Raw genomic sequence first — 144,179 nt, forward strand, 5'->3', positions numbered from 1 at the left:
ATACATAATCGAGCAGATTTTATTTTTGGTTTTGTATAACTCATGAAATTAAGATACTAGGAAAAGTGTAGATCGAAATTGATAAAAGTGAAAGTGTGAACTTATCAAGTTTTAAATTGAATAGGGGAGTGTAGGGGACCTAAAATTGGTACCAGTTAGCGCCATCATGACTAGTGTCACAGCGATTGCAATATTCTAGCGTCTATAATTGCGGAACTAGGATCATGATTATAGTTGAATAAATTAAAAAAGACCCTGAGACTGGCTCTCCTCCCCGATGCCTTTTTTTTAAAATACCCTCAAACTTTGCTAAGGTTTAAGCATTTGTTGAGAGTCCTAGTGTGCATTTCATTCCATTTTCATCCAATAACTCGGTAAGTGATTTGAACTCCCTCACTTTGTTGTTGATTTGGGCTTGGAACTTACATTTAGAAATAGACATGAAATAGTATTGATAAATTTTAATTTCATGCATATTTATGACTATTGTTGTGGCTAGTAATTGTGGTTGGTGCACACAGCAATGAGGAAGTCTTAAGTACTTGAATTTAGGCCTAAATATGATTAGAATTCATGTATACACCATATTTTTGATTAAATGGACCAATGAGTTCCATGTTAGTTCATTTGAGTTTTGAGGGCATAATCTAGCATTCAGGGTTTAGGTTTCTTGAACATAATTATTTATTGGTAAATTGGAACTCACTTTGGGGTTAAAATTTGAAATTTTAGTGATTTGCAAAAAATGTTGAACATGGTATTATATACCGCGATCGTGATCCCATGATTGCGGTCAATGTTCCATGATCTTCAAATTGGGATCATGGTTAATGGTTCGCGATAGCCTTAACTTAGACTAGTTTTTAGTTGAGTCCAAAATTTTTGCATGTCCATCTCTCACCCCAACACCTATTATAACATTTCCACATGAGTTTAACTAACAAATCTATCATGGTTTTGGTGTGAAATTGTTGATGATGATCAAGATTATATTGCCTATAGGTACTCTACATGAGAGACTATGACCACGTCGATTTCATGGCTCCTGAATATCACATCCACTATTGCAATGACCTTCCAAGGATCAAGCTACTCCTAGAGAGAGGGATCTACATGGAAAAGGTGCCAGAAAAGTTCCCAAATTTCTTTGAAAGGATTGCTTCTACCAGTTGGATATGCTTTGCCCTGGACCCCAGTGAGACAAATGAGCACTAGGTGCGAGAGTTTTACTTAAATCTCAGGATAGTTTCACTGTTAAAACCTTTGATGATGATTAGGGGGATGGATGTGTGTGTTTGTGTAGAATAAGTAAATGGAGTATATGTGCTCCCAAATTAAGATATGGCCGACCTCCAGGCCAAGGGCTATGAATCGGGTACTTAGATGATTAGCATATCGTTCCCTAATAGAGAGGTTTTCTGGGCTTCGACCAAAAGATGGATCTCTATGAACGACTTCACAACAGAAGCCAAAATCTAGTTAAACATTATCTGCAATAGAGTTTTGATTTGTACACATATGACTTCTATCACAGATTTACAAAATCACATGGTATCCTATCTTATATCCATTTTTTACTTGAATATGGTCTAGATTGTGCTTTATGAATGAAGGCATTTCAAGATTCAGGTTTGTACACTTATCCCCATTCCTTTACATAGTATTGAGTTATGTATGAAGTCTCAGGTAAAAGAGTATCCCACATATACTTGGGTGAAACCCAACCCCCACATCACTCTACTAAAAATTATGAGAGAAGGCGCACCTATCCTAAGTAAGAAGAGAAAGGTCGACTTGGGGGAGTCGACAACTGAGGAGCCCAAATCTTGTAAATCATTATTGCTGGCCCCTGGAAGACATTAGTATTAATATTTGGGCAATCAAGGAGCTAGTATCAGGTTTGCCTCAGGGGCCTGGAGAATCATCCACCAGACATTATTTTTTTGTGTCCTGCTCGAACTATGAAAAATATATAGAGGAGCAGAAGAAGTAGAAAGGTACAATTTCTAGGTTTAAGAGGGCATATTCAGCACTAGCAGAGACTTAAATAGATCTTCAAATCTCCCATGAGAAAATTAGGAAATTGGAGAGAAAGAGAGACAAGTTCTTTAGAAAAATTTGTAAAGGGTTCAAGGGCCTGTGAATTGTCCTAAAACCTTATGACAAGCTACCTTCTCACAGAGTCGATAGTGATAACGAGGAATCTATTGAGTGGTTTGGTATTGATACTGAGTTCGCAAGATATAGCAGCACATGATGTAAAAATAAGGAGCACATTTCCCCCCTTTCTATTGATTACATGATTATGCAGTGAGGTTACAACAAGCTGTGAGTTGTGGTTTTTTTCCCCGTGTTTGCATTTTGTACTATTAGTTTTTAGACATTCTTTGATATTTTATTTGTGGATGATTTATGTTGACTTGGATGCTGTATTTGAATTTTTGAGCAATCTCATGGTGCCCATATTTCATGGATTAGGCATTTGGTCTTTGTTTTTAGAGTCTCCATTTTACTTTAGTTTATTTTGATTATGGTGATGCTTGATGAGATTTTCTATCTAATAGATTAAGTGATGACATTCTTAACTGCGAAGGATTGTTATTTGAGTTTTGAGACATAGATGCAGGGGAATTCTGAGTACCTATGGCATTAAGATAAGAAATGCAAGGAAAGTCAAAGTACCTGTGGCATTGTGAATTCAGGATTGCACACTTGCCATGGGCAAAGTCTGAGTAGCCATATAGTTGGTTTGCCCATAGTAAGCCAAAATGTGAAACTAAGGCTTCGGTTATTACCATAAGTTAGCAAATTGTGTGAGGTGCAAATGTAAAACAAAAAACCCTCCTCCGTCCAAAAATTTTTCAAACAAAAAAATCAAGGGCATGGACGTGAGCAATCCTGTAACAAAACTTTATCGCTTTTTGTGACACTTATATTTTTGTCTTGTACATATCGATAGATACTCCATTTTTTTCTGTAACGTGAGGAGCAATTAAGCCTCCTTGACGAATACATATGCCATGAGCGGTGAGTTTATTTGTCTAAATTCCATGTATACTTATGTCATCTAGAACTTGACCCATTAGTCTCTCAAGGCTAAATTTTTATAGTAGATTGGTTGGTGAGATGATCTTAGGCCATCATGGTCAGATTGGAAGCCTACTTAACCTAAAAAGCCTACCTAAGCATAGATGTTATCCCCGGCCACCCATTTTGAGCCTTGGGACCTTTCTTAGGCAAACACATTGCAAGACTTTAGCCTTTCAACTATTATTCCTACTTTTGAACTTTTCTTAGGCAAACACATTGCAAGCCTTTAGCCTTTCAATTATTATTCCTATTTTTGAACTGATGTGCTAGCTTTCTGTTAGCACATTTATGGCTTTTAACTTAGAATAATTTTAGTTTCTTAAGTAACTATTGTTGTTTTTATTTTTTTCTCTTTGATAATGCAGTAAAGTCAAGATTTAAGAAAACAAATGACAATGAAATCAATAGATATGAAATTGGAGCAAACAGACATCAAAGTATAGTAGACGACTTATCTGATAAGTCATTAGCTTTGTGGTAAGTCATCAAATTCATCATCAGACTTACGTAGTGTATGGGAGTCAAATTTTGAAAGTGACGACATCTAATGATAATCCATCAAATTTGTGATAAGTCATCAAGATTATCGTTAGCCTTAGGCATTGTTCAGAAGATGAGTTAAAGAAGTGATGACATTCGGTGATAAGTCATCATATTTTTGATAAGTCATTAGATGCATCGTCAGCTGAAGATAGCAACATATCAAAAACAGACAGGATTTGATGACATGTCTGATAGCTATCAAACCCCTGATAAGTCATCATATGTCGTCATCACCTGAGTGAGAAAAGGTTGTATGCTATGATTTTATTTCAAAATTAGGCTAAGTATTTAAGGCATAGTTGAAGGTTTTCTAGGGAATCTTGAACTTCATGACGTTAATCCATTTTCTCTCTAGTTATTGGGGCTTAACATCTTGAACTTATTCCAAAGACAACTTTACTTCTCTTTGGTCTCTAAACTCGGATTTCAATTTTCAATTCTTTCATTTAGTTGTGGGATATTCTTCTTGAATTAGGGAAGAAAATCAATTTCTGACTACATATTTTGTAAGATTAATAACTTTTTTTTTAGTTTCCCATCTGGTGTTCGATACCCGTATTAGAGTCCAACTAATCTGGATTCATATCGGGTAGGGCACCATTCGTGGGGTAGCGCTCCCAATAGATTTTTCTCTATGCTCAGGGTCAAACCTTCGATCTCTGGTTAAGGTTGGAGTAGCCCCATCCGCTGCACCACAACCCATGTTGGTGTAAGTTTAATCACTTTTAATTATGAATTTAGTTATTGTTATTACTTTCTCTTTCACGCAGAACTAAAACCCACCACTAGGGTAATGGGATCTATGATTACTCCTGTATTATCTTAATAGTTTGTTAGGGTTAGAGAGATTATGGGAATATCTTGATAATTCTTTTGTATTAATTATTTTTGTTGGTTGCAGACAGTAGATCTCTCTTTTTGTTGATTTGCTCAAACTGAGAAATAAACTAAAGGTACTGAATTATGAACGAGGATTTGGAAGGTTAAGTTCTCATCCAATGATTAATGTTGTAAGAAGATTAATTAGCTCGAAATAAAATCAGTATGAATAGAAGGTTCCTAAGTTTGAGAGAATTAGGGAACTCAATACCTAGGTGGGTTGAGAAACACTTAGATGAACTGTCGATACTGATAATTTGGTGTTTCCCACAAGTCAAGAGAATCCAATACTACAACTATTACTCAATGGAGGATTACAAATCATAGTAATCACAATTGTAGTTTCTCTATATCATTGAATTGAAATATTACTATTTAAGCTTTGAGTTCTAAGACTAATTAAAGTGTAAATAACTTTTGTTCAATCATTACAAGCCCCCATTTTATCTTTTTTATATCATTTGTTTGAATTCAACTTGTATCTATACTTTAAAATTAGTTTAATCTTCTCTCACATTGTTCCTCGTTGATTCGACCCCAACTCCAAAGTTTGGTAATTATATTAATGACAATTGCCTTATACTAAATTGACATGTAAGTTGAGCATTATCAAAAAATGGCTTCGTTGCCGGGGAACAATTTAGCATATTTAGTTGGTTTGGAATTTTATCGTACTTGTTTGAATTCTCACTTGTAAATATTTTCTTTTAGTTTTCTTTTATTTCTTGTGTTAGGTAGATTTTTATTTTAATTTACTTATTACTATGGCATCGTGGAATGAACATGAGCTTGGTGGATTGGAAATCTTATCTTGATGATCTATGTCCATATTGTGATGGACCTCACTTTTGGAAAGATTTTAGATATGCTCCCTGGAGATAGATATATGTAGCATCTCCATCCTACTGGGAGTATGATTGTTCTTTATGTTGTGGTCAAGATGAACATTGGAGTGATTTCCAAAATACCCCCTCCCCCATATTGCGCTGACCCAAATTGTAGTTCTTTTTATGAGTTTGATAGGTCTTATGGTCAAGAAAAGAAAGAACAAAGCATCGGAAAGAGTGGCATTAAAGCTATATTGCAACGAATGTTAGATATCCAGAAAGAAAGGTATGAGATCATATGTGATATACGTTAAGAAATAAAGCCAATCATTCATGAGGAGATGGATATAGAGGTTAACCATTCAAAGCATTCTTCTATATTATGTTGAGATGATATTTTGTCTGTGGAATGATTTAAAATAATTGAAGAATGTGAGGATGAGGAGCAAAAACCCTATATTGATATTGAGCTTGATGTTGATCAACCCTTAGTTATTTCCTAACCAACTGAACCAACCATGAGAGATGATGTCAATATTAAGGACATAGTTCTAGAGATAAAACAAGAAACCAAGAAAATCTCTAATGAATACTCTATCCCAATTCGATGTGAAGATGTCGAGAAGGTGAATAAAAGTATGTGTGTAGCAGATAGTGTAAATTTTGAAGTAGGATTGATTCGGCCTCATTCAAAGCACTTTTCTACATTATGTTTAGATGATATCTTATTTGTGGAATCATTTAAAATAGTAGAAGAGTGTTAATATGAGGAACAAGAACGATTTTATATTAGACAAGCAACATAAAAACATATCTCACTTTAAGGCCAAGTGGTTTACCATGCTCAATCCATTACTCGACTTCTTAATTTTTGTACCACCCCCTATGAGCGAGGCAAGAAAATAGATCCTAAGTTAGGGGTAAAATTCATATCCTTAAGTTGGAGGGAAAAGTTTAGTTGGATCATACCGTGACACTAAACTAGGCGCAACTTTGGAGGTAACCTAAAGCATTTTGTTTTTTTATTTATATTATGTGACTGACATCAGATCTGTGCACCTATGGTGCCACAGGTATGTTTCTAACTCTATTGTTTTAGTTTGATGCATTGGGGATAGTGGATGATTTTAAGTTGAGGGTAACATACTTGTGGGGGTTGATGTCCTCTTGGGGTTTTTGTTACCATGCCTTTTATCCCCGGAGTCTTACTCTTAGTAGAGCCATCATGTTTAGGTGTACTATGTTTTGTTTTGTTATGTGTTGTGGTTAACTGGGGGAAAAATAAGTATCTAGAACAGTTGACATAGTTTTGCTGATTTTTCTTGGACTGATATATACCTCTCCAATTTACTATTTGGTAACTGTGTGATGTGAATCTATATGTGACTACTGTGAAACTTTTTATGGCATTAGTACTGGTGACATAATAATCAATGCTAATAATTGCATGAACCGAATGGGTAGTAGCTTGTGTATAATTTTGTTCTATATGTGTGTGAGATACTACCTAGTTCCCGTTGTGTGTTTAATCAAAAAATTGCTCGGTTGGTCTTGCCTTGGTTGTAGGATAGCGGTTTGGAAAGGATCATAGGCCATTGTTGATATTAGTCCACTTTTAGCCTAAATGACATTCCATGTGTGAATAATATCCCTTGATCCTGATTTTGAGCCTGAATGCCTATTCTTTTTATTACACCTATCACCTTGCCATTTGTATCACAATGAAACTGTTTTGGCCCTGGTCCTCCTTGTACATTGTGCACTTTGATTAAAGAAATAGCCTAAGTTGAGGGTGGCTATCATAAGGGTACTTGATGTAAAGTGAGTACGAATAAGGGTAAAAAAAATATGCAAGGCTAGGTATGGTTGAAAAAGATGAGAAAAGAAATCTTGTGAAAAAAAAGAATGAATAAAAACTGCACCCAACTTTAATGTGCTTTAATCTAGAAAGGGAGAAATAATGTAAAGGTTGATAAGTGAGACCCCAAAAATAGTGTAGTCCCAAGGAGCCTTAGTTACTTTAAATATCCTTGTGTATCATACCAGCCCTAAGCCTACATTACAAGCTGAAGAAAAATCCTAGAGTGATCCTAACTTAACTGTCTGAAAGCTTCGATAATGAAAATAAGGGTAAGCTTATGGTATTTGGCATATATTGACTAGAACTTCTTTCTGAGAGTTAGTGTCTCTTGACTATCCCTGCATTGACATGCTACAGTTCACATATGAGTGAGGAGGGACTTTTTTATTATAAGGGCACATCGGTTGCATTGCTAGTTGCCTACTTGTTTGAACGTGTCATTTGTATATAGGCATGGTTACTATTGCTAATTTGATGCCATATATTGATTCCCTTATGTCACATTGTTGATCTTCATAAATATACACAATTGTGTTTAGAGTGATTGAACTTGGAGAGTGTAATGTGTTTGGAGCTAAAATTAATGATTAACTGTCATAGATATCTTATGTTTCTCTTGGTTAATCATCGTAGTATGGTGTCATATAGTTTCTTGAGGACAAGAAATTGATTTAAGTTTAGGGTGTTGATGTGCTAGCTTTCTATTAGCACATTTAAGGCTTTTAACTCAGAATAACTGTAGGTTCTTATGTAAATATTGTTGTTTTTGATTTTCTTCTCTTTGATATTGTAGTAATGTCAAGATGCAAGAAAACCAATAACAATGAAGTCAATAGAGATGAAAGTAGAGCAAACAGACATCAAAGTATAGTTGACGACTTATCTTATAAGTCATAAGCTCTATGATAAGTCATCATAGTCATCGTCGGCCTTAGGCAGTGTATGGGAGTGAAACTTTGAAAGTGACGATATTTGCTGATAAGTCGTCAGGATTACCGTTAGCCTTAGGCAGTGTTCAGAAGCTGAGTTGAAGAAGTGATATCATTCCTTGATAGGTCATCAGATATTTGATAAGTCGTCAAACTCGTCGTCGGCTAAAAATAACAACATATCAAATACAAAGAAGAGTTAGCGACATGTCTGATAACCCGTCAACCCCTTGATAAGTCATCACATGTTGTCGTCAACTATGCGAGAAAAAACGGTATGCTGTGATTTGCTTCAAAATTTAGGCAAAGTTGAAGGTTTTATAGGGCATCTTGAACTTCACGACATTAATCCATTTTCTGTCTAGTTTTTGAGGCTTAACATCTTGAACTTATTCCAAATAATACTTTAATTCTCTTTAGTCTCTAAACTTGGATTTCAATTTTCAATTCTTTGATTTAGTTATGGGATATTGTTCTTGAATTTTGGAAGAGAATCAATTTCTGACTACATCTTTTGTAAGTTAAATCATTTTGAATTATGAATTCAGTTATTTTTATCGCTTCTCTTTCATGTGAAACTAAGGGTTGTGGGATCTATGATTACTCTTGTATTGTATTAATAGTTGGTTAGGGTTCGAGTGACTATGGAAATATCTTGATAATTCTTTTATTTTAATTATTTTTTCTTGGTTGCAAACAATAGATCTCGCCTTATGTTGATTTACTTGAATTTAGAAATAAATTAAAAGTATTGAATTATCTACGAGGATTTGGGAAGGTTAAGTTCCCATCTAATGATTAATGCTGTAACAAGATTAATCAACTCAAAATAAAATCAGTTTGAATAGAAGGTTCCTAAGTTTGAGAGAATTAGGGAGCTCCACATCTAGGTAGGTTGAGAAACACTTATATGAACTGTCGATACTGATAATTTGGTGTTTCCCATAAGTCACGAGAATCCAATACTACAACTATTATTCAATGGAGGATTACTAATCTTAGTGATCACAACTCTAGTCTCTCTATATCATTGATTTGAAATATTGCTGATTACGCTTTGAGTTCTAAGTTGAATTGAAGTGTAAATAACTTTTTTTTAAAATTAAAAACCCTTATTTTATCTTTTCGTATCATTTGTTTGGAGTTAACTTGTAGCTATAGTTTCAAATTTGTTTAATCGCCACTCATATTGTTCCTCATAGATTTAACCCTGATTCCAAAGTTGGGTAATTATATTGACTACGATCTCCTTGCACTAAATTGACATGTAAGTTGAGCGTTATCATCAACCCGACCTTTCTTGAACTTCAAATGCAATTTAAGGCCAAAAGCCTAAGTTGGTGTGGTGAAGACTAAGGAAAACAACTTTGGGCCACTAAAGTAATTGTGAGTGCCAACATGCTTAAGCATTGAAATAAAAGAATATAAGGAGAAAGAACCCAACAAAGGAAAGAATTGCATGAAATTTGTGAGAAAAAGAAATGATAGAAACTTGGTGAAACAAGAAAGCAATAGTAGGAACTTACGTAATCAACGGAATGAAAACAAAGGGAAGAGGCCCATAGTCAAAGAATTGATTAAGTAGTATGATCTAGATGTTCAAGGAGGGTGTAACCATGTTGTTCCTAAATGATATCCTACCCAAACCCGAACCTATGTTAGAAGATCAAAAAGACCTTCGAGATCCCCAACTATTTGCTTTCATTGTAGTGTCTATTGAAAATAGGGGCAACCCTATGGTATGACACTTGTTACCATATATAGTTCTTGAGAGGGGGAGAGTTTTGCACTTAAACTTCCTTGATGCATTTTTGGTAGCTAGCTGTGTGAAATTTTTTTTCTTGTGAGGAGGCATATGAACAAGTTGAGGTGGCTGATTTTGTCACCATCCAAGAAATGAGGCAAAATAAGTGTAGCTTAGTGATGGCTGAAAATGAGTCATTTTTTGAGTTTTGGTTGTTGTTGAATTATTGCTTTTTGGAGTCTTTTGCATCTTTAGATATTTCTTGTTATGTTGAGGGGTGAAGTCAGAATAGCTTGACTAATGTGTAAAGAGTTACTTGTGGTGGTGACTAATATTAAAGTTAATGTGATCATTGGGCCGTCGACAGTAGGCATAAATGTTTATTGTCTCATTGTAAGAGGTAGCATTATTTGAGGAGAAGAGAAGCTTTAAGTTGTGGGTGCTGATGAGTGGTCAATCTACCACTCAATTGTACTCCATATTTGCGCACATTACCATGTTTTGAATGAATAAGTGAGACATAATTGTGATTAAATGCACTAATATTCATATTTTGCAGACACCAAAATGATAAGATGAAAAGACTTGGATTGGAGCTAAAAAGTAAGAAAGGGGAGCAAAGAAGTGCAGTTCAAGACCTGGAGCAAAAAATGGCCTTAATTATTGTGATTGTGGCCCTCAAACCGTGATCTAGTTTAGTCAAGATGGTCAAGTTACCTTGATTGCATGGTATTTCCCACAGGGGCGTAGGGACGATAGGCGTGATCAAGGCAAAGATGGTACGATCGTGACCTAGCAAAAAATCCAGCCCAAGGGCAGGAACATAAATGCATGCAGTTGATCCTAAATTTCCTCATATATACTCAAATCCTATCTCTTTGGGCATCATCTTTTCAGTTCTTAATTATTGAACATTGCTCTAGTTCTTAGCCTCCACACTTGAAGAAGAAAATATTATCTTAATTTTGGGTGAAAGATACATTGGAATAGCTTCCAAATGAAGGATTAGCTAATCCCCATTGAAGATTTATGGATGTTCAAAGTGTGAAGTAACATTCACTTAGCCTTTCATAAATCTAGTCAATGTAGGTCATTAGGTATATCTTGCTTACTATTTTATTTGTAGCTAGTTCATCCTCTTGGTATTATTGTAGATTAGGGTGTAATTATATGTATGGTGTGATTTACTTGTGCATTTACTAGTTTCTGATGTTAAGTTCTATTATTGCTTGGCTAGATTGGTTGGGATTTTTGGGTTAAGCCCTCAAATACCCAAATTGGGTTTGTGGGTTAAAATCTCAAGTTTTTGAAAGCTTAAACCATCCTTGAATAAGGGGTTTCAGTGAATTTTAGGAACCTATATCATCTATTGAAAGAGGGATGTGGGAACCAAGGAAATAATAGACAATCATGAGCATGGTTGGTTAATTTTCAATATCTTAGACATAAGGGTGATTGTGAAGTTGACTATACTTAAAGCCCCATCCTAGAAATAGGGGTTCCTAATTTAGATATTGGGTGTTGTTTATTGATGCACTCGTTGGGTACTCGAAAGGGTCAATGAGTAAGACCCTTCAGGTTTTGTTGATAAACTACCCTCAAGGACTTTCAACCGAGCCTACTTCATCACTAACATTAAGAATTTTTATCAAATCATCACACCCCCATTCATAAGTTTCCCTTACGAAAGCATATCCTAGGATTCGAATCTAATTTATTGTACTCTAATTATTTGTAATCCCAAATTAATACTTTAAAATCTTAAAAAGAAATACTAGTGGTGACATCATTCAAACCTTGCCATTTTTACATTCATGTACTCTAGGTTGAATTGGAACGAGGGTCCATTATTTCTAGCTGATTTGATCTCCATTCATATTGTTCCTCGTGGATTCGACCATGACTCTTTTGGGTAATTATGCTGATAACGACCTCCTTGCACTTAAATTGACGTGTAAGTTGAGCTTTATCAGATACAGTAAACTATGAAAATTATATGTAAATCTCATGTACGCCTGAACATGTTGTATAACTAAATTGAGGGTCACGTATAGATACTGAGCATGAAAACATAAACATGTAAAACTAAGAATACAATACCAAGCATAAACATGTTTCTGAGATAATATATAATCTGAAATACTGAAGGCTGTACAATTGAACAATTAAAAATCTCTATGCATGGTCAAGCAAACCTGAGCTAAGATACACTGAATACAAACTTAAACTGTGGGAGGTATCATGTAACTAACATGCCCCAATCTGAGATAATCTTGGTCAAACATGTAAATCTAATTGGAAGGGTGACAATATCATCCCCTGGTACCAATAACGGCTTTATGAATCCACTAAACTGCTATCCCAAAAAGACTGGAAAGTCACCCTCTACTGACAAGTTCCCCTAAAAGAGTGTTCGTCCTCTACTAGAAGGATGACCTCTTATGCCTATGCTGGCTACGTAGTTTTGGAACTCAGGAACTGCTATCATACCTTCTAGTGGCAGGTGATCCCCTATCCCTAGGTTTGCTTGGTCCTAAATCTTACTCCCAACTGAATTGCACTGGTATAATTATGGGTCTAATATAATGTGGTATTGTACCAATCAGTTCTGAACATAAACATAGTAGTCTGATTAATATAATAAAAACATGGTCTAACTGAGTTGTAACTTGAAAATGGAAATATGTAAAACCACAACGGTTTCGGTTGTTCATGACCCTTCAGTACTGAATAATTATTAAAATATGATAACAACACTTGGAACACTTGTAGAAGTAGTAATTCAAAAACCAAAAACACATTACATTTCAATATATAAATGAGACAGGTGAATTTGATCATGGGAATGAGATAAACATAAGAGGGTAACAATTTCAGATGAGTCAATTCAGTAATTGATGATTTAACATGAAATCGATCGTGTATAACTTGGAAAATTGAAATTCAAAGTAGGAAATAAGCTAAATTTTCATGGGATCATATGTGGACATGAATTAAGTTCAAATTACTAAGAAAAAGCATAAATTAAACTCATCCTTAACATAAGAAATCCATAGTAAGGCATACCCTATATTTTCATCAAAGGGAAGGTTTTGGGGCTCAATCGATGAAAGGGACCCATTGATGAATACCCCACATACGTTAATTGACTGAATTCTTGAGGAAATCTTGAAATTAAAGCTTGAATCATTTAATTCTTGGAGAAAAAACTTGGATTATTGTTCTTTGGAAAGGGAAGGATTTTTTCGTGAGTTCTTTTGAGGATGATAGGCAAATAATACCCTTTTTGGTGTTATAAATTGTCTTTTTGATGATTGGAGTTGAGGTGAAAGCACTAAATTACCCCTTGTCCCTTAGGAAGCTTAAATAGTGCAGGAATAACATCCACATATCATGCTTTATTCTATGGGATGGACCAATGCGCCATGCACCTTATTTTAGGGGAGAGACCAATGCACTGTGGGCCTATCGCGGAGGCTTACTGTTTCTCACAAAATGGTCATAACATTTTGCTCGGGTATGAAATTAAGGAAAAATTTATGGCGTTGGAAAGCTAACTAAATTATCTATCATTTTATGGGTCTTGAGCATAAAAATTCCACATATACAATAATATATACATGTTCAAAGATGACCCTTGGAGAATGGAATACAAAAATTTGGCCAAATAAAAGGCTGTTAGATCAACTTTACTATAGGTGATTTCCATACAAAAAATTTCACCTCATAAGAACTTCACACACTAGGATAAATACCATCACATATGTATTCAAACACAAATCATGTGATTGGAGTTTACACACGTAGGAACGATAGTTTAATGTCTAGCCAAAAAATATGAGATGTTACAACAACTCTAACTTCATAAGAAGAATTACCCGACTTATGATCTTTTGTAATAAAAATTATTTTTTACTTAAAAATTTGAAGGAAATATCTTTGTGGATTTTATGTGGATGCGCTCAACAATCATAAGAGCCTTCCGTATATGTTTTATTAGAAATACCTAAATATTTTTAAGAGGAGATGTTTAGAGTTAATTGAAAGGCTATGATATTAGTGTCTTGTACCATCCAAGTAAGGCATATATTATGGTTCATGCCCTTAGTAGACTCTCGATGGATAGTTTGGTTTATGTGAACTGTGGAAAGAAATAGTTAGTTTATAATATTCGTCGATTGGCTATATTGCAAGGTCTATTGGTTGATTCAACTATAGGTAATGTCATGGTTCAGAACAAATTCCAAATTTTCTTTAGTGGCATTGATAAAAGAAACGCAATATAGCAATCCCATTTTACTTAAAGTCAAATGATATAGTTCAAAATCATACATTTAGATATTTTCTATCAGGGAAGATGGCATCATGGCATCCTTAACTATTAGGGTTGATTATGTGCTGTAGATATAGATGACTTGAGATACAAGATATTGATAGAAGCTCAAAGTACTCGACTTTCTATTCCTTATGTTCCACCAACATCTACCATAACCTATCGGAATTCTATTAGTGGAATGGTATAAAGAAAGTTATTTCAAAATTTGAGTTTGTGTTCCCAATTTATCTGTAGGTTAAGTTTGAGCCCCAGAGACCTCGTAGTATGACTCAAATTATCAGTTTTCCTGGTTAGAAATCGGAAGAGATAAATATGAACTTCATGAAAGGGTTACCTTATACTCATTAACAACATGATTCTGTATATGTTATTATTGATTGAATGACTAATTCAAAATATATTTTATTAGTTAACACAATAGATTCAGCTGAGCATTATGTGAGACTCTACATTAGTGAGTCGGTCAAGTTTAATGAAGATCCATTCCTTATCATTTTGGATAGGTATACTCAATTTACTTCATAGTTTTAGAGATCTTCAAAAGGGTCTAGGTACCTAAGTTTATCTCAACATATTTTTTAAGAGGAATAGATAGTTAAGCAAAGCGAACCATTCAAAACTTTGAGTATTGTTAAGAGCTTGTGTGGTCCAATTTAATGGTTTGGGATGATCAGTCCCCCTTATTGAATTTGATTATAATAGTATTTATTATTCTAAGACTGAGATGGCTCCATTCATGGAATTTTATAGAAGGAGATATAGATTTATTGTTGGTTGATTTTAGGTTGGTAAAGCTACCTTGATAAGTCTTGAGTCTATTTATAAGGCAATGAATAAAGTTTGGTTGATGAAAGAAAGGATGAAAATAGTTTAGAGTCATAAAAAATGCTATGAAAATATGAGAAGAACTAAGCTTGAGTTTGTAGATGATGATTAGATTTTTCGTGAAAATTCCACCCATTAAAGGGGTGATGAAGTTTGGCAAGAAGAGGATGCTTTGTTCCCTATATATTTTTCCTTATAAGATTTTGATTAGCATTGGAAAGGTGGCCTATGAATATTATTTGGCTTGGATTTTCCTAAAGATTTAACATCGGTACATCTAATTTTTTCATGTGTCTCTGTTGAAGAAATCCATTCGTCATCCAACCATAGTTGTGCCATTTGAAAGTGTGGGTATGAAAGATAGTCTATCTTACAAAGAGGTCCAAGTAGAGATTCTTGGACTTTAGTTTCTTAGGATAAAGAACTATGAGGTCTCTTGAGTAAATATTCTTTGGATGAATCTACAAGTTGAGGGAGTTACTTATGAAGCAAAAGTAGATATGATGACAAAGTACCCTCGCCTTTTCCATTCTAATTTAGTTCTCGCTTAAGGTTAGATATTTTCTATATGTAGTTTTTATGATAAGTAGTTAACAGCAAGGGACTAAGTCCCTGGATATTTATGGTACAATACAGCTAGCACACGTGTCTGTACAATTTAGTCCGCTTGTGTAACAAACTTGCAGGTGTTGCTTGAACTAAATAGGACACCTGGTCTAATGAGATTTTAGGCCTAATCATCACCCAAATATAAAAGATAAATTAGTTTTATTTATCAAATAGTTTTTGTACAAATCTAAAGAGTGAATAGAGACAGCAAAAACTCTACTTCAGGATTGCTTAATCATTGCTCATGTTCTTATTTTAGTAGTATGCTTTATAAGTGAGTGAGTGTTCTTGAGGGATGATTTTTAATAGAATTACTCATGTTATAAGAGTAATGTCTTATTTTTTTTGTGCTCGAGAGTTCTTAGGCAGAGTTGCCTAAGTTTGCTATTGATTAGAGTTAATCAGTGAAGAGGGTCTTTGGCAGAGTTGAGAACATGAGCTTGTAGTAGAGTTATTACAATTGAAAGGAGTCTAAAGTTAGGATTAAATTGTGTTTGTAATAAAGAGGTTGATTATAGTTTATTTCGTTAGTTCTTGTGAGGACTAGACGTGATTTTTCCTTCCTTGAGTAAGAAGGTTTCCACATTAAATATTGTGTGTTGTTTCTTTCCTACACTATCTTTACCTTTATTTCACTCTATTTTTTGATTGACTGTGATTGACTTTGAGGGATCTGGTCCATCACTGTGTGGTGCAACTCCCAAGGGTTCAACAATTGGTATAAGATTGGATTCACTCTAAAAGATTCACACCTAGAGTTTCTTGGATATCATGGCTGATCTACCTAATCTAGAAAAATGGAAATCAACCACTAGACCACTTAGATTTAATGGACAGTAATATGGGTGTTGGAAAACAAGGATTTGTGACTTCATCATTGTTGAGGATAGTGAAATTATGGATATAATTACTGATGTTCCTCATGTACCTATAAAAGAAGTCAAAGAATGAGATGTTACAAGAATGGTTATCAAACGCAGGATGGAACTCAATGAAGAATACAGGAAAATAATTAAGAATAACTTAAAGGCAAAGAAACTAATTGTGTGTGGCATAGGACCATGTGAATACAATAAGATTTTAGCTTCTGAAATAGCTAAGGAAATCTGGGACTTCTTAAAGACAACACATGAAGGAACCGCTAATACGAAGGATTCAAAAGTTAATATGTTTAACACTCGGTATGAAGCCTTTATAATAAAAGAAGAAGAACTATTCAAGAGATGCATACATGATTTACTTCTATCAATAATGAGTTACACTACTTATTTGAAGTAATTCCCTTCTACAAATAAGTGAGAAAAATCCTAGGGGTTCTTCCTAAATCCTATGAAAGAAAAGTAGATGCTTTCACTGAGGCTAGGAAGTTGAGAACTCTCACCATGTTTGAACTTACTAGGAATCTAAAGACTCACCAACTTAAAAAGCAGCAAGGGCATGAGAAAATAGAGGAAGAAAGGGAAAAATCTCTAGCACTAAAATCATTTAAATCAAACTCTAATGAAGAAGACACTGATGTTGCCTATTTGGAAAAGTATATAGTTAGAGCTATGAGACAAAGTGTCCAGTTTCAAAGAAGTGGGAGTAGAAGCAAAAAGGGAGGCACTATAGAAATCTATCACAGATGTGGAAATCCTGAACATTTTATTAAGGATTTTCCAATGCATAAAATGGACTATCATGGTCATCACAACACTGGAAGTTACAAATGAAGAAATAGGAACCATGTCCCTATAAAATCAAGAACACAGTCTGCAGCTGATCCTGTAGTTAAATAATCCCTATCTTGTTGGGGCGACTCCTCCAATGAATGTGATAAATATGAGAAGTTTACAGATGTTTCCATGCTTTTAGTTGAAGATGAGAAACAGACTTTTGATTTCTTATTTTCCTTCATAGCAGACACCAAAAATAAAGATGAAAATAAGGTAACTATCTCTAACATTTATGAAGAGTCTTAAAATTTATTCTAATAGAAAGATAAATAACCTAGAAAATGTATTTATTGATATAGTGTTCAAACTAAATACTGAGAAAAATGGTCTAAAAGAAAAGATAGAGAATCAACTGCTTGAATTAATTGCCTTAACTCTCTAGATTTCTAAAATAGAAGAATAGAGTGTTATGTTAAAATTTAAAAATTTGAGTTTACTGAGCCAATTGAAGAAAGCATATTCTTCTGATTGTAAATGGAAAAAAGAATCCTCATAGCTTAAAACTGACCTTAGAGAGAAGCTGTAGAGTTATCAAAAGCATCTCATGACTGCACTCCAGAAGAAAGAGGAGTTAGAAAGGAACCTGGTCCGTATAATGGAAGAACTCAAAATATCCCTTTAGGGGAATTCATCCTAAAAAATACTTTCTAACCTAACTGGTCAAAGAGTCAATAATTGTAAGGACCTTGGGTATCATCACAAAACTCATTCATCTTGGTCAAAGGGCAAGGTTGATAAAACTTTAAAAACTAAAGCATATAAATCCTTATGCACTCACTGTGGAAGAGATGGATGCCTGAAAGAAAACTTTCAAAGCAAGCTTAGATAAATAAAAACAAATATTATACATGACAACTAGTGTAGCACCTATCTTAAACAACTAAGATTTGAACTATGAGAAAATCTCGTCATTTGAAGTCATTAGACTTGGTACGACATAGGGTACTGGTCGTACCATATGAATATGACTTGGTGAACCCCACTCGTACCCTAGGAAGTATGGTGAGGGTTACTCATTTTCCTAGGTATGAGTTATCTTCCACTCAGTCATACAATAGGGTACGAGTCTTGCCAAACCTAGTCATATAGAGTGTTGCATTGAACTTGCATAGGCTATTTTTGGAATGAGTTAGGGGTATGGTTAATAGACCAAGTCGTACCCTTTGGATACGATTCTAGGTAGTGTAGTCATACTCTAACTAATGTATGAGGCCTCGGTGAATCATAGGGTAGAGTTAGGGTACCACTCATACCCTAGGGTAGGATTGACTCAAGTGAGTCAGACCCACCTGGAAGGCCACTTTTTATTTTTAAGTCAAGGGCTCTATAGTCATTTCCCACCATAAAACCCTTAAGTTACCTTATTATATAATGTGTTGTGTCCTCCTAAACCCTTATTTACAAGATCAAAACATTCCAAAATCCACTCTCAAACACATCTTTGAAGAAAGAGTCAAGTTTATTACTGTGTCAACTTTTTTATGTCATGTAGCTCTATCAATTTCTAAATAACTCAAAACCATGTATTTTACACATGGATTAATAATTTTAAATCATAATTTTGAACTCAAATGATAAGGGTTTGGTTGTGTAATGATGAATGATATTTGCCATTTCTTAGACGTGTTTATAGATGTTATTAGTGATGATTTGAATATATGGGTACTTGTTGTATGTTATTTAACAAATGGGTTTTGCGTAACCCTAATAATAATGAACTCTTTCTTGAATTTGGCCTAGATAAAGTTATGCACCCAAGGTGTTTGTGAAAATGACTAAGTGAAATGTCTAGTCATATGTTGATAATGTTTTGAACTAGGGGACCAAAAAATGAGTAAGAATTGTTGTTAAGTGGTATTGTAATGATATTATTGTCTAGGTAATCTATTAGTTTATGATCTTGGTTGTTTGATGGCTTAAGAGGGGCTAAAGTCCATAACATGAAATCAAATTGCGTTGAACTAAAAGGTGGTATGAAGTTGCTAATAAGGAATGCATGGATTTTAACGGTTATGATGACCATAAATTGATTTGAAAGTTTAGTTGAATTAAGGCATTGGAATAATAAAATATTTGAATGACAAATGGTCATAAAAGTCACGTGAGGTGTTGAATCGGTTAAATGGGTTAGAGTCCCTAAGTATTGAAATAAATGAATATTTATATATGGGAAAAAGGTTAGAGTTCCAATGTCAACTAATGATAGTCATGATGGCTTGAGGTTAGAGTCCCTTACCTACTAATACGGATTGAGGTTAGAGTCTCTTTCCTAATGAAAACGCAAGAGGTTACAGTACCTTGCCTAGTGAAAATGCAAAAGCTTAAAGTCCCTTTCATGAATATGATAGGTTGGGGTTAGAGTCCCCTATCTAATATGGCTTGAGGTTACAGTCCCTTGCTAAACGAAATGGCTTGTTGTTAGAGTCCCTTGCCAAATGAGCATGTGTATGTGGTTAAAGTCCCTTGATTAATGAATATTTATGTATGGTTAAATTCCCTCGACTTATAAGAAACGCATGAATCTATAAGTGGGGAAAGATGAAGTCCTCCACCATATGACATATGAATGAGTAAATTGAGAATGTTTCAAAATTTTGTTTCATTCTGGCATATTATGAAAATGTTGTACATATATACACAAATGATTATGTATATAAATATGGTTCAACATGATAAAATGACTTTTCTTTAACTAATACTGTTAGTTTATCCTTATCCTTGAGTTCCATGCTAGTGTTCCAACCACTAACCATCTCCAAATGCTATGTCCCCACGTGACATAGGGGCTAAAGCATCTTCTTCTTTTCCTGTGGAGTGATAGGTGTTCGATCAGATTATGTGATTGACATTAAAGTAGTGAGCTTCAATACTTCGAGAATAACACATTTCACAATAATGATGTACAATTCCTAATATAAATCCTCAATTCAAAGCATAAATAGGTGGGATAAACATTTAATTAAGGCTTAAATAACTTATATCTTTATAAATTTAAAACAGGATTCTTTGGGTATAAACCCCAACTTGTAAATCAGGTAATCTTTAATCAAATTCAAGATTTTAGGCAAAAGAAGGAAATATTTTTCCTTGTCAAACCCCATATACCTTGGATGATGAAAACCTCGCTTTTGAGACTCTATTTGTTATCTTGAAGGATGGTTGTTGGAATTCTTGTGTTGTGAATCTTGAATCTTTAATTAATTTGGAAAAATGATGGTGGAATGTTTGGATTTGAGGTTGATTCTTGGAGTTTAGGGTTTTTTGTTCAGAGAAATCTTGAGAAATATAACATAAGTTGCTTGTAATAGCCCTAAATCTTGTGTTTAGATAGAACTGGGGGCTGGGAAAAAGTCCAAAATACCCTTTTTGACTTCTGGACAAAACTAAAAAAAATATAACTATGTCCAGATTCAATGGGCCACCGCGATATGCCACTATCACGGTGGCTTACTGGAAACTGGTGAATGGGAAATTAGGATCCTTTGAGACGTGGAACTATCATTTTGTCCCACTAGATTTTGAAAATTGGGACCTGGTACTTCAATGTGATGTGCCACCATTACAGGGACCTATAGAAATGCCATTTTGCCCTTTGGCGCGATGCGCCCCTATCACGTTGGGCCAATGGAATTCTACAATTAGGAAAATAGACCTCTTCGCAATGTGCCAATATCGTGGAGGTCCACTGGAAAAATGGCAAATCAGAATTTAGACCTCGCCGTGATATGTCAACATCATGGTGGTCAACTAGAAAGTGATAATTATGAAATTATTCTTCTTCGCGATATGGTGACTGCCCAGTTGGCATGCTGTTAACTTAAAAATACGCTAACTTCTTCACTGAGTGTCTGATTTGGGTGAATTTGGTATGGATGGAAATATTATTTAATTTTTCACCCTAAGAAAAACTAAGATCTAGAAAATTCTATGAAAAACAAATATTAATCATTTTGGAAGACATCTCTTAACACTATAGGAATGAATTTAAGCTAGAAAAAGTTTGGGCTATTACAGCGTTGCTCCGACTACCATTTGTTCAGATGCCACAAAACTTAGTCAATTCATGAGGTTGAACCCTTCTATGGTCAAGAGTACAAAGGTTGAGGTGGATACTCAAGTCTTCATTAATGAAATGAAGAATATTTTCCAAATTATGCATGGTTCAGAGATTGAGGTTGTTGAGTTTACTTCCTACCAATTAAGGGATTTAGCGTACTAATGTTATGAAGGGTGAGAGTTGTCATGAGGTGTAGATGCTAGTCCCACCATGTGAGATGATTTCTTTGAGGATTTCTTAGACCTCTTCTTGCCACAAGAGTTGAGGGAAGAAAAATATAACGCCCTAAATTTAGCACCCAGAATAGCCCATGGTGCTCATGACCCCGAAGGACCATAAGCTAACCCATGACTTATATATTTACCTGTACATTGCACAATATACTATATAAATGCAAAAATAAAGGCTGAAAGGCCATATGGTTCAAAAATCTAATAAACATAACATCTAAAAATATGGTATATCAATACCAAAACAACCGAAATAATTGCTTGAACATGCTAGTTCGAAAGCCTCTATACTCTCTGAATAAGGATTTGATGGGACTTGTTGCCAACTAACTCCAACTACTGAAATAAATTAATTAATGAGATAATAAAGTAATGGTCATGTCCTCGAAGGTTGAGGACTCACTGCTAACTTTGACTGCTAAGAGTTGAATGCTACTGATGCTCTAGAGCTCATGCTTCTAAACTTATGGTATAAAACACCATAGCGGAAATGCATCAGTATGTTTGAATGTACTGGTATGCATATGAGGTAGGCTGAATGCAAAGGAATGTACTGGTATGCATATGAGGTAGGCTAAATAAAAAGGGTTCACATGAATGAACTATACTAACTGACTAGATAACATGAACGTGAGAATACATGCTTGAATACATAGTAACTGTAACTAAGTTCGTGATAACATGATTACTGAGTTTGAGTACTGATAACATGAGATACTGATAGTTGTATAACTAAAATAACTAATACTGAACGACTATATCTGACAGTCTAGGTTCTGATAGAACTAGTTGAATTTCATACTATTCTGAGTTGACTGTATCTGACTGTCCTTAAATCTAATGAACAATATGAGTTCTTTTACTGAGATTGAATCACTATATCTGACAGTCCTGACCTGTAACTAAAACTGTGGGAAGTAGCGATCTAACCGACATGCCCCAAATAATGCAATATAGCTAATTTTGGGTATAATCTATTACCCCAATTGGAAAGGTGTCAATACCACACCACTGGTAAGGATAATTTGTGTGTAACCCTCATATAATAGGTAACTCTAGTAAGAACGGTGGGAACCCTCATATAATAGGTTAACCCACCTTATCTACCCTTATATAATAGGCTATGATGTCTTAACCTACGCTAGCTACGCAGTTATAAAATGCAAGGATTGCATCTAAGAATCACACCCTCATATAATAGGTGGGTTCCCATCCTTGGGTTCGCTCCGTGCTAATTTCTACTCCCATACGAATAGACACTGAACATGATTAACTGAATTGACTAAACTAAGTTAACTGAGTTCCCTTGACTGACAGAATAATACTGAGATTACTGAGTTTTCCTAAGTCATGAGACTGACTGAATTCTATGGATCATGTCTTGACTAAGAGTATCTTGAAAACATGACACTGAGTCTAGGAACACAACTATAATTAAGGTATAAGTACCCCCAGGACTCGATGGGAAGAAACTGACAAAGCATGACTTTCTTAAATACATGACCATATCAACAATCCATAATATAATAAGTTAGAGAATTTAGATGTACAAGTTCTAAAGCAGTACAATGGCCACACATATATCCATAATTCATTGACTAATACATTCCATCAAACACTTGACATAGATGAACTTGCATATGAGTGGGGATTTCATAATATTATACTAGTATGACACTTTTCCTTCACATAGGCATTTAATCGAACACATGGGGAGCATGCTTTGGTTATAAAATGATCAACACATCTAATATCATGGGTACATCAACCAACATGAAAATTTAAGTTTTTATCATGATTATTATGCAAATCATAGCATCTTAGGGTCAATCATTGGAATATGCAATTTTAAACAAGAATCAAAACTCAATAACATCATGAATACGAATTTTAATTCAATTTAAATCATGAAATTCACAAATACACAAATCATGGATTTTGAAAAGAGATTCTTGATCTTCATGGGTGATAGGGACCCACGAATCAACACGTGAAATACCTTGATTCTGAGTTTGTTGAAGTCCTTGGACTTGAAAAACTTGAATTTCTTAGTTTGTTGAAGAAGGATTTGGATCTTTTTCTTAGGGATTATCTTTGAGAGAAAACCGCTAATTTGATGTTGTGATTGAATAATGAACTTACGAGTCTTGGTATGATATAATTATGGGTTAAAACGGGTGGAAAAAGACCCAAATACCTTTTAAAAATGACTTAAAATTTGCCAAACGGGACGAGTGATGGCTCGTACGATGGTCCATCGCTGGGTCAACGATATATAATTTTGATCGTCATATGTGGACCAAAAAAAAGACTCACTGCCTTATAGCAAGGGCTTGGGCAATGGGCCATCGCAAATTCGATGGTTTGTCAACCTGTCTGTCATACCTTATCTAGAAGGTTGATTCACTACCTTGGCTGTGACATTTTAGGCGATGGTCCATCCCTAGATCAGTGGTCCGTCAACTTGGCCGTCGCACCTGGGCGATTCTGATAGCTCTGAGTAAAACGTCCAAAACTTTTAACTCTAATACCAGATTTGGACAAAATTTGTATTTTTTGATATCTAATTCAGTTTCCCACATGATAAAAAGTGAAAATCTTAAAAATTCCACATGTACAAAAATGGATTCATATTTCAAAGCTAGTTTCTAACATTCTTGGGATGATTTCAAGTTAGGTAGGAGTACGAGGTATTACAAAATAACAGAAAAGTTTTAGATCTTGAAGTAAGGGAGGATGTCTGTTCAGGAGTATGCCTTGAAATTCCATCAATTGTCAAGGTATGCTCCTGAGATAGTTTCTAGAATGAGGGCTAGGATATGTAGGTTTGCCTAGGGATTGTCCTACGAGTTGGTACTTGAGAGAAAGACATCTTTGTGGATATAAAATATATACATGTCTACGCTGATTTTGTATATGCTTCAAGTGGAAAAAGATAAAAAAATGAGTTGAGTTTACAAAAGGCAAGGAATGAAGTGTAGACCTTTCGAGCATAGTAGAAGCGATGGGGGTAAGTGGCCTAGAAAAAGTGAGGGATATGGGGTTCTTTCTCCTAGAAAAGAGTGGCCTATAAAGGAAGGTAGATGTTCGGGGTATTACAAAAAAACAGACGAGTTTATGAGCTTGAAGCAAGGGAGGATGTCTTTTAAGGAGTATGCCTTGAAATTCAATCAATTATCTAAGTATGCTCCTGAGATGGTTTCTCTAATGAGGGATGGGATGTGTACGTTTGTCTTGGGATTATCCTATGAGTTGGTGCTTGAGAGAAAGTCATCTTTTTGGATAAGAAATATGGACATCTCTAGGATGATTGTGTATATGGTACAGGTCGAAGAAGACAAAAAAGCAAGTTGAGTTTTGAGAATTGAAAGAAAAGAATTTTAGACCTTTCGAACATAGTGGAAGCGATAGGGGTAAGTGGCCTAGAAAAAGGTATGGGAGATTGGGTTCTTTGTCCAAGAATAGTGCTCCTTATCAAAATTCAACAAGTAATAATTAGTCTCAATTTGGTGGTGGGTTTTTGGCACCAGGTTCCCAATCTCAATTTGGCTGAGATCAGTCGGCTACATCCTACCCACCTTGTAGATTATCTTGTCGGCCTCATCGTGGTCAGTATAACAAGGGTAGGAAGAGATGTTTTAGATTTAGTAAGATTGGGCACATTTAATGATATTTCCATTTTGTAATTGCTTCTTATGCCAAAAGGGAACTGACTTCCCGTATAGAGATGGCTTTGGCGATGGTCCATCGCATGTTTGATGGTCTATCAACCTATCTGTCATGCCTTATCCCAAAGGTTGACTCACTGCCTTGGCTGCGATGGTCTAGGCGATAGTCCATCGCTAGATTGACAGTCCGTCAAACTGGCCGCCACACTTGGGTGATTCAGGTAGCTGTGAGTAAAAATTCCATAACTTTTTACTCCGATACCAGATTTGGAAGAAATTAGAATCATTGGAAATCTAATTCAATTTCCCACGAGATAAAAATAGAAGATCTTAAAAATTCCATGTGTACAAAAGTGGATTCATATTTCAAAGAATGTTTCTAACAATTTTGGGACGATTTCAAGATAGGAAGAAGTATGGGGTATAACAAAAGAGAAAGGTAGTTTGTAAGCTTCAAGTAAGGGAGGATGTCTTTCCAGGAGAATGCCTTGAAAATTCCTCAACTATGAAGGTATCCTCTTGAGATGGTTTCTAGAATTAGGGCTAGGATGTGTAAGTTTGTCTCGGGATTGTCCTACAAGTTGGTGCTTGAGAGCAAGGCATCCTTGTGGATAAAAAATATGGAGATATCTAGGGTAATTATGTATATGCTATAAGTGGAAAAAGAGAAAAAATCAAGTTGATTTTAGAGAAAGCCAAGGAAATATGTATAGACCCTTTGAGCACAGTGGAAGCGATGTGGGTAAGAGGCCTAGAAATAAGTAAGGGAGATTGGGATCTTTCTCCTATAATAGCGCTCCTTACCGTAAGTCAACAAGTAATTGTCAGTCTCAGTTTAGTGGTGGGTTCTGGGCATCAGGTGCCCAATCTTAATTTGGCAGAGGTTAGTCGGCTACATCCTCTGAACTTTTAGATTGTGTGGTCAGGCTTATCGTGTTCAGTGTTACAAAGGTAGGAAAAGATGTTTTACATATAGTTGGGCACATGTAATGACATTTACCTTTTTCTAATGGCTTGTTGGCCAATAGCGCACTGACTTCCCATATAGAGATGGCTTGGGCGATGGTCTGTCGCAAGTTTGATGGTCTGTCAACCTGTCCGTCGCACCTTATCTAGAAGGTTGACTCACTGCCTTTGCTACGATGGTCTAGGCGGCAGTCCATCACTAGATCGATGGTTTGTCAACCTGGCCGTCGCACCTAGGTGATTATGATAGCTCTAATAAAACATCCATAACTTTTTACTCCGATGTCGGAATTTGACAAAATTGGTATCATTTGAAATCTAATTCAATTTCCCACATGATAAAAAGTCAAAATCATGAAAATTAAATGTGTACAAAAATAGATTCATATTTCAAAGTTAGTTTCTAAAATTTTTGGGATGATTTCAAGAGTGGTAGAAGTATAGGTTATTACAAAAAAATAGATAAGTTTTTGATCTTGAAGCAAGGGAGGATGTCTGTGAAGGAGTATTCTTTGACATTCCATCAATTCTCAAGGTATGCTCCTGAGATGGTTTCTATATTAAAGGATAGGATGTGAATGTTTGTCTCAAGATTATCCTACAAGTTGGTGCTTGAGAGAAAGGAATCTTTGTGGATAAAAAATGTGGACATCTCTAGGATGATTGTGTATATGGTACAGGTCGAAGAAGAGGAAAAAAAAGTTGAGTTTAGAGAATAGAAAGGAAAGAAGTTTAGACCTTTTGAGCACAGTGGAAGCAATGGGGGTAAATGGCCTAGAAAAAATATAGGAGATTGGGTTCTTTCTCCTAGACTAGTGCTCCTTACTGAAATTCAACAAATTATTATCTGTCTCAGTTTAGCGGTGGGCTCTAGGCATCAGGTGCCCAATCTCAATTTGGAATAGCTCAGTTGGATACATCCTAACCACCTTATAGATTATGTGGTCAGCCTCATCGTGTTCAGTATGAAAAGGGTAGCAGGAGATATTTTAGATCTAGTAAAAAAAGGGCATGTGAAATGCGACTTCCCTTTTCTAATGGCTTCTTGGGCCAATACGGCACTGACTTCCCTTATAGCGATGGCTTGGGCGATGGTCCATCGCAAGTTCGACAGTCCATCAACCTGTCCGTAGCACCTTATCGAAAAGTTTGACTCATTACCTTAGATGTGATGGTTTAGGCGATGGTCCATCGCTAGATCGATAGTCTGTCAAACTAGCAGCCACACCTGGGCCATTCTGACAGCTCTGATAAAACATCCATAATAATTTATTCTAATGCTGGATTTGGACGAAATTGGTATCAACGGAAATCTAATTCAATTTCCCATATGATAAAAAGTCAAAATCTTAAAAATTCCATGTGTACAAAAATAGATTCATATTTCAAAGTTAGTTTCAAGAATTTTTAGGATGATTTCAAGATAGGTAGAAGTACAGGGTATTACTAAGAAATAGACAAGTTTGTAAGCTTGAAGCAAGGGAGGATGTATGTTAAGGAGTATGCCTTGAAATTCCATCAATTATCAAGGTATGCTCCTGAGATGATTTCTATAATAAGGGATAGGATGTGTAAGTTTGTCTCGGGATTGTCCTACAAGTTGGTGCTTGAGAGCAAAGCATCTTTCTTGATAAAAAATAAGGAAATATCTAGGATGATTTTGTATATGGTACAGGTCGAAGAAGAAAAAAGCAAGTCAAGTTTAGTGAATTGAAAGGAAAGAAGTTTAGAACTTTAGAGCACAGTCAAAGTGATGTAGGTAAGTAGCCTAGAGAAAAGTGTAGGAGATTGGGTTCTTTCTCCAAGACTAGTGCTCCTTACCAAAACTCAAAGAGTAATCATCCATCTTAGTTTAGTGGCTGGTTCTGGGCATCAGGTGCCCAATCTCAATTTGGCAGAGCGCAGTCGGTTACTCCTGCCCACCTTGTAGATTATGTGGTCAGCCTCATCATGGTCAATGTGTAAGGATAGGAAGAGAACTTTTACATATAGTATGATTAGGCACATTCTATAATATTTCCCTTTTCCAATTGATTCTTGTGCTAATAGGGCACTGACTTCCTTTATTGTGATGGCTTGGGCGATGGTCCATCACAAGTTTGATGGTCTGTCAACCTATTCGTCGTACCTTATCTAGAAGGTTGACTCACTGCCTTTGCTGCGACAGTCTAGGCAATGCTCCATCACTAGATCCACAGTCCATTAACCTGGCTGCCACACTTAGGCAATTCTGACACTTCTAAGTAAAATGTCCATAACATTTTTCTCCTATATCAGATTTGGAAGAAATTTGAATCGTTTGAAATCTAATTCAATTTCCCACATGATAAAAAGAGAAAATATTCAAAATTCAACGTGTGTTAAAATTGATTCATATTTCAAAAAAAGCTTCTAACATTCTTTGGATGATTTCAAGCTAGGTAGAAGTATGGGGTATTACAAAAACGCAGAGGAGTTTATGATCTTAAAGATAGAGAAGATGTCTGTTCAGGAGTATGCCTTGAAATTCCATTAATTGTCAAGGTAAGCTCCTGAGATGATTTCTAGAATGAGGGCTAGGATATGTAAGTTTACCTAGGGATTTTCCTACGAGTTGGTGCTTAAGAGCAAGGCATCTTTGTGGATAAAAAATATGGACATATCTAGGTTAATTATGTATATGCTATAAGTGGAAGAAGAGAAAAAAGTAATATGAGTTAAGAGAAAGGCAAGGAAAGAAGTGTAGACCTTTCAAGTACAGTAGCAGCGATGGGGGTAAATGGCCTAGATAAAAGTGAGGGAGATTGGGTTCTTTCTCCTAGACTAGTGCTCCATACTGAAAGTCAATGTATAATCATCAGTCTTAGTTTAGTGGTGGGTTCTTGGCATTAGGCGCCCACTCTCAATTTGGTAGAGCTCAATCGGATATATCCTACCCACCTTGTAGATTATGTTGTCAAACTCATCATGGTCGGTGTGACAAGGGTAGGAAGAGATGTTTTAGATATATTAACATTGGGCACAAGCATTGATATTTCCCTTATCCAATGCACCTTATCTAGAATGTTGACTTATTACCTTGGCTGCGATAGTGTAGGCGACAGTTCATCGCTAGATCAACGGTCAGTCAACCTGTCCGTCGTACCTGGGCGATTCTGACAGATCTAATAAAACGTCTATAGCTTTTTACTCCAATCCAGATTTGGACAAAATTGGTATCGTTCAAAATCTAATTCAACTTCCCACATGAGAAAATGTGAAAAACTTAAAAATTCCATATGTACCAAAATAGATTCATATTTCAAAGTTATTTTCTAACATTTTTGGGATGATTTCAAGATAGGTAGAAGTACAGGGTATTACAAAAACCAAACGAGTTTGTGTGCTTGAAGCAAATGAGGATGTCTGTTAAGGAGTATGCCTTGAAATTCCATCAATTGTCAACGTATGCTCCTGAGATGGTTTTTATAATAAGGGATAAGATGTGTAAGTTTGTCTTGGGATTGACCTATGAGTTGGCGCTTGAGAAAAATGCATCTTTGTGGATAAAAAATATGGACATCTCTAGGCTGATTATTTATATGATATAAGTGGATGAAAGGAAAATACAAGTTGAGTTTAGAGAAAGGAAAGGAAAAAAGTTTAGACATTTCGAGCAGAGTAGAAGTAATGGGGGTAAGTGGCTTAGAAAAAAGTAAGGAATATTGGGCTCTTTCTCCTAGAATAGTTCTCCTTACCAAAAGTCAATGAGTAATCATTAGTATCAGTTTAGTGGTGGGTTGTAGGCATCAGGTGCCCAATCTCAATTTGGCATAGCTCAGTCGGCTACATCCTACCCACCTTGTAGATTATGTGGTCAGCCTTATCGTGGTCAGTGTGTTAAGGGTAGGAAGATATGTTTTAGATGTAGTAAGATTGGGCACATGCTATTAGATTTCCCTTTTCTAATGGCTTCTTGGGCTAATAGGGCATTGATTTCCATTAGAGAGACCGCTTGGACAACAACCCATGACAAGTTTGACAGTCCGTGAACCTGTCCGTCGCACCTTATCCAGATGGTTGACTCACTTCCTAGGCTATGATGGTCTAAGTGATGGTCCGTCGCTAGATGAATGGTCCGTCAACCTAGCCGTCGCACCAGGGCGATTCTGACAGCTCTAATAAATCGTCCATAACTTTTTACTCCGATTACGAATTTTGATGAAATTGGTATTGTTGGAAATATAATTCAATTTTCCACATGATAAAAAGTGAAAATCTTAAAAATTCTACGTCTGCAAAAATAGATTCAAATTTTAGAGCAAGCTTCTAACATTCTTCGAACAATTTCAAGCTAGGTAAAAGTACGGGGTATTACGAAAAAGCTGAAGAGTTTGTGATATTAAAGCCGGGGAGGATGTATGTTCAGGAGTATGCCTTCAAATTCAGTCTATTATCAAGGTATGTTCCTGAGATGGTTTCTAGAATGAGGGCTAGGATGTGTAAGATTACCTAGGGATTGTCCTATGAGTTAGTGCTTTAGAGCAACGCATCTTTGTGTATAAAATTAATGGACATTTCTAGGCTGATTGTGTATATGCTACAAGTGGAAGAAGACAAAAAAAAAGATGAGTTTAGAGAAAGGCAAGGGATAAAGTGTACACCTTTCGAGCACAATGGAAGCGATGAGGGTAAGTGGACTAGAAAAAACTAAGGGAGATTGGGTTCTTTCTCCTAGACTAGTGCTCCTTACCAAAAGTCAACGAGTAATCGTCGATCTCAATTTAGTGGTGTGTTCTGGGTATCAGGTGCCCAATCTCAATTTGGCACAATTCAATCGACTATATCCTACCTACCTTATAGATTATGTGGTCAGCCTCATCGTGGTCATTGTGACAAGAGTAGGACGAGATATTTTAGATGTAGTAAGATTGGGCACATGCATTGAGAATTCCCTTTTCTAATGGCTTCTTGGTCTAATAAGGAATTAATTTTCTTTATTGTGACGGCTTGGGCACCAGTCCGTCGCAAGTTAGATGGTCCATAAACTTGTCCATTGCACCTTATCCATAAGGTTGACTCACTGCCTTGGCTACGACGGTCTAGGCGACGGACCATCGCTAGATCAACGGCCCGTCAACCTGGCCGTCGCAATTGGGAAATTCTAATAACTCTAATAAAACATCCATATCATTTTACTCCGATGCCAAATTTGGATGAAATTGGTATTGTTGGAAATGTAATTCAATTTCCCACATGATAAAAAGTGAAAATCTTAAAAATTCCACGTGTGCAAAAATAGATTTATATTTCAAAGAAAGCTTCTAACATTCTTCGGATTATTTCAAGTTAGGTAGAAGTACAAGGTATTACAAAAAAGCAAAGGAGTTTATAATCTGGAAGCCAGAGAAGATGTCTATTCAGGAGTATGCCTTGAAATTCCATCAATTGTCAAGGTATGCTCCTGAGATGGTTTCTAGAATAAGGGCTAGGATGTGTAAGTTTGCCTAGGGATTGCCCTACGAGTTAGTTCTTGAGAGCAAGGCATCTTTGTGGATAAAAAATATGGATATCTCTAGGCTGATTGTTAATATGCTACAAGTCGAAGAACAAAAACTAGAAAGATGAGTTTAGAGAAAAGCAAGGAAAGAAGTGTAGACCTTTAGAGCACAGTGGAAGCGATAGGGGTAAGTACACTAGAAAAAAGAGAGAGATATTTGGTTCTTTCTCCTAGACAAGTACTCCTTACTGAAATTTAATGAGTAATCATTGGTATAAGTTTAGTAATAGGTTCTGCGCATCCGGTGCCCAATCTCAATTTGGCAAAGCTCAATCAGATACATCCTACCCACCTTATAGATTATGTGGTCGGCCTAATCTTGGTCATTTTGACAAGGGTAGGAAGAGATGTTTTAGATGTAGTAAGATTGGGCAGATGCAATGAGATTTCCCTTTTCTAATGGCCCCTTGGGCTAATAGGGCACTGACTTCCCTTATAGCGACGGCTTGGGTAATAGTCTGTCGCAAGTTCGACGGTTCGTTAACTTGTTTGTCGTACCTTTTCCAGAAGGTTGACTCACTGTCTTAGCTTTGATAGTCTAGGAAACGGTCCATCGCTAGATCAACAGTTTGTCAACCTGGCCGTCGCACCTAGGTGATTCTGACAGCTCTGATAAAACGTCCATAACTTTTTATTCTGATGCCAGATTTAAATAAAATTGGTATCATTAGAAATCTAATTCAATTTCCCACATGATAAAAAGTGAAAATATTAAAAATTCCATGTGTACCAAAATAGATTCAAATTTCAAAGTTAGTTTCTAACATTTTTAGGATGATTAAAAGATATATAGAAGTACAGGGAATGACAAAAAAACTGAAGAGATTGTGAACTTGAAGCAAGGGAGGATGTTTGATAAGGGGTATGCCTTGAAATTCCATAAAATGTCAAGGTATGCTCCTGAGATGGTTTCTATAATGAGGATTGGATATGTAAGTTTTTCTCGAGATTGTCCTATGAATTGGTGCTTGAGAGAAAGGCGTCATTGTGAATAAAAAATAAGGACCTCTCTTGGCTGATTGTGTATACTATAAAAGTGGAAGAAAAGAAAAAAAATTGAGTTTAGAGAAAGAAAAGGAAAGAAGTTTGGACATTTCGACCACAGTGGAAGCGATAGGGGTAAGTGGCCTAGAAAAAAGTGAGGGAGATTGGGTCCTTTCTCCTAGAATAGTGCTCCTTACCGAAAGTCAATGAGTAATCATTGGTATCAGTTTAGCGGTGAGTTCTGGGCATCAGATGCCCAATCTCAATTTGGCAGAGCTTAGTCGGCTATATCCTACCCACCTTGTAGATTATATGGTCAGCCTCATTGTGGTTAGTGTGATAAGGGTAGGAAGAGATGTTTTATGTTTAGAAAGATTAGGCACATACAATGATATTTCCTTTTTCTAATCGCTTCATAGGCTAATAGGGCACTGATTTCCATTAGAGCGATGGCTTGGGTGACGGTCCATCGCAAGTTTAACGGTCCGACAACCTGCCCGTCGTACCTTATCCAGAAGGTTGAATAACTGCCTTAGCTACGATGGTCTAGGCGATGGTCCATTGCTAGATCGACAGTCCATCGTCCTAGCCGTTACACTGTGCGATTCTGAGAGCTATACTAAACCATCCATAACTTTTTACTCTGATGCTGGATTTAGTAGAAATTGGTATCGTTGAAAACTAATTCAATTTCCCACATAATAAAAAGTGAAAATCTTAAAAATTTCCATGTGTGAAAAAATGTATTCATATTTCAAAGCACGCTTCTAACATTTTTCAAATGATTTCAAGTTAGGTAGCAGTACGGGGTATAATAAAAATTCATAGGATTTTGTGACCTTGAAGCCAGAGAGGATGTCTGTTCAGGAGTATGCCTTGAAATTCCATAAATTGTCAAGGTATGCTCCTGAGATGGCTCCTAGAATGAGGGCTAAGATGTGTAAGTTTGCCTAGGGATTATTCTACGAGTTGGTACTTGAGAGCAAGGTATCTTTGTGGATAAAAAGTATGGACATCTCCAGGCTATTGGGTATATGCTACAAGTGGAAGAAGAGAAATAAAAAGATGAGTTTAGAGAAAGGCAGGGAAAAAAGTGTAGACCTTTCGAGCATAGTGAAAGCGATGGGGGTAAGTGGACTAGAAAAAAGTGAGGGAGATTTATTTCTTTCTCCTAGACTAGTGCTCCTTACTAAAAGTCAATGAGTAGTCATTGATCTCAATTTAGTGGTGAGTTCTGCGAATCCAATGCCCAATCTCAATTTGGCAGAGCTCAATCAGCTACATCCTACCCACCTTGTAGATTAAGTGGTCAGCCTCATCATGGTCAGTTTGACAAGGGTAGGAAGAGATGTTTTAGATGTAGTAAGATTGGGCACATGCAATGAGATTTTCCTTTTCTAATGGCTTCTTGGGCCAATAGGGCATTGACTTTCCTTATAGCGATAGCTTGGGCGTCCGTCCGTCGCAATTTTGATGGTCTGTCAACTTGTTTGTCACACCTTATCCAAAAGTTTGACTCACTCCCTTGGCTGCGATGGACTAGGTGATGGTCCATCAACTTAGCCACCGCACATAGGTGACTCTAACAGCTATAATAAAACATCCATAAATTTCTACTCCAATGCAATATTTGGACAAAATTGGTGTCGTTGGAAATATAATTTAATTTCCCACATTATAAAAAGTTAAAATCTTAAAAATTCCACGTGTACCAAAATAGATTCATATTTCAAAGTTAGTTTCTAATATTTTTGGGATGATTTCAAGTTAGCTAGAAGTATAGGGTATTACAACTAAACTAACGAGATTGTGACCTTGAAACAAGGAAGGATGTCTGTTAAGGAGTATAACTTGAAATTCCATCAATTGTCAAGGTATGCTCTTGAGATAGTTTCTATAATGAGGGATAGAATGCTTAAGTTTCTCTCGGGATTATCCTACGAGTTAGTGCTTGAGAGCAAGGCATATTTGTGGATAAAAAATATGGACATCTCTAGGATGATTGTGTATAAGCTACAAGTGGAATAAAAGAAAAAAACAACTTGAGTTTAGAGAAAGAAAACGAAAGAAGTTTAGACATTTCGAGCACAATGGATGCGATGGGGATAAGTGGGCTAGAAAAAAGTAAGGGAGATTGGGTTCTTTCTCCTCGAATAGAGCTTCTTACCGAAATTCAATGAGTAATTGTTGGTCTTAGTTTAGTGGTGGATTCTAGGCATCAGGTGCCCAGTCTCAGTTTGGCAGATCTCAGTCGGCTACATCCTACCCACCTTGTAGATTATGTTGTCAGCCTCATCTCGGTCAGTGTGACAAGGGTTGGAAGACATGTTTTAGATTTAGTAAGATTGGGCACATACAATGAGATTTCCCTTTTCTAATAGCTTCTTGGGATAATAGGGCACTAATTTCCATTATTGCGACGTCTTGGGCGATGGCCCAACAGAAGTTCGACAGTTCGTCAACTTGTCCATCCTACCTTATCTAAAATGTTGACTTACTGCCTTGGCTATGATGGTCTAGCCGACTATCCTTTGCTAGATCGACGGTCCGTCAACCTGGCCGTCGTACTTCTGCGATTCTGACAGCTTTAATAAATCGTCCATAACTTTTTAATCCGATGCCAGATTTGGATGAAATTAGTATCATTTGAAATCTCATTCAATTTCCTACATGATAAAAAGTGAAAATCTTATAAATTCAAGGTGTGAAAAAATTGGATTCATATTTCAAGAAAATCTTCTAACATTCTTCGGACGATTTAAAGCTAGGTAAAAGTAAGGGGTGTTACAAAAAAGTAGAGAAGTTTCTGATCTTGAATCTAGGAAGGATGTCTGCTCTGGAGTATGCCTTTAAATTCCATCAATTATCAAGGTATGCTCCTGAGATAGTTTCTAGAATGAGGGCTAGGGTGTGTAAGTTTGCCTAGGGATTGTCCTACGAGTTGGTGCTTGAGACTAAGGCATCTTTGTGGATAAAAAATATGGATTTCTCTAGGATGATTATGTATATGCTACAAGTGGAAAAAGAGAAAAAAGAAAGATGATTTTTGAGAAAATCAAGGAAAAAAGTGTAGACCTTTCGAGCATAGTAGAAGCGATGGGGGTAAGTAGACTAGAAAAAAGTGAGGGAGATTTGTTTCTTTCTCCTAGACTAGTGCTCCTTACCAAAAGTCAACAAGTAATCATCGATCTCAATTTAGTGGTGCGTTTTTGCTATCGGGTGCCCAATCTCAATTTGGCAGAGCGCAATCGGCTACATCCTACCCACCTTGTAGATTATGTGGTCTGCCTCATCGTGTTCAGTGTGACAAGGGTAGGAAGAGATGTTTTATATATAGTAATATTGGGCACATGCAATGAGATTTCACTGTTCTAATGGCTTCTTGGGACAATAGGGCACCTACTTCCCTTATAGGGATGGCTTGGGCAACGGTCTATCACAAGATCGATAGTTCGTCAACTTGTCCATCGCACCTTATCGAGAAGGTTGACTCACTGTCTTGGCGGTGATGGACTGGGCGATGGTCCATTGCTAGATCAATGGTCCGTTAACCTGTCCATCGCACCTGGGCATTTCTGGCAGATCTATTAAAATGAGCATAACTTTTTACTTCAATGCCATATTTGGATGAAATCTGTATCATTGGAAATGTAATTCAATTTCCCACATGATAAAAAGTGAAAATCTTAAAAATTGCATGTATACCAAATTAGATTCATATTTCAAATGTAATTTCTAACATTTTTGGGACGATTTCAAGATAGGTAGAAGTACAGGGTATTACTAAGAAGTAGATGAGTTTGTGAGTTTAAAGCAAGGGAGGATGTCTGTTAAAGAGTATGCCTTGAAATTCCAGCAATTGTCAAGGTATCCTGCTGATATGGTTTCTATAATTAGGGATAGAATGTGAAAGTTTGCCTCAGGATTGTCCTATGAGTTGGTGCTTGAGATCAAGGCATCTTTGTGGATAAAAAATATGGACATCTCTAGGATGATTGTATATATGCTACAAATAGAAGAAAAGAAAAAAACAAGTTGAGTTTATAGAAAGGCAAGGAAAAAAGTTTAGATATTTTGAGCATAGTGGAAGTGATGCGGGTAAGTGGCCTAGAAAAAAGTGTGGTAGATTGGGATCTTTCTCCTAGAATAGAGCTCCTTACCGAAAGTCAATGAGTAATCGTTGCTATTATTTTAGTGATAGGTTCTGGGCATCAGGTGCCCAATCTCTATTTGGCAGAGCTCAGTAGGATACATCCTACCCACCATGTATAATATGTGGTCTGCCTCCTCGTGGCCAGTGTGACAAGGGTAGAAAGAGATGTATTTGATGTAGTAAGATTGGGCACATGCAATAAGATTTCCCTTCTCTAACTGCTTCTTGGTCCAATAGGGCATTGACTTTCCTTATAGCAATTGCTTGGGCGACGGTCTGTCGCAAGTTCGATGGTACATCAGTTTGTCCATCGCACCTTATCGAGAAGGATGACTCTATCTGTTGGCTGCAATGGTCTAGGCGATGGTCCATTGCTAGATAAATGGTCCGTCAGGCTGACCCTCGCACCTGGGTGGTTTTGACAGCTATAATAAAATGTCCATTTCACACATGATCAAAAGTTAAAATCTTAAAAATTCCATGTGTAGAAAACTAGATTCATATTTCAAAGTTAGTTTCTAACATTTTTGGAATGATTTCAAGAAAGGTAGAAGTACAGGGTATTATAAAAAATAGACGAGTTTGTGAGCTTGAAGCAAGAAAGGATGTTTGTTAATGAGTATGCCTTGAAATTTCATCAATTGTAAAGGTATGCTCCAGATATGGTTTCTATACTGAGGGATAGGATGTGTAAGTTTGTCTCGGGATTGACCAATGAGTTGGTACTTGAGAGCAAGGCAACCTTGTGGATCAAAAATATGGACATCTCTAGGATGATTGTGTTTATGCCATAAGTGGAATAAAAAAACAAGTTGAGTTTTGAGAAAGGCAAAGAAAGAAGTTTAGATATTTCAAGCAGAGTACAAGCGATGGGGGTAAGTGGCCTTTGAAAAAGTGAGGGAGATTGGGTTTTTTCTCCTAGAAAAATTCTCCTTATCGTAAGCCAATAAGTAATCATTGGTCTTAGTGTAATGGTGGGTTCTGGGCATCAGGTGCCCAATCTCAATTTAGCAGAGTTCTATCAGCTACATGCTACCCACCTTGTAGATTATGTAGTCAGCCTGTTCGTGGTCAATGTGACAAAGGTAGAAAGAGATGTTTTAGATGTAGTAAGATTGGGCTCATGTAATGAGATTTCCCTTTTGGTAATGGCTTCTTGGGCTAATAGGGCACTAATTTCTATTATAGCGATGGCTTGGGAGACAGCTCATCGCAAGTTTGATAGTCCATCAACCTGTATGTCGTACCTTATACAGAAGGTTGACTCACTGCCTTGGCTACGACAGTCTACGCGACACTCCATCACTAGATCGTCGGTCTATCAACTTGGCCGTCGCAATTTGGCTATTTTGATAGCTCTCAGTAAAACGTCCATAACTTTTTTATTTCAATAAAAGATTTCAAAGTGATTGGAATCATTGGAAATTTAATTCAATTTCCCATACGATAAAATGTGAAAATCTTTAAAATTCAACATGTACAAAAATGGATTCAAATTACAAAGTTAATATCTAAAAGTTTTTGATGATTTAAAGATAGGTAGAAGTACGGGGAATTACAAAAAAGCTTTGGAGTTTGTGAGCTTAAAGCAAGTGAGAATGATTGTTAAGGAGTATGCCTTTAAATTCCATCAAGTGACAAGGTATGCTCTTGAGATGGTTTCTTGAATGAGCGATAGGATATGTAAATATGTCTCGGTATTGTCCTATGAGTTGGTGCTTTTGAGCAAGGAATCTTTGTGTATAAAAAATAAGGACATCTCTAGGCTGATTGTCTATATGTTATATGTGAAAGAAGGGAAAAAACAAGTTGATTTTAGAGAAAGGCGAGGAAAGATGTTTAGACCTTTGTAGCATAGTAGAAGCGATGGGGGTAAGCGACCTATTAAAAACAGAGGGAGATTGGGTTCTTTCTCCTAGACTAGTGCTCCTTACTGAAAGTCAACAAGTAAATGTTGGTCTCATTTTAGTGATGGGTTTTGTGCATCAGGTGGCCAATTTTAATTTGGCAAAGCTCAGTCAGTTACATCCTACCCACCTTGTAGATTACATGATCAGCCTCATTGTGGTCAGTTTGACAGGGTAGGAAAAGATGTTTTAGATAAAGTAAGATTGGGCACTGTTTTAGATGAAGTAAGATTAGGCACATGTAATGATATTTCCCATTTCTAATAGCTTCTGGGGTCAATAGGGCACTAACTTCCCATATAGCGATGGCTTGGGAGATGGTCCGTCGCAAGTTCGATGGTCCGTCACAACTTATCCAGAAGGCTGACTCACTACCTTGGATATAATGGTCTAGGCGATGGTCCATCGCTAGATCGGTGGTTTATCAACCTGGCTGTTGCACCTGAGCGATTCTGACAACTCTAATGAAACATCCTTAACTTTTTACTCCGATGCTGGATTTGGGCGAAATTAGTTTCATTGAAAATCTAATTCAATTTCCCATATGATAAAAAGTTAAAATCTTAAAATTTCCACGTGTGCCAAAATGGATTAATATTTCAAAGAAAGCTTCTAAAATTCTTCAAATGATTTCAAGCTAGGTAGAATTATAGGGTATTACAAAAAATCTGAGGAATTTGTGATTTTAAAGTCATAGAGGATATATGTTCAGGAGTATGCCTTGAAATTCTGTCAATTGTCATGGTATGCTGCTGATATAGTCTCTAGAATGAGGGCTGGGATGTGTAAGTTTGCCTAGGGATTATCCTACAAGTTGGTGCTTGAGTGCAATGTATCTTTGTCGATAAAAAAACATCTCTAGGTTGATTGTGTATCTGCTATTAGTGGAAGAAGAGAAAAATAAATATGAGTTGAGAGAAAAGAAAGGAAAGTATTGTAGACCTTTCGAGCACAGTGAATTCGATGGGGGTAAGTGGACTAGAAAAAAGTGAGGGAGATTGGGTTCTTTCTCCTAGACTAGTGCTCCTTACAAAAAGTCAACAAGTAATCATGGACCTCAATTTAGTGGTGGGTTGTGGGCATCAGGTGCCCAATCTCAATTTGGTAGAGCTCAGTCGGCTACATCCTACCGACCATGTAGATTATGTGGTTAGACGCACCGTGGTCAGTGTGACAAGGGTTTGAAGAGGTGTTTTAGATGTGGTAAGATTGGTCATATACAATCAGATTTCCCTTTTATAATGGTTTTTTGGGCCAATTGGGCACTGATTTCCCTTATTGCTATGGCTTGGCCGATGGTCCATTGCATGTTCGATGGTCCGTCAACCTGTCTGTCCACCTTATCTAGATGATTGAGTCACTACCTTGGCTGCGATGGTCTAGGCAATGCTCCGTTGCTAGATCGACGGTCAGTCAACCTGGCCGTCGAACCTTGGCAATTCTGACAGCTCTGAGTAAAACGTTCATAAATTTTTACTCCGATATAGGATTTCGAAGTAATTGAAATCATTGGAAATTTAATTTAATTTCCCACATGATAAAAAGTAAAAATCTCTAAAATTCTAAATGTATAAAAATGGATTCATATTTCAAATTTACTTTCTAAAATTTTTAGGTTGATTTCAAGATAGGTAAAAGTATGGGGTATTACAAAAAATATTTGGAGTTTCCGAAATTGAAGCAAGGGAGAATGTCTTTTAAGGAGTATGCCTTGAGATTCCATCAATTATAAAAGTATGCTCCTGAGATGGTTTCTATAATGAGGGATAAGATGTGTAAGTTTGTCTCATGATTGTCTTGCGAGTTGGTGCTTGAGAGCAAGGAATATTTGTGGATAAAAAATATGGACATCTCTAGGCAGATTGTGTATATGCTACAAGTGGCAGAAAAGAAAAAAAACAAGTTGGTTTAGAGAAAGGCAAGGAAAAAAGTTTAGACCTTTTGAGCACAGTAGAAGTGATGAGGGTAAGCAACCTAGAAAAAAGTGAGGGAGAATGGGTTCTTTCTCCTAGACTAGTGCTCCTTACCAAAAGTCAATGAGTAAACATTGGTCTCAGTTTAGTGGTGGGTTCTGGGAATCAGGTGTCCAATCTTAATTTGCTAGAGCTCAGTCGGTTACATCCTACCCACCTTGTAGATTACGTGATCAACCATATCGTGGTCTGTGTGACAAGGGTAGAATGAGAAGATTTAGATGTATTAAGATTGGGCACATGCAATGAGATTTCACTTTTCTAATGGCTTCTTGGGCCAATAGGGCACTAATTTGCCTTATAGCGATGGCTTGGGTGACCGTCTGTCGCATGTTCGATGGTCCGTCAACCTATCCATCGCACCTTATCTAGAAGGTTAACTCACTACCTTGGCTGTGATGGTCTATGTGACGGTTCGTCGCTATATCGGTGTCCATCAACCTGGTTGTCGCACCTGGGCAATTTTTATCGCACTAATAAAACGTCCACAATGTTTCACTCCGATGTCGAATTTGGAAAAAATTGGTATCATTGGAATTCTAATTTGATTTCCCACATGGTAAAAAGTGATAATCTTAAAAATTCCACGTGTGCAAAAATGGATTCATATTTTGAAGCAAGTTTCTAACATTCTTGGGGCAATTTGAAGCTACATAGAAGTATGGGGTATTACAAAAAAGTAGAAGAGTTTGCGAACTTGAAGCCTGAGAGGATGTCTGTTCAAGAGTATGCCTTGAAATTCCATCAATTGTCAGGGTATGCTCCTAATATGGTTTGAAGAATGAGGGCTAGGATGTGTAAGTTTTCCTAGGGATAGTCCTACGAGTTGGTTCTTAAGACCAAGGAATCTTTGTGGATAAAAAATCTGGATATCTCTAGGCTGATTGTGTATATGCTACAAGTGAACCAAGAGAAAAAAGCAAGATGAGCTTAAAGAAAGGAAAGGAAATAAGTGCAGACCTTTCAAGAACAGTAAAAGTGATTGGGGCAAGTGACCTAGAAAAAAGTGAAGGAGATTGGGTTCTTTCTCCTAGACTAGTGCTCCTTACTGAAAGTCAACGAGTAAATGTAGGTCTCAATTTAGTGGTGGGTTCTGGGCATCAGGTGCCCAATCTTAATTTGGTAGAGCATATCGGTTACATCCTACCCACGTTGTAGATTACGTGATCAGCCTCATCGTGGTCAGTGTGACAATGGTAGGAAGAGATTTTTTAGATGTAGTAAGATTGGGCACATGAAATAAGATTTCCCTTTTCTAATGGTTTATTGGGCTAATAGGGCACTCATTTTCCTTATAGTGATGGCTTGGGCGATGGTCCATCAACCTGTACATTACACCTTATGTAGAAGGTTGACTCATTGTCTTGGCTGGATGGTCTAGGCGCCAGTTCGTCGCTAGATCGGTTGTCCTTCAATATGGCCGTCGCACCTGGACGATTCTGATTGCTCTAATAAAACGTCCATCACTTTTTACTCCGATGTTGGATTTTGATAAAATTAGTATTGTTGGAAATCTGATTCAATTTCCCACACGATAAAATGTGAAAATCTTAAAAATTCTACGTTTGCAAAATGGATTCATATTTCTAAGCAAGCTTCTAATATTCTTTGTACGCTTTTAAGTTAGGTAGAAGTACGGGGTATTATAAAAAAGCTGAAGAGTTTGTGATCTTGAGGCCAGAGTGGATGTCTGTGCAGGAGTATGCCTTAAAATTCCATCTATTGTAAAGGTATGCTCCTAAGATTGTTTATAAAATGAGGGCTAAGATGTGTAAGTTTACCTAGGGATTGTCCTACGAGTTAGTTCTTGAGCGCAAGGCATCTTTGTGGATAAAAATTATGGACATCTCTAGGCTGATTATGTATATTCTATAAGTGGAAGAAGAGAAAAAAGAAAGATGTGTTTAGAGAAAGGCAAGGAAAGAAGTGTAGACATTTTGAGCACTGTGGAAGCGATAGGGGTAAGTGGCCTAGAAAAAAGTAAGGGAGATTGGGTTCTTTCTCCTAAACTAGTGTTCTTTACTGAAAGTCAACGAGTAATTATCAATATCAATTTAGTGTTGGGTTATGGGCATCCGGTGCTGAATCTCAATTTGACAAAGCTCAGTTGGCTAAATCCTACTGACCTTCTAGATTATGTGGTCAACCGCATCTTGGTAAGAGAGGCGTTACATGTTGTTAAATTTGGCACATTCAATGATATGACCCTTTTCTAATGGCTTTTTGGGCCAATTGGTCACTGATTTCCCATATAGCAATGGCTTAGGCAACGGTCCATCGCAAGTTCGACGGTCTATCAGGTTCCAATAAGTCACTGATTTCCCTTATAGAAATGGCTTAGATAATGGTTTGTCGCAAGTTTGACGGTCAATCAACCTATCCATCGCACGTTATCTAGAAGATTGACTCACTCTCTTGGCTGCGATGGTCTAGGTGACGTTCCGTCGCTAGTTCGACGGTCCATAAACCTGGCCATCGCACCTTGGCAATTTTGATAGCTCATAGTAAAACATCCATAGCTTTTTACACTGATACCAGAATTAGATGTAATTTTAATCATTGAAAATCTAATTCAATTTTCCACATAATGAAAAATGAAAATCTTTAAAATTCGACATGTACAAAAATGGATTCATTTTTCTAAGTTAGTTTCTAAAGTTTTTAGGATGATTTCAAGATAGGTTGAAGTACGGGGTATTACCAAAAAGCTATAGAGTTTGTGACCTTGAAGCAAGGGAGACTGTCTGTTAAGGAGTATGCCTTGAAATACCATCAATTGTCAAGGTATGCTCCTGATATGGTTTCTAGAATAAGGGATAGGATGTATAAATTATTCTTGCGATTGTCCTACGAGTTGGTTCTTGAGAGCAAGGAATCTTTGTGGATAAAAAACATGGACATCTCTAGGATGATTGTGTATATTCTAAAAATGGAAGAATATAAAAAAACAAGTTCAGTTTAGAGAAATACAGGGAAAGAAGTTTAGACCTTGCGAGCACAGTGAAAGCGATAGGAAAAAGAGACCTAGAAAAAAGCAATGGAGATTGGGATTTTTCTCCTAGACAAGTTCTCCTTACCAAAAGTCAATGAGTAAATATTGGCCTCAGTTTAGTGGTGGGTTCTGAGCATTACGTGTCCAATCTTAATTTGGCCGAGCTCAGTCGATTATATCCTACCCACCTTGTAGATTACGTGATCAGCCTCATCGTGGTTAGTGTGACAAGGGTTGGAAGAGATGCTTTAAATATAATAAGATTGAGCAAATACAATGAGATGTCCCTTTTCTAATGTCTTCTTGGGCCAATAGGGCACTAATTTCCCTTATAAAGATGGCTTGGGCGACGATCCGTTACAAGTTAGACGGTCCATCAACCTGTTTGTCGCAAATTATCCAGAAGGTTGACTCACTACCATGGCTGTGATGGTCTACGCGATGGTCCATTGCTATATCGGTGATCCATCAACCTTGTCGTCGCACCCGGGCAATTCTGATCGCTCTAATAAAATGTCCATAATTTTTTACTCCGATGTCGGATTTTGATGGAATTGGTATCGTTGGAAATCTAATGAAATTTCCCTCATGATAAAAAGTGAAACTCTTAAATATTACATGTGTGCAAAACAGATTCATATTTCAAAGAAAGCTTCTAACATTCTTGGGATGATTTCAAGCTAGGTAGAAGTACGGGGTATTAACAAAACTAGAGGAGTTTCTAATCTTGAAGCGACGGAGCATGTCTATCAGGAGTATGCCTTTAAATTTCATCAATTGTCAAGGAATCTTTGAGGATAAAATATATAGACATATCTATCCTGATTGTATAAATGCTACAAGTGGAAGAAGAGAAAAAAACAAGATAAGTTTAGAGAAAGGCAAGGAAAAAAGTGTAAATCTTTCAAGCACAGTGGAAGCGATGGGGGTAAGTGGCCTAGAAAAAAGTGAGGGAGATTGGGTTCTTTCTCTTAGAATAGTGCTCCTTGCTTAAGTTTAACGAGTAATCATCGGTCTGAGGTTAGCGGTGGGTTCTAGGCATCGGGTGCCCAATGTCAACTTGGCAGAGCTAAGTTGGCTACATCCTATCGAGCTTGTAGATTATGCGGTCAGCCGCATCATGTTTAGTGTGACAAGGGTAGTAAGATATGTTTTAGATGTGGTAAGATTGGGTAAATTCAATAATATTTCCCTTTTCTAATGGCTTCTAGGGCCAATAGGGCACTGATTTACCTTATAGCAATGGCTTGGGCGATGGTCCGTCGCATGTTTAACGGTCCGTTAGCCTGCTCATCGCATCTTATCTAGAAGTTTGACTCACTGCCTTGGCTGCGATGGTCTAGATGACAGTCCGTTGGTAGATCTGTTGTCCGTCAACCAGGCCGCCATACCTTGGTAATTTTGATCGCTCTAATTAAACGTCCATAACTTTTTACTCTCATGAAAAATTTAAAATAAATTGGTATTGTTGAAAATCTAATTCGATTTCCCACATGTTAAAAAGTTAAAATCTTTAAAATTCCTCGTGTACAAAAATTGATTCATTTTTCAAAGTTAGTTTCAAAAATTTTTGGGATGATTTCAAGATAGGTAAAAGTATAGGGTATTACAAAATAGCTTTAGAGTTTATGAGCTTGAAGCAAAGAAGCATGCTTGTTAAGGAGTATGTCTTGAAATTCCATTAATTGTCAAGGTATACTCCTGTGATTGTTTCTAGAATAAGGGATAGGATGTGTAAATTAGTCTTGTGATTGTCCTACGAGTTGGTGCTAGAGAGCAAGGAATCTTTGTGGATAAAAAATATGGCCATCTCTTGGATAATTGTGTATATACTAAAAGTGGAAGAAGACAAAAAAAAGTAAGTTCAGTTTATTGAAAGGCAAGGAAAGAAGTTTAGACCTTGCGAGCACAGTGGAAGCGATGGGGAAAAATGACCTAGAAAAAAGCAATGAAGATTGGGTTTTTTCTCGTAGACTAGTGCATCTTACCGAAAGTCAACGAGTAAACTTCGTCCTCAATTTTTGTGGTGGGTTCTAGGCATCAGGTTTCCAATCTCAATTTGGCCAAGCTCAGTCGATTACATCCTAACCACCTTGTAGATTACATGATCACCCTCATCCTTGTCAGTGTAACAAGGGTTGGAAGAGATGTTTTAGATATAGTAAGATTGGGCAAATGCAATGAGATGTCCCTTTTCTAATGATTTCTTGGGCTAATAGGGCACTGATTTCCCTTATAGCTATGGATTGGGCGACGATCCATCGCAAGTTAGCCGGTCTTTCAACCTGTCTGTCGCAACTTATCAAGAAGGTTGACTCACTGCCTTGGCTACAATGGTCTAGGCGGTGGTCCATCCTCGATCGGTCGTCCGTCAACCTTGTCGTCGCCCCCGGGCGATTCTAACATCTCTAATTAAATGTCCATAACATTTTACTCCAATGTCTGATTTTTAAGAAATTGATATCGTTGGAAATCTAATTCAATTTCTCACATGATAAAATGTGAAATTTAAAAATTACATATGTGCAAATATGAATTAATATTTCAAAGCAAGCTTCTAACATTCCTGGGATGATTTCAAGCTAGGTAGAAGTATGGGGTATTAAAAAAAAGCAGAGGACTTTCTGATCTTGAAGCCAGGGAGAATGTCTGTTCAGGAGTATGCCTTTAAATTCCATCAATTGTCAAGGTATGATCCTGAGATGGTTTCTAGAATGAGGTCTAGGATGTGTAAGTTTGCCTTAGGATTGTCCTACGAGTAGGTCCTTGAGAGCATGGAATCTTTGAGGATAAAAAATATGACATATCTAGCGTAATTGTGTATATGCTACAAGTGGAAGAAGAGAAAAAATCAAGATAAGTTTAGAGAAAGGCAAGGAAAGAAATGTATCTTTTGAGCATAGTGGAAGCGATGGGGGTAAGTAGCCTACAAAAAGTGAGGTAGATTGGGTTCTTTCTCCTAGACTAGTTCTCCTTACCGAAAGTCAATGAGTAATCGTCGATCTCAGTTTAGCAATGGGTTCTGGGCTTTAGGTGCCCAATCTCAATTTGGCAGAGCTCAGTCAGTTACGTCCTACCGAGCTTGTAGATTATGCGGTCATCCACATCGTGTTCAGTGTGACAAGGGTTGGAAGAGATGTTTTAGATGTGGTAAGATTGGGCACTTTCAATGAAATTTCCCTTTTCGAATGTCTTCCTGGGTCAATAGGGAACTGATTTTCCTTATAGCAATGTCTTGGGAGATGGTCCATTGCAAATTTGATAGTCCGTTAGCCTGTCCATTACATCTTATCTAGAATTTTAACTCACTTCCTTGGGTACGATGTTCTTGGTAACGGTATGTTGCTAGATCGGTTGTCCGTCAACTTGGCCATCGCACCTGGGCGATTTTGATTGCTCTAATAAAATGTCCATAACTTTTTACTCCCATGTCAGATATCGAAGAAATTGGTATCGTTCGAAATCTATTTCAATTTCCCACATGATAAAAATTGAAAATCTTAAAAATTCGACATGTACAAAAATGGATTCATATTTCACAGCAAGCTTCTAAAATTCTTGATATGATTTTGAGCTAGGTAGAAGTACGGGGTATTATAAAAAAGCAGAGGATTTTGTGATCTTGAAGCCAGGGAGGATGTCTTTTCAGGAGAATGCCTTAAAATTCCATCAATTGTCAAGGTATGTTGCTCATATGGTTTCTAGAATAACGTCTAGGATGTGTAGGTTTTCCTATGAATTATCCTACGAGTAGGTTCTTAAGAGCAAGGAATCTTTAGACTAATTATGTATATGCTACAAGTGAAAGAAGATAAAAATACAAGATGAGTTTAGAGAAAGGCAAGGAAAGAATTGTATACCTTTTGAGCACAATAAAAGCGATGGGGGTAAGTAGCCTAGAAAAATATGAGGTAGATAGGGTTCATTCTCCTAGACTAGTGCTCTTTTCCAAAAATCAATGAGTAATCGTTGATCTCAATTTAGTGTTGGGTTATGGGAATTCGGTCCTGAATCTCAATTTGGCAGAGCACCGTCAGCTAAATCCTACTGATCTTGTAGATTATGTCGTCAGTCGTATCGTGGTCAGTGTGACAAGGGTAGGAAGAGATGTTTTACATATGGTTAAATTGGGCACATTCAATGAGATTTCCCTTTTCTAATGGCTTCTTGGGCCAATAGGTCACTAATTTCCCTTATAGTAATGGCTTGGGCAATGGTCCATTGAAAATTCGACGGTCCGTCAGGTGCCTATCCCTTATAGCAATGGCTTAGGCGATGTTCTGTTGCAAGTACGACGGTCAATCAACCTATCCGTCGTAAGTTTTCTAGAAGATTAACTCACTCCCTTGGCTGCGATGGTCTAGGTGACGTCCCGTCGCTAGATCGACAGTCTATAAACCTAGCCGTCGCACCTTGGAAATTTTGATAGCTCTGAGTAAAACATCCATAACTTTTTACACCGATACCGAAATTAGAAGTAATTTGGATCATTGGAAATATAATTCAATTTTCCACAAGATGAAAAATGAAAATCTTTAAAATTCCACATGTACAAAAATGGATTCATTTTTTAAAGTTAGTTTCTAAAGGATTTGGGTTGATTTCAAGATAGGTAGAAGTACGGGGTGTTACAAAAAAGCTTTAGAGTTTGTGAGCTTGAAGCAAGGGAGAATGTCTGTTAAGGAGTATGCCTTGAAATTCCATCAATTGTCAAGGTATGCTCCTGAGATGGTTTCTAGAATGAGGGATAGGATGTATAAATTAACCTCGTGCTTGTCCTACGAGTTGGCGCTTGATCGCAAGGAATCTTTGTGGATAAAAAATATGGACATCTCTAGGATGATTTTGTATATGCTACAAATGGAAGAAGAGAAAAAAAAACTAGTTGAGTTTAGAGAAATACAAGGAAAGAAGTTTAGACCTTGCGAGCACAGTGGAAGCGATGGGAAAAAGAGACCTAGAAAAAAGCAATGGAGATTGGGTTTTTTATCCTAGACTAGTTCTCCTTATTGAAAGTCAATGAGTAAACGTTGGCCTCAGTTTAGTGGTGGGTTATGGGCATCACATGTCCAATCTTAGTTTAGCCGAGCTCAGTCGGTCACATCCTATCCACCTTGTAGATTACGTGATCAGCGTCATCACGGTCAGTGTGACAAGGATTGGAAGAGATGTTTTAGATATAGTAAGAGTGGGAAAATGTAATGAGATGTCCCTTTTCTAATGGCTTCTTGGGCCAATAGAGAACTGATTTCCCTTATAGCGATGGCTTGTGCGACGATCCATCGCAAGTTAGACGGTTCGTCAACCTGTCTATCATAAATTATCTAGAAGGTTAACTCACTGCCTTGGCTACGACGGTCTAGGCAACGGTCCATCGCTAGATCGGTGGTCCATCAACCTTGTCGTCGCACCCGGGCGATTCTGACCGCTCTAATAAAACATCCATAATATTTTACTTCGATGTCGGATTTTGACGAAATTTATATCATTGCAAATCTAATTCAATATCCCCCATGATAAAGACTAAAACTCTTAAAAATTATATGTTTGCAAAAATAGATTTATATTTCAAAGCAAGCTTCTAACATTCTTGGGACGATTTCAAGCTAGGTAGAAGTATGGGGTATTAAAAAAAGAAGAGAAGTTTGTGATCTTGAAGCGAGGGAGGATGTCTGTTCAGGAGTATGCCTTTAAATTTCATCAATTGTCAAGGTATGCTCCTGGAATGGTTTATAGAATGAGGTCTAGAATGTGTAAGTTTGCCTGGGGATTTTCCGACGAGTAGGTGCTTGAGAGCAAGGAATCTTTTAGAATAAAATGTGTGGACATATCTAGCTTGATTGTATATATGCTACAAGTGGAAGAACATAAAAAAACAAGATAATTTTAGAGAAAGGCAAGGAAAGAAATGTAAATCTTTGGAGCATAGTAGAAGCGATGGAGGTAAGTGGCCTAGAAAAAAGTGAGGGATATCGGGTTTTTTCTCTTCGAGTAGTGCTCCTTGCTAAAAGTCAACAAGTAATCGTCGGTCTCAGTTTAGCGGTGGGTTCTAGGCATCAAGTGCCCAATCTCAATTTGGCAGAGCTAAGTCGGCTATATCCTACTGAGCTTGTAGATTATGTGGTCAGCTGCATCATGGTCAGTGTGACAAGGGTAGGAAGATATGTTTTAGATGTGGTAAGATTGGGCACATTCAATTATATTTCCCATATCTAATGACTTCTTGGGACAACAGGGCACTGATTTCCCTTATAGCAATGGCTTGGGCAACGGTCTGTCGCAAGTTTGATGGTCCGTTAGCCTGTTCATCGCACCTTATCAAGAAGTTTTACTCACTGCCTTGTCTACGATGGTCTAGGTGATGGTCCATTGCTAGATCCGTTCTCCGTCAACCTGACCGTCATACCTGTGCACTTTTGATCGCTCTAATAAAATGTCCATAACTTTTTTCTTCCACGACAGGTTTCGAAGAAATTGGTATTTTTAAAAATCTAATTCAATTTCCCAAATGATAAAAAGTTAAAATCTTTAAAATTCCACTTGTACAAAAATTGATTCATTTTTCAAAGTTAGTTTCTAAAATTTTTGGGATGATTTCAAGGGAGTTAAAAGTAAGGGGTATTACAAAATAGCTTGAGAGTTTGTGAACCTGAAGCAAGGGAGAATGTTTGTTGAGGAATATGCCTTGAAATTCCATCAATTGTTAAGGTATGCTCCTGAGATGGTTTGTAGAATGAGGGATAGGATGTGTAAATTAGTCTCATGATTGTCCTACGAGTTGGTCCTTGAGAGCAAGGAATCTTTGTGGATAAAAAATATGGACATCTCTTGGATGATTGTGTATATGCTACAAGTGGAAGGAGAGAAAAAAACAATTTGAGTTTAGAGAATGGCAAGGAAAGAAGTATAGACCTTACGAGCACAGTAGAAGCGATGGGGAAAAGTGACCTAGAAAAACGCAATGGATATTGGGTTTTTTCTCCTACACTAGTACTCCTTACCAAAATTCAATGCGTAAACGTCGTCCTCAGTTTAGTGGTAGGTTCTGGGCATCAGGTGTCCAATCTGAATTTGGTCAAGCTCAGTCGGTTACATCCTACCCACCTTGTAGTTTACGTGATCAGCCTCATCATTGTCAGTGTGACAAGGGTTGGAAGAGATGTTTTAGATATAATAAGATTGGGAAAATGCAATAAGATGTCCCTTTTCTAATGGCTTCTTGGGCCAATAGGGCACTGATATCCCTTATAGCGATGGCTTGGGCGATGATCCATTGTAAGTTAGCCGGTCTATCAACCTTTTTGTCGCAACTTATCCAAAAGGTTGACTCACTGCCTTGGCTACAATTGTATAGGCATTGGTCTATCCTAGATCAGTTGTCCGTCAACCTTGCCGTCGCACCTGGTTGATTCTGACCACTCTAATAAAACGTCCATACCTTTTTACTCCGATGTAAGATTTTTACAAAATTAGTATCGTTGGAAATCTAATTCAATTTCCCACCTGATAAAAAGTAAAAATCTTAAAAATTACATGTGTACAAATATGAATTTATATTTCAAAGAAAGCTTCTATCATTTTTGGGATGATTTGAAGCTAGGTAGAAGTACGGGGTATTAAAAAAAGCAGAGGAGTTTGTGATCTTGAAGCCAGGGAGGATGTTTGTTCAGGAGTATGCCTTTAAATTCCATCAATTGTTAAGGTATGCTCCTGAGATGGTTTCTGGAAAGAGGTCTAGGATGTGTAAGTTTGCCTAGGGATTGTCCTATGATTAGGTGATTGAGAGCAAGGAATCTTTGAGGATAAAAAATATGGACATATCTAGCCTGATTGTGCATATGATACAAGTGGAAGAAGAGAAAAAAGCAAGATAAGTTTAGAGAAAGGCATGGAAAGAAATGTAAATCTTTCGAGCACAGTGGAAGCGATGGGGGTAAGTGGCCTAGAATAAAGTGAGGTAGATTGGGTTCTTTCTCCTAGACTAGTTCTCCTTACCGAAATTCAACAAGTAATCATCGGTCTCAGCTTAACGGTGGGTTCTATGCATCAGGTGCTCAATATCAATTTTGTAGAGCTCAGTCGGCTACATCCTACCAAGCTTGTACATTATGCGGTCAGCCACATCGTGTTCAGTGTGACAAGGATTGGAAGAGATGTTTTAGATGTTGTAATATTAGGCACATTCAATGAGATTTCCCTTTTCTAATGGCTTCTTGGGCAAATAGGGCACTTATTTCCATTATATCAATGGCTTGGGCGATGGTCCGATGCAAGTTTGATGGTTTGTTAGCCTTTCCATCGCACCTTATCCATAAGTTTGACTCACTTCCTTAGCTGCGATGGTCTAGGTGATGGTCCGTTGCTAGATCGGTTGTCCGTCAACATGGCCATCGTACCTGGGTGATTTTGATCACTCTAATAAAATGTCCATAACTTTTTACTCCCATGTCAGATTTCGAAGGAATTTGGATTGTTGGAAATCTAATTCAATCTCCCATATGATATAGAGTGAAAATCTTAAATATTCAATGTGTACAAAAAAGGATTCATATTTCAAAGCAAGCTTCTAACATTCTTGAAATAATTTCAAGCTAGGTAGAAGTATGGGGTATTACAGATAAGCAGAGGAGTTTGTGATCTTGAAGCCAGGGAGAATGTCTTTTCAAGAGTATGCCTTGAAATTGCATTAATTGTCAAGGTATGCTGCTCATTTAGACTGATTGTGTATATGCTACAAGTAAAAGAAGAGAAAAAAAGCAAGATGAGTTTAGAGAAAGGCAAGGAAAGAAATGTATACCTTTCGAGCACAGTGAAAGTGATGGGGGTAATTAGCCTAGAAAATATTAAGGTAGATAGGGTTCATTTTCCTAGTCTAGTGCTGTTTTCCAAAAATAAATGAGTAATCATCGATCTCAATTAAGTAGTGGGTTTTGGCTAGCAGGTGCCCAATCATAATTTGGCAGAGCTCAGTTAGCTACTCCTACCAAACTTGTAGATTATGTGGTTAGCCGCATTGTGTTCAGTGTGACAAGGTTAGGAAGATATGATTTAGATGTGGTAATATTAGGGACATGCAATGAGATTTCCATTTTCTAATGGATTCTTGGTCTAATAGGGATCTGATTTACCTTATAGCAATGGCTTGGACGATGGTTCATCGCAAGTTCGAAGGTCCGTCACACGTTTGACCTTCCATCGTAGGTTCGACGATCTGTCAGCCTGTCCATTGCACTTTATCCAAAAGGTTAACTTACAAACTTGGCTGCAATGTTCTGGGTGATACTTTATTGCTAGATCGATAGTCCATCAACCAGGCTGTCGCACCTTGGCAATTCTGACAGCTCAGATTAATACATCCATAATGTTTTACTCCGATACTAGATTTTAAAGTAATTGAAATCGTTGGAAATCTAATTCAATTTCCCGCATGATAAAAGTAATATTCTTTAAAATTGCATACGTACAAAAATGTATTCATATTTCAAAGTGAGTTTCTAAAATTTTTGGGATGATTTCAAGATAGGACGAAGTATGGGGTTATACAAAAAAGCTATGGAGTTTGTGAGCTTGAAGCAAGGGAGAATGTCTGTTAAGAAGTATGCATTGAAATTTCATTAATTGTCAAGGTATGCTCATGAGATGGTTTCTAGAATAAGGGATAGGATGTGTAAATTTGTCTCAGGATTGTCCTACGAGGTTGTACTTGAGATCAAGGGATCTTTGTGCATAAAAAATATCGACATCTGTAGGATGATTGTGTATATGCTACAAGTGAAAGAAGAGAATAAAACAAGTTGAGTTTAGAAAAAGGCAAGGAAAGAAATTTAGACCTTTTGAGCATAGTGGAAGCGATGGGGGTAAGCTACCTAGAAAAAATTGAAGAATATTGGGTTCTTTCTCCTAGACTAGTGCTCCTTACAGAAAGTTAACGAGTAAACGACAATCTCAATTTAGTGGTGGGTTCTGAGCATCAGGTGCCCAATCTCAATTTGGTAGAGCTCTGTTAGTTACTCACTACCTTGGCTATGATGGTCTAGGCGATGGTACAAGGCTAGATCAACGGTCGATCGACCTGCCCATCGCACCTGTACGATTCTGACACCTCTAAGTAAAACGTCCACAACTTTTTACTCTGATTCCAAATTTAAAAGAAATTAGTATCGTTGGAAATCTAATTTAACTTCCCATATGATAAAAAGTGAGAATCTTAAAAATTCCACATTTACAAAAATAGATTCAGATTTCAAAGAAAGTTTCTAACATTCTTGGGATGATTTCAAAATAGGTAGATGTACGAGGTATTACAATAATGCAGAGGAGATTGTGAGCTTGGATCAAGGGAGGATTTCTATTCAAGTGTATGCATTGAAATTTCATCAATTGTCAAGGTATGCTCCTGAGATGGTTTCTAGAATAAGGGCTAGGATATGTATGTTTGTCTCTAGAATGTCCTACGAGTTGGTGCTTGAGAGCAAGGAATCTTTGTGGATACAAAATATGGACATCTCTAGGCTGACTCTGTAGTTGCTATAAGAGGAAGAAGAGAAAAAAAACAATTTGAGTTTTGAGAAAGGCAATGAAAGAAGTTTAGACCTTTCAAGCATAGTAGAAGCAATGGTGGTAAGTGGACTAGCAAAAATTGAGGGAGATTGGGTTATTTTTCCTAGTCTAGTGCTCCTTACCGAAATTCAATGAGTAATCATCAGTCTCTATTTATTGGTGGGTTCTGGGAATCAGGTGCCCAATCTCAATTTGGTATAGCTCAGTCAACTACATCCTACCCACTTTGTAGATTATATGGTCAGCCTCATCATGGTTAATATGAGAATGGTAGGAATAGATGTTTTATATATGGTAAGATTGGGCATATGAAATGAGATTTCCTTTTCTAATGGTTTCTTGTTCTAATAGGGCTCTAATTTCCCTTATAGCGATAGCTTGGGCGACAGTCCATCGCAAGTTCAATGGTCTGTCAACCTATCCAGAAGGTTGACTCACTGCCTTAGCTATGACGGTCTAGGCGATGGTCCGTTGCTAGATCGATAGTACGTCAACCTGGCCTTCACACTTGGGCAATTCTGATAATTTTGAGAAAAACGTCCATAACTTTTTACCCCGATGCAAATTTTTAAAGAAATTGGAATTGTTGGAAATCTAATTCAATTTCACACATGATACAAAGTGAAAATCATAAAAATTCCACATGTACAAAAGTGGATTCATATTTAAAAGCAAGTCTCTAACATTTTTGGGATGATTTCAAGATAGGTAGAAGTATGGGGTATTACAAAAAAAGTGTAGTTTATGAGCTTGAAGAAAGGGAGGATGTCTTTTCAGGAGTATACCTTGAAATTCCATCAATTGTCAAGGTATGCTCCTGATTTAGTTTGTAGAATGAGGGACTTGATGTGTAAGTTTGTCTCGGGATTGTCCTATGAGTTGGTGCTTGAGATCAAGGCATCTTTGTGGATCAAATATGTGGACATCTCTAGGATGATTGTGTATATGTTATATGTGAAAGAAGAGAAAAAAGCAAGTTGAGTTTAGAGAAAGGCAACGAAAGATGTTTAGACCTTTCGAGCACAGTGAAAGCAATGGGGGAAAGTGGCCTAGAAATAAGTGAGGGAGATTGGGTTCTTTCTCCTAGACTAGTGCTCCTTACCAAAATTCAACAAATAATCGTCGGTTTTAATTTTGTGGTGTATTCTGGACATTAGGTGCCTAATCTCAATTTGGCACAGCTTAGTCAGCTACATCCTACCCATCTTTTAGATTATATGGTCAGCCTCATCATGGTCAGAGTGAGAAGTGTAGCAATAGATGTTTTAGATGCAGTAAGATTGGGCATATACAATGAGATTTCTCTATTCTAATGGCTTCTTGGGCCAATAGGGCACTAATTTCCCTTACATCGATGGCTTTGGTGAGGTTTTCCCACAAGTTCGACATTCCATCAACTTCTACGTTGAACCTTATACCGAAGGTTGACTCACTACCTTTGCTACGACAGTCTAGGCAATGGTCTATCGCTAGATCGATGGTCGATCAACCTGGTCATCGCACCTGGGTGATTCTGATATCTTAGTGCAAAACATTCTTAGCATTCTACTCCGATACCAAATTTGGACGAAATTGGTATTATTGGAAGTCTAATTTAATTTCCCACATAATAAAAAAGTGAAAATCTTAAAAATTCCACGTGTACAAAAATGGATTCATATTTCAAATCAAGTTTCTAATATTCTTAGGATGATTTCAAAATAGTTAGAAGTACGGGGTATTACAAAAAATAAGAGGAGTTTGTGAGCTTGAAGAAAGGGAGGATGTTCGTTCAGGAGTATTCCTAGAAATTCCATCAATTGTCAAGGTACGCTCCTGAGATGGTTTTTAGAATAAGGCTAGGATGTGTAAGTTTGTTTCGTAGTTATCCTATGAGTTGCTACTTGAGAGCAAGGAATATTTGTGATATGGACATATCTAGGCTGATTATGTATATTCTATAATTGGAAGAAGAGAAAAAAATAAGCTAAGTTTACAGAAAAACAAGGAAAGAAGTTTAGACCTTTTGAGCACAATGGAAGCGATGGGGGTAAGTGGCCTAGAAAAACTAAGGGATATTAGGTTCTTTCTCCTAGACTAGTGATCCTTATCGAAGGTTAACGAGTAATCATTAGTCTCAGTTTAGTAGTGGGTTCTGGGCATCAGATGCCCAATCTCAATTTGGCAGAGCTCAGTCAGCCACATCCTACCCACCCTGTAGATTTTGTGGTCAGCCTCATCGTGATCAGTGTGAGCAGGGTAGGAACAGATGCTTTGGATGTGGTAAGATTGGGCACATGCATTAAGATTTTCCTTTTCTAATGGCTTCTTTGGATAATAGGGCACTAATTTCCCTTATAGAGATGGCTTGGGTGACTCTCCATCATAAATTAGATAGTTCATCAATCTGTCTATCGCACCTTATCAAGTTGGTTGACTCAGTGCCTTAGCTGCGATGGTCTAGGAAACGGTCTATCTCTAGATCGATGGTCCAGAAACCTGGACTTCACACTTGAGCGATTATGACATCTCTAAGTAAAATATCCATAATATTTTACCTTGATGCCGAATTTGGAAGAAATTTGAATCATTGGAAATCTAATTCAATTTCCCATAAGATCAAAAGTGAAAATCTTAAAAATTCCACGTGTATAAAAATGGATTCATTTTTCAAATCAAGTTTCAAACATTTTTGGAATTATATCAAGATAGGTAGAAGTATGGGGTATTACAAAAAAAGAAGAAGAGTTTGAGAGTTTGAAGCAAGGTAGAATGTCTGTTTAGGAGTATTCTTTGAAATTCCATCAATTGTTAAGGTATGCTCCTGAGATGGTTTCTGGAATGAGGGCTAGGATGTGCTAGTTTGTCTCGGGATTGTCCAATGACTTGGTGCTTGAGAGCAAGACATCTTTGAGGATTAAAATATGGACATCTCTAGGCTGATTGTGTATATGCTATAAGTGGAAGAAGAGAAAAAATCAAGTTGACTTTAGAGAAAGGAAAGGAAAGAAGTTTAGACCTTACGAGCATAGTGATATGTGTCCTAGAAAAACGTTAGAGAGATTGGGTTCTTTCTCCTAGACTAGTTCTCCTTACAAAAATTCAACGAGTAATCGTCGGTCTCAGTTTAGTGGTGGGTTCTAGGCATCAGGTGCCCATCTCAATATGGCAGAGCTCAGTCAGCTAAATCTTACCCACTTTGTAGATTATGTAGGCAGCCTCATCGTGGTCAGTGTGAGAAAAGTAAGAAGAGATGTTTTAGATGTGGTAAGATTGGACACATAAAATAAGATTTCCCTTTTCTAATGGCTTCTTGGGAAATAGGGCACTGATTTACCTTATAGTGACAGCTTGGGCAATGATCCATCATATGTTTGATGGTGCATCAGCCTATCCATCGCATCTTATCAAGAAGGGTGACTCACTGCCTTGGCTGCAAGGGTCTAGGCAATGGTCCGTTGCTAGATCCACGATTTGTCAACCTTGCAGTTGCACTTGGGTAATTCTAACAACTCCTTGTAAAACATCCTTAACTTTTTACTTTGTCACCGAATACAAATGGCATTGGTATCGTTGGAGATTTAATTCAATTTACCAAATGATAAAAAGTGAAAATCTTAAAAATTCCACATGTACAAAACTGTATTCATATTTCAAAGCAAGTTTCTAACATTCTTGGAACCTTTTCAAAATAGGTAGAAGTACAGGATATTACAAAAAGGCAGAGGAGTTGGTGAGCTTGAAGTAAGAGAGGATATCTATCCAGGAGTATGCCTCAAAATTCGATCAATTGTCAAGGTTTGCTCCAGAGATGGTTTCTAGAATGAGGGCTAGGATACGTATTATTTTCTCAGGATTTTTCTGCAAGTTGTACTTGAGAGAAAGGAATCTTTGTAGATAAAAAATATGGACATTACTAGGCTTATAGTGTATATACTATAACTGAAAGAAGAGAATAAAGCAAGTTGAGTTTAGAGAAAGGCAAGGAAATAAGTTTAGACCTTCCAATGATTTCAAGATAGGTAGAAATATGGGGTAATGCAAAAAACAAAGAGGAGTTTGTGAGTTTTAAGGGAGGTAGGATGTCTATTCAGGAGTATGCCTTGAAATTCCATTAATTGTCAAGGTATGCTCCTGAGATGGTTTCTAGAATACGGGCTAGGATGTGTAAGTTTGTTCAGGATTTTTGTATGAGTTGGAATTAATCTCACTTTGGCAGAGCTCAGTCGGCTACATCCTACCCACCTTATAGATTATGTGGTCAGCTTCATCGTGGTCAGTATGAGAAGGATAGGAAGAGATGTTCTTGATATGGTAATATTGTTCACATGTAATGAGATTTCCCTTTTCTAATGGCTTCTTGGGCCAATAAGGCAATTATTTCCCTTATATTGTCATCTTGGGCGATAGTTCATTGCAAATTTGATGGTCCATCAACCTATCCATCGCACCTTATCCAGAAGGTTAACTCACTGCCTTGGCTGCGATGGTCTAGATGATGACCTATCGCTAGATCGATGGTCCATCAACCTGGCCTTCACACTTGGCGATTTTGATAGCTCTCAGTAAAACGTCCATAACTTTTTACTCAATTACAAAATTTGGAACAAATTGGAATTGTTGGAAATCTAATTCAATTTCCCACATTATAAAAAGTGAAAACCTAAAAAATTCCACATGTACAATAATGGATTCATATTTCAAAGAAAGTTCTAATATTTTTGGGATGATTTAAAGATATGTAGAAGTATGGAGTATTACAAAATTGAAGATGAGTTAGTTAGCTTGAAGCAAGGAAGGATGTCTTGTGAGGAGTATGCCTTGAAATCCCACCAATTATCAAGGTATGCCCCTGAGATGGTTTTTAGAATAAGGGCTAGGATGTGTAAGTTTATAAATAAAAAATATACACATCTCTAGGATAATTGTTTATATGCTATAAATGGAACAAGAGAAAAAAGAAAGTTGAGTTTAGAGAAAGACAAGGAAATAAGTTTAGACCTACCGAGCACAGTAGAAGCGATGGGGGTAAGTGGCCTAGAAAAAAGTGAGAGAGATTAGGCTCTTTCTTCTAGACTAGTGCTCCTTAACAAAAGTGAATGAGTAATCGTCGATCTAAGTTTAGTGGTGAGTTCTGGGCATCAGGTGCCCAATCTCAATTTAGGAGATCTTAGTCAGCTACATCCTACCCACCTTGTTGATTATATGATCAGCCTCATTGTTTTCAGTTTGAGAAGGGTAGGAAGAGATATTTTAGATGTGGTAACATTGGGCACATGCAATGAGATTTCCCTTTTCTAATGGCTTCTTGGGCCAATAGGGCAATGATTTCCCTGATAGAGAAATCTTGGGTGACGATCCATCACAAGTTTGAAAATCCATCAACCTGTCCATCGCTAGATCGACGGTCTTGGCGATGGTCCATCGCTAAATCGATTGTCAATAGACCTGGCCGTCGTACCCAGGTGATTCTGACAGCTCTCAGTAAAACATCCATAACTTTTTACTACAATACCAGATTTTGAAGAAATTGTAATCGTTGGAAATATGATTCAATTTCACACATTATAAACAGTGAAAATCTTAAAATTCCATGTGAACAAAAATTGATTCTTATTTCAGAGCTAGTTTCTAACATTTTTGGGATGATTTCAAGATAGGTAGAAGTATGAGGTATTACAAAATAGAAGTGGAGTTTGTGAGCTTGAAGTAAGGGAGGATGTCTTTTTAAGAGTATACCTTGAAATTTCATCAATTGTCAAGGTATGCTCTATAGATGGTTTCTAGAATAAGGGCTAGGATATGTAAGTTTGCCTTGGTATTGTCCTATAAGTTGGTTCTTGAGATCAAGGAATATTTGTGAATCAAAACTATGGACATCAATAGGCTAATTTTGTATATGCTATTAGTAAAAGAAGAGACAAAAGTAAGTTGAGTTTAGAGAAAGCCAACAAAAGAAGTTTAGACCTTTCTAGCACAGTGGAAGCGATAGCGGTAAGTGACCTAGAAATAAGTGAGGGATATTGGGTTCTTTCTCCTAGACTAGTTTTTCTTACCAAAAGTCTATGAGTAATCATCGGCTTAGTTTGGTAAAGGGATATCATCAGGTGCCCAATTTTAATTTGGTAGAGCTTAGTTGGCTACATTCTTCCCACCTTGTAGATTATGTGATCAGTCTCATCGTGGTCAGTGTGACAAAGGTAGGAATAGATGTTTTATATGTGGTAAGATTGGGCATATGCAATGAGATTTCCCTTTCCTAATTGCTTCTTGGGCCAATACGAGACTAATTTCCTTTATAGGGATGGCTTAGGCGATGGTTTGTTGCAAGTATGACATTCCGTCAACCTGTACGTCGTACCTTTTCAGAAGGTTAACTTACTACCGTAGCTGCGATTGTCTAGGAGGCTGTCCATCGCTCGATCGACAGTCGGTCAACCTAGTTGTCGCAACTGGGCAATTCTAACATCTCTGTGTAAAATGTCCTTAACTTTTTACTCTGACACCAAATTTGGACGAAATTGGTATCCTTGGAAATCTAATTCAATTTTTCACATGATAAAAAGTAAGAATCTTAAAAATTCAACATGTACAAAAAAATTCTTATTTCAAAGCAATTTTCTAACATTCTTAGAATGATTTCAAAATAGATAGAAGTAGGGGGTATTACAAAAAAGTAAAGAAGTTTGTGAGTTTGAAGAAAGGAAGGATGTTTGTTCAGGAATATGCCTTGAAATTCCATCAATTGTAAAGGTATGCTCCTGATATGGTTTCTAGAATGAGGGCTAGGATGTGTAAGTTTTACTCCTGATTGTCCTACGAGTTTGTGCATGAGATCAAGGCATCTTTATCGATAAAATATGTAGACATCTCTAGGCTGGTTGTGTATATGCTATAAGTAAAAGAATAGAAAAAAGCAAGTTGAGTTTACAGAAAGGCAAGGGAAGAAGTTTAGACCTTTCGAGCACAGTGAAAGTGATGGGGATAAGTGGCCTAGAAAAAAGTGACGGATATTGAGTTTTTTCTCCTAGACTAATGCTGCTAATCGAAAGTCAAAGAGTAATCATCAGTATTAGTTTAGTGGTTGGTTTTAGGCATCCGGTGCCCAATCTCAATTTGGCAGAGCTCAGTCGTCTACATCCTACCCACATTGTAGATTATGTGGTCAGCCTAATTATGATCAGTGTGAGAAGGGTAGGAAAAGATGTTTTAGATTTGGTAAGATTGTGCACATGCAATGAGATTTCCCTTTTATAATGGCTTCTAGGGCCAATAGGGCATTAATTTCCCTGTATAGCGATGGATTGGGCAACGGTCCATCGCAAATTTGATAGTCCTTAAGCCTGTCCATTGCACCTTATCCAGATCGTTGACTTACTACTTAGGCTGCGATGATTTAGGCAATGGTCCTCTGCACGATTGATGGTTCGTCAACCTGGAATTCACACTTTTTACTCTGTTACCAAATTTGGAAGCAATTGGAATCGTATGAAATCTAATTCAATATCCCACGTGATAAAAAGTGAAAATCTTAAAAATTCCACGTGAAAAAAAATGGATTCATATTTGAAAGCAAGTTTCTAATATTTTTGGGATGATTTCAAGATAGGTAGAAGTATGGGGTAATACAAAAAAGAAGTGGAGTTTGTGAGATTCAAGCAAGGGAGGATGTCTGTTAAGGAGTATACCTTAAAATTCCATCAATAGTCAAGGTATTCTCCTGAGAAGGTTTCTAATAGAAGGGCTAGGATGTGTAAGTTTGTCTTGGGATTGTCCAATGAGTTGGTGCTAGAGATCAAGGCATCTTTGAAGATCAAATGTATGGATATCTCTATATTAATTGTGTATATTTTATAAGTCAAAGATGAGAAAAAAGCAAGTTGAGTTTAGAGAAAGGCAACGAAAAAAGTTTAGACCTTTTGAGCATAGTGGAAGTAATGGGGGTAAGAGGCCTAGAAATAAGTGAGGGATATTGGGTTCTTTCTCCTAGACTAGTTCTCATTACCAAAAGTCAATGAGTAATTGTCGGTCTCAATTTAGTGGTGTGTTCTGGGTATGAGGTGCCCAATCTCAATTTGGTAGAACTTAGTCGACTACATCCTACCCACCTTGTAGATTATGTGGTCACCCTAATCGTGGTCAGTGTGAGAAAGGTAGGAATAGATATTTTAGATGTGCTAAGATTGGGAATATGCAATGAGATTTCCCCTTTCTAATGGCTTCTTGGGCCAATAGGGCACTAATTTCCCTTTTAGCGATGGCTTGGGCGTTGGTTTATTGCAAGATCGATGGTCCATCAACTTGTATGTCGCACTTTATCAAGAAGTTTGACTTACTGCATTGGCTGCGACTGTCTAGGCGACTGTCTGTCGCTTGATTGACGGTCCATGTAAAACATCCTTAAAATTTTACTCCGATACGGAATTTGGACGAAATTGGTACGTTGGAAATCTAATTCAATTTTCCATATGATAAAAAGTGTAAATCTTAAAAAGTCCACGTGAACAAAAATGGATTCATATTTCAAAGCACGTTTGTAACCTTCTTGGGATCATTTGAAAATAGGTAGAAGTAAGGGGTATTACAAAAAAAAGTAGAGGAGTTTGTGATCTTTAAGAAAGGGAGGATGTTTGTTAGGAGAAAGCCTTCAAATTCCATCAATTATCAAGAAATGCTCCGAAGATGGTTTCAATCATAAGGGTTAGGATATGTAAGTTTGTGTTAGGATTGTCCTATGAGTTGGTGCTTTAGGTCAAGGCATCGTTGTGGATCAAATGTATTGACATCTCTTGGATGATTGTGTTTATACTATAAATGAAAGAAGACAAAAAATGAAGTTGAGTTTAGAGAAAGGAAACAAAAGAAGTTTAGACCTTTCGAGCACAGTGGAAGTGATCGGGGTAAGTGTCCTAGAAAAAAGTGAGGGAGATTGGGTTGTTTATCCAAGATTAGTGCTCGTTTAAAAAAGTCAACGAGTAATCGTTGGTCTCGGTTTAGTGATGGGCTCTGGGCATCAAGTGCCCAATCTCAATTTAACAAAGCTTAGTCGGCTAAATCCTTCCCACCTTGTATAATATGTGGTCGGCCTTATCGTGGTCAGTGTGAGAAGGGTAGGAAGAGATGTTTTAGATCTGGTTAAATTGGGCACATGCAATGAGATTTCCCTTTTCTAATTGCTTCTAGGGCCAATAGGGCATAGACTTCCCTTATTGCGATGGCTTAGGCAACAGTCAGGCGCAAGTTTGCCGGTTCGTCAACCTATCCATCGCATCTTATCCAGAAGGTTAACGCACTTTCTTGGCTGCGACGGTCTAGGCAATGGTCCGTCACTAGATCCATGATCGGTCAGCCTAGCCATCGCACCTGGGCGATTCTAACAACTCTATGTAAAACATCCTTAACTTTTTACTCCGATACTGAATTTGGACAAAATATGTATTGTCTGAAATCTAATTCAATTTCCCACATGATAAAAAGTGAAAATCTTAAAAGTTTCACTTGTTCAAAAATGGATTCATATTTCAAAGAATGTTGCTAATGTTCTTGGGATGATTTCAAAATAGGTAGAAGTGTGGGGTATTACAAAAAAAAGAGGAGTTTCTGAGCTTTAACATGGGAGGATGTCTGTTCTGGAGTATGCCTTGAAATTCCATCAATAGTCAAGGTATGCTCTTGAGATGGTTTCTAGAAATAGGGGTAGAATGTGTAATTTTGTCTTGGGATTGTCCTACGAGTTTGTTCTTGAGAGCAAGGGATATTTGTGAATAAAAAATATGGACATCACTGGGCTGGTTGTGTATATGCTATAAGTTGATGAAGAGAAAAAAAGTTGAATTTAGAGAAAGGCAAGGAAAGGAGTTTAGACCTTTTGGGCACAGTCGAAGAGATAGGGGTAAATGGCCTACAAAAAAGTGAGAGAGATTGGGTTCTTTCTCCTAGACTAGTGCTCCATACCAAAAGTAAATGAGTAATTATCTGTCTTAGTTTAGTAGTGGGTTCTGGGCATCAGGTTCCCAATCTCAATTTGGTAGAGCTCAATCAGCTATATCCTACCCACCTAGTAGATTATGTGGTCAGTCTCATCATGGTCAGTGTGAGAATGGTAGGAAGAGATGTTTTAGATATGGTAAGATTAGGTAAATGCAATAAGATTTCCCTTTTTTAATGGCTTCTTGTGAAATCAGGGCACTGATATCCCTTATAGCGATAGCTTAGGCAATGGCTCATCGCAAATTCGACGGTCCATCAACCAGTCCATCACACCTTATCCAGAAGGTTGACTCACTACCTTGGCTGTGATGGTTTAGGTGATGGCCCATCGCTAGATCGATGGTCCATCAACCTAGCCTTCACACTTGGGCAATTCTGACAGATCTGACTAAAATGTCCATAACTTTTTACCTTGTTACCAAATTTGGAACAAATTGGAATCATTGGAAATCTAATTCAATTTCCCTCATGATAAAAAGTGGAAATTTTAAAAATTCCGCATGTACAAAAATGGATTCATATTTTAAAGAAAGTTTCTTACATTTTTGGGATGATTTCAAGATAGATAGAAGTATGAGGTATTAAAGAAAAGGAAGAAAAGTTTGTGAGTTTGAAGCAAGGAAGGATATCTATTTAGGTGTATGCCTAGAAATTCCAACAATTGTAAAGATATGCCCCAGAGATGGTTTCTAGAATGAGGGCAAGGATGTATAAGTTTTTCTCGGGATTGTTCTACGAGTTGGGGCTTGAGAGCAAGGAATCTTTGTGGATAAAAAATATGGACATCACTAGGCTGATTGTGTATATCCTATAAGTGAAAGAAGAGGAAAAAACAAGTTGAGTTTAGAGAAAGGCATGAAAAGAAGTTTAGACCTTTTGAGCATAGTAGAAGTGATGGGAGTAAGTGGCTTGGAAAAAAGATAGGGAGATTGGGTTCTTTCTCCTAGACTACTGCTCCTTACAAAAATTCAATAAGTAATCATCTGTCTCAGTTTAGTGTAGGGTCCTGGGCATCAAGTACCCAATCTTAATTTGGCAGAGCTCAGTCGGCTACATCCTGCCCACTTTGTAGATTATGTGATCGGCCTCATCGTAGTCAGTTTGAGAAGTGTAGGAAGAGATGTTTTAGATGTGGTAAGATTGGGCACATGAAATAAGATTTCTCTTTTCTAATGGCTTCATGTGCTAATAGGGCAATGATTTCTCTTATATCGATGGCTTAGAGATGGTCTGTCACAAGTTTGAAAGTTTGTCAACCTCTCCATCATATCTTATCCAGAAGGTCAACTCACTACCTTGGCTGCAATGGTCTTGGCAATGTTCCATCGCTAGATCAATAGTTCGTATACCTAGCCGTCGCGCCTGGGCGATTCTGATAGCTCTAAGTAAAACATCTATAAGTTTTTACTCCAATACTATATTTGGAATAAATTTGACTCTTTCTAAATCTAATTCAATTTCACACATGATAAAAAGTGAGAATCTTAAAAATTCCATGTGTACAAAAATGGATTCATATTTCAAACAAGGTTCTAACATTTTTGGGATGGTTTCAAGATAGGTAAATATATGTGTTATTACAAAAAAGAAGTGGAGTTTGTGAGCTTGAAGCAAGAGAGGATGTCTATTCAAGAGTATGCCTTGAAATTCCATCTATGGTCAAGGTATGCTCCTGAGATGGTTTCTAGAATAAGGTCTAGGATGTGTAAGTTTGTCTCAGGATTGTCCTATGAGTTAGTGCTTGAGATAAATGCATATTTGTGGATAAGAAGTATGGATATCTCTAGGCTGATTGCGTATATGCTATAAGTGAAAGAAAAGAAAAAAGAAAGTTGAGTTTAGAGAAAGGTAACAAAAGAAGTTTAAACCTTTCGAGCACAGTGGAAGCGATGGGGCTAAGTGGCCTAGAAATAAGTAAGGTATATTGGGTTCTTTCTCTAAAACTAGTTCTTCTTTTAAAAAGTCAACGAGTAACAGTCAGTCTAAATTTAATGGTGTGTTCTGGGCATCAGGTACCCAATCTCAATTTGGCAGAGCTTAGTCGGCTACATCCTACCCACCTTGTAAAATATGTGGTCATCCTCATCGTGGTCAGAGTGAGAAGGGTAGGAATAGATATTTTAGATATGGTAAGATTAGGCATATTCAATGAGATTTCCCTTTTCTAATGGATGCTAGGGCCAATAGGGCCTTAATTTCACTTATAGTGATGGTTTGGGTGATGGTTTGTCACACGTTCAATGGTCTGTTAACTGTATGTCGCACCTTATCCAAAAGGTTGGCTAACTGCCTTGTTTGCGACTATCTAGATGATGGTCCTTCGCTAGATCAATGGTTGGTCAACTTGGCCGTTGCACATGGGTGACTCTAACATCTCTGTGTAAAACGTCCTTAACTTCTTACTCCGATAATGAATTTTGATGAAATTTGTAGCATTGGAAATCTAATTAAATTTCCCACATGACAAAAAGTGAAAATCTTAAAAATTCCATGATTACAAAAATGGATGCATATTTCAAAGTAAGTTTCTAACATTTTAGGGTTGATTGCAAGATTGGTAGAAAATTGGTTATTACAAAAAAAAGTGGAGCATGTTAGCTTGTAGCAAAGGATGATGTATGTTTATGAGTATGCGTTAAATTCCATCAATTGTCAAGGTTTGCTCTTGAGATGGTTTCTAGAATAAGGGTTAGGATGTGTAAGTTTGTCTCAGGATTGTTCTCTAAGTTGGTACTTGAGATCAAGGCATCTTTTTGGATCAAAAGTATGGAGATCTCTAGGCTGATTGTGTATATGCTATAAGGGAAAGAAGAGAAAAAAACAAGTTGAGTTTAGGGAAAGTCAATGAAAGAAGTTTAGACCTTTCAAGCACTATGGAAGCAATGGGGGTAAGTGGCCTAGAAATAAGTGAGGGATATTGGGTTCTTTCTCCTAGACTAGTGCTCCTTTCCAAAAGTCAACGAGTAATCGTTGGTCTTAATTTAGTGGTGTGTTCTGGGCATCAGGTTCCCAATGCCAATTTGGTAGAGCTTAGTCGGCTACATCCTACCTAGCTTGTAGATTATGTGGTCAGCCTCATCGTGGTCAATGTGATAAGAGTAGGAATAGATAATTTGGATGTGGTAAGATTGGTCATATGCAATAAGATTTCCCTTTTCTAACAGCTTCTTGGACCAATAGGGCACTAATTTCCCTTATAGGGATGGCTGGGCGATGGTTTGTCGCAAGTTCGGCGGTCCATCAACCTATACATCGTACCTTATCCAAAAGGTTGACTTACAACCTAGGCTACTATTCTAACATCTCTATGTAAAACGTCCTTAATTTTTACTCTGATACCGAATTTGGACGAAATTGGTATCGATGGAATTCTAATTCAATTTCCCATATGATAAAAAGTGAAAATATTAAAAATTCCATATGTGAAAAAATGGATTCATATTTCAAAGTAAGTTTCTAACATTCTTGCAATAATTTCAAAGTAGGTAGAAGTAGGGGGTATTACAAAAAAATAGAGGAGTTTGTGAGCTTGAAGAAAGGGAGGATATCTATTAAGGGGTATGACTTGAAATTCCATCAATTATAAAGGTATGCTCCTGAGATGGTTTCTAGAATGAGGGCTAGGATGTGTATGTTTGTCTCGAGATTGTCCTACGAGTTGGTCCTTGAGAGCAAGGCATCTTTGTGGATAAAAAATATGGACATCACTAGACTGATTGTGTATATAGTATAAGTGTAGGAGGAGAAAATAACAAGTTGTGTTTAGAGAAAGGCAAGCAAAGAAGTTTAGACCTTTCTAGCACAGTGAAAGCGATGAGGGTAAGTGGCCCCAAAAAAGTAAGGGAGATTGGTTTCTTCCTCCTAGACTAGTGCTCCTTATCAAAAGTCAACGAGTAATCACCGGTCTCAGTTTAGTGGTGGGTTCTGGGTATTAGGTGCCTAATCTAAATTTGGCAGAGCTCAGTCCTCTACATCCTACACACCTTGTACATTATGTGGTTATCCTCATCATGATCAGGGTGAGAAGGGTAGGAAGAGATGTTTTAGACGTGGTAAAATTGGGCACATGTAATGAGATTTCCTTATTCTAATGTCGTCTTAGCCAATTGGGACATGATTTACCTTATAGCGATGGCTTGGGCAACGGTCTATTGTAAGTTTGAAAGTCCACCAACCTATCCATCGCACCTTATACAGAAGGTTGAATCACTACCTTGGCTAAGATGGTCTTGGCGATGGTCTTTCGCAAGATCGACAGTTCATCGACCTAGAACTAATACTTGAGCGATTCTGATAGCTCTGAGTAAAATGTCCATAATTTTTTACTTAGATTCCTAATTTTGAAGGAATTTGAATCATTTGAAATCTAATTCAATTTACCACAAGATAAAAAGTGAAAATCTTAAAATTACCACGTGTACAAAAATGGATTCATATTTGAAAGAAAGTTTCTAACATTTTTGGGATGATTTCAAGATAGGTAGAAGCATGGGGCATTATAAAATAGAAGAGGAGTTTGTGAGTTTTAAGCAAGGGAGGATGTCTGTTCAGGAGTATGCCTTGAAATTCCATCAATTGTCCAGGTATGCAATTAAGATGGTTTCTAGAATAATGGCTAGGATGTGTAAGTTTGTCTCAGGATTGTCCGATGAGGTTGTGCTTGAGAGCAAGATATCTTTGTGGATAAAAAATATGGACAACTCTAGGCTGATTGTCTATATTCTATAAGTGCATAAATTGAAAGAAGCAAGTTGAGTTTAGAGAAAGGCAAGGAGAAAAGTTTAGACCTTTCGAGAATAGTGGATGTGATTGGGGTAAGTGTCCTAGAAAAAAGTGAGGGATATTGGGTTCTTTCTGCTAGACTAGTGCTCCTTACTAAAAGTCAATGAGTAATCATCGGTCTCAGTTTAGTTGTGGGTTATGCGCATCAGGTCCCTTGTCTCAATTTGGCAAAGCTCAGTCGGCTAAATCCTTTGCACCTTGTAGATTATCTAGTCTACCTCATTGTGGTCAGTATGAGAAGGATAGGAAGAGATGTTTTAGATGTGGTAAGATTGGGCACATGCAATGAGATTTCCCTTCTCCAATGGTTTCTTGGGCCAATAGGGCATTGATTTCCCATATAGCGATTTCTTGGGCGATAGTTTGTTACAAGTTCGATGGTCCATCAACCTGATCGTTCCATCTTATCCAAAAGGTTGACTAATTGGCTTGGCTGCGATGGTCTAGGGAATGGTGCATGGCTAGATCCATGGTCGGTCAACTTGGCCGTCGTACCTGGGCGATTTTAACATCACTGTGTAATACGTCCTTAACTTTTTACTCTAATACCAAATTTGGATAAAATTGTTATCGTTGGAAATCTGATTTAATTTCCCTCATGATAAAAAGTGAAAATCTTAAAAATTCCACATGTAAAAAAGTGGATTCATATTTCAAAGCAAGTTTCTAACATTCTTGGGATTATTTCAAAATAGGTAGAAGTATGGGGGATTACACAAAAATAGAGGAGTTTGTGAGCTTAAAGCAAGGAAGGATGTTTGTTCAGGAGTATACATTAAAATTCCATCAATTGTCAAGGTATGCTCCTGAAATGGTTTCTAGAAAAAGGGTTAGGATGTGTAAGTTTGTCTCAGGATTGTCCTACGAGTTGGTGTTTGAGATAAAGGCATCTTTGTGGACCAAAAATATAGACATCTCTAGGCTGATTTTGTATATGGTATAAGTGGAACAACAGAAAAAAGTAAGTTGAGTTTAGGGAAAGGCATGGAAAGAAGTTTAGACCTTTCTAGCATAGTGGAAGCGATGGGGGTATGTGGCCTAAAAAAAGTGAGGGTGATTGGGTTCTTCCTCCTAGACTAGGGCTCCTTATCAAAAGTCAACGAGTAATTATCAGTCTAAGTTTAGTGGTGGGTTCTGTGCATTAGGTGCCCAATCTCAATTTGGCAGAGCTTAGTCAACTACATCCTCACCTTGTAGATTATGTTGTCAGCATCATCATGGCCAGTGTGAGAAGGGTAGGAATAGTCGGTTTAGATGTGGTAAGATTGGGCATATGCAATGAGATTTCCCTTTTGTAATGTCTTCTTGGGCCTATAGATCAGTAATTTCCCTTATAGGGATGGCTTGGGCGACGGTTCGTCACAAGTTCGATAGTCTGTCAACCTGTATGATGCACCTTATCCAGAAGGTTGACTTATTGCCTTTACTCTGACTCTCTAGGCGATGATCCGTCGCTAGATCGACGGTTGGTCAACCTAGCCGTCGCACCTGGGCTATTCTAACATCTCTGTGTAAAACATCCTTAACTTTTTACTCCGATACCTAATTTGGATGAAATTTTTATCGCTTGAAATCTAATTTCCCACATGATAAAAAGTGAAAATCTTAAAAATTCCACGCGTAAAAAATTGATTCATATTTCAAAGAATGTTTCTAACATTCTTGGGATGATTTCAAAATAGGTAGAAGTAGGGGGTATTATAAAAAAAAGAGAATTTTGTGAGCTTGAAGCAAGCGAGGATGTTTTTTCAGGAGTATGCCTTGAAATTCCATCAATTGTCAAGGTATGCTCCTGAGATGGTTTCTAGAATAAGGGTTAAGATATGTAAGTTTGTCTCAGGATTGTCCTACTCATTGGTGCGTGAGAGCAAGGCATCTTTTTGGATAAAAAATATAGACATCTCTAGGCTGATTGTGCATATGCTATAAGTGGAAGAAGAGAAAAAAGCAAGTTGAATTTAGAGAATGGCAAGGAAAGAAGTTTAGACCTTTCGAGCACAGTGGAACCGATACGGGTAAGTGGCCTAGACAAAAGTGAGGGAGATTGGGTTCCTCATACTAGACTGGTGCTCCTTATCAAAAGTCAGTGAATAATCATTAGTCTCAGTTTAGTGGTGGGTTCTGGGCATCAGGTGCCCGATCTTAATATCGTAGAGCTCAGTTGTCTACATCCTACCCATCTTGTATATTATGTGGTCAGCCTTATCGTGATATGTGTGAGAAGGGTAGGAAGAGATGTTTTAAATGTGGTAAGATTGGGAAAATGCAATTAGATTACCCTTTTCTAATGGTTTATTGGGCCAATAGGGCACTGATTTCCCTTATTGTGAAGGCTTGGGCGACGGTCCATCACAAATTCGATAGTCCGTCACCCTATCAATCGTACCTTATCCAGAAGGATGACTCACTGCCATGGCTGCAATGGTCTAGGCGATGGTCCTTCGCAAGATCGATGGTCCGTTAACCTGGAATTCACACTTGGGTAATTCTGACAGCTTTGAGTAAAACATCCATAACTTTTTAATATGATACCAAATTTTGAAGGAATTGGAATCATTAGAAATCTAATTCAAATTCCCATAAGATAAAAAGTAAAAATCTTAAAATTTTCATGTGTACGAAAATGGATTCATATTTCAAAAATAGTTTCTACCATTTTTTAGATGATTTCAAGATAGCTAGAAGCATGGGGTATTACCAAAAAGACGAGGAGTTTGTGAGTTTTAAGCAAGGGAGGATATTTGTTCAAGAGTATGCCTTGAAACTCCATATATAGTCTAGGTATGCTATTGAGATAGTTTCTAGAATGAGGGTTAGGAATTGTAAGTTTGTCTCAAGTTTGTCCATCGAGTTGGTGGTTAAGAGTAAGACATCTTTGTGGATAAGAAATATGCGCATATCTTGGTTGATTGTGTATATTTTATAAGTAGAAGAAGAGAAATAAGCAAGTTGAGTTTAGAGAAAGAGAAGGACAGAAGTTTAGACCTTTCGGACAAAGTGGAAGCAATTTGGGTAAGTGTCCTAGAAAAAAGTGAGAATGATTGGGTTCTTTCTCCTAGGCTAGTGCTCCTTACAAAAAGTCAACAAGTAATCATCAGTCTCAATTAAGTCGTGGGTTCTGGGCATTAGGTGCCCAATATTAATTTGGCAGAGCTCAGTCGGTTAAATCCTTCCCACCTTGTAGATTATGTGGCCGGCTCATCGTGGTCAGTGTGGGTAGGGTAGGAATAAATGTTTTAGATGTGGTAAGATTGGGCACATGCAATGTGATTTCCTTTTTCTATTGGATTCTAGGGCCAATATGGCACTGATTTCCCTTATAGTGATGGCTTGGGTGATGGTCCATCGCAAGTTTGACGGTTCATCAACCTATACATCGCATCTTATCCAGAAGGTTGACTCACTTCCGTGGCAGTGATGGTCTAGGCAATGGTCCATCGCTAGATCCATAGTCGGTCAACTTGGCCATCGCACCATGGCGATTATAACAACTCTGTGTAGAAAAATGGATTCATGTTTCAAAGCAATTTTCTAATATTATTGGGATGATTTCAAAATAGGTAAAATTAAGGGGTATTACAAAAAAATAGAGGAGTTTGTGAGCTTGAAGCAAGGAAGGATGTTTGTTCCAGAGTATGCCTTAAAATTCCATCAATTGTCAAGGTATGCTCTTGAGATGGTTTATTGAATAAAGGTTAGGATGTGTAACTTTGTCTCGGGATTGTCCTATGAGCTGGTGCTTGAGAGCAAGGCATCTTTGTGGATAAAAAATATTGACATCTCTAGGATGATTGTGTATATGCAATAAGTGGAAGAATACAAAAAAACAACTTTAATTTAGAGAAAAAAAGGAAAGAAGTTTAGACCTTTCGAGCACAGTGGAAGCGGCGGCGTTAAGTGGCCTAGAAAAAAGTGAGCAAGATTGGGTTCTTCCTCCTAGACTAGTGCTCCTTATCGAAGGTCAACAAATAATTGTCAGTCTAAGTTTAGTGGCGGGTTCTGGGCATCATGAACCCAATCTTAATCTGGTAGAGCTCAGTCGTGTACACCTACCCACCTTGTAGATTATGTGGTCAACCTCATCATGATCAATGTGAGAAGGGTAGGAAGAGATATTTAAGATAAGGTAAGATTGGGCACATGCAATAAGATTTCCCTTTTATAATATCATCTTGGGCCAATAGGGCACTAATTTCCCTTGTAGCAATGGCTTGGGTGACAGACCGTTGCAAATTCGATAGTCCGTCAACCTATCGATAGCATATTATCCAGAAGGTTAACTCACTACCTTTGCTTCGATGTTCCTTCGAAAGATCGATGATCCGTTAACCTGAAATTCACACTTGGACGATTCTGACAGCTTTCGGTAAAACGGCTATAACTTTTTACTCTGATACCGAATTTGGAAGGAATTGGAATCATTGGAAATCTAATTGAATTTCCCACAAGATAAAAAGTGAAACACTTAAAATTTCCATATGTACAAAAATGGATTCATATTTCAAAGAAAGTTTCTAACATTTTTTGGATGATTTCAAGATAGTTTAAAGCATGGGGTATTAAAAATAAAAGGAGTTTGTGAGTTTTCAGCAAGAGAGGATGTTTGTTCAGGAGTATGCCTTGAAATTCCATCAATTATCTAGGTATGCAGTTGAGTTTTTTTCTAGAAAAAAGGCTAGGAAGTGTAAGTTTGTCTCACGATTGTCCACCGACTTGGTTCTTGAGAGCAAGACATCTTTATGGATAGAAAATATTGACATCTCTAGGCTGATTGTGTATATTCTATAAGTAGAAAAAGAGAAAGAAGAATGTTGAGTTTGGAAAAAGGGTAGGAAATAAGTTTAGACCTTTCCAGCATAGTGGAAGTGATTGGGGTAAGTGTCCTAGAAGAAGTGAGGGAGATTAGGTTCTTTCTCCTAGACTAGTGCTCCTTATAAAAAGTCAACGAGTAATCATCGGTCTCAGTTTAGTGGTGGGTTTTTGGCATCAGGTGCCCAATCTTAATTTGTCAGAGCTCTGTCGACTAAATCCTTCCCACCTTGCATATTATGTGGTCAAACTCATCGTAGTCAGTATGGGTAGGGTGGGAAGAGATGTTTTCCATATGCTAAGATTGGAAACATGCAATAAGATTTCCCTTTTCTAATGGCTTCTTGGGCCAATAGGGCACTGAATTCCCTTATAGTGACGACTTGGGCGATGGTTCATCGCAAGTTTGATGGTTCGTCAACCTGTTCATCATATCTTATTCAGAAGTTTGACACATTGCCTTAGGTGCTACGGTCTAGGCAATGGTTCGTCGCTAGATCCATGGTCGGTCAACCTGGCCGTTGCACCTGGGCGATTCTAATAACTATGTGTAAAACGTCCTTAAATTTTTACTTGGATACTGAATTTGGATGAAATTGGTATCGTTGGAAATCTATTTAATTTCCCACATGATAAAAAGTGAAAATCTTAAAAATTCCACGTATAAATAAATGGATTCATATTTCAAAGCAAGTTTTGAACATTCTTGGGATGATTTCAAATTAGATAGAAGTAGAGGGTATTACAAAAAAACAGATGATTTTGTGAGCTTGAAGCAAGGGAGGATATTTGTTCTGGAGTATGCCTTGAAATTCCACTAATTGTCAAGGTATGCTCCAGAGGTTGTTTCTAGAATAAGGGTTAGGATATGAAAGTTTGTCTCGGGATTGTCCTATGAGTTGGTTCTTGAGAGCAAGGCATCTTTGTGGATCAAAAATATGGAAATCTCTAGGATGATTGTGTATATACTATAAGTGAAAGAAGAGAACAAAGCAAGTTTCTTTTAGAGAAAAGCAAGACAAGAAGTTTAGACCTTTCGAGCACAGTGGAAGCGATGGGGGTAAATGGCCTAGAAAAAAGTGAGGGAGATTGGGTTCCTACTCCTAGACTAGTGCTCCTTATCGAAAGTCAACGAGTAATCATTAGTCTCAGTTTAGTGGTGGGTTTTGGGTATCAGGTGCCCAATTTCTATTTGGCAGAGCTCAGTCTTCTACATCCTACCCATCTTGTGGATTATATGGTGAGCCTTCTCGTGATCAGTGTGAGAAGGGTAGGAAAAGATGTTTTAGATGTGGAAAGATTGGGCACATAGAATGAGATTTCCCTTTTCTAATGGCTTCTTGGGCCAATACGACACTGATTTCCAATATAGCGATGGCTTGGGCTACGGTCTGTCGCAAATTTGATAGTCCGTTAACCTGTCCATCATACCTTATCAACAAAGTTGACTCATTGCTTTGGCTGCGATGATCTAGGAGATGGTCCTTCACAAGATCGATGGTCCATCAACCTGGAATTCACACTTGGGAGATTCTGACATCTCTGAGTAAAACGTCCATAACTTTTTACTCTGATACCGAATTTTGAAGGAATTGAAATCATTGGAAATATAATTCAGTTTCCCATAAGATAAAAAGTGAAAATCTTAAAATTTCCACGTGTACAAAAATGGATTCATATCTCAAAGAAAGTTTCTAACATTTCTTAGATAATTTAAAGATAGGTAAAAGCATGGGGTATTATAAAAAATAAGAGGTGTTTGTGAGTTTTAAGCAAGAGAGGATGTCTATTAAGGATTATGACTTGGAATTCCATCAATTGTCCAGGTATGCTCTTGAGATGGTTTCTAGAATGAGGGCTAGGAAGTGTAAGTTTGTCTCAGGATTATCAATCGAGTTGGTTCTTGAGAGAAAGACATCTTTGGGGATAAAAAATATGGACATATCTAGGCTGATTATGTATATTCTATAAGTAGAAGAAGAGAAAGAAGTAAGTTAAGTTTAGAGAAAGGGAAGGAAAGATGTTTAGACCTTTCGAGCATAGTGAAAACGATTAGGGTAAGTGTCCTAGAAAAAAGTGAGGCAGATTGGGTTATTTCTCCTAGACTAGTGCTCCTTACAAATAGTCAACGAGTAATCATCGGACTCAGTTTAGTGGTAGTTTCTAGGCATCAGGTGCCCAATCTCAATTTGGCAGAGCTCAATTGGCTAAATCCTTCCAACCTTGTAGATTATGTGGTCGGCCTCATCGTGGTCAGTGTGAGAAGGCTAGGAAGAGATGTTTTAGATGTGGTAAGATTAGGCACATGCATTGAGATTTCCCATTTCTAATGGCTTCTTTGGCAAATAGGGCACTGATTTCCCTTATAGCGACGGCTTGGGCGATGGTCCGTTGCAAGTTTGACGATCTGTCAACCTATCTGTCAAATCTTATCTAGAAGGTTGACTCACTACCTTTGGCAATGACAGTCTAGGCAATGGTCCGTCGATAGATCCACGGTTAGTCAACCAGGTCATCGTACCTGGGAGATTATAACAACTCTGTGTAAAGCGTACTTAACTTCTTACTCTGATACCGAATTTTGACGAAATTGGTATCTTCGGAAATCAAATTCTATTTTCCACATGATCAAAAGTGAAAATCTTAAAAATTCCACGTGTAGAAAAATGAATTCTTATTTCAAAGCAAGTTTCTAACATTTTTGGGATGATTTCAAAATAGGTAGAAGTACGGGGTATTACAAAAAATAAGAGGAGTTTGAGATCTTGAAGTAAGGGAGGTTTTCTGTTCAGGAGTATGCCTTGAAATTCCATCAATAGTCAAGTTATGCTCCTGAGATGGTTTCTAGAATGAGGGATAGGATGTGTAAGTTTGTCTCGGAATTATCCTACGAGTACGTGCTTGAGAGTAAGTCATCTTTGTGGATAAAAAATATAGACATCATTAGGCTAATTGTGTATATGTTATAAGTGGAAAAAGTGAAAAAATAAGTTGAGTTTAAAGAAACGCAAGGAAAGATGTTTAGATGTTTCGAGCAGAGTAAAAGCGATGGGGGTAAGTGGCCTAGAAAGAAGTGAGGGAGATTGGTTTGTTTCTCCTACACTGGTGCTCTATACCAAAAATAAATGAGTAATTATCCATCTCAGTTTAGTTGGGGGTTCTGAGAATCAGATGCCCAATCTCAATTTGGCAAAGATCAGTAGGCTACATCCTACCCACCTTGAAGATTATGTGGTCTACCTCATCGTGGTCAGTGTAATAAGGGTAGTAAGAGATGTTATAAATATGGTAAGATTGGGTACATCCAATGACATTTCCCTTTTCTAATGGCTTCTTGGGTTAATCATGCACTGATTTCCCTTATAGCGATGGCTGGGGCGATGGTTCGTCGCAAATTTGATGGTCCGTCAACTTGTCCATCGCACCTTATCAAGAATGTTGACTCACTGCCTTGGCTATGATGGTCTAGGCGACGACCCATTGCTAGATTGATGGTCTGTCAACCTGGCCTTCACATATGGGCGATTCTGACAGCTCTGAGTAAAACATCCATAACTTTTTACTCTGATACTGAATTTAGAACTAATTGGAATCGTTCGAAATCTAATTCAATTTCCCACATGATAAAAAGTAAAATTCTGAAAAATTCCACGTGTACAAAATGGATTGATATTTCAAAGCAAGTTTCTAACATTTTTTGGATGATTTCAAGATAGGTAAAAGTATAGGGTATTACAAAAAAGAGGAGTTTGTGAGCTTGAAGTAAGTGAGGATGTCTGTTTAAGAGTATGCCATGAAATTCCATCAATTGTTAAGGTATGCTCCTGAGACGGTTTGTAGAATGAGGGCTAGGATGTGTAAGTCTGTCTCGGGATTATCCTACTAGTTGGTGCTTGAGAGCAAGGCATCGTTGTTGATAAAAAATATGGACATCACTAGGCTGATTGTGTATATTCTATAAGTGGAAGAAGAGAAAAAAATAAGTTGAGTTATGAGAAAAGCAAGGAAAGAAGTTTAGACCTTTCGAGCACAGTGGAAGCGATGGGGGTAAGTGGCCTAGAAAATAGTGAGGGAGATTGAGTTCATTCTCCTAGACTAGTTCTCCTTACTAAAAGTCAATGAGTAATGAAAATTGGAATTCAACAAAATATTTTAAACATAGGCTCCCGTCAATATAAAGAACACCCTATTGGCATTAAAACTTTTGAAAATATAATTCAAGACTAACACATGGAGGTCCAAGCTATGATCAACTTAAGGACACAAGGACACATATGGAGGACCTTTTTTTCGCATAAGCTAGAGCAATTTAATGTTTAATTGATAGCATGAAGCTTTGATATAAAATTATGGCTATTTTTTTGCCCAAAATAGTCTACTAAATGTGGCTATTTATGTCATTTGGTTCATCGGCCACTTTTGGGCCCATTGTAATAAGTTAACTCTTAGACTATGAATAAATTAGGATAGGTATTTGTTTGATAAGTTTTATTCGATAATGAAGATATGAAAACTCTTGAGAGAGAGAGTGATAGATTAGAAAAACTTTTTATGATATTTGTTTAGAAAAGGTGGTTGTAAAGGTGTTTCGATTCCTTTGGGGTCAGCGTAAGAGATTAAGTTCTTGTTGATGATTGATTTAGGAGTTCTTTGAGTTTAATATACTCATTAGTTCCTATTGATTTCTATTTCCTTGTGTCAATCTATCTATTTTTATCATCTATCCAGTTATCCCTTTACTTTTCCATATTTTTCAATTTCATAGTTCATTTAGTTTTTGTGTTTGTTCTTAGTTTCTATAGTTAGTTCCATTATCATTTGGTATCAGAGAGGAGATTGATTTGATTATCATGAAGTCAATCTTGAGTTTATTTGACTACCTATAAATCATCTACTATACTAACTATAGAAATTAGGGATATGCCTCCAACTACCACTAATCAATACATATGGATAATTAAAATACAACATATGAATTGTAAGGGATTGGAGTCCCCGAAATAAGAGGACCTATCACCTGCTGGCTAAAAGCTAAGAACTGTTTGACCCTACTCTGTGGACTACATCTGGTACCTACATTATGAAAGAATGTAGCCACAAACACATATATGTGGTAAGTACTTTAGAATGTACTGACTATATAGAGACATGCATTAAATCATAAAAATACTTAAAAAATGATTTAAAACTGAGGACATAAGTAATTTGTTGAAACATTTATTTATAACCTGGCGATACATGGAGATTTATAGATCATGAGCTGAAAATTTTTTTGTAAGTTGGCAAGTAGTAGAAACATGAATACTTTATGAATTTCTCATGTAATATTGAACATACTATAAAATTATACTAACGTCATGTATGAACACTGGGTTTGAAACTATGTGATGAAAGCTGACAAAAAATCATGCATATACGAAATGAAATGTAATCCAACATAACTTGATGATATGAATATACAAATATACTAAGCTTGAATGCATAAACATACAAAACCAAACATAAAAAGTACTGAGCTGGTCTGAATAACTGAATGACTAGTATTTGTATAACTGACCAATTGGATGTCTATGTAACATGAAAGCTGAGGTCTGTATATTGAATAACTGAGATCTATATACTGAATACCTAATATTTATTTACTGAATAAATAATAACTGTCTACTAAATAACTGATATCTGTTTATTGAATAACTGATATCTCTTTTCTAAATAACTAATATCTGAATACTGAGCATGTAAACTGAACTATACTTAGTCTAAATAACTAGACTGAAACTATGGGAGGTATCATGTAACCGACATGTCCCAATATGAGCTAATCGGCAGTTGGAAGGGTGTCAGTTCCTTGCCACGGGTAATAACACTGGCTTTCTGGATCCACTAAAGTTGTGTCTCATAGGACTAGGGAGTCACCCTCTACTGACAGGTTCACCTATGAGATATGAGTCAACCCTTAGCTAGCAGGAAAACTCTCAAACCTACATTGGCTATGTAGTTCTTGAATTTAGGGATTGCTACTAAGGGTCACACACTCTATTGGTAAGTGAGCCCCTATCCATGGGTTCACTCGATGGTAAATTCTTCTACCAACTGAACTAAATCTGGTACTGACTTAAGTTTAACTAAACATCAAAACTGATAGTGCTCAACATGATCATAACAACTAAGAGTCATGGTTTAACTAGCGTATTAATTGGAAATCTGAAATATGACTAAACACATAGGTATCGGGTGTTCATAAACTGTCAGCACTGAATGATACTTTAAATATGATAACATCATCTAAAATATTGGTAATATCATGAATTACACATAGGGATAATTTAAGCTTGAGAAGATATCATGTTTACATGATTAAATACATGAATTAGACAACTTGACTAAACATGACGTGTGAGTTTGGAATTAAATCACATAGAATCATAATTCACATGGAAAAGCTAATAGCATGGCTTGAATGTGAAATTAATGAGGAAACATGGATAAATTTCATGATTTATGCTGAATCAAATCATAGTAAAGAGTAAAACTCATACTCAAACCAAATAGAGGATTTTTGTGACTCAATGGATGGAAGGAACCCATTAATGAATACCCCACATACCTCAATGGTTATATTCTTGAAGAAGGATAGATCTTGAAAACTTGAACTCTTGAATTCTTGGGAGGAGAAGCTTGAATTCTTCGTTCTTGGGAAGTGGAAGGGATTTTACGTGAGTAATTTTTATGATAATAGGCAAATAATGCACTTTTGGGGCTTTGATCCGTCACATAGGTAGTTGAGGGCAATGGGAAAATACTAAAAATCCCCTTGAAATGTTAGTTATGATTGCAGGAAACATATCCTCCTCATCGTAGAGGCTAACGTTGGGCCTAAGGTCCGTGTCGCGGAGCTATCACTGACCCTAATTGTTTCTTATGAAAATGGTCTTAACTTATTGCTCGGGTATCAAATTAAGGCAAAATTAGTATCACTAAAAGATAATTCAATTATCTATTATTTGGTGCATCTTGAGATGTACAATTCTACATATTTAAAAAGTTATACAAGTTCAAAGTTGACCCTTCTAGAATCAAATACAAAAATTTGGCCGAATCAAAGGCTCTTAGCTCAACTTTGCTTTAAGTGATTCCTATGAAAATATTCACCTAATAATCACTTTTCAAACAAGGATAATTATCATGACACATGTATTCAAATACAAATCATGAAATTATAATTTATACACGTAGAAACAATAGTTTAATTTCTAGCTCAAAATGTAGGGTGTTATGTTATCTTCGCCTTGGAATCATTCATCCTCGAATGATGGATTGGAACTTATTGAAACTTTAGGAGTATGAAATAATGTATTCATTACATGTCTACTAATGAAGGATATAGTTGAGATGAAATATTAAAACTTCCATCATGGAGCTAATTTCTAAGCTGACTTGACTCTATTGACTATAAGGAGCCGATTCATGCTGAAAGTTTAGAACTCACTTGAAATGTTCATGATATGATCTCACATATAGAACTGCAAATTAATAACCTATGCATTAAAATTCCAAAAATTAATAAGGAGGGAATAAAGTATGTAAGTTTTCATTAGGAATTAATCCTTAACAAAACATGTATAGGAATCAAAAGAAAAGGGCTTCATGGCATCGCCAAGAACATTATGTAAGCACGAATCATGAGATAACGAGACCAAGTTCATACAATGGGTATCACAATGTCTAAGGTGGAATACTTGAAAAAATGCGCTCATGCACTGAAAACTTATGTACTGAGTCATGACTAAATAGCTGAATCTGAAACTTGATGCATAGTCTGAATAGAATTCACAACTTACATGTGAGTGAAAACATTACCTCAAGGAATATCCAAATTCATGAAGCTTCAGATAGTAAAACTAGATGTAAAGATATAAAACCATAGGAGCTTATCCGTCTAATTGCTAATCTGAATTTCTGGCTCTATGGAATGGATTATACTGAAAGCTTATACTCAACTAGAGTATTTCTTCAACACTCTTTGCAAAAAGTTCTAATAACATTAGGGTGTAAAGACTCTTGGGCTTGATCTGAAAAATATATCTAAGTAAGGAATCTTAATATGGCTATAACTCTATAACATGGAACATACGCCTATGAAACATAAGTTGGGATAGAATTACTAGGCCTAGGCAATGCAACTGCCGAATTCAAGCTTAGTCGCGCTCCTTAAATACTCACATGGGTACGTATAACTAATCCAACTAAAGTCTGAGTTGAGCTACATACTCTCACCATGTTCAAGCCTAACTCAAAATCATAAGGTACTACACATAACACCATACCACTAGTCTGAACCATGAATTCAACACCCCATGCATTTTCACAACTTCTCATCTCAAGAATAATTCTTCTTAAAACTTCAACAACTAAATTCAACCTCTTACTAGCAATTCACTAGCGTACAATGCACCCATACACTTATACACCAACATGGCATTCAAGTCTATTATCATAAACACATATGAAATACTAGGCAAACACCCATAAAGGCAACTTTCTCATATTCTCTAAACCTCTGACAATAACAAATTTCTTTCACTATTCTTAAGAATACACATGGAATTCTCAACTAACCATGACATATACCAAAAATTTTGCCTCAAATTTCCTTCACACTTATAGCCTTAGATAAAATAAGCATACAACAATCTTTCCCAAACATGAAACATTTACTCTCTCCCATCAAAAAAATTACTCATCACCACTATTATTTCATAATGAGAGGTCACTGAACGGTTAGAACATGAGATCCTAAAGCATGGAGGGATACTATATGTAACTTTGACACTTAATCGAGGCCTATGAAATAGAGTATCAAAGACATGATTTATTCAAAAAGATCTAAACAGAGGACATACATGACAAAATTTGAATATCACTGGTCATTAAGAGTGCACCATGAGTTATAAGAACTGAGCATACTGTAAATCATGAGTACATTAGTCATGAAATGCAAGACCTGAGTTTGGAGTTCATAAATTCATGAAATATGATTTGTACTGCTGAGTGAAATGGAACTCCTTCTATTAGGAACTAGAAGCGTACATAATTCTATGGAAACTACATCAATATGAGCTATGATCATCGAGCTGATATGTAAGGCATGAGTAGATGTCATGATGACTGATGGATGAAACTTTGCACTGAGATAAAAATAGGTCGGGCATCTTCCTCCCCTACTGATGTTCTATAATACACATGACATCAGTACTACAATCTGAGAGCCTGACTTAGCTTTTTGTTCTATCATCTCCCCCTTAGATTAAAGCTATCATTCTAAGTCTATGGAATCCTATAGTAAACTCTAAACTGAATTACATCTACTTCACCCTAAAGTTTGGGATATATCAATAATAAATTCACCCTGAAAAACTACACCTGAAAGTATAAAACCCACTACTAATGCTTCTTTCTAAGATACAACTCTTAGCTTTCTATAGTCCATAACTTAGTTGGTAAGAACTCATATACTACATTACTAGGCTTATTCACACTTACAAACTCATGGGTACTATCTAAGTACACACACTAAAATCGTAGAAATAATTAATTTCTAGATCATAGCCATGTAATTATAATTAATTTCAAATCAATAAACTTAAATTCTTACATACACTTCTTCAAGCCTACTAGTCCACCTTTCAAACCACTAGCACTATGAATACATAATCTTATAAATCAAAATAAACACTATCCCCACTTTACTACTGTTAAAATTCTAGGTCTATGCTTCTAACTCTAGATCACATGCTATCATAGGATTCTAAGAAGGGATCATAAAGCATATCCCACTTTGACTTAGTGCATGATTTTCATAAACATGAATAAAGTCTTTCAAAATTGAGAACTTAAAAGCACTAATGGGATACTTTCGAGCTTCTGTGGAATCTCATATCTGTAGGGACTGTCTGAGTAAACTGTATATTTAAGGATTTAAGCTTAGCTATTTCTATTGCTTCAAGAATAAGGTAGAGTTGGCACGAATGGAGAAATGTAAGAATTTTCATAAGTTTCTTAGAGAACACTTCTTCTGCACGAACTTAGACATGAAAGAAGGGAAATATTTCTTAAATGCCCAGTAGCCTCTCAAAGAAAAGTACAGACATCTCTATGCCATTCTATAAGACTCTACTAGACACGACTTCATAGACACCCTAGAACACTTGAACTCTGTGTTGTAATACCAAGTTTGTCACGACTTGAGGCTATCCCCTAGTTATAGCATGGTTCTTAGAACCACAAGTGATGCTAAGCTAACCCATGCACTAGAATTATACTTTTGTAACTGATTTAAAATGTATATACAAGCTAAATTTGCTAAGTACAAGTAATTATGAGAAAATATGAATGAACGTAATACTGATAAATTTTACAATATGATAAAACTGAAGAGAGAACTAGAATTACATAGCTTGACTCGAACTGACTATCTATGAAGGCTATGAATAGATGAGACATGCCTCCAACTACCAGTAATCAATACATATGGATAATTAAAATAAAACACATGAATTAGAATAGACTGGAGTTCCTAATATGAGCAGACTTATTACCAGTTTGCTAAAAGCTGAGAACTATCTGACCCTAGTGTATGGACTACATCTAGTACCTACATTAATAAGAAATATAGCCATAAATGCATATATATGGTCCATACTTTGGAATGTACTAAGTATATGGAGATATGCATAAAATCATGAAAATACTTAAAATATGCTTTAAACTGAGGACATAAGTTATTTGCTAAAATATGCATTTAGAACCCGCCTATACATGAAAATTGTAAGTCATAGTGAGATTTATAAATCGTGAGATAAAAATAATTCTATAAGTTGGGAAGCAGCAAAAACATGAATACTGTATGAATTTATCATGTAAAGCTGAACATGCTGTAAAAATGTATTGAGGATGATGTATAAATACTGGCTCTGAAATTGTGATGGAAACTGACATAAAATCATGCATATATGAACTAAAATTTTGATCGGAATAACTCAAGGATCTGAATATACAAATATAATGAGCATGAATGCATAAAAATATAAAACCAAACATAAAAAGTACTGAGATGGTCAGAATAACTGAATTATTGGTATTTGTATAACTGAGCAATTAGATATCTATATAGATGGATAGATGAGGTCTGTATACTTGTAAATACCCAAGGCTACCCCTGAGTCCCGACAATGGTGCTTACGATCATAAGTGATCGCAAGCTAACCTATGAGATGGTACCTGTTGTGACAACTGAACAAAATAGTAATAAAATATCATATACGAAAGATACTCTAATAAGATACTATAAATATGGAATACTGAAGTACATAATACTGAAATATATAAAACAACTGATATAACTGGAAGTAACTGATTGACTATCTAACTGATTATCTAATTTATCTGAAAGCCTCTGAACTATCTGAGGAGTTTATAGGACAAAACCCTAACTAACACTGACTAACTAAACATGATAAAGAACTAGAGTAACTGAAATAGATAAATTATATCCTCGACGAATGAGGACTCACCACTACTGCTACTGAATGTCGCTGAGCTTTCAAAGAGTGGTCGAGAAACTGAATATTCAAACCTATGATATAAGACAACATATCATAAAAAAGAATATGTGGTCAGTACTTTGAATATACTGGTATATGAGATGAGGGATGGCTGAAATACATGGGGATAACTTATAATAAATGCATGATCATATAACATCTGTAATTTTAAGACCAAGTATAAAATATTTCTGAAATAATTTGTAAACTGAATGACTAAAATCTATATAGCTGAATAACTAAGGCTCTGTATACTTGGTTAAGAAAACCTAAACTAAAATATAATAAATACTATACTGAGAATGTGAGAGGTAACATCTAACCGACATGCCCTAATCTGAGCTAATAGGGGTCCAACCTGTAACCCCAAATAGAAAGGGTGTCAGTACCGTGCCATAGGTACTAATACTGGTTGTGTGAATCCACTAATCATGAGTCCCAAAGGACTAGGGAGTCAATCCTAAAATGGTGGGTGACCACTAAAATAGTGTTAGTCCTAAACTGGTGGGTGATATCTTATAATCCAACGCTAGCTATGTAGTTCTTAAACTTACGGATCACTAATAATGACCCAGTCCTAACTAGTGGGAGATCCCCCATCCCTATGTTCTCTATGTGCTAAATCCTACTCACAACTGAATGGCACTGGTACTGATCTAGAAAAACTCAACTGAACTTTATTTTTGATAGTGCTCATCATGATCATAACAACTGAATGAGTAATAATACTCATGGTTTAACTGAAATCATTTCTGAGATACTAAAATCATGTAAAACAACTAGGTATCGGGTGTTCATAACCCACTAACACTGAATCATTATAAAATATAATATCAAACTTAAAATCTTAATGGTTCAATTTTTAGCTAGAAATATAGTTTGTTACACCCATATTCCAAAATTCATGAACTCAAGAGGGGATGATAAGCAAGTGAGTAGGGACTACGATATCATAAGAGAATTCCAAAAAATAAAAAAAGGAGAAAGTTGGGAAGAGGGAAAGGGAACTATCCCTTAAATAATAAAAGAATGACACGACATAAAGACAAGAAGGGTTAACTAAGATTGATGAGCCAAGTGGTATCTTGAAAGGCTTGGACATGGAACACTTAATTGTAGGACTTGTCAAAACAAATCCCTTGTTATCCACTAACCATGATATTATCATTTTTCCAATTATCAGCCTTTCTATTGTTCAGGTTCAAGAAAATATAATTCCAATGGAGGATCCATGAAGAGTTCTTTATGAACACATGCTTGATGATCTAATAGTGTTCTGGGCTAAGAATTCCAATGTAATACCCTGTATTTCACTAGCCTAGATTAACCCTTAATACATGGGTTATTCTAAATAAAAGTTTTGGAATATTCAGTAATTTTTAGATTAGAGTCATCCATTGTGTAGAAAATTCAATTATCTTTCCAACCATATAAAATTCTCCTAAATCTGATAACCGGGTAAGAAGTTATGGCAATTTTAAGTTTTAGTCAATAAACATTATCGTTCAGGCTAGTAGCGTGTCGCAGAGTGTGTTAAAATAACAGTTGTCAATTTCCAGTGATGGTCCATAATATTGGAGCATTGCGCTATAAACCCAGTTTATAATTGTCAATTTCCAATATAATCGCGGTGTACTTCCAGTTCAAAAACAAAGTGGTAACGCGATACCACCCCGTCGCGCCACCATGAAATTTTCCAGTTGTCATTTTCTAGTGAAATGGAAAGATAGCACCACGTTGCACTAGGGGTCCAGATCGAGAAAATTTCATGACAAATTAAAGTAGAGCCCAGGGTTAAACTAATCTTTTCCCATGATTTTATTCCGCCCAGATGTGGGATTTAAGCCCTAAAAACGTTTAAACCCTTAATTAGTTACTTTTCCCAAAAATCAAAAGTTATTTCTCTCTCAAGAAAACAAACCCTAGCTCTCAAGAATCAAGGTCAATCCCAAGAATCTCTCCAAGAACTTCAAGAATCTCACGAATTAAGGTATGTTAGATATTCATCCATGGATCCTTACCTTCTATGGAGCTCAAGAATCCTTTTTCAAAATACATGATTTATGATTTATGATTTCCATGTTTGAATTAGATTGAATTCATAATCATGGTGTTGATTGAGTTTTAATCAACGATTAAGATTACAAGTTCCAAGAATTGATTCTAGTATGTGTTGAATTACATAATATTCATGATAAACCTTTCAATTTGCAAGTTTATTATTGTACCCATTTTAACTCTAAGTGTTTATGATTTAATGAATCAAGTATGCTTTTTATGTATTTGATAAATTTTCTATCAGAATGAAATAATGTCATTATAGCATGCTAATATGTATTCCCCATCCATGTACAAGTTAATGCGTTATAAGTGTTTGATGAAATGTTTCTGTGAATGAATTATTCCCAAGTGAACATTGTTATGTTATTCAAGATTGTGCTTTGCTTTACTTTTCATGCAATCGAGTCCTGGGGGTATTTAATACCCGATAATTTAGCTGTTTACCTAGAGCCAATGTCAGTGACACAATAGTAGCAGTCATGCCATGATCAGTAGTACTCTCAATCAGTTAAAGAACTCAGTAGAATTCAGTTAGTTACAAAACATAGGAAAACTCAATAATCTCAGTTCAGTCCAGCATAATTAGTATACTCAGTTCAGTATCTTTTAGTTGGGAGTAGGAACTAGCACCGAGCGAGTATAAAGGTGATGACTTCTCCTGTCAGGTAGGCAGAGTCATTAGTATCCATCTCACACTATAGAACTATGTAGCCAGCGTAGGATGTGAGGAGTCATTGGTTAGATTAAGGCTTGGCTACCTCCCAGGGGTCACTCATCAGATTGGGCTTGACATCCTATTCAGGGTTACCCGTCAGATAGATTTGACCACAATAGTGTATTTACCTATAGTACGATACTGGCACCCTTACATATAGAGTTATAGGTTGGACCCCACTCAGCTTAATCAGGGGCATGTCTGTTAAGTGAGAACTCCCAAAATTTCAATTTCAGTCTCAGTCTTTAGAATAGAACTCAGTTCAGTTCAACAGAATCAGGACTATCAGATATAGTGACTCAGCTATAAGTAATTTAGATTATCAGTGATCTCATATTATAAGTATATTCGGTTATTAGTTATCACATTTAGTTCCAGTATACTCTGATACAGTATGCACAGTATGTTCAGTAGTTCCAGATCCTTCATGTATGCTAATCCAACTCTTACATATCATTCAGTTAGTTATTCTTGATGCATATGAACCCATGCATTTAGCCTTACCTTATTTAGCTTACTATTACATTTCCTCATACTAATCGCATACCAATTTTTTATGCTATGATATTTCATATCATAGGTTCGAATGCTCAGGTTCCTGACCACGCTTAGCCAGTTTCAGCCAGCAGTAGCAGATTTAGCAGTAAGTCCTCATCTATCGAGGATATTCTTTTATTTTATTACTTTAGCTTAGCAGTATTTTATTAGATGGAGTTAGTTAGGGGATTATCCTATCAACTCCACTTTCAGACAGTTTCAGTTAGATGCTTTTTAGACTAGATTTTCAGACAGTTTTTTAGATTCAGATGTTTTTATTCATTATCAATATTTTAGATGTGTTGAACCTTATGGAATTTTAACCTATTATTACATAATTATTTCAGTATTATTGTTCAATGCTCACAACATATATCATTTATTGGTTAGCGTGTGGTCCTTCGGGGTTGCAAGCACCGTGTGATGACAAGGGGTAGTCTCAGGTTGTTACAAACTTGTTATCATATCCTATGGTTCAAGAGAGTCCTAGGGAGTATGAAAGAAACATCAACTAGAGTTTTATGCATGGGTGTGTAGCGTGCCACACTTATGGATAGGAGGCTATGGGAAGCTTTAGAAAAAGTTTCCCTTTTTTTAGTATTCATGTCGTGCAAACGAGCATGAGATCAAATTAATTTCTCAGTATAATCTTCTTCTTCCTTTCATTTATAGAACATGCCTCCTAAAAGTTCTAAAGAAAGAAGAATCGGAAACCAGTCAACCCTTCAGCCAGTTCAGGTAGATTCCCTGGACGAATATGTCTCTTATGTAGAATTCAAAGCTATATTCACTACTCTAGCCAATTCATTCATAGACCAGAATGAATGACCAAATGCTGTTCTGGCTAACCCAGTGGCCAATACTACTACAACTAGGATTTGGGACTTCACCTGAATAAATCCTTCATTCTTTATGGGATCTAAGTTAGAAAAGGATCCACAGGAGTTCTTCGATCAGGTTTAGAAAGTCACAAATATCATGGGACTGACTTCCAATGATAGTGTTGATTTAGCTGCCTATCAGCTATAAGATGTAGCCCATACATAGTTTAAGCAGTGCAAGATAGACAAAGGTATAGATGAAGAGCCCATAGAGTGGGAAGAGTTTGGTACTACCTTCCTAGACAGATTCTTTCCCTTAAAGCTGAGAGAAGCCAAAGTGTAAGAGTTCATTAATCTTAGACATGGTAGTATGAGCATAAAAGAGTATTACCTTAAGTTTACTCAGTTATCCAGGTATTCTTCCCATGTAGTAGTAAATAATAGGTCCAGAATGAGAAAGTTTGTATCTGGGGTGTCAGATAGTGTGGTTAAGAAATGCAAAAAAAATGATGTTGATTAAAGAGATGGACATATCTATGATTATGGTCTATGATCAATAGATCGAAGAGTAGAAAATTAAGAAGAAAGAGAGAGAAATAAGAGGGCGAGAATAGGTAGTTTTAATTTCTATCAGCCTAAGTCAGATGGGGGTAACCATTCCCAGTTTTATCCAAAGTCTTCAGTTCAAGCTCCAACCTCAGCCAGTGTACCAATGACCAATGATAACATAAGTAATGGTCATACTAATCCATTTTTCATAGAGTGTGCTAAAAACTATCAAAAAAATTATAGGGCTGGCAGTAATATTTGTTATGGCGGTGGGAAACCGGGCCATAGACTTAAGAAATGTCGAGTAGCTGCTCAGAAAGGTAGGGATATGCACCCTCAGAGTCAGTCTCATCAGTCACCAATTCAATCTAGTCACCCAAATCAGTAGGGTTCCCCTTCTAGTGCCACCCACGGTCAGCGTCTAAATAAATTTTATGCACTTTAGTACTGACAAGATTAGGAAAGTCCTCCTGATGTGGTCACTAGTAAGTTACAAATATGTCACTTATATGTTTATGCCTTATTAGATCCATGAGCTTCTATATCTTCTATAATTTCTTACATAGTAGTCCATACCAAAGTTAAACCCTAAAACAGTAGTAAGGTTTTTGATTTAGTGACCCACGAACGTAGAACGACGACTTTAAGCTAAGGAGGAAATGGTAATATAGTACATGGTAGAAGATCATGCATGCTTACAGTTCCTAGTATAAGGAGTTCTAGTTCACTCTATAGTACGAATCAGGTTCCATAAGTTAAGAAATTCCAAACTCAAGTCATAAAGTTCATCACACACGTATTAATGTTTACTAGTATGCACAATTCTCATGACTCATGTTACCTTCTAAATGGTCTGTGAAGTTCAGTTTATGCCATGTGTTCCTCAGTCCTTAGTAGTGTGTCAAAGTCATTCAGTCGTCCTTCAGTTAGATGGTGTCTCGTACATCATCACGGTCTTCCTTAAACCTACTCAGTCCCATATTCAGTACAATTACAAACATGGTATAAGTTACCATCTCATATCATCCTCATGTCAGTCATGTATTTTATAAATAAATTTTAGCCATGTAATCATGCATCAGATATGCATTTTTAGTATGAATGTTCAGTCTATCATACCAGTCATGTAATCATACTTTAGCTGTGCAAGTCTAGTTTAGTACGTAAACTAGTCTATCCGTACTCTTGAAAAACTATCCACATTCTAGGATGAATGTTCCCAAGAGAGAGATATTGTAATACCCTATATTTCCCTAGCCTAGATTAACCCTCAGTACATAGGTTATCCTAATTTTTTTTGAAATACTTACTAATTTTTTTATTAGAGCCTACCATTACATAGGAAATTCAATTAGCTTTCCAATGACATAAAATTTGCCTAAATCCAATAATCGGGTAAGAAGTTATGCCGATTTTAAGTTTCATTCGTTAAACATCATCATTCAGGCCAGTAGCGCATCGCGGAGTGTGTCAAAATAGTAATTTTTAATTTCCAGTGTTGCTTCATGATATTGTCACATTGCACCATAGGCCCATTCATAATTTTCAATTTCTAGTGTACCAACGAGATTTCACCGCGTCGCGGTGCACTTCAAGTTCACAAACAAAGTGGCAACGCGATACCACCGCATCGCATCACCATACAATTTCTCAGTTTTCATTTTCCAGTGACATGTCATGATAGCACTACGTCATGCTAGGAGTCCAGATCAAGAAAATTTCACAAAAAACTAAAGTTACGCCTAGGGTTAAACCAGTCTTTTCCCATGATTTTATCCCGCCCAGATGTGGGATTTATGCCCTTAAACGTTTAAACCCTTTATTATTCACATTCCCCAAAAATTAAAGGTAATTCTCTCTCTAGAAAAAAAATCCTAGATCTCAAAAATCACGGTCAATCTGAAGAATCTCTCCAAGAACTTTAAGAATTTCAGGAATTAAGGTATGTTAGATGTTCATCCATGGATACTTACCTTCTATGGAGCCCAAGAATCCTTTTTCAAAATACAAGATTTATGATTTATGATTTCCATGTTTGAATTAGATTGCATTCATGATCATGGTGTTGATTGAGTTTTAATCCATGATTTAGATTTTAAGTTCGAATTAATTGTAGTATGTGTTGAATTATATGATATTCATTATAAACCCTTCTATTTGAAAGTTTATTGTTGTAACCAATTTAACTCTTAAGTGTTTATTATTTAATGAATCAAGTATGATTCTTATGTGTTTGATAAATTATCTATGAGAATGAAATAATGCCATTATAGCATGCTAACATGTATTCCCATCCATGTACAAGTCAATGTGTTGCTAGTGTTTGATGAAATGTCTCTGTGAATGAATTATGCCCAAGTGAACATTGTTATGTTATTCAAGATGATGTTTTTCTTTACTTTTCATGCTATCGAGTCCTGGGGGTATTTAATACCTAATAATTTAGCTATTTACCTAGAGCCAGTGTTAGTGATAGAATAGTATCAGTCATGTCAAGATTAGTAGTACTCTTAGTCAGTTATAGAACTTAGTATAATTCAGTCAGCAACAGAACTTAGGAAAACTCAGTAATCTCAGTATCAGTCCAGTCCATTTTTGTATAGTCAGTTCAGTGTCTCTCAATTTTGAGTACGAACTAGCACCGAGCGAGTGTGGAGGTTATGACTTCTCCCATTAGGTAGGAAGAGTCATTAGTAGAAATATCACACTACAGAACTACATAGCCAGCGTCGGATGTGAGGAGTCACCTATCAGATTAAGGCTTGGCTACCTCCCAGAGGTTACCCGTCAGATTAGGCTTGACTTCCTATTAGGGGTCACCTATCAGATAGGGTTGACCACAATAATGTCTTTACCCATGGCACGGTACTTGCACTCTTCTAACTGGGGTTACAGGGTGGACCCCACTGAACTTACTCAGGGGCATGTCGATTGAGTTAGAACTCCTACAGTTTCAGTTTCTGTCACATTCTTCAGAGTAGAACTCAGTTCAGTTCTACAAATTTAGGACTGTCAAATATAGTCACTCAGTTATCAATAATTCAGATTATCAGTATATTCAGTTATCAGTTATCAAATTCAGATCTAGTATACTCAGTTGTAGTATGCACAATATGTTCAGTAGTAAGAGATCCTCCATGTATGCTAATCCAGCTCTTGCATATCATTCAGTTAGTTACTGTTCAAGCATATGAACCCATGCATTTAGCCTTACCTTATTTAGCATACCAGTAAATTCCCACATACTGATCGTAGACCCGTTTCTCGCGCTATGATATTTCATATCATAGGTTCGGATGGTTAGGATCCTGACCGCACTTAGCCAGATTCAACTAGCAGTAGTAGATTTAGAAGTGAGTCCTCATCTATCGAGGATATGCTTTTCTTTCAGTATTTCAGCATATCAATATTTTAGTAGATGGAGGTAGTTGGGGGATTGTCCCATCACTCCACTTTCAGACAATTTCAGTTAGAGGCTTTTCAAACAAGATTTTTAGACAATATTTCAGATTCAGATGTTATTATTCATTATCAGTATTTTAGATGTTTTGAACCTTATGGAATTTAAGCCTATTAATCTAAAATTATTTTAGTGTTATTGTTTAGTGCTCATAACAAATATCATTCATAGGTTAGCTTGTGGTCTTTCGGGGTTGAAAGAACTGTGTAACGACTATGGGGTAGTCTTGGGTCAATACATCCAAATTCTGTAAGGGTTATGAAGAGATTACTCAAGGAAGTAAACATGACTAACTCTCTTGTGATGAGAGCTTTATAAAGTAACAAATAAGCACCCATAAACCAAATTAATGACAATTCTTCTTCTGAGATACAAGGTAACAATGCTTTTTATTACACTTCTCTAAGTTTAGAATACCATGATGTGGCTAGTTGCCAAGTGAGTGTAGTTGGTGGTTTTCCTTAAGAAGATTTGCATGAGTCTTCCCTTTGTGATACTATTGGTATTGCTAAGTTTCACACTGACCAAGTACTTGTTATAAGTATGCAAGCACTAGTTGATCCTATAGATGACCGAATTGATTTTTTTTGTAAGATCAATTTAGATCCACCTAGTGCTAGCACTTGTGACTTGAATGAAGTCCTATTTCCAAGTGATTATAGTAGTCACACACTATCTGGTCCTTGTGAAAACCTAGGTGAGCCTAAGTTGGCATGTGAGTTTCCACGAACTAGCGAAGGTATGTGTAATGATCAACTTACTTTTGAATATAGTCCACTACTTGAGAATGTATGTGGTATGCTTAATGAGTCTTAAGTTAGTGATGGTGGTGATAGAGTTGATCATATGATTGAAAAAGTTGTGAACCATGAAATGTATCTTCTTTAGTGTGAACTTGTATTCTTAAACTCTTTACGTTTGAATAGTAATCCTCCCTTAAAGAAAGACGTCTTATGTGAAAATAGTGAGATCACTCATCAAATGACACCTAGTGATGTGCAATGTGATGTGTTAAAAAGGAAAGATGATGTTTTTAAGATTCACATGTTATACTATTTCTTGATATCCATTAAGAATATAAGATTGAGTGAAGATTATTCGAACTATCAACTTCTTAATAGTGATCTCTTACTTTTGAAAAAGGATAATCAATTGGGTGATAATAAATTTGACTTACTTGAATGTTTGAGAAACCCAACTAGTGATTGTTCTTATAATATGGTTTTTTTTTGTGATACTTTATATGAAATCTTACCCTTGCTTTATAAATATAAGAAAGAATTAATCGATTCTTGTGGTGACTTGAGTAATGATCCCTTTGATGTTAGTAGTGGTATGTGTCTACTTGAGGATTGCTTCCTTGAAAGTGAAGGTGTTAATAGTTTGGGAATTGCCTCTTCTTCTTCTTTGTGTGCCCCTTTTTTCTAGAATACTCACGGTGATGATCTTGAATCTAATAGTGAATATATGGAAATTATGACCCAATTTTCGTTTCATGATGACACCTTCTAAACCCTGCCAGTAGATACACTGAACCATAACCCAAAGATGAATGCAATAGGTTAACTCAGTCTAAAATGCTCAACATAAGGTGGAAATCAACCTATGTAACTTGTAAAAAAAAAGGCAAAGGAAAAGGATAAGGAGTAATCCAACAATTCAGAAATCTACCCTAAAACCTGGTAGAGACAGTACAAGAGAGACTACAAATACAAGTCAAGTTGTAAAAATAGTCAACATAATCTTGTCTTGAAACTAAAGACTAGACATAAAAAATAGAAGGAAATAGGAGACTCTGACTCCAAGAGATCCCCTTTCTTCAAAAATTCACACAACATGATCATTGATCAACAATGACAACTAGTACTCGGATCTGCACCAAAAAAGTACAAAAGTGTAGTATGAGTACCAAAACCACGGGTACTCAGAAGGCTTCATTCACCGATTTAACCAAACCATGATATAAATATGATAAACTGCAAGATAACACAACTAAGTCAAATTAGAAAAACAAATTTGAAATAACTTCAACATCGTTGTGCATAAACAACAAGTTCATCAGAATAATGACCTAACATAAAGAATCAACACACATAATTGTAACTACAAAATTGGCCCTCATGAGACAATAAGTGTGGAAAGTAAATAACTCAATACAATCCCGAATAAACCTGGAAAGTACAATCAAAGATAGAATAATCCAACTATCCTTCGCTTACCAACTAATAATAATTGTGATCTGACCATCATTCGTCAATTTAATATGATTCATCCACTATTCACCATTTATAAACTAGCCATTATCTATCAACTAATCCTCATTTATCACTATCATGGTACCAAGAGAATCTATTCATGACGTACCACAGTATAATCATTTTCAACTTCTGGGCTTCAACCAGTATCCCTATTATCATCATCATACCCTAATATCCAAACTCGATCGAGTAATCATATATATATAATCATATCATTAGAAATAGTCAGACTTGACCTGGGAAATATATATACTTATATATATATATCATCCACCTAATAACCATTCTCCATTCTTAGTCTGGGCATATATTTTCATCAACATAATCATTCCCTGAATATGAACCGACTATATAATCAATATCACCATCGCCTTTTGGATTTTAATCGGGTATATATGTGTATCATCAATACCTAGACTTGAATTGGTAATTATATAGTCCATAGCTTTTTGAAGAGCATAATTACTATCATGATTGATACCATGATTAACTTAGCATAATCCATAAGCATGATTACTAGCATAGGCAATAGACATGATCAGTAGAGCATAATCAATATCATAACCATTATCATAATTAATATGCATAATCACTAACATAATCATTAATCATAATCTTTAACATAATCAGTAGCACAATATCTAGCATGATCACTAGCATGATCAATAAGGACGATGATTAGTATAATCACTAGGCATAAAATCTCAATATCAACCTTTGTAACTATCAAGTGCCAATGTTTCTCAATATTCATCAATAAACATTTCCAAGGTGTATAACGAGCGTATAAAAGTTTTTGAAAATTAATACGAGTATTGGCCTAAGGTGAGTCAAAGACCAAATTCTAATCCTCGAAATACATTCTAAGGCAATTCATACTCGAACTAGGCTAAGGTATGTAAATCCATTTATAGATGTTTAATAGGCCATAATTCGACCTAAGATAGTAATACTTCCCAAACATGAAAAACAAAGTCAATCCCAACTATCATTTTAGTAACTAGGGCAATCTTCCTTATCTTAAGAATCTAAGGGCAATTTCACCCTAGACATAAATGACTTAGGCAATTTCACCTAACCTGGAAAGATCTCAAAAAAATAGAAGTGAGTACAGAACCCTGGTCCAAAATAATAGAGATGGGAACACTACATAGACGAACTATCTCCCAAAGATAGATAGGAGATAACCTCTCTGCATTGAAGGACATCTAAATAGGAATGAAATATGCTGACTTGGTTAATCGATCCATAATGACTAAAATATCATCAAAACTACGAATATGTGAGGAAAAACACAGACGAAATCCATGGTAGTCTTCTCCTACTTCCACTCGAGAAAGGGCAACCTATGAATCAAACCACCTAGTTACTGGTGCTCGACCTTTATCTGCTGACAACATACATAACAAGCTACAAAATATACCATATCTCCCTTCATTCCACTTCACCAATAATTCCATTTCGCTTCTCTATACATCTTAGCTCTACCTAGGTGAATAGAATATCTAGAGCTATGAGCCTCGTGTAAAATTAGCAAAAACAAATCATCAATCCTCAGAACACAAATACGGCTATCAAATCTCAAAACACCCTCAGAATCTATGGTGACCCTCTTGGACTCACCACTCTATACCTGATCATGAAAGAAGCAAAACTAACTATCCTCAAACTGACGATCCCAAATCTTCCCCAAAAGTGAAGACCTCACCTCAACACTAGCCAAAATCCTTTTATGATCTGAAATATCAAGGAAAACTATCAAGTTGGCAAAGGATTAAATGTCCCATGCAAATGGCCTCTAAGAAAGTAAAATACAAGCAAAGATACCTATGCTCAGTACCTTCCGACTCAAGATATCTGCTACCACATCAACCTTTCCTGAATGATACAAGATGGAAATAAAATAGTCCTCAAGCAACTCAATCAATCTACGTTGCTTAGCATTAAGACCTCTTTGGGTAACAAGATGCTGAAGACTGCGATGATCGGTGAAAATCTCATAATGCACACCCTAAAGATAATGCCTCAAAATCTTAAGCGTGAAAACTACCGCTGCCAACTCAAAATCATGAGTGGGTAGTTTCTCTCAAGCACGTTAAGCTACCTTGAACCATAATAAATAACACAACCTTGATGCATCAATACACGACCCAAACAAACACTAAAAGCATCGAAATAAATAGTGAATCCCTCACCCTCAACAGAAAAATCTAATGTTGGAGATGAAGTACAAAAATCATTGAGCTTCCCAAATCTCGACTCACACTCCTTGGACCATCAAAAACGAACCTCCTTTTGAGTCAATCTGGTCATAGGTATTGAAACAGTAGCAAAACCCTCGACACAATATGACACGACTCAAGGCTGCTCCCTAGTTGCGAAAATGGTGCTTATAGTCCCAGGTGACCACAAGCTAACCCAAAAGCTTGTAAATGCCATGAGTACTAAATAAAGTAACAAGATACACATGTACGGAAATTAACTACCAATGCCATAAGGTTTAAATACTAAAAATGCAATTTAAATCACAAATATGAACGTTTGAGAACATACTGAAAAGAATTATCAACAACTGATAAAACTGACTAACTATCTGAATGACTGAAAATATCTAAATGCCTCTAACTAACTAAAGAGTTGATGAGACAGGCCCCAACTAACTCCAAAATGAACTAACTAAAAAGAAATGCAAAAATACTGAAATAACATAACAAGTCCTTGATATATGAGGACTCACCACAACTACTGCTACTGATAAGCTAAACCGTCTAAGAGAAGTCATAAAATTGAGCATCCAAACCTATGATATAAGTCATCATAGCATGAGAATAAGTATACGATCAGTTTGTTGAATGTACTAGTATATGAGTTTAGGTTAGGCTAAAATGCATACGTTCATATGCATGAAATAATAACTGACTGAATAGTATGAGATAACTGATGCATAAATACGTTAAAGTTGTAGAATCTGAGAATGCATGGCCAAGCATATAACATGATACTAAAATAGTCTATAAACTAAAATACTGAAATTTGGTAACTGAAAAACTGATGAACTGTATACTATGGTTATGCATACCTGAATTGAATTTTGTATTAAATACTGAACTATGACTGTGGGAGGTATCATCTAACCAACATGCCCCAATCTTAACTAATTGGGGTCCAACCTCTAACCCCAGTTGGAAGGTGACAGGACCATCCTATGAGTATTAATAATGCTGTGTAGATCTACTAAAGTAATGTCCTGAAAGACTAATTAGTCACCTTCAAATGGAAGGTGCTCTAATGAGATATGTGTTACCCTCAACTGGTAGGTAAACATTTGATCAACCCTCAACTGGTAGGTTGATATCTCTAACCTACGCTGGATACGTAATTCAGAACTGAGGGACTACTACTAATGGTTATACACTCTACTAGAAGGTCAGCCCCCATCCCTAGGTTTACTCGATGCTAAATCCTACTCCCAACTGAATGACACTGATTACTAGATTGAACTAAGCATAACTGAGCAAACAATTGATCATGATACTAAAAGAATGACAACGGTTATGGTTTATCTAAAATTATTTTGAAAATACTGAAATTATGTAAACAACTAAGTATCGGGAGTTCATAACCCTCCAGCACTGAATAAAAATAACAATAAGGACATATGAAGCTTTAAAAAAACCATAATAAAGGATCATTGCTCAAAATCCAACATTTAGACATTTGACCAAACACATGGGAGTCATGAATTTAAGCATGGGAACGGGTAAAACATTTGATTAAAAACATAGTTACAATACTAAAACCATGAATTAGGGATTTAACGTGGAAATTTCATCATTAAAAAATGTAAAGGGCTCGTCCCATTGAAAACCACTTGTAATAAAAATCAATAACAACTTTATGGAGAGAATTCATCATAAACAAGTAAAAACTCATAATTTGTTATCAAAAGGGGATTCTTGGACTCTATGAGTGAAAAGGGCCCATGGATAATCATCATCCATACCTTAAACCTTAAATCTTGAAAGAGAAAAATAAATCTTTAAGCTTCCTTGAAGGTTCTTCGATTTGGGAACTTGAATTCCTGATTTCCTGGGAAAGAAAAAAATAAAATTGATGAACTTAAGGGATGATTAGGGTTTGTTTTTTAGAGAAAATTTGGGGAAAATGGGCATATAATAACCTAATCGACTTTTTAATTCTTGTTTTTATGAATTGGGTTGAGGGAAACAAGATTCAATTGCCCCTCAGAGAATTAAATTTGCAACTTGAATATGAATTAAACCTCCACCGCGACACAATAAAGGTCTCATCGCTATACCCTCCGCGATGTAATGAAGGTCTCATCGCTATACTCATCGCAATGCATTACTATCCCAGTGAGGTTCTCTAGTTAAAATACAAACATGACCCAATCCTCATACAAAAAATTCAAAACTTCACTGAGACGTGCTCCTTACACCACTAAACATGAATTAACTCAAAACCCATTTAAAAATCATCTAATTTAAGAGGCCAAAATAAGACTAAGCCCCCAACACTTAGTGAAATTTTAATTCTTTAATTCTCTTATACATGCAACTAGGAGCTAAACTGAACTAAGAAAAGTATAGGGTATTGTACAACATCTATAATAACCATCTAAACCATTAAAGTTGTGAACCTTAATCAGAGATATTTGCCTGGCCTAATCACGAATAGACTCAATCTTCATTGGGTCTACCTTAATCCCATTCTTAGACACCATATGTCCAAGGAATGTCACTGACTAAAGAAAAAACTCATACTTGGAGAACTTAGCGAGAATCAAATGATCTCTTAAAGTCTGGATCACAATCCTCAAATGCTAAAAGTGCTCCTCTCCACTCCTCGATACATAAGGATATCATTGATGAACACAACCATAAAGGAATCTAAATAAAGCATGAATACTCTAACACAACTAGGCATTAGTTAATCCAAATGACATCACAAAGAACTCATAATACAATAATAGGTCCTGAAAGCTATCTTCGAGATATCATCAGCCTGAATCCTCAACAGATGGTAAGCATATCTCAAATAAATCTTAGAAAACACCACTGCACCCTAAAGTTGGTCGAACAAATCATTAATGCAAGGTATAGGATAACAGTTATTCACTGTCACCTTATTAAGCTACCTATAATCAACACACAAATTCATGGAGACATCCTTCTTCGATCATAAACTACATAGGAGCTTCCTAAGGAGACACACTTAGTCTAATAAAAACCTTACCAAGAAGATCCTTAAGCTGAGAATTAAGCTCTTCAAGATTGGCAGATACATATGGTAAGGTGCCATAGAAATATGTCAGGTGCTAGAATTGAGATCAATAAAAAAACTCAATCTCACAGATAGAGGGAATACCAAGCAGATTGGTAGGAAAATATAAGGAAACTTACAAACTATAGGAACAAAGTCAAGCGACAGACTCTACACATTAACATAAAAAATATAAGCTAGATAAGACTCACAACCTCTCAAAATATGTCTCCCAGTAGGAACATAAAAAAAATCCCCATCAGCTCGTGGCCAACCGCTCCCTATCACACGACTGGGGGTATGCCAGAAATGACTAAGATAATTGTCTTGGCAAATAATCCATGGATAAATGATAGTGGGATAACCAGCCCATGCCTAGAATCATATCAAAATCCACCATATCAAGAATAATAAGATCATCATGATTATCAATATCTCAAACAGTCACAACACAAGATCTGAATACCCAATCTACAACTAAAAAATCACCCATGAGAGTAGATACACATAATGGTATGGATAATACATCCCATGACAACTCTAAAAGTGGAACATGATAAGCAGACACACAATAACAATTGGATATATGTCAAATAAAGCAAGAGCCAATTGATGGAATACCAAAATCGTACTTGTGACAACATCATTCGAAGACTCGTCTTGAAGTCTATAAGGTACTACATACCACTGACTATGCCTATGACCTAGATAGTCTCTTAACCGAACCTCCTAACCTACCAACTTGAGGACCTCAGGGACCACCCTGTGACTATGAAAACCACCTCTAGATGAGGGATGGACTTCTCTAATAGTGGAACACTTTGACCATGTATCAATAATCAACCAATGAAGAGGGAACTCTCGAGCATAGTGGCCATGACCCTCACAACTATAACATGTCCCTTGAATAGAACTAGAATTAATAGATCCAACTGACCCCAAGTAACCACCACAACTAGAATAGGAAGAAGATGAACCCCTCGAGGACTGACCGTCATCTTGACTAGGGAAATCTCTAGCACTAGATTGACCTTCATCAGTAATTTAAAGTGCTACCTGCACAGGTCTACTGGGCTAACTTTAAAGCTGATACGATGGATGTAGAGAGTGTTACCATGAGAATTACTTTACTAAATTAGGAAATACTACCGCTCTCACTAAATCTTTGCTAATACTTAGGCCTTCTATCGTTGCCCCCTCAGGCCTCACGATGCATCTGCTCTATCAACTGAGCGTGATTTGACACATTAGTAAAAGACCCACCCTTAACAACTAGACTCTGAGTAGACATATAATGGGGAAGTCTCAACCCTCTAATAAAACAACAAACCCTCTCATACTAAGTATACAAAATAGAAGAAGCATGTCTAGCCAAATCTTAAAAATGACCCTCATACTCTACAATTGTGATGGGGCTACACCAATCTTAAAAAATAATCTCAAAGACGATCCCTAAGGCTATGAGGCATGTACCTCTCCAAGAAGAGCTTAGAGAACTTAGTCTATGTTAAAGGAGAAGATCAAGCTAGCCCTAAATTAAAATAATCTCTCCACCAATGTCGAGCAACTAAGTCCAATTAAAAGATAGTATAGTCCATACCATGAGTCTCTACTAGTCAAAAATTAGGGAGTCTATCCACACAAGCAATCAAAAACTCATAAGAATCCTCACCCAGTGCACTAGAAAACCTAGGTGGAACCAATCTCAATATAACAAACATCTATTGCTCTTTAGCAGACAAAGAATGCCAGGAAAATATTAGCTAAGTGACTATAGGCTAAGCAACCACTAACACAGGAGGGACCTCAACTCTAGGAGCCACAACTATAGGTTGCGCCCCTTCTCAGTACCACTCTGTTCTATAGACTATGTACAATTAGACGATGCACCCCCAACAAACCCTAACTACTGAACCAAAACATCTCTGAGCACTAAAGAAGAAATGAATCCTGGTGGAGGCTAACTGGTCCTTGGATCACCGCTAGCTGGAGTGGAAGAATCTCTGGCTTAGAAAATGGAATAGGGTCTAGTGAAGGCCCCTTATCCTAGACCCTAGCTAGGGACACACTCGGGGTTGTCCATAACCTTGGGTCATCTATGAATAAGAGTAGGATCCCTAGGATAAATCTCAAGACCCTTGTCTCATATAATGATAGCACATGTCCTAACCATATAAGAAAAAGTGAAGTCAAAGTAATGTTCTATAAACTAACCTAGAGTCTTAGTACAAAATGAGTGAAAGAAGTGAAGAACCTCCTAACAATGTATTATAACCTCTCGAAGATGAGAAATGAACATCATCATTTTGATCTACAGGACACTACTACACATTTGCTCTTGTATGACAATATTGGTGAAACCTAGGCTCTAATACCAATTTGTCACGACCCAATTTGGGAGACATAATGGCACCTGCTAAACCCCACTAGTAGGTAAGTTAAACTGTAGCACAAAGCTGAATGTAATGGGTTAATTTGATGGAAAATCCCTAACATAAGGCAGAAAACAACATATACAACTTGTAAATAAATAAAGAAATAGATAAGGAGTAATCCAACAATTGAGAAATCAACCACAAAACCTGGTAGAGCTAGTACAAGAGAGACTACAAATACAACTTAGGTCTTAAAAACAATCAACATAATCCTATCTTGAAACTAAAGACTAGACATAAAAGATAGAAGTAAATAGGCGAATCTAACTCCAAGAGCTCACCCTATCTCCGTAAATCCATACAATAAAATCATCAATCGACAATGTCAACTAGTACTTGGATCTATACCAAAAATTTATAGAAGTGTATTATGATTACCAAAACCATGGGTACTCAGTAGTCATCATTGACCGACTAAGCTAAATTTTGATATAAATATGAAAAGTTGCAACATAGCATAACTAAGTCAAAGTACAGAAACAAACCTGAAATAAATCCAACATCTCTATGCATAGTTAAGTAAGTAAATTAGAATAATGATATAACATAAAAAATCAGCACACACAATAAAAACTATAAAATTTCCTCCCATAAGCCAATAAGTGTAGAAAGTAAATAACTTAATGCGGACCTCTATAAACCTGGAAAGTACAGTCAAAGATAGAACAATCCAACCATCTTTAGAAGACCAACTAACCATCATCGCCATCAGACCATCATTCGTCAATTTACCATTATTTACCCACTAAACAACATTTATCAACTAGACATTATCTATCAGCTAATCCTTATTTATCACTATCATGGTACCACGAGAATCTATTCATGCCATACCATACTATAATCACTTTCCAGTTTTAGGCTTAAACCAGTATCCCTATATCAATATCACATCCCAATATCTAGACTCAATCCAGTAATCATAAATATAATCATACCATAGGAAATATCCAAACTTGAAACGATAAATATATATACATATATATCATCCAGCTCATAACCATTCTTCGGTCTTAGGACAAGCATATATTTTCTTTATCATAATTATTCTATGAGCATGACACGGGTATATAATCATTATCATTATCGCTCTTTGGATTTTAATCGAGTATATATGTGTATTATCAAAGTCATCGTCAATACCCATACTTGAATAGGTAATTATATAGTCCATAGATGTATCAAGATCATAATTACTAGCATGATCAAATGCATGAATCACTTAGTATAAACAATAAGCATGATCACTAGCATAATAAATGTACATTATCGCTAGAGGATAATCAATAGCATAACCATTATCATAATCAATAAACATAATCACTAACATAATCATTAATTATAATCATTAACATAATTAGTAGTGCAATATCAAGCATGGTCAATAGCATAATCACTAGCATGATCAATAAGCGTGATAATTAGTATAATCACTAGGCATCAACTCTCAATATCAACCTTCGTAACAATCAAGTCCGAATTTTTCTCAATATTCATCAATAAGAATTTCCAAGGTGAGTAATAAGTGTATAAGTGTATTCGAGAATTAACACGAGTCTTGGCCTTAGGTGGGTCAAAGGGCCCACTTCTAATCCATGAATTACATTCTAAGGCAATTCATACCTGGACTAGGATAAGGTATATAAATTCATTTATAAATGTTTAACAAGCAATAAGTATAACTAAGATAGTAATCCTTCCCAAACACAAAAAACTAAGTCAATCCCAATTAACATTCTATTAAATAGGGCATTCTTCCTTATCTTAAAAATCTAAGGCCAATTTCACCCTAGACAAGAATGAATAAGGTAATTTCATCTAACTTTATTAACTAGGTATTCTCATTCTAAACATGAGCCATGAAGCCTAATTCACCTAAGGCATAAGAAACAATCTAAGTATTCTAAGTCTATGGCTTCAAGTTAGCCTAAATATTCCAAATAACCCAAGTCTTGCAAATTATCACTACAACATCTATAACCCATACCAAATCCAACAAAATATCATAGACATACTATGAACTAGCTCAATCAATAGAGGGGGTAAACCTAGCGTACCTAGGAGCAGAATAATGCTTAAAAGATCTGCTAAATCACTTCTTTCCCTTTAGAGAATCTTTCACAATATGACATTACACCAAAAATCATATTCTACTCATCATTTAGGAATAATGACACACATATTGCACCATTGTGCTTTGGATCTAAAAATACATAAAAACCCCATTTGGGTCCCATTTACAAAAATGTCATTTCTAAGGTCAACCAATATTCCCTCTTGTTTAGAAAGTAATTATACTTAAAAATAAGTAAAATTTGAGCTACATTGGCGCTAAAATCAAGCCCCTAAGTTCTAGGGAATTTGGACAAGGAAAGGGAAAATCAATGATGAAATTAGAGGAATGTTACCTAAAAAGTGTATTTATACCCTTCCTAGCTATTTAGGTATTTGTATCGCGACTCAATATCTTGTGGCTGCCATACATGTGGCTGATAATTGAGTCATATTTGTGACATGTGCCTATAATTGCGAAAAATGTTGGCCTTCCAAGGGTATCGAGATCGCGATCCCTAGCTCGCTATTAGCGGGTGCATCAAGTACAACTGAGACTTGGAATTTTCAAAAGATCCACTAACCCCTCGAGATTCATCTAGAATCCCATATATGCAAATGGACTATGCTTCTACAACAATACATTCCAAAGTTAATAGTGTAGCTGAAATTTCCATCCAAGGTCATTTGGGAAAAAAATGGGCCCCATAGTCATATTTCATTTTCTTAACTTTTCTGACCAATAGGTCAAAATGTGCCTGGGTACCTTGGGACCTAAACCAAGAGTAATACTAGCCTAAAATTGACATTCTAAATCTTCTAGAATACTCAAACTTTGCAAACAAGATCATTTGATTGACGTTTTTCCCCATGGTCATTTGTAGCCAACGAAGACTTCAAAATAAATAATTGACTCTAAAAAACAACTACACTACCTGATAATCGAATTGTCAGTCCTTGTAAGTCATAAGTAACTTGTGTAGATATGTAGAAACTCTAGTAGAGAAAATAAGCATAAATATGGAAAATGCCATAAAGGGTTATTACATTGTATGAGGACACCTTAGCTAAAGTTAAATTGAGTGACACCTTTCTCTACCCTCTTTTTGCTTATGAAATTATTAGTGGTCATATAAAGGGTAAGTCTAATTGTGATGATGGAACCTTTGGGAAAAGTGAGTATAGCCTTGACCCATGTTCTTGGCTATATCACCTATTTGACCTCGGTGACCTATGTGAATTTGGTGATTTCTATACACCCGACTTGATGCTTGGTCAAGATGACAAGAAAAGTTTGAATGAGGTTCTTAGTATCCTTAACTATGATGGAATATATTTCTTGGGAACTTACAATCCACTTGATAGACCCAATTTATGTATGGGTGGCATTACCAACAAGGAAGAATGTTTATTAAAGAAGGGGAGTAAAGAAAATAAAGGTTCCAACATTGTGTGTTTCCATTCTTGATCAAGGTTTCACTACTTGTATGTCAAGGGGAGATTTTTCTGTTGAAAATACTTTGGATGAATTATATTAATGTGACACCTTTCTTTGTGATTTGTTTACAATTAGTGACCCCTTTCTTAAGGAAAGTTGTTTGAAAGGAAAAGGTTATATGCGCTTAAATATTTGATTCCATTTTTGTGTTCATTAGGTACCATATATTTTGAGTCAAATTTCATTCATATAGATAGTAACACCTTGGATGATGTTTTTAAGCTTGATTCCTTTCTATACTACCTCTTTGTCTATGATAACGTCCATGTTAGTATTACAATTATTTCATATAGAGGTTGAAAACTTATTGGTTGTTCCACTTGGTTGAGTCATGATATTGTGTTAGTCATTTCCATCTTTTCTGCAAAAAAACCCTTATGGACTTTTGAACCATTCATGGTACCATTTTTGATGTGTTTCCTTGAAGAGATGATAAAACAATTGTGTTTTATGGCTTCTAAAATAAATATAGTCTTATATTTGGAGATTATAGATGCAATTATGACCTTTGTGTTTCCCTTATCTCTTGATGATTCTTATAGCCAATTACTTTTGTGCTATTTTAAATATGCTTTTAATGTTTAACAAAAAGGGTCCTTGGTTATATCTTAAATGTGTGCAACATTGGCTTGATACTATGATTATTTGTGCTAACCCTACACCTCATGTCATGAGGATGTTATGTTTGTTTGTCCTTCTTTTAGTTTTGCATGGTTTGGATTCGAGGTCGAATCCTTTGCAATAAGGGAAGGATGATACAATTCAAATTAGCATCAACACTTTTTAACATATAATTCAAGACTAACACATAGAGGTCCAAGCTATTATTGACTTAAAGACAGAAGGACATGCTTGGAGGACCCTTTTTAAGCATAAGCTGGAGCAATTTCATGTCTATTTGATAGAATGGATCTTTGGATTTACACATGGTGGATTGTCTCCCAAAATAGTCTGCCTCATATGGCTATTTTGTCACCCAAAATAGTCCACTAAATATGGTTGTTGGTGCAATTTGGTTCATGAGCCACTTTTAGGCCCATTTTAAAAAGTTAACCCTTAGACTATAAATAGATTACAATAGGTATTTATTTATTAAGTTTTGTTTTGATAATGAAGATATGAATATGCTTGAGAGAGTGAGTGATAGTTTTGAAAAGCTTTCGTTGACATTTTCTTAGAAATAGGGATTGTAAGGGCATTTTGATTCCCTCGAGGGCAATGTAAGAGTTTAGGTGCTTGTTAATAATTGCTTTGGGTGGTTTTTGAGTTTAATATACTCATTAGTTCCTATTTCCTTCTATCTTCTTATGTCAATATATCTAGCCCTTTATTTTCCAAATTTTCAATTTTGTTGTTCCTATAGTATTTGTGTTTGTTCTTAGCTTCCGTACTTAGTTCTATTATCATAGAGGGTATTTTGAGGATCAAGGTTCAGATTTGTTTTCCTAGTCTGAGCGAGTTGATTAGATTGATCATTGAGGAGGCTCATAGTTTAAGTACTTCATTTATCTGGGAGTAACTAATATGTATCATAACCTAAAAAAGCTTTATTGATGGTGTAGGATGAAGAGGGATATCATGGAGTTCTTGGCTAAGTGTTTGAATTGTTAGCAAGTGAAGTATAAGTACCATAGTCTAGGTGGTTTGGCCCAGAGAAACCCTATACCTATATTGTAGTGGGAGCGCATTACTATAGACTTTGTGGTTGGTTTGCCTTAGAATTTTGTGAAGTTTGAATCTATTTGGGTAATCATTAATAGATTTGGCAAATCTGATTATTCCATGCCAGGGAAGGTAAGCTACAGTGCGAAAAAGTTTGTAAAATTGTGAGTTGGTTCAATTGCATTGTGTTTCCATGTTTATTATTTCATCCATTGGTGCTTAGTTCAATCTGCACTGTTAGAGTTCCGTGCAGCAAAAGTTAGGTACTTAGTTTTAGATGAGAAATTTGATAGCCAGTTGGACCAGACTATTTAAGTTTTTTGGATATGCTTCAAGCTTGTCTGATTGAATTTGGTGGCCATTGGGACCATTGGTGGAGTTTGCATACAATTAAAACTATTATTCCATGATTAAGATGTCACAATTTAAGGCTTTGTGTGGGAGGAGGAATAAAACTCCAATTAGATGGTTCAACTCGTCGAGGTTAGATTTTGGGGAATGAATTTAATGGATAAAGTGTAATCGAATTAGGATCAACTATGGGCATCCCAGAGTAAACAAAAGAGTTATGTAGATTAGAGGGTTTGTGACTTGTTTTTTTTATGGTTTTTAAGTGGGTTTAGTTAAAAGTATCCCCCATAAAGGTTGTGATGAGTTTTAGGAAAAGTCAAGCATAGCCCAAGATTCATTGGTCCTTTTGAAATCCTTCGACAAATTAGAGAGGTAGCCTATGAGCTGGGTTTACCTATGAGCCTTTCAGTTGTGCATCTAGTTTTCTATGCCTCAATATTGAGGAAGTTCCATTCCAATGGATCTCATGTGATTTATTAGTGTTTGGTAAATTTTCACGACCCAAAATCCAAAGGTCATAATGGCACTTGTCCCAGCAAGCCTTGACAAGTAAGACAATCACACAAACTTTTATGAAAAGATAAATCAATACCAAATTCCAAGGCAAGGCTCCTAGAACGGAGTCGAATCACACAAACATGATAATAGGGGAAATACAAACCAACTGTACCATATAGTATCCCAAAATCGGTGTCACAGTGTAAGAAAAACTAAATACATCTCGAATGTCAAAGATACAATGACAGTACAATAAGGATAAAAATCAGTCTTAGAATATCAAATAAGACATGAAATAGATGGGAAGAGGTAGTAGAAAAAATTTGGAAGCCGAGATCATCCACTACCTATAATATACCCAGATACTGACTGAATTAACTATCATGTGGTGCAGTCGTACCTAGATCAGCACCGAAAGGGCATCATAGCGGCAAGTACAACCCACTTGTACTTAGTAGGTATCACAGGCTGTTTGTACAAAGTAGAACATAAAGCATATAAAATGCACACTATGGGCATGTCACCTGCAATTGAAAATGTAACAAATGGTATCCCACACCATCTCCACTAACAGTTATAAAATATAAACATACATTATAGAAAAACATGAAAAAGAAGCATAAGTATGCATGTAGACCAAATACTAGTGTAAGAAGAAGCACAAATAGACAGGTATCACATCAAGGGCAACAATACAACACAAAATTGGCACAATATAATATGAAATACAATAAAGATGATGATGACGATGATGATGTGATTCTCGAGGTTGTCTCACAACCTCCTTATACACCTATCGAGTTATGTTTCTAGGTAGGACCCATAGGGGATTCGCAACTCATATAAAATACAATACCAATACCATACTCTTCTCGAACATATACATCCTCAGAGGATTTTTAAAAATATCATATTTCTGTAAGAAAAAGTCAGTGTTTCAAGTATTTCCATGGTAGTACCCATGTTTCAGGGTATATGATATGATGATGTAATGCTCAAAACTAATCTAAAAAAGAATTTCCAAGTCCAATCAGTATACTGACCATTTGAGCTAAAATCCACTCATTATACCAACCATCCATGAATCCAATATAATCCATAATCCAATAGAATAAAATATATATGAATTGCCATCGATACCACATAATTTCCATTTTAGGTTGTTTCACCAGAAAGATACAATCAATATATATGAAAGCACTAGGCCAAAAATATCATATAAGAACCAAGTAATATCTCAAAACCATCAAATAGCAACAACACGGACCCTTTTAGATTCATCTAGGATCCCAAAAATACAGATGAACTATGCTATCAAATTTGAGGTTTGAAATGAGATATAAAGGTGGTAAGGCCAAACCAATTATGTTAACAACTTAGCTTCAACATTCTGGTTCTGCTGGCACAACATATTTTGCCATCCAATGAGTAGATCAATAATTGTTGACCAAAGTCAAGTAATAAGCCTTTTTAACCACCTAAAACCATACTCTAGCACATATCATATAGAAATGCATTGGGAACCATGCCCATCATCTCCACACCCAAGAAATACCGTAATGTAACCACGTGGAGGGATAAAATGGTCAAATCACATAAAAATGAATAATTCACACAAATCACCAAAAATTAAGTCATTACATCATCTACAACTAAAAATCTAGTTATTCCTCAAACTAAAGACAAGAGAAATACCTAAATTAGTGAAAATTAGGTGATAACTATCACACATATCAGACTTAATCTCCCAAATAGACTCATCTACAAGTCGATGTCTCCATTGGACCTTAACCATTTGAATATATCTAGAATGCAACTGCCTAACATCCATGACTAGAATGGATACAGACTCATCAATAAAAGACAATATCTCATCTAACTGGAATAAATCCCAATGAATGACATGAGACTCATCTTAAATGTAACGTCGAAGCATGGAAATATGGAAGATTAGATAAACAACTAATAACTCTAGGTGCAATGCTAACTCAAAATCCATATCCCTAATAGTATGAAGAATCTCAAAATGACTAATATATTTGGGTCTAAGATTGCCCTCTTCTCAAACAACATAACACCCTTCATGGGTGAAATATGAAGAAAGACTGCTTCACCAACACTAAATCTCAAAGCACGATGTCTGCAATCCGCATAATTCTGCATACTCTAAGATGCTCAAAGTCTATCCTAAAGGACCCAAAATCCATCCAAAGACTCATAAAAAAGAATTTAACTTGAGGTCTACTCTTAGAAATCTCAAACAACCCAACTAGATAGCGACAATGCCTACCATAAAAAGCCTTGAAAAGAGCTATTTCAATAATAGAATGGTATACTATACGCAAACTCTGCCAAAGCTAGATTCTGCTCCTACAACCTCAAACATCCATTGCATAAGTAAGGAGAATATCCTCCAAAACCTAAATAGTACACTCCAACTAACCATCATTCTGTGGGGAAAGATTTTACGAAGGTCAACCTAGGTACATAAATCCTCTTGAAAAGTCTTCCAAATGTGAGATGTGAACAGTAAACCTTCATATCAGATAATAGACACAAGAATACCATAAAGATAAAATATCATACGAATATAGATACAGGATAACCTCTCAGTACTGATAGAAACTTGAACCATAATGAAGTGAGCAGATTTGGTCAATTAATCTATGATGACTCAAACACTATCAAAACAACGAGAAGTATGAGGCAATCTAGTGACAAAGTCTATAGTGGTTTATTCCAATTTCCACTCAAAAATGGATAACCTCTGAAGCAAATTACCAGGTCTTAAATGCTTGACTTTCACCTATTGATAACATAGGCAATGAGCTACAAAATCTGTTGCATCCTTCCTCATACCACCCCACCAGTAGCACTATCTCTAACCACAATACATCTGAGTCACTCCTAGATGGATGGAATATCTAGAACAATGAGCCTCCTCTAAAATCAATCTAGTCCAATCACCAACTACCGACACACAAACTCGGTCTCCAATCCTTACAACACCATCAAAATTAAGTGAGGCTTCCTTAGATTCTCCACTAAACATCTTATCCGAAATTACTCTTAACCCAACATTATCTAATTGATGATCCTGAATCTAATCTATCAAGGAAGACCTAGCCTCAACAAATGCCAAAACATACCCAAGTGTTGAAATATCAGGACTAACCATCTAGTTAGCCAAAGACTCAAGTTTTGGGTAAAAAGATGTGTTGAGAAACCCATGCTAGTTGACATTCTGCTTAAGGCATAAGTAACCACATTAGCCTTAATTGGATAATAGAGTATAGCAAGGTCATAATCCTTAAGAAACTCAAGATAATGACACTTCCTCATATAACATGTCATTAGGTAAAAAAATACTAAAGGCTTTGATGATATATAAAGATCTCACAATGTACTTCATACAAGTAGTACCTCCGCAACTTTAAAGAAAATACAGCCACACATAACTCCAAATCATAGCTAGGGTAATTCCTATCATGTGGATTTAACTAATAAGAAGAATACAAAATCTCCATACCTTCCTATGTTAATGCAATACCTAACCTAACACCATAAGCTTCACATAAACTGATAAAACCCGCACCCTCCTTGGGAAAAGTCAAGATAGGAGTTGAAGTCAATAAATCATTGAGCTTTTCAAAGTTTGCCTCACAAGCATCAGATCACTTAAAGGAAATTTTCTTCGTATTCAACTTGGTTAATAGAGCTGCAATAGATTAGAAAACCTTAACAAACAGTGATAGTAACCAGCTAAACCAACAAAACTCTAAATGTCATTTGGAGAAGTAGGCCTAGACCAATCATAAACTACTGCAATCTTGGAAAAGTTGAGAAAAATTCCATCCTTGTTCACACCATGACCCAAGAAAGATATTGAATCTAACCAAAACTAACACTTAGTGAACTTAGCATACAACTTCTCATCCCTTAATTTTTGAAGCACAATCTATAAATAATCCTCATTGTCAGCCTCACTTTTGGAATAAACTATGATATCACCTATAAATAAAATGACAAAAGTTTCAAAATACAATGAGAATGCCTAATTCATTAACTCCATAAATATGGTGGGGGCATTGGTTACCCCAAAAGAAATGACCAAGAACTTATAATGACCGTATTGAGTCTAAAAATATATAATTGGAATATCTAAATTCTATTCCACAACTTGTGAAACTAGAACCTCAAATTAATCTTTGAAAACATTGAAGAACCCTAAAGTTGATCAAACAAATCATCAATACGTGAAAAAGGATACTTATTCTTAACTCTCACCTTGTTCATTCACTGATAATCAATACACATATGTATAGACCCATTTTTTAATCAAAAATAAGATAGGTGCACCCTAAGGTAATACAAAAGGCCAGATAAATACATTATCCAACAACTCCTAGAACTGATTCTTTAATTTCTTTAACTTTGTTGGGGCAATCTTATAATGAGGAATAGAAATAGGCTTGGTTCCAGATTTAACATCAATAGCAAATTCAATATCATGATCCGAAGGCATACCAGGAAAATCCATACGAAAAACATTCATAAACTCATACACAATACAAACAAAATTAAAAAAAAAAGGTTAAGCAACTCTAGTATCATGAATATGAGACAAATAAGAAAAAGCATCCACCCTCAATAATACAATGATCCTAAAAGAAAGATATAATCTCTTAGGACTCAAATATAGCACAACCATCCAAGCTATCCTTGGCATACCTAGTGAAGCTAGGTCATAGTCTAAGAATTGATATAGGGTTGCAGACTAAGAAGTTTCTAGTAGTGAATTTTGAGAGGGTAAACATAGCAGGTTCAGAGGGGTTAGCCTTTAGAGCTTATAAGTCAAACTTAAAGGAGGAGGATATGTATCTTGATCATGAAATAGTAGGTTTCCAAGATAGAGAGAAAGGGAATCAAGGTAAAAATTGTTATGTTGATAGATAAAAAGATCATAATAGGGAGCGTAATGGTGATTGAAGATGGAAAGATGACTATACGGAGAAGAGAGAGAGCTATATTCCATCAGGTAGCTGAAATACCAAATCAATAATGGAAGAAATATTGATCATACTAGTGAAAGGGAAAGAATGTCTGAAGGTTAGCCTTAAGGAGATCAAGTCTAATATTTTGGGTTTGAAATAAAAGGTTGAGTCTCATGCTACTGCTGTCAAGTAGTTAGAGACATAGTTTTGGTAGATGACTGCTACATCAAATCAGAGGTAGCCAAGAACAGTTCTAAGAAACATGATTCAAAATCCGAAGAATTATGGTCACTATCTTCCATTGTTGATACCCCGTTACCTACTGATGAGATGTTGAAAAATAATAGTAATGTGGTAGATGAGACACCTGCTATGGATTCAGACAATGCAACAGGTCTTGTCACTAGTGTTAGTGAGAATATAGGTAAGTTCAAGGTCGATGAGCCTGTAGTGAGACATATTACATAACTGCCCCCACCTTTTTCTTAAAGACTGAATAGATGAAAGAGAAAGAAAATTTTAAATGGTTTATTTAGATATTGAAAAATATAAGTTTGAACATCCCTCTCCTTTGCACTTTAGAGCATATGCTTTGATATGCCAGGTTCATAAAGAAATTGGTGAAAAAGAAGTGAGCAACTAGTTTTGAGGATATTAGTGGATTGAACCATTGCAGTGCAGTTACTTTTAAGTTGCTAGATAAGAAAAAAAGGTGATCCCAATTCATTCATGATCCTATGTACTATTAGGACATCTAGGTTAGACAGAGCATTATGTGACCTCGGTACCAAAATAAATTTATGCCACTGGCTATATTCAAGAAGTTGGGATTGATCCCTCCAGATCCGACTACTATGTAGTTCTTGATGGCTGATCACAAAGTAAAGAAACCAATAGGAATTTCATTTGATGTGTTAGTGATAGTTGACAACTTTATTTTTTAACTGACTTTGTCATTTTGGATTGTGAGGTTGACTTTATGATGCCCATCATATTAGGGAAACCGTTCATGGCCATGGGTAGAGAGATGGTTTATATGGAAAAAGTAGAGCTCAGGTTCATAGTCAATAAAGAAGAAGTCACCTTCATTATCCGATGAACTATGAAGAAGCCTACCAATATGAGGGCTATGTCAATTATTTATTATATTGATGATCCTAGAGGGTATTCCTTTGGTTACCTAGATGAATTCTGAGTAGTTAAGGTACTTGCATCATGCTGCAATGTTAAATAAAGTGTTGCATGGGAGGCAACCCATAGGATTGTTGGTGAAGTCTGAGAAATCCACACAACAATATCGTGCTAAGATGTTAAATTAAGTGTTGGTTGGGAGGCAACCCACTATTTTAGTTCTCACGTTTGTTTTACCTTTTTGTAGGTAAAATAGAATAAGAACCGGCCTTGAATGCGATAAAAATTACTTGATTCATAATCTTCCTGGTGCAGGTACTTGGTGACAAATTCAGCAAGGTCATAAGTCCCACGTGGGCCAGGTAAGTTGTGTTTCAACAAAAAAGATGGATTTTTAAGGAAATTCTTTGGGGAATATTAAGAATCTAACCTACAAACTTATTTCTAAGGTCCTAAAGACCACTTAAAACGTTGTAAGTAGAAAAGTGAGTATCATAACATGAAGTACAAAGAGCAAGGAATTTGGTCAAAACTTTAGGCCCACAAATGTTTGGTACATATGAACCATATGTACCACATACAACCCGTATATTGGTTCCCTAAGTGGGAACTTTTTGGGACAATTTTGTTCAAAAATTTTGGCTCACTCAATCTTAAATAAACCCTAAAATGGCCCCTATCTATTTAAGCCTTCTTAACTCATTTTTAACTTATAAACCCTTAAAATTACCTTTGTCCTCTTCAAATTAAATCTACCCTATTCCCTACATCTGAGTAAAGGTGAAAAGGGTAATTTTGATTGGTACCAAATTGTCCTAATGCACTAAATACACATTCAAGATTTAGTTTTACTCCCTCTTACTATAGTTCACTTTCAGTTCTCCAATTAAAAGGTAATATTATTGGCTACTTATAGTAGTATGTTGTGCTAAACATAAAATAAGCAAGTTGGTATATTTATTTTCATGCAAAATACATAGATATCATCATGTTTGTATGTAGGATCCTCAAATTAGGCTAAAAATATTTATGTGGGGTAGTGTTCTCTAATCAAACGTTAAAATCATGCCCTAAATGGAAGTTAAATTTGAAAAGGTAGAGGAATACAAAAATTTTTGAATGTTAGTTTATATTAAAAAGTTTATTATTATTGAATGTGTGTATATTCGACTTGTTGAGACTAAGTATAAGTTTTAGGGATGCTGAAATTGAGAAAAAGTTCAAAGTTCTCAAATTTTGAGTTTTTTTTCAAGTTTTGCACTCCCACACTATCTGTCAGATGCTAACACTTGATTTTTAGGTAACCATGGCACCAATGGCCTAGATGAATAAGGTTGCACCTTCTAGGTGATAGGATGACTCTTTCGAGAGTAGTAACTTAAAGAAAGAGTACTCACCTTCCTAATACAAAGTAATCTCAACTAGAGTGACAAAGCCATTGATTAGGGGCTAGAAGAAGGCTATAGATGAGGCTATTATTATGACAAAATTAGGTGTACAACTTATAGAGAAATCACAGTGGGGAAAAAAATCCTACTTTTAGTTAGCTTAGGACCCATGCCAAGGCTATTATGTTCCTAGGTAGGTTGAGGATGAAGATGGCCAGGATATCACCACCACACTCTCTCCATCCTATTTAGAGTTATGATGATGATTATAAGGATGGAGATTATAATGATGAGGAGGTAGTGTCTTATACAGCACCAGGGATGTATGCCCATGATCCACAGTCTGAGGAGGGTTCATACAAAGAGGATGAGTCTGAGACACTGTTCCTTGGGCTTCCACCATTTATACCCCTATTTAAGGAGTTTACAGACTAATATTTACACCATGTTCTAGTTTTGGATACATAGGCACCAACTCAGCATAATTAGGCATCCGACTCCACACATATCTTGAAGGAACCTATTAATGAGGTAAACTTGAGATAGTGCGTTGAGGGTCATTAGGCCATTTTTAAGGTGGATAACCATATTACTGAGATTGATCTATCCAAGAGGAATATTTACGATGAGCACAGGATAGAGCTGTCTTGGTTGAGCAGAGCACCAATATTGTAGGATAGCTTTTTGAGTATTATCGGTTGGGGTGGATGACTCGACCCATAGTTTCTTATATCTTAACTTCACCAAAATGTAAGGGTCTTATAAGGTATTATGAGAAGCCCAGCTTAAGCAGGTACTTGAGAGAGGAGCTATGGAAGATATTTTAGCGGATACCATCCACTGAGTTCTCTTTAGGACATATTATATTAATAAAGCATCCACAATAGATTGTGATCATAGATTGATGATTGCATGAGATAGACATATTATGTGTGATATTGACATTAGAGTGAGAGAGTTAAGATGTCAAGATAGATTGCTACCTATATTTAATATCTTGGTGAAAATACTCCTTAGATCGGGGGGAATGGTATGATTAAGAAGGCAACATTGACATTTGCTACAAAGTTTTAGTGGCTTCCTAATAAATATAGATTGTGTCCGATTATTATGAATAGTGTCTTGACTTGGGATGGGACTGGACTGACTGCGAGTATGATGGTTGGATATATTATTGACTTTGGAGCTATTATCCAGTATAATCTTCATGAGAGAGTTTTTGGTGAGACTATGACTTTACCTATCCTATGTATTTTCTAGAGGTTGTGTGATGAGGATGCATACCAAAGGTAGCAGGTGTAGATGAGAGAATAATAGTGACGACTCTGGCATAGACTAGGATAATAAAGGATATAACAGACTCAGGCCTTTCTAGGAGACCTTGTGCACCACTACAGTACCCTAAACTCTATTTAAGGGACCATCAATTCCTACAGAGCCTATTGATACGCATGGAGTTAATGTGGGACTTAGTATGGAGTTTGATATGGGGGGACATTTTAATGACCCTTTTGGTCATTTTATATATTTTTGCTTATTTTCATTATCTGAGCTTCTCCATAGCTATCCCAAGCCATTTATGTCTTGCTGGGATTGACGGATCTATTACTGGGCAGTTCATTTGATTTTTAGAACTAATTCCCTATTTAGAAGTCTGCTGGTTCCAAGTGGCTAACGAGCAAAAAATTCGGTGAAACAATCTTTGATACAAATTCAGACTACGCCAACATATTTGGAATATCGATTTTAGGCTAGGTAGACCTTTAGTTTAGGTCACAATGAACTCGAGCTCATTTTGAGCTCTTGATCAAAAATTTAAAAATTTAAAAGTTAAGGTATGAGACCAACATTTGATCAAAATGAACTCGAATTAAAAATTTGACTTTCCCAATATATCTAGAATGTTGAATTTTGTATGGTTACAAATTTTATTTGCAAAAATTGGATTATAAATGCATCCCGAGGCATTGGCCAAAACTTGGAATATTTTCCAAGTTTTAGCTGTCATCTTGAGCAGAAAAGGAGTGCGATTGTGGAAGGGGATGCGAGATCACGGTGCCACAGTTGTGGCTAGCATGGATGTGCTATTATGTAACTTGAGGGCCTAGGAAGATTCTTTAAAAGGCCATGTTTGGCTGAGAATTGGCCATTTCTCCATTCTGTTGAGTCTCATAAACCCTAATAGAGTGTGAAGTCCTTAATTGAGTCTTGGGTATTGATTGGGAGATTGAATATCTTGATTAATATTGATTAACGTCGAATCTAAGGTATGAATCCTTCAATTTTAGTGTTGAATTCTTGATTATTGACCTGAAACCCCTAATGGATTAAGGCTTGATTTTAGTCCAAATTTGGCTTTGTTTGCACCCATTTCTCGAGGGTTATAACTCCTCAATGGTATTTGAACAATGGGTTGGTCCTGAAAACTCATTTTCCATATATGGGACCTACTTGGGATTTTAGTGTCGTTTTGGACCCGAACAACCATAGTGAAATACGGGAATTGTTAGATTCATATTTTTGTTAGTGTGATAGTATTTTAGGGATTGTAAAATAACTATGAGCATATGGTGCACGATGTGAGGTTTGCAGTTTAGCTTTGAGGTAGGGTTCTGTCTACTTATCTTCATAGATGATATGTGATATATATTGTGTGTGAATTAAGATATTAGGCTTGTTATGAGTAGAATGACTTAGCCTTGATTATGGATATTTATGGATTAGATATGGGTTTCGAACCCGTAAGATGGTATGTTTATAACCCATTAGAATCATATTGCCTTCTCACTAGTTTAGATTAGCTTGTATCATGAATGCGTTATAATGTTAGGTTTGAGATATGGTTTTAGCATTAGAAGCATGATTAGTATATATTAATCTTATTTGGATAGTATGGTAGTATTGAAATCATAAATTGGATAGAGTTTAATAAAATGCCTTTGTTTCTAGTAAAAGTTCCCATCTTAGGCTTGAATATGGCTTACTTGACATATATAAGTTAAACTAGATACCTTGTCTAGTTTGGGGCATTGTATGACTAAATATGTGAATTGAGGATTATAAGTGGGAATGTTCAGCCCACTTAGGCTAAGACCTGTGTTACCCTGGTAGACTTAGTTGCTGATGTTATGCATAGTTGAGACTAGCAAACCTTAGTATAAGGTTACTTCATGACTTGGTAACTTGCAATGATGTTCCTCATATTGTGACTTTGGTTATGGCTATGACGATCCTCTTAGGTATAATTTGGCCTATAGAGATGCTATTTCCTCTTAGATGTGATGTTGGCCTATAGAGATGTTATTTCCACTTAGATGTGATGTTGGACTATAGAGATTCTATTTCCCCATAAATATAACTTCTTGGCCTATAAAGATAACTTTCCTCTTAGTTATGATTATCAAGCCTATAGAGATGATATTCCTCTCAAGTATGATAATTGGTCTAGTGAGGTGACCCTCCCTATAGTCATGATGAATCACCTATTAATATGAGATATATTGTAGATGAATACATATTTTTTGATATTATGCCTCCTATATAAGTGATGATTATATATTTATTGATATTATTCCCCTTAGATGTAAGATGCCTCTTATGTGAGAGATGATAACAATCTTATTGATATTATGCCTCATATATACGAGATGTCTCTTATTTGTGAGATGATAAAAGATGCTACAACTTATAAATATGATTATTGATATGAGTTTTGGGTATATATATGGGCCTAAGGCCATGATTTTGATGTTGTAATTATTTCAGGCATATTATTGGGCTGAGGACCTTGTTATGATATTGATTGGATATTCGAGAAGTGTTAAACATTATAAGGATGTGATTATAGTTTATGAATTTGCATATATGTGTTTATATACATATCTTTTCAGTATAGGACAAAGAAGGATATGGTATGTTCTCTACAACTTTGTTGATTTTTATACTGGTGATGACATGCATAGATTTGGTACATTCATTGTTATTATATTGGTAATTGATGTGATTATAGCTTAAATACGATCTTATGAATATTCATCTTACTTAAGGGTTAAGCTATATAGTAGCTAGTTATCTATTAGGAGACTATAACACTTGGTGGCTAGGAATCTAATATATTAGTAAATCAACCTTGATTAGCTGAAATATGGTAGCTAGCAATGGTTGATACATTATTGATAATAATATCGATTTAGCATTGGTGAAGAATTATTGATATTGATGACTAAGTTCATGATGTTGATAAGTTGTTAAACCAGGAGTTGTGTATTAACAAGGGTAAATAGTAAGAGATGTTAGTGATGAGAGGCAACTAGTTAATAATGATGAATAGTTAATAAACGATGATTAGTTTGTAAATGATGGTCCTTTAGTGGATGGTGTTAGTGAATAAAATATGGTAAGATGATAAATGGTAATATTTTGTCTAATAATGATTAACAGATATAGGGTGATTAGTTGATAATGTTGATTAGTGCATAAATAGCGATTATGGTCTGATGATATATCTTGACTAGATGTTGGGTATTGACTATTTATTATATAGCAATTATTTGCTATTCCATGAATAAGGATTAGGTGAAGCATATTATTGTTTAGGCTAATGATTAGAGATCATGTCAAGACTAGCAAACTAGTGGTTTAATGATAATAAGCGTTGGTCAGCTAATATCGAATACTTGGGAAGTATCGAACGGTTAGATATTTTATGATAATATGATTATGATTATGAGTATACTAATAGGCTTAAAGATTTACCCCTCTCTTTTCTATGTCTTGAGCTAGTGCACCTATTATATGTTTATAAATTTATATGTATTAATGTTTATGATATATTGATTTCTGATAAGACGGAGAATACAGTTATGATATATTGATGCCCAACAAGGCCGGAGGGTACTGTTATGATATATTAATGCCCGATAAGGTCGAAGAATATTATTATGATATATTGATACCCTATAAGGCTAGAGGATATTATGATGATGTATTGATACCCGACAAGGCTGGAGGTTGATTGTGCTGATGATGTACACGATTATGACAATTATGATAGTGATGGTTATGATGACAAGATTGTGATATTGATTGTGTACCTTGCATTATTTCCTGCATGCACATCGCCTATCACCATTATGCACCGATGTCATTCAACCGGTATGGGATAATTGTATAGATATTGAAAAAAAACATGCCTTGTGTTATTATATATTGATTGAACCTTCTAAGCCTGGGGCAGTGGCGGTACAAATATGTTGAGCTAGGTATGTTTTTTTCTAGATTTTCTAGTTACTCGTGCTGTTATTGATATTTTTATTATCATTATTATGATTATTATTATGGCTATCTTATGACAGATTGGTCATTGGTCCTGTATCGATATTTAAGGTATGTTTTTGACCTCTTGTGTATTATGATTGCATTATTATTCATAATTATTTCTGTCTAGCCATTTGGATTTGACGCCCTGAGTATGATAGTATTAAATCCTAGAAGTATTATAATGAGGTCGTAGAATGAGGGTATGATGATCTAGGTTATGCTCTGAGATGACCATATGTTTATATGTATATATATGTATAACTATTTATATGAAGTTATGCCGCTACTGTACATCCTTTCTTTGTTTGTACATATTGTATATTGTTTCTTGTCCTTGTATATTACTATATGTATATCTTTCTTTGCTCTCCATTCTTATATTGGCCTAGGATATATGGTATAGTATTGATATCTATTGATTGTGGATGGAATAATATAGTTCTCCCTAATACTTCCTTAGTCTTAGTATGTTATACTCTTGGACTTGAATAGGATAGTTGTCCCTTATTATTCTCATTGATTTGTTATATGATTTTTGGACTATTGGGTATAAATTCCATTTTGCTTATATGGTTGATATATTTTCTTTATCTTTGGTGCTAAGTTGGTAGTTGAATACTGAGTACTATTTATTTTCTACTCATACTATGCTTCTGCAACCTGCAGATCATAGTATGTGTTATCGCCGTTGATGTGATATGAGCTGAATTATATGCATGAATAGATGATTTTGAGAGTAGAGTGTCAACCCTGTTCAATATCATTGAGATGTACTTAGAGAATAGGTACGCTATCTCATCCAGCCATCTAGTTATGCCTCTATTTGTACAATTGACACCTTTGCCTGGGTTAGACGGTTTCAATTTTTTGTTGAGAATGATAAAGGGATACTCGTAGTTGGGACCAAAAGTGGCCGATAAGGGGAACTATAGGATCCCAGTATTCCTTTTAACTAGGCCTTAAAATAGGCCTGATGTAATTCATAGGATACTATAGTGACTGATTGGTAGAGGTATATTGAGCTAGCTGCGGGTACATCTTTTAGGAGTGCACTACCACTACTACTACCTCCGCTACTTTAATTATGACCTGAGTGTGATCCTGATATGGACTCTTGGTGCGTCCTAGGTATGTCCTTATTCCCTTGTTCAATAATTATCTTAGCGCATTGGGGATAGTGTGCAGTGTTTACTTGGGGGGAGGTTATGCCATAGCCACCGCGGTTTTTTTGTGCCATGCTTTTTTTCCTATCGGCCGTTGTATGGTTGTAGAGCCACCATATCTAGGTTTAAAATTTATGTCTTGAGATGTTTTGTTTTGTATTGTGTTTGTTTTTGTGTAATTAGGATATTTTGAAGTATTTAGGGAAGCTTTCATCTTTTTTGTGGATTTTGAGAAAAATGACATCCCTCAAAAATTTTATTTTTAGAACTATGTGAATGTATATATGTTTGAAAATTGTGAATCTTGTTATGGAATTATATTAGAGACATGATAATCATAGCTAACTTGTGCATGAATCGGATATGTAGTAGCTTGAGATGTAACTCTGTGTCGTATATGTGTATGATACTACTTAGTTCCTTTTGTGTCTTAAATATAAAACTTACCTTGTTAGTCTTGCCTAGGTTGTAGGGTAGTTGTTTAGGAAAGGATCATAGAGCATTCTTGATTTTAGTCCACATTTAGTCTAAATGACCTTCCCAATTAAAATAGTATCCCTTGATTTTGTTTTGAGCCTTATAGCCTTTTTCTTTGTTTTCACCTTTCATCTTCCAATTTTTGTTACAATGAGCCTATTTAGGCCCTGGTCCTCCTTTGATATTATGAACCTCAACTCAGGAAAATGGCCTAAGTTAAGGGTGTCTATCATAGGTGTGCATAATGTAAAGTGGATGCAAAGAAAGGTATAATAAGAGAAAGGGATAGTAAGACTGGGTGTGGTAGAAATCAAAAAAAGGAAACAGTGTGAAAAAGAAAAAGAATGAATAAAAGAAACCACACAAAACCTTAATGTGCATAAAGGAAAAAAAATAAGGGTGGAATGAAAAGGAAATTGGTTAAAATGTAGACCCCAAAGTTAGTGTAGTGCCAAGGAGGCTTATACGCTTGATATCCATATGTACCATACCATCCCTCAAGACTACATTACAAACCGAATAAAGTCCTATAGTGATCCTAACTTGACTTTCTATAAACTAAGGTAAAAAAAATAAGGGCAAGCCTATGGTATGTGATGCACATTGGTAGAACTTCTCTTTTGAGTGTGAGTGTCTCTTGACCATCCCTGCACAAACATGTTTATTTCATATGAGTCAGTGGGACTTCTTTGTTGTGAGGGAACATGGGTTGTATTGCTAGCTATTTACTTATCTCGGTACTGTAACTTGTATATATGCATGTTTGTCTATTGCTAATATAATTGCCATATCTTGATCCCATTATGTCATACTGCCATACTTCATATTTATACATAGTTGGTTTTGCATTATTTATATAGGAGGGGAGTAATGTGTTAGAGCTTTAAGTGATGATTGACTGTCTTAGATAGCTTAGATTCTCCTAGTTAAGCATCATGTTTTTGTTTTGTTTTGTTGTGTTTCCTAAGGACATGCAAATGTTCTAAGTTAAGGGTTTTAATGTGCTACAGATATATAGCACTTTCGATTCTTACAACAATGAAAATATGCAAGTGTCTTAGGTTGTTTTGTGAGATATGATGTTTTTTAAGTATGATTTGAAGAAAATCAGGTTCTTGATGCCAAAATGAAGAAAAAGATAAAAATTGATTCTTTTGGAAACTTACCGAGGCAATTCTAGGTGTATGTGCCACTTACCGAGCATAGGTGACCAAAGTATGTATCAGAACTCAAAGTCTACAGGCTTAGAAGTAGGAAAAAAAGTCGAGTTCTAGAGGCTTAGAAGTAGGAAAAATAAGACTCTGTCACTTACTAAGGGCATATACAGTTCATATGTAGCACAAACAGTCTGTATGTGACCAAAGTATGTTATAGAAGTGAAATTCCACAGAGTTGGAGAAGTTACTCAGAAGTTCTGGCGCTTACGTAGCACTACATACGGGTTGTATATGATACATACGGTCCATAGGTGACCTAAGTATGTGACCACCGACCTATATTTTATTATTTCATTTGGGATTTGATTCTTAGGATATCCTATAAATACCATTATGAATTTTTGTTGTTAGTTTATGCTCTTTTGATATTCACAAACATATATTTAATTCCAAAATTGGAATTTGATCCTGGGATTACTTTGTCCTTGATTTTAATTGATCATTCAGTAATTGGCTTTAGGTTTTAAGTGTTTATCATTGTGATCTCATTTAATTCTTTTCTTTAAGAATTTCATTGATCATTTCACAAGCATGAGTAGATAAAGCCCTTAGCCAGGGTTGTAGGAAACCTGGCATAATGACAAAGTAGGGGAAGCGACAAGTTGTTATAAACCAATATCATTGCATGTATTGTATTATCTTTTGTTTGATAGATGTCATAGCGGTTGAGCACGTTAGGATGCTACCTAGATTATTACTGCTTACTCCACAAGAGGAGTAGTGACTAGAAAAATATAATTACAATAGTAATTTGAAGATTAACTGTCTATCTAGATCAATATCATCTTCGTAGGACAGCTATCTATTATCTAATAACTTGAGAATAAAAAAGGTAATAGTTAACTATAATCTAGGATAAGGGTTAGTAATGCGACATCCTGAGACTCAATAGGTAAACGATGAAATCCACCAATGAGTCCACAATAAAGTTGATAGGTACCAAACTTATTATATTCTGCATGCAATGTACTGGGTTTGTTCAATAAAGCATGATAAGCCTATATAGTTGAGAAGCTAGGGGGAATACAATCGTAGCGTTTGTCACTAACTGATTATAACCAATGTTGAGATTTTCTACTTGTTCAAGATTACAGACAATAAACTCCCTGTTTAATTTATATTTCTACCCCTTGAGTTCATCAAGCTAGATATATATATCGATGTCTTCCCTGTGGGTTCGACCCCAACCTAGTTGGGTTACTTTACTTGACAGAGACCGTTTTATCCTCAATTGGAGGTGTAGTTTGGGTGTTGATTAGTTAATAAGGGTATATTGTGTAAATATAAGTGGAATAACTTTTTTATTGTGTTTAAGGTTCATTTTAAACAATCCAAGAGACAAAACACTAATTTAAATATCAAAACAACAAAACTAGTACTCTCAAGCTATGTCTATACTAGTTCATCTTCTTGGAATTTATGTTGTTTTGAGATCTAATTCATGGTGTTTGATGCAAAATAATTATTGGTGAGTGTATAATAATGACATATGGATGCTAAAAAAATCTGTAAATCAAGTGGAAATAACACCAAAAGTCTTGGAAAGAATGGAAAACACTTGGGACAAGACTTGACCCAAAATAGACGTTTTAGAGTTATTAGCGTGCCACGGACCTTAGGCACCACGTTAGATCCATCCCACACCCTTAGGATCTTCCTAAATCAACAATTCAAGTATCACACCACGATTAGACCCTAGGCACCATGATAAGGGTGTGACGCCCCTATGTCAAAATCAGCAAAGTGTGTCCATGTATAAATAGGACACTGAGTTGTTATGTTTCACCCCTTGGACAACATTGGGATCTGAGGGAGGAACGATAACACTTAAATTAGGGTTTTATTCCATTAATTTGGTTTGTTTATGGATTTTAACATGTATTCATTCATTGTGATTACAATTACATCAATGATCGGCTAAATACCCTTTTTCGAGGTTAAGGCCAAGAACATGAGTATTATGGTTATGAATTTATTTGATTTGGTTGTTTATTTTATTTGATTGTTTGATTATCATTTTTATAACTTATTTAAGGATTTTTGACCCTTAGAATACATTCATAATTATCTTGTGAAATCGGGAGGAGGAACAAGAGGATAGAACGTGGATATATAGAATAGAATTGTAATCTTCTAATGAAATAAAGTTATAATTTGCATATAGGATAGGAATAATCCAATGTTCTCTATTTGGTGCAAGTATAGGATGAAATATGAACATATTTAACTTAGTTCTCACATCACTACTCAACAATGTAGTTGTAAGGCTAAATTAGATTATTGACTAGAGGATCGAAAGGTAAGAGTCATAGTATGAACTGCATGAACCAACAACCAAGATAATCAACCTAACCAAAGAAGTTTATAGATTAGTATGATTTTCTATAGTACCTTAGCACTGGTATTTTCCCCATTGATTGTTCAAACCTTTACTTTATTGCATTTTTAGTTTATTCTTTATTTCAACCTGCAATTACTTTTGGTTTTGTTTGCACTGAGTTCATCTTAATAGTTGAACTAGTATTGGATAATTGTTAACACAAGTCTCTGAGGGATCGATACTTGGCAGGTTAAAGTCCACTCTATTACTTAGTGAGATCATGTACACTTTCGTGGGCACTTGCACAAAATAAGTTTTCGGCATCATTATCGGGGACTTATGATTTGAAACCTACTTTAGTTATAGTTTTAATTTTTGATTCCTCTAATGATATTCACTTGATCTTGGCTTCAGAATTTGTAGGCATAGTTTAAGCAAACTAGTAAGCTGGCAAGGGATTAGGTCTGGGTTGAACCAGACAATGAGGTCAAGCAATGCTTTAAGCAATAGAGGAGAAGTCGTCCTTCTCTACCATATCCCATAAATTAACAAGGAACAAGACATTTCTGCTCCCGTGGATGAGGACCCGCCAGCTCGTAGGATAGTTTGTTAAGTGGTAATCTCTCTTGCAATGAATGTGACTGCTGCCATTTATAGACCGACTGCTGGAGGTAGATTTGAACTGAAGAAGAACTGACATGACTTTCCCTAGGGCATTGTCATAATGGGAGTCCCAAGTCCGTCCAGGAAAGGAGACCACCCCCGTTACCCAACCAAACCTCCAGCCACCTTCCCTGAGTTGGCTGAATTCTGAGCATGTACCAAAATAGTGTAACAACTCACACAAAGACTCTGGGATAAGATCAAAACTGTTACCAACCCAACCTAGTCCAACCATCCCATACCAATAATCCAACAATGCCAAATCATACCAAATTACGGGCCACAAACCAGGCCATAACCATGGATGTTCCTAAAATATAATATAATTAATCCCAAAATGAAATATGATAGAACAGTGAAAAATTATGTTCGATGATGCCAGCCTCCTGGCTTATTCCAATGCCAAGGCCAACACTAATACCAATCCCCCCATTCTAATCCATAGAATTACCATAAAGCCTCTAACCAAAAGAGTAGTAAAACCCAGTTAGGACATGCCCCCAACCATAGCCAAAACCAATATCCAAAATAAAACCAATATGTCTAGAAATATTGATGTATGAGTAGATTCTAACATATTTAAGGCTTTTAACTGAGAATAATTGCAATGTCTTAAGAAAATTTTGTTGTTTTGATTGTTTTCTCTTTGATATTATAGTAAAAGTCGAGATGCAAGAGAATCAACAACAATGGGAGTAAAAGATTTGATTTCTGAGCAAGTAGAGAAGTAAGTATAGCTGAAGACTTGTATGATAAGTTGCCAGCCTTATAATAAGCTATCAAAGTTGCCGTCAGGCTTAGAGAGAGAATGAACTTTAGCTAAAATTAGTGATGAAATCTGTGATAGGCTATCCAAAGTATGATAAGCCATTAAGCTTAGGCAAGGAATGGAGTTTGAAGTGAAGACGTGATGACATCTGTTATAAGTCATCACATTTCTGCTAAACCATCAAGCCTCATCGTCATCCCAAGGTAGAGATTATCAAAAGTGAACAGGAGCTGACGACATTCCTAATAAACGGTCAGACTCCTGATAAGCCGTCACACACGTCATCGCCTCTCAGAGAAAATACTATGATCTATGATTTTGTATCCATAATTAGGCTGAAGTATTTAAATCATATGTTAGGGTTTTCCAATCATCTAGGAACTGAGGTTTTGAGCATTTTTCTCTCTAGTTTTATAACTTTAACAAAAGATAATTATTTTTGGAGATATTATTATTATTGTTTTTGGTATTTTCTACTGGATCAAATATGAGAAACACTTATTGCTATTCATCTTGCTGTAAGATCATCTATCTAAGTATGAATTCAAATTTTTGTCTTGCTTATTTTATTATGAGTAGCTAAATTCCCTTAACGCAAGTTGTGGGATCTATGGGCTTGGGTTTGTAACATAACTAAGTGTTCAAGATTCTAATGGTGGTAGGAACTTCTTGTTAATTCCTTTATTTTACATGTTGACTATTGGTTGCAAACAATAGGCCTTGCTTACTATTGATCTGCTTGAGATAAAAATCAACCCTAGTAAGAAGTGAATTATCAACAGGGGCTTGGAAGCATTAAACTTCCATTTAATAATGAAAGCTATAATAAGATTAATTAACTTGATATAACATCTTGTTATGAAATATAAATTCCCTAAGTTGTCTAAATAGGTTGAGAAACATTTAGACATAACTTTGACAAAGATAGTCTGTTGTTTCTACCTACCACAAGGATCTTGAACCGTTACCAGCGTCTATCAAATACCAACACCCATAGTGAACATAAGTCTAGTTTTTCTTATCATATTGATTTCAAACACTGAATTGAGAAGTAAGTATTTGCTAGCTTTCCAAAAACCCCCATTCATAGGAAACTGCTAACTATAAGCTGATTAACCCACAGATAACTCAGATTCACACCATATTCCCTGTGGCATTCAACCCTAACCTAGTTTGGTTATTTATTAACAACCATCACTTACATTCTCATAAGAGAGGTGTAGTTTGAGCGTTATAAAAAATAGCTGCACTAGTATAACGTAGCTAACAGGAACCATCTATTTTGAGGAAGACAAGATCACCAGCTGGTCCAGTAAGACCTCAATGATGATGATGATGTAATAAATAAAGCAGGTGCAACGGGTGGAATTATTCCTCCACTATTAGCACCTGGAGAGAAATTAAACATTATGAGTACTATGATTCAACTCCTTAATCTGAAGGGGTTGTTTGGTGGCCTTCCAGGGGATGATCCAATCTTGCATCTGGTAAACTTTGTCACCATCTGTAAATATTTTGATAACCCAAGAACGGCTTTGAATGCTATCCATTTGAGATTATTTCTATTGCTTTGTCTGGTGAGGCAACATTGTGGCTTAACGAGCTGACACCCGATTCAATAACCAACTCGAGGCAGTTGAAAGGAGATTTTCTAAAAAGGTTCTTTCCACCTTTCAGGAGGGTACAGTTGAGGGATAAGATTAGTAACTTCAGATAGCTCCTAACTGAAGCCTTGCATGAAACCTAGAAGAGATTCGAAAAAAAGCTAACACAGTGTCTGAACTATAATATGATGAACATACACTTGATGTAGACTTTGTAAAGGGCTTTTAACTCTATGACAAAACCAATTGTAGATAATTCTTCTGGTGTTTCTTTTGTTGATCTTACTTTGCCAAAGAATTCAGCAATGCTAGAGAGAATGACCAAACAGAGTCGGGCATGGCATACCAGTGACTTTGTGGTAGAAAGCCCCACTATTTCTGCGGGTATGACTGTGGAACAATGCAGAAGAGACGAGGAGCATGATCAAGACATGTCTTACATAAAACATAGATAGACTTGCTAGCTAAGCATTTACTATCTGGTAAAATTGAGAAAGTAAAGGCTATGGGATCGCTGGGCAAAGTGGAGTCTTATGTAGAAGAAGAGACGAACTATGTAAATTATTAGAGGGTTTCCGAGGCAATAGCCAAGGAAATCAAGGTTGGACTTATTATGACAAGGCTAAATATAAGAAACAGGAGAAAGGAAATTGGAGGAGCAATAATGATAGGAGCGGGTTATATGTCCCTCCTGAAAATTGTGAGGCTGCTACAATAAATTCTGAAAAGATATCCATGAAGGACATGATGGCTAAATTGTTAAAGGGAGTAGAGGCTACCAACTCAGGGGTGACTACCATAAAGACCAATCTATCATCAATTAGTTAGTTGGTAAACTCGCATTCCACTTAGATCAAATAGCTGGAATAGTAAATGAGCCAACTTTCCGCAGTGCTGAACTAGAGGAAGAGTGGAACATTACCTAGTGATACAATTCAGAATCAGCAAAATTATGGCTCATATATGGCAATTACCACTAAAAGTGGTAAGATATTACCTGGCCCTTCCATAGGCAAAGGTGGAGTTAAAGATGTGATTGAAGTAGATGATGAACCCAAAGAAGAGTATCTAGTGGAGTCTGGAAAGCTGGATAGTTTTGATGATGCTCTAAAGAAAGGGAAAGAAAAGGAAAAGGAAGTAATGGTGAAAACCTCCCAAGACCACCGCCTCCCTTTTCTCAAAGATTGGAGAAGAAAGTTGTGGACACAAAATTTAGTAAATTCATGGTGATGTTGAAGTAGTTAACAATAAATGTGCCTTCGGTGGAGGCACTTGAACAAATCCCAGGATATACTAAATTTATGAAGGATTTGGTGATGAAGAAGAGGGTAGTAAGCTATGATTCGGTAGATAATCTCCACCACTATAGTGCCATTGCTACACAATCCTTAGTTCAAAAGAAGGCTGACCCTGGAGCATTCACTATTTTATGTACAATTAGGTCTCTCAATTTTGATAAGGCCCTATATGATCTAAGGGCGAGCATAAATCTGATGTCGCTAGCCGTGTATAAAAATCTAGGTTTGGGGAATCCTACCCTGACAAACATACAGTTGGTGATAGTGGCTAGAACTGTAAAATGGCCAGTAGGAATATTACATAATGTATTGGTAAAGATGGCTAACTTTATACTTTCTGTTGATTTTGTACTCCTAAATTGTGAGGTGGACTTTAAAGTACCCATCATTTTGGGTAGACCATTCCTTGCAACTGGGAGAGTGGTAGTGGACATGGAGCTGAATGAGGTAAAGTTCAGGTTCAATGACAAAGAAACAAGTTTCAAAATGCACTCATCCATGACAAAACAAAAGGAGATGAGTGTCTTCTCAATTGTGGATGTGTTTTATAAAGATGGGAAAGAGATAGAAGTATGGTGTCTTGATGAAGTCTGAGTAGTCAAGATAACCTAGTCCTGTGGTTAAATTAAACAAGACGCTATTGGAAGGCAACCCAAAATTTTTATGATTAAACACAGGTTGTTTTAATTTATTTAGATAGGAAGCATAATAAACTAAATAGGTATGCAGGGGTATAGGTAAAAATTGAGAAAGTCAACCAAGTGACCTTGACGACACATATGATAAGCTATTATAATTGTGATAAGCCATCAGATATGACATCAAAAAATCCAAAAGAAGGAAACACTCTACCTAAGGTTGACGACATTCATGATGACTTGTCACACATCTTATAAGCCGTCAGGCAGTTTTGGGCCCAATTACTAAAAATACGACCCGATCCACAGTCAAACCTTTCCACCATCCCGTGTATACCTTTTATTTTCTTTAAGTTTTATTTCCTTCCATAGTTAGTTTATTTACTTACTCTTTTCAAAATTATTTCCTAAGTAAAAAAAAGTATTCCTTCCTTGTGTATATGGGTTTGAAATCAAAATAAAGAACTCTTCTTTTATCTACTACTTCCTCTCATTCGAGTAACCAAGTGAAGTTTCCTATTAGGTATCCTTATAACTCAAATATCCCCTTTATTTGGTAAGTGATACAACTAATGTAAATCTTAGTTTCAAAGGGAATGAGGCAAGCATAACTTGCAATTGTGCTAAAAATGGAATCTAGGGTTTATAGTACTACATTGTACATGATAACCTAGGGCTTAGCTCAAAAACACAACTCCATACGATTTTAAGAAAAAAATGGTTTGATAATCAAGACTAAAACTGAGCTGGAGGTTATATTCTGAGTTGATGATGTGTATGATAATTTATCATGAATGTGATGGCTTATCAGACTATGTCATCACAAGTTGGGAAAAATAAGCATGTTCTATGTAAGGATGATGATACTACTGATAAGTCATCATAAATATGATAGCTTATCAAAACATGTCGTCACAACTTTGATCTGATACAATTATGAATCTCTTTTGAGATATGTGGAATTATAATGACTAAACTTCTTGAGTTGTATGACCATGAGTGCTAAATGAGTGCTTTCTTTTGCTACAGGTCATATAATGGCACCCAAAGGAAAGAACCCCAAACCTACAAAGAAAGTGAAAAGAGGGAGTTTACCTTAGAAACTCATTTATGAGGAATTCGATTATGAGGGGGAGGAGCCACTACTCAAGAAGCAAAGGAAAAATAAAAGCCCAAAAAAGTCTTCGCCACCTCAACCAGTTAAGGAGGAGAAGATTGTAGAAAGTGATACTGAAGCAACAACAACAGCTCAGAGTACGGCTTTTGAGCACCCTGAGTTTGAGTATTCTGATTCTAGGGAGCCTAAGTCAGAGAATGTTGATTCTGAGCAACCTAAATCTGAGGGATCATAATCTGAGTCCCCTTTTGCTGAGAAAATGGATGATGAAGAAGCTCCAATTTAGGGAACTCTGGTTAAATGCAAGAACTCGGGGGTTCGAGATAGTGCTAGGTGGCAAATTCCAATGGCACAAAAAATCATGTATGATGGGCTTCTTAGAACTAAAAGAAGGACCATTAAAAGGCCAATCTTTGATAAAAAAAAAGATCAACACTATCGAGTTGAGCAAATATCCTAAAGTGGAGCAGAAATTCCGAGACTATGACTTGGGATGAACCGTGACACAGAGGAAGGTCATTTTTCCCTATACTAGTTTAGGAGTTCTATGCAAACTATCAGGCTCTATTGGAGAACATGTGCAAAGACGGAGAGAGATCAGCAAATCAACCTTTGTTAGATAGAGTTCCAATAGGGTGTGTTGGTGGATCTATTAGAAACCACAATCAACAGATTTCTTCATGGCCATGAATTCACTCCTCAGGCCACTTTACCTATATTCTACGCTCGGTTGAAGCATCGTGCATATCAACGGTCTTGGTTACCCACCCTCATAGCTGAAGGGAAACCTGAATGGCCAACCATCCCAAATGAATGAATTTTCAAGGCCTTTCTGACTCAAGAGGCAAGGTTCTGATGGGTGTAGTGTGCACCTATTTGATGCCTACAGAGGGTGATAACATCCTTGGAGGCGATAAAGAAATATTGGTTCGAAGTCTTGTAGCTAAACTCAGCTTGAACTTTGGAGATATCATTGCTGAGGAGATGAAAATTTAGGTCTCAAGGCCCGACATGGCATATCCTTTCCCTTGTCTAATTACGAGGTTGTGTCAGAAAGTCAATGTACCTGAAGTTCCAGGGTTAGACAATGAATTACCTGCCAACAAGACCCACAACCCTATCTGATATGATGAAAATCAGCCGAGGCTGACACTTGATACAAGAGCAGGGGTCGTAACAGAGCCACTAGTTACAGATACCAGCTCAACACCTAATGTAGCGGTACAGGATTCTAAAGCTGCAACACCAAAATCCTCAACACTAGTATATTCAATGCCTAGAAATGAAACAAATTCTTCAGCTGCTGTGACTACCATAGAATTTACATTCAACCCGATGAATTTCAATAGAGGAAAAATAAGCTAAGTGGTGTGAGGCTCAGCTGCAACTCTTTGCCAAGCAATTTGCCTTTATGGTTGACAAGAGGATTAAGTTTTCACTAGAGCCATTCTGAGCCTTGCCCGATTGGATTGATGAGTTAGAAAACCATTTCAATACACGATTAAGAGAAATGTCGAGCTCAGACCTTGCACAATTTAGAGTAGCCCTGTACAAGGTAAAGGCAAATGTTGGGGTATAACAGCAACACCAACTTATGGTGTTAGTAGATCCAACTGTTGATAAGTTTGAGGGTGAAATCCCATTGCTTGATCTCATGGAGGAACTAATGAAGAAAAAGAAGAAGAATAGCGAGAAAAAAGGTAAGGGTAAGAGAGAAAGGACTAATAATGATGAAGAAAGAAAAACAGAGAAGAGGGCAGGAAAAAAGGCTAAAAAAGAGTATATGAGAAAGGCGATGATCAAGTCACTAGATGAGAACAAAAAATGGAAGGAGGCCCTACGAGCGAGAGTCGTAGGTGCCTCAACTATTAGGCGTCCAATACCTGCTAGGTGAGATGTCTTAGAATAGGGGGAGACTCTCGATGGAGATAAGGCAGCTAAGGATAGAGCAGCAGGATCAGGGACCCATGATCCCCATACTTGATCTACTCTAATTATACCCTAACCCTTAGTTTAATTTTTGATTTTATTATAAGTTGAGGGTGTAGGGTGAGTTATTGTTGTAATATTTTGTAGTTGGCAATGAGAAATACAAGTACCTAAGGCAGTTAATATGATTTTGTTATTTTGTGAACACCTCTCAAATGGTCTAATTATTTAACTGTGTGATTTGTATCTAATTGTGACCACTGTGCATCTTTGTATGGTATTAGTTCTAATGACTTGATAACTATTGCTAAACAATTGCATGAACTCGATAAGTAGTAACTTGTAATATACTTGGGTGCCATGTGCGTGTGAGATTTTACCTAATACCCTTTGTATGTTTAATCTAGAACTTGCCCGGTTAGTCTTACCTAAGTTGAAGGATAGGATTAGAAAAGGATCATAGGCCGTTTTGATATTAGCCCACTTTAGCCTAAATGACCTTCCCTATATGCATAATATCCCTTGGTCCCTATTTTTATCTTGAATAGCCTATTTCCTGTTATGATACCTATCACCTCCTTAGACACGGTGCACCATGACTTAAGCAAATGGCCTAATTTAAGGGTGACTATTATAGGGGTGCGCGATATAAAATGAGTATGAAGAAAGGTAGAATAAAAGAAAAGAATAAAAAGATGGGTACGGTGGAAAATAACAAGAAAACAAAAGTTGTGAAAAAAAAGAAGTTATTGTAGAAAAGATCACACCCATCATGAACATATGTGATCAAGAAAAAAGAAGAATAGAAAAAGGTTAATGAGTGAGACCCCAGAAACTAGTGTAGTGTCAAGGAGGCTTAGTGACTTTAAATATCATAAAGAATCCTAGAAGCCCCTAGCCTACATTATAAGCCAAAGAAAAGACCTATAGTGATCCTCGTTGACCTATTTGAAAATCTTTGTAATGAAAATAAGGGCAAACCTATGGTATTCGGCATACATTGATTGCAAATTCATTCTGAGATTGAGTGTCTTTTAATTGTCCCCATGGTTACATATGTGATGTCTGCTATAAGTAAAGTGGGACTTCTTTGTAGTGAGGGCACACTGGTTATGCTGATAGTTGCTAACTTGTTTGGATAATGTAGTCTTGGTACATGCATGATTGTTGTTGCTGAACTATTGCTATATCTTGATTCCTGTGTATCGCATTGTTGTTCTTCAATAATATAGACGGTTTTTTTTAAAATTGATTAACCTTGGAGATTGTGAAGATATTTTGAGATAATATGGATGGTTGACTATCAAATGTACTTTGTATCCTCTTGGTTGTGTTTTAGTTTCTTGAGGGCAAGCAATTGTTTTAAATTGAGGGTGTTGATGTGTGAGTAGATGCTAAAACATTTGAGGCTTTTAACTGAGAATAAGTGCAAAGTCTTAAGCAAATTTTGTCATTTTTTATTGTTTTCTCTTTGATATTGCAGTAAAAGTCGAGATGTAAGAGAATTAGCAATAATAGGAGTAAAAGAGTTGATTTTTGAGCAAGTAGAGAAGGAAGTATAGATGATGACTTATCTAATAAGTAGTCATCCTTGTAATAAGCTATCAGATTTGCCGTTAGGCATAGACAGAGAATGGACTTCAGTTGGAATCAGTGACGACATATATGGTAGGCCGTCAGAAGTATGATAAGCCATTAGGCTCGTCGTTAGGCTTAGGCAGTGAATAGAGTTTGAAGTGATAAAGTGAAAACATCTCTGATAAGTCATCATATGTCTGATAAGCCGTCAAGCCTCATCGTCAGCCCAAGGAAGAGATTATCAAAAGTGAAGAGGAGCTGACGACATTCCTGATAAGCCGTCAGACTCCTAAAAAGCCGTCACACATGTCGTCACATGTCCGAGAAAATACTGTGATCTATGATTTTGTTTCCATAATTAGGCTGAAGCATTTAAAGCATATGTTAGGGTTTTCTAATTATCTTGGAACTAACATTTTGAGCATTTTTCTCTCTAGTTTTCTGACTTTAACAAGATAATTATTTTTGGAGAGATTATTACCATTGTTTTTGGGATTTTCTACTAGATCAAATCTGAGAAACATTTGTTGCTATTCATCTTGTTGTAAGATCATCTATCTAAGTATGGAGTCAACTTGTTGTCTTTCCTATTTTATTATGAGTGGCTAAATTTCCTTAACCCGAGTTGTGGGATCTATGGGTTTGGGTTTGTAACGTAACTTAGTGTTCAAGATTCTAACGGTGGTAGGAAATTCTTGTTAATTCCATTATTTTACATGCTAACTATTGGTTGCAAATAATAGGCCTCGCATACTATAGATTTGCTTGAGATAAGAAATCAATCCTAGTAAGAAGTGAATTATCAATAGGGGCGTGGAAGCATTAAACTTCCGTTTAATAATTAATGTTGTAACAAGATTATTTAACTTGAGATAGCATCCTTTTATGAAATATAAATTCCCTAAGATCAAGAGAATTAGGTGGTTAAATGTTAGGTTGAGAAACATTTAGACACAACTTTGACAAGGATAGTCTGTTGTTCCTACCTACCACAAGAATCTTGAATCGTTACTAGCGTCTGTCAAATCCCAACACCCATAGCGAACACAACTCTTGTTTTCTTTATCATATTGATTTCAAACACTGAATTGAGAAGTAATTATTTGATACCTTTCCAAAAAGAAAACCCATTCACAGGAAAATGCTAACTATCAGTTGATTAACCCAAAGATAACTCAGATTCACACTATATTCCCCGTGGGATTCGACCTCAACCTAGTTGGGTTATATATTGACAACCATCGCTTACATTCTCATAAGAGATTTGTAGTTTGAGCGTTATCAAATATCCATAACATGAAATAGAGCCTTCCTAAAGGATGGAAGCTAACTACTTCAGTCAAAATGCCGTCCCCAAGTCAATCACTATGTAGAAGGAAAAGAATGGTCAGTTCCTGAATAGCGCGAGTATACAACGACCAATAGATAGGGTTAACAAGTGACCGCTAGCATCATCTCAGGGTAAGGATAAAATAATACCATTTACAAAATCTAGTAAAATCATCCATATACGCACATCCATATATATATATATATATATATATAACCATGCTGGGTGAAGGGATTGGGTTAAGCATGCCCTTAAAACCTTTTCCTGGGTTGTGTAGCTTTGCCATCCTAAACCAACCACGGGCTATATGGGTTGAGCTCTCCCTGTTGAAAAGGCCCTAATGTGTGTATTCGTATGACTAGGGAAGTATCCCTTGGGATGACTAGTACATCCCCCAAATATTGTGTGACATCAAGCACACGATCACCAAGACCAACCTCATATCGACAAATATTAGTTTCCAGTTTTGGCCGCCCTGGGACATTCACCTTCCATGTCTTAGCTACACCTCCCATTATTATTTCCCAATTAAAATCAATTTTCAAATAATCAAACCATTTTTAATTTATTAACAAAGGCCATTGATATTGGTAGCATCATACCAACCCTTATTTGCAAGTATCATCCACAGCCAACCATTTATAGGTATAAGGGCACTTTCAAGTGCCCTTCCATTTAACATTTTAAACCACTTGGAAGACTTCCATGTTCCTCATAAGCATAACCATTATCAATTTACCAGTCCACGCCATTTAAACCATGCATAATTCCTTACCAAGTTTTAAAACATGAAAAAGTTCCATTAAAGTAGTCAATGCAATGAACATATCTTTATAAGCATTTGTCAAACACATTGGGGGCATAATAAGATCAAAACCAATTCTAATTACCATTAAGCCATTCCCATGCAATCCAATTATCCAAAACCACAATTGATGCTCATAAAAGCATAATTAAAACCATGGAAAACAATAACCAACCATTTAACATCAAAACCCCCAAATCATATTTGAAAACCTAAATCATACAATAAATGAAATCATGAAAACATTCATAAAAACCATGCCTTTAGTTTGAATTATCAATGAGGAAAGAGAAAATTCCTTAAACAAAGATGATGACTGAAATAAATCACCAAGACAAGTCGTAAATTGATCCTTTAGTTGAAACCTTAGCTCCCCTTGCCCAAAAGCTCTTGAGAGAATTATGGAGTATTTTAGAAGTGTTTCTAAGTGTTAATGAATGGAATAATAGGGTAAATAACCTCCAAAATAGGTTAGAAGTCATGTGACCCTGTTAGGATAAGTGGGGAAAGGTCCAGAATACTCCCACTTAAGTTGTACCAAAATCCCATTTTAGGGATACGACCGAACCACACAAGTAATACCCTCTACTAGGATTGGTATCCTCCACTTGTATCCTAGCCTCAAACCTTGGATCAAAAACTATCCAGCATACGACTTATCTAACCAGGTCGTATTGACAACATTCGATTTATACCTTTTATTTGTAGCCCAGGCAAATTTACACCTAAGGAAGATTTAGACACCGTCCACAATTCGAGTCATAGGTACGACTCGTACCCTGGTTAAGGGCTCATGGTGAGCCACTCATACTTAGATCCAACCTAAGTAAATAAGTCTAATATTAAGTTAAGGAACCAAATGATCCGTAACCACCAATACGACTACCCCTAAGTCATATCAATTCCAGTAACAAAAATCCATCCCACCAACCAACACTAGTCAGTATACGATTGGACCATACCATCCATACCATAACATACGATTCGTATGCATAAGTCGTATTGAGTCTAGATACAATAATTCCAGGAAATTTTCTAAGGTCCAAAAACTAGGGTGTTTCAATTTCCCCTACTAGTTACATTCGTCATCGAATGACGGACAAGGTAGGGGTAACCACACGCAAAAGTCATTTGCATTATGTTATCAAACATATTCCTAATCTTTAAAAAAGAGGCTAAGATATTAATCTTTTGTTTAAAATCTCTAAAAATAAAGATGTGTTGAAGACACATACCTTTTGTACGAATCCCAAGAGCAAAAAACAAATATGGATATTTGGACTTCATGTCCTCTTCTACTTCCCATGTAGCTTCTTCCACCTTATGGTTCTGTAAAAAAAACCTTAACCTAAGCCACATCCTTGTCTTCAAATGATAAACCTACCAATCCAAAATCTTGACCGGGACTTCTTCATAAGATAAGGAAATCGTGAGACCCAACCCTTCTAAAGGAAAAATCGAAGAAGGATCACTAATGCACTTCCTCAACATAGAAACATACAAGACCAGATAAACCATGGCCAATCTAGAAGGAAACTTTAGATCATAACAACATTATTAACTTTTAGAAGAATCTCATAGGGACCCACATACCCTGGACTGAGCTTCCTTGTTTTGCCAAACTACACTACTCCTTTCATAGGAGATACCTTGAGAAAAACCTTATCTCCAATATCAAACTCCAAGTCTCTATGCCAAACATCTATATAGGAATTTTGGAGACTTTGTGAAGCCTTAAGCCTATCCTGAATCACCCTTACCTTCTCCAGATCCTCGTAAACTGAGTCGGGACCAAACATGTCTGCCTTACCAAGCTCAAACCAACCAATAGGAGATATACACCTCTTACCATACAATGTCTCAAAAGGGGTCATACCAATACTAGAACGATAGCTATAATGTAAGAAAACTCCACCAAAGGTATATGCTCAACCCAATTGCAACCATAATTAATTACACATGCCTAAAGCATATTTTCTAATGTCTAAATAATTCTCTCTATTTGGCCATCCGTCTACGAATGGAAAGTAGTTCTCAGACTTAATTTAGTTTCCAACCCTCTCTAAGAAGATCGACAAAAAGAAGACATAAACTACATGCTACAATTAGAAATAATTAAAGCAGGAACCCCATGCAATTTCATAATCTCATGAAGATTTAACTTAGCATAATCCTCTGTTGAAAAGTTAGTCCGCACTGGAAAAAAGTGCACAGACTTAGTCAACCTATCCACGATGACCCAGATTGAATCGTATTGATTCTTAGACCGATGAAAACCAATAATGAAGTCCATATTAATCACTTCCTACTTCCATTCGGGCAAATTAATTTCTTGATACAACCCTCCTGGCCTTAGGTTCTCAACTTTAACCTATTGACACACTATGTACTTGTTCACGAAACTAGTCGTATCCCTCTTCATAGAACTGCCCCAATAGATCTCCTATAGATCATGATACATCTTAGTTAATCTGGGATGAACAATGTAGTGCGATTCATGCGCCTCAGCTAAAATCCTTTATTTTAACCCATAGACATCAGGAATATACAACCTTTCTAGGTACCATAAAGTACCATCACCACTGATCTCATTCTTGATTTTCATCAAATAAGATCCAACACTTGCTTCTACTTAATCTCTATACTAAAAGACAATCAAACCAATTTTTTCACCACCACACCATCTTCAAAATAAGAGACGATCAAACCACTTCTTATGCCACTAAACCACCACCCTTGGAGTCTAAGAGGTGAACTCGAAGATTAGCTAAGCAGTGAATATCCTGTACTGATTCCCGCTTTCCTTCTTTATTATGAGATAAACTTCCCATGGATACCATGCTACGAGCATCAACAACCATATTAGCCTTACCTGGGTAATAGTGAAGACTCATATCATAATCCTTAAGAAGCTCAAGCCATCTCCTTTCTCTGAGATTAAGCTCTTTCTAAGTGAACACATACTGTAGACTCTTATGATCAAAAAAGATATCCACGTGAACACTATACAAATAATGCTGCCATATTTTAAAAAGAAAATACAACAGCCAATGACTCTAAATCATAATTAGGATAATTCCTCTCATGTACCTTTAATTGCCCGAAAGTATATGAGCTCACCTTTCTATGATACATCAATACACAACCATGACCTACCCGAGATACATCACAATAAACCATAAACCCATCATCGCCTTCCAACAAGGTCAAAATTTGAGTTGAAGCTAATTTATCCTTCAACTTCTAAAAACTCCTTTTACAAACATCTGACCAAGAAAATTGTAACACGTTAAATCTGGTACCCGAAATGCTACATGGTGCTTATAATCTTGAAGGACCACAAACTAACCCATGACTAATTTCTATACCTGAACACTGCAAAATATGTTGTATAATGCATAAATAAAGGCTGAAAGGCCATAAGTTTCAAAATTGTAACATAACTGATAAAACATAACATTTGAATGGGGTATGAAATACCCAAAACAACTAAAATAAACTATCTGAACATGGTAGTCTGAAAAGCCCCTAACTGTCTAAATAAGGAATTGATGGGACATGTCCCTAACTAAATCCAACTACTAAACTAAACTAAGTAATGAAGAAACAAAGTAATGCTCATGTCCTCGAAGGATGTGGACTTACTGCTAACTCTGACTACTGAAACTGGAATGCTACTGATACTCAGGAGCTCGTGCTTTTGAACTTATGGTATAAAACAACATAGTGTAAATGAGTTAGTACATTTGAATATACTAGTATACAAGTGAGGTAGTGCTGAATGCAAAGGGTTCAAATGCATGAACAATGCTAACTGACAGAATAACATCAACGTGAGAATGCATGCTTAAATAAGTGACTATGACTGAATTCATAATGGTCTTGACTACTGAGTCTGATTATTGATAACATAAGTAACTAATAACTGCTATAACTAATAATACTGAGCGATTATATTTGACAGTCTGGGTTCTAATAGAACTAATTGAGTTCCATACTATTCTGAGTTGACTGTATCTGACAGTCCTGAAATTCTAAAGAACTATCTAAGTTCTATTACTAAGACTGAGTCTAAAACTGCAACTATGGGAAGTAGTCATCTAACAAACAATCTGTAAATAATGCATTATAGCTGCAAATAATCCTCATCTGAAAGTTTCCCTAAAAGCGGATAGTGGGACCCTTATATGATAGTGTTTATCCACTTCATCAACCCTCATCTTATAGTGTTGATGTCTCAACCTACGCTGGCTACATAGTTCTAGAAGAAAGGATGACTCCTAAGAATCACACCCTTATCTGATAGTGTGTGTTCCCATCCTTGGGTTCACTCGGTGCTAATTCCTACTCCCATCAGAATAGACACTGAACATGATTAGCTGAACTTGACTACACTGAATTCATGGAGTTTTGTTAACTAATAGAATACTATTCAGATTACTGAACTAGTGATCTTTCTTGAGTCATATGACTGACTGAGTTCTATGGATCATGTCTTGACTGAGGATATCATGTAATGACTCTAGGAACACAACTATATTTTTTGGGTACAAGTACCCCAGGACTCGACAAAAGAAAACTAACAAAGTATGACTTTCTTGAATATAGGACAAATATCAACAATACATAATCCATTGGCTAAGGTATTTCCTCAAATACTTGACCTACATAACTTGTACATGAATGAGGATTTCTTATTATCATACAAGTATAGCACTTTTTCTTCACAT

This window comes from Capsicum annuum, chromosome 4, assembly GCF_002878395.1.
Source record: "Capsicum annuum cultivar UCD-10X-F1 chromosome 4, UCD10Xv1.1, whole genome shotgun sequence".
Classification (NCBI taxonomy): Eukaryota; Viridiplantae; Streptophyta; class Magnoliopsida; order Solanales; family Solanaceae; genus Capsicum; species Capsicum annuum.